At 38.1% G+C, this 144,179-nt stretch overlaps 8 protein-coding genes, 1 long non-coding RNA gene and 1 pseudogene across 10 annotated transcripts; 4 read left to right on the top strand and 6 right to left on the bottom strand.

The window, feature by feature from the left end:
- The first annotated feature begins 640 nt into the window (after positions 1 to 640).
- On the top strand, positions 641 to 3,663 carry LOC127953656 (gastrula zinc finger protein XlCGF57.1). The gene is made up of 2 exons (XM_052552907.1): positions 641 to 921; positions 1,082 to 3,663. The coding sequence occupies exons 1-2, from the start codon at positions 846 to 848 to the stop codon at positions 2,350 to 2,352; spliced, it is 1,347 nt and encodes a 448-aa protein (XP_052408867.1). The 5' UTR covers positions 641 to 845; the 3' UTR covers positions 2,353 to 3,663.
- A 1,030-nt stretch (positions 3,664 to 4,693) lies between these two features.
- LOC127953683 (uncharacterized) lies at positions 4,694 to 6,695 on the top strand. The gene is made up of 4 exons (XM_052552950.1): positions 4,694 to 5,014; positions 5,857 to 6,021; positions 6,224 to 6,425; positions 6,541 to 6,695. The coding sequence occupies exons 1-4, from the start codon at positions 4,886 to 4,888 to the stop codon at positions 6,651 to 6,653; spliced, it is 609 nt and encodes a 202-aa protein (XP_052408910.1). The 5' UTR covers positions 4,694 to 4,885; the 3' UTR covers positions 6,654 to 6,695.
- A 414-nt stretch (positions 6,696 to 7,109) lies between these two features.
- On the bottom strand, positions 7,110 to 12,736 carry LOC127953682 (ADP-ribosylation factor-like protein 6-interacting protein 1). The gene is made up of 6 exons (XM_052552949.1): positions 12,572 to 12,736; positions 11,593 to 11,726; positions 10,564 to 10,683; positions 9,873 to 9,990; positions 8,588 to 8,672; positions 7,110 to 7,980 (listed from the first exon to the last, which is right to left on the bottom strand). The coding sequence occupies exons 1-6, from the start codon at positions 12,605 to 12,607 to the stop codon at positions 7,862 to 7,864; spliced, it is 612 nt and encodes a 203-aa protein (XP_052408909.1). The 5' UTR covers positions 12,608 to 12,736; the 3' UTR covers positions 7,110 to 7,861.
- A 1,544-nt stretch (positions 12,737 to 14,280) lies between these two features.
- On the bottom strand, positions 14,281 to 47,434 carry LOC127952476 (serine/threonine-protein kinase SMG1). 2 transcript variants are annotated; one of them, XM_052550924.1, is made up of 62 exons: positions 47,186 to 47,434; positions 43,203 to 43,360; positions 42,536 to 42,688; positions 42,283 to 42,419; positions 42,138 to 42,196; positions 41,360 to 41,573; positions 41,144 to 41,269; positions 40,990 to 41,062; positions 40,810 to 40,907; positions 40,554 to 40,727; positions 40,183 to 40,404; positions 39,917 to 40,018; positions 39,567 to 39,836; positions 39,330 to 39,460; positions 38,434 to 38,595; positions 37,886 to 38,004; positions 37,654 to 37,741; positions 37,421 to 37,522; positions 37,178 to 37,321; positions 36,802 to 37,001; positions 34,492 to 34,688; positions 34,177 to 34,338; positions 33,712 to 33,866; positions 33,479 to 33,615; positions 32,591 to 32,792; positions 32,395 to 32,504; positions 31,969 to 32,113; positions 31,725 to 31,881; positions 31,507 to 31,627; positions 31,179 to 31,424; positions 30,810 to 31,079; positions 30,499 to 30,643; positions 30,265 to 30,403; positions 29,597 to 29,818; positions 29,330 to 29,510; positions 29,072 to 29,233; positions 28,724 to 28,941; positions 28,475 to 28,629; positions 28,149 to 28,371; positions 27,817 to 28,063; positions 27,354 to 27,583; positions 26,870 to 27,118; positions 26,638 to 26,776; positions 26,448 to 26,557; positions 26,136 to 26,354; positions 25,381 to 25,574; positions 25,091 to 25,263; positions 24,701 to 24,980; positions 23,949 to 24,221; positions 23,580 to 23,814; positions 23,269 to 23,495; positions 23,031 to 23,187; positions 21,477 to 21,666; positions 20,872 to 21,344; positions 20,498 to 20,635; positions 20,081 to 20,413; positions 18,216 to 18,443; positions 17,889 to 18,100; positions 16,601 to 16,701; positions 16,285 to 16,461; positions 15,643 to 15,749; positions 14,281 to 15,570 (listed from the first exon to the last, which is right to left on the bottom strand). In XM_052550924.1, exons 1-62 carry the CDS (start codon positions 47,260 to 47,262, stop codon positions 15,493 to 15,495), a joined length of 10,926 nt encoding a protein of 3,641 aa, XP_052406884.1. In that variant the 5' UTR covers positions 47,263 to 47,434; the 3' UTR covers positions 14,281 to 15,492. The 2 variants fall into 2 exon arrangements, with proteins under 2 accessions (XP_052406884.1, XP_052406885.1); XM_052550925.1 differs by having other exon boundaries at positions 37,178 to 37,318.
- A 4,112-nt stretch (positions 47,435 to 51,546) lies between these two features.
- Positions 51,547 to 54,054, top strand: LOC127953684 (C-type lectin domain family 19 member A-like). The gene is made up of 5 exons (XM_052552951.1): positions 51,547 to 51,704; positions 52,373 to 52,550; positions 52,634 to 52,727; positions 53,189 to 53,321; positions 53,768 to 54,054. The coding sequence occupies exons 1-5, from the start codon at positions 51,617 to 51,619 to the stop codon at positions 53,842 to 53,844; spliced, it is 570 nt and encodes a 189-aa protein (XP_052408911.1). The 5' UTR covers positions 51,547 to 51,616; the 3' UTR covers positions 53,845 to 54,054.
- Positions 54,055 to 56,735: 2,681 nt separating this feature from the next.
- On the bottom strand, positions 56,736 to 71,817 carry LOC127953651 (synaptotagmin-17-like). Its single transcript, XM_052552897.1, has 8 exons — positions 71,530 to 71,817; positions 70,109 to 70,126; positions 68,859 to 69,007; positions 65,761 to 65,912; positions 65,064 to 65,680; positions 63,608 to 63,728; positions 63,052 to 63,207; positions 56,736 to 58,045 (listed from the first exon to the last, which is right to left on the bottom strand). The coding sequence occupies exons 1-8, from the start codon at positions 71,542 to 71,544 to the stop codon at positions 57,849 to 57,851; spliced, it is 1,425 nt and encodes a 474-aa protein (XP_052408857.1). The 5' UTR covers positions 71,545 to 71,817; the 3' UTR covers positions 56,736 to 57,848.
- A 3,929-nt stretch (positions 71,818 to 75,746) lies between these two features.
- On the bottom strand, positions 75,747 to 78,069 carry LOC127953646 (inositol 1,4,5-trisphosphate receptor-interacting protein-like 2). Its single transcript, XM_052552889.1, has 2 exons — positions 77,909 to 78,069; positions 75,747 to 77,662 (listed from the first exon to the last, which is right to left on the bottom strand). Exon 2 carries the CDS (start codon positions 77,546 to 77,548, stop codon positions 75,881 to 75,883), a length of 1,668 nt encoding a protein of 555 aa, XP_052408849.1. The 5' UTR covers positions 77,549 to 77,662; positions 77,909 to 78,069; the 3' UTR covers positions 75,747 to 75,880.
- A 3,131-nt stretch (positions 78,070 to 81,200) lies between these two features.
- LOC127953679 (5-demethoxyubiquinone hydroxylase, mitochondrial) lies at positions 81,201 to 85,451 on the bottom strand. The gene is made up of 6 exons (XM_052552945.1): positions 85,253 to 85,451; positions 84,746 to 84,921; positions 84,463 to 84,577; positions 83,557 to 83,696; positions 82,134 to 82,202; positions 81,201 to 81,992 (listed from the first exon to the last, which is right to left on the bottom strand). Exons 1-6 carry the CDS (start codon positions 85,341 to 85,343, stop codon positions 81,915 to 81,917), a joined length of 669 nt encoding a protein of 222 aa, XP_052408905.1. The 5' UTR covers positions 85,344 to 85,451; the 3' UTR covers positions 81,201 to 81,914.
- On the top strand, positions 84,801 to 87,056 carry LOC127953692 (uncharacterized). The gene is made up of 2 exons (XR_008153315.1): positions 84,801 to 84,946; positions 86,378 to 87,056. It is a non-coding gene; the product is annotated as an uncharacterized LOC127953692 (long non-coding RNA).
- A 2,480-nt stretch (positions 87,057 to 89,536) lies between these two features.
- Positions 89,537 to 90,478, bottom strand: LOC127952282 (DELTA-sagatoxin-Srs1a-like; annotated as a pseudogene).
- Between the last annotated feature and the right edge of the window lie 53,701 nt (positions 90,479 to 144,179).

The raw sequence follows: 144,179 nt of genomic DNA, 5'->3' as shown, positions 1-144,179 counted from the left end.
AAATGAACATACTTTCTAGAAGGCCAACAATTCACTAAATGTTTATTTATTTATTTTTTTAATTGGTTTTATGAAGTATTCTAATTTGAGATAGTGAATTGGTGTTTTTTTTTTGTTAAATGTGAGCCAATTAAGAATTGTCTTTAAGAGACAATTAAAAGAATGAAAGACTTAAACTACTTCAGTCTGTGTGCACTGAATTTATTTAATACATGAGTTAACAATTTGAGTTGAATTACTGAAATAAATGAACTTTTCCATGACATTCTAATTTATTGAGATCCACCTGTATTGGTTTGTTTATTAATTTTTTCTAAAGGAAACGAGTGCGCTGTGTATTTATTTTATGATTATGTTATTTTTTTTTATTTTGGTGCAATTAAAATTTTGTTGTTAAAAACAATACAAACTTTAAAATGTGACATAAAACAGATTTGTTTTATTTTTTAAATATAATTATGTTGAATTTTAAATATGATATAGTTCAAACATTTTATTATTTAAATAAAAATGTTTGTTCAATAAAAAAGGGGAAAATAAAGGGGAAATAAAGATAAAGAAGAGTTTTTTCTCATCCTCCAGTCCAGTTAGTGGCAGCACTGCGCATAAAGTGAGCTTGCCAACATCACAAGAACAAGACAATGACAACGCAGCCCTTTAAATGACAGCTTGTGTCCCTGGATACTGATTTCAAAACACACATTTAACCATCACACGTATTGTGAATTCGTAGCAGAAAGACACAATTAAGATCAAATTGAATAAAACGCTAGACATATTGGCGTTGTCCTCGTTATTAGCGGAATAAGCAGGAATATATATCAAGGAGATATGCAACTTTAAAGATGATGTTTATTAAAGAGGAGCATGATGACACATCTGATCCAGAACCCTGCACAGCAGAAAATCAGCACCAGGAAGGTTGGTGTCTATTTTTGATTATTTGTTTCTCTCTTATTATTTATTTTATTATTATTGTGATGCATTAATGTAACCAGTTAGAGCTGATTAGATAATTGAATGAAAAAATAATTCTTTTTTTTTCCTGTTGGTTTTTAATAATGTATTGTTGTCATATCAGGCCTGACGGAAGTGAAAGAGGAAAGTCAAGCTCTGAATGAAATGGAGGAGAGATGTCAGCTTCACAAAGCTCATGATGTCCTCACTGGAGAAAAATCATTGATTTGCCCCCAAACAGGAAAAAACAATCTCTCTCAAAGCAGCACTCAGACAACAGCCAAAAAACCTTTCGCCTGCTCTCTGTGTGGAAAGCAGTGTGCCCACAGAGGCCACCTGAACGATCACATGTTAACTCACACCGGAGAGAAGCCGTTCGCTTGCCCTCAGTGCGGGAAGAGATTCTCACGCAGAAGAAGCCTCAACGATCACGTACTGATTCACAGCGACGAGAAGCGCTTCGTCTGTCCTCAGTGTGGGAAGAGTTACAAACGCAACGAGCACTTTCGGAGTCACTTACTGAGTCACGATGGAGGCAAGCCCTTCACCTGCTCGCAGTGTGGAAAGAGGTTCAGTTTTAAACGAACCCTTAAGGATCACATCAAACTTCACACTGGAGAGTGTCTGCACACGTGCCTTCAGTGCGGAAAGAGCTTCCTGAATAAAGGACACCTTAAGGATCACATCAAAATCCACACCGGAGAGCGACCGTTCACCTGCCCTCAGTGTGGAAAGAGCTTCATCAGTAAACAAAACGTTACATCTCACATGAGAATTCACACGGAGGAGAAGCCTTTTAAATGCCTTCAGTGTGGAAAGGGTTTTGCATGGGCAAGCTGTCTGAAAATCCACATGCGCCACTCTCACTCGGAAGAAAGGGAGTTTACCTGCGAGCACTGCAATAAAACCTTTGTTTTAGAGTCGTACCTAAAGAGACACTTGAAGATTCATCAAAACGAGAAACCTTTCGTCTGCTCGGTTTGCGGGAAAAGCTTTTTGTGGCTCCTGTGTTTCAAAGCGCACCAGAAAATACACGAGGGCGTGAAAACCCACGTGTGCTCCGAGTGCGGCAGAGCCTTCGCCACGGCCGATTATTTGATAAAACACCACAAAATCCATATGGGAGAGCGGCCGTTCGTGTGCTTGTACTGCGGAAAGAGTTTCACTAAGAAAGCAAACCTGGTAGATCATGTAAGGCTGCATACTGGAGAGAAGCCGTACACCTGCGCTCAGTGTGGAAACAGTTTCACCTCGAGAAAAGGTCTGAGCTATCACAGAGAAAAGCATTGTTCTCAAAGCGTGCCTCAGTCATGTTCCCTTGAAATCCAGATCGTGCCAGATATGCCTAAAGATTGCGTTTCTACCATTGCATCTACAACCTTTAGTGGTGAATAAGCTCTCGTTCAGTCTTAATGGCAGCAGAAAGTTTGTGCATCTAGAACTTTATTGTTAAAGAAAGTGTAAGGGAAGGAAATAAAACAGAAAACCAAGGGAGTGAGGGTGGAGTCTGGAAAACTGTACATATATTAGAATACACAAATGTAAATAAAGACCTTCTGTAGCTCCGCCTCTTTTCAGCGCTGCACTCATCGTCTTCTGCCTTCTATTTTTATTTCCACAGTGTGAAGGATTTCTGAATGAACTGTTCAATTTAAAATATTCCAGGTCTACTGATATTTATTTATTTATTTTTGAAATCTTCTTCAAACATTACAATGCACATAAGTTGTGTTAAATCTACAAGTAAATCCACTACAGCCAGGGGATTACTCTTTAACAGTGAAGCTATCCACCTTATTTTTCGATATGGAAGTAAGCCTTGTTTTGCAAATGTGTGAGACTTCCAGTTCATTAGCCACTGTAGAGAAATAACGAGAAGAAAAACAACATATAGTCAACTGTAAAACTGTGTGATCCACAAACCGGTGTGTTCATAACTTAGATAATAGTTTAAAAAAATATGGTAAGATGCACCAGTTTGCCATATCCAGCAGCAGAACAAGCTGTTATGTTTTATTGTTGTATAGTGTTAAAATAATTATGCTATATTGATGTGTGCATGCCCAGTAGCCACAGCTGTATCCTAACTGGCCTTATCCAGCTATCCTGCTCTTACGAGAAAAATAAGGTGGTATCCAGCTACTGCAAAAAGTTCAGAGACAGATTTCTGAAGATGGCTGCGCACTTGTTTCTCTGATGCTCTATAGTATATTTAGAGAGGGTCAAGCATGCACCTAGAGGAATAGCCTATATTTAAAAAACAGTAGCATTTTTGTATTTTATTTTATTTGTTTTAATTAATTTTTTTCCAAAGTAGAATTGTCCTGGTCAAGAATGTATACAATCCTTGTTGATGATTCAATCAAGCAAATTCCAAGATCTAGCTATAGCTGTATAGAAAATAATATAATGTGCATTAAAATAATAATAATAATAATAATAATAATAATTAAACACATGCGATTTGAATAGAACTTTCTTTTTATATATTTTAATTTTTTTCCTGTCACATTTTGATTTTTTTTCTTTCTTTTTTTTCCCCTCATTTTGTGTTTTTAATTTTGGTGCTAGTCTTTATGGAACTAAATATAAAAATTAATGTATTTACAAAATATGATTACCCGTACTCTTTGGCATGCTTCACAGAATTGCTGCTCATTGTGACTGTAAATGTTTACTGTACTGTAATAAAAAGAGTTGAATGAAGGGTGTTGTGTGTGTGGTTAATTCCATAGACAGTAAAAGGTTAATTCACGCTAACAGTTGTAGGTGGCGGTAGTGCGCTGTATCAAACAATAGACTGTATCAAACTAATGAAAACAAGAGCAGGAACGGGTCAAAAACATACTTTATGATGGGCTTTTAATGATCACATGAGAACTCACAGAGGAAACTTTCACATGCCCTCAGTGTGGAAGGATGTTCCCACACAAAGGAAACTTTAAGAGGCATATATTACCGTAAGTCACAATGAAAAGCTGTACACTTTCCCTCAGTGTGAAAAAGTTTTAATCTATCACAGAAAAAAACACACAGCATTCATGTTCAATCTGAAGGAAGGTTGTGTCAGATGAGTTCAGTTGTACTGTGACTGAATATATCAAGGGAAATATGTGAAATTATTTACGATTGATTCAAGATTCAAGTTTTATTGAATCTCTTAAATTTTTTAAGCAATGCCAATAATGTTTGTGTGCTGATTGTACATTATAAAATACAAATATTTTGTCAAATTGATGTGTGATCCCTTTTCAATTAATGCAATAAAAACACCTGATCATTTACGAAGAATTGTCAATTGTTTCTCTCAACTGCAGGCCTACTGTCAATTGTACTTATGCGCACATGAAATAGAGGGATGCAACTCTAAAAGTGTTGTTATTCTTATAAATCATATGTGCCGGAGCAGAAAGCACTTAAAAGTGACATTCTGTAAATTTTTCCACTGCCATTTTAACATATAAACTGTATAGAGGCATATATTTTTAGAACCATTCAAACGCAAACATGTCAAATGTGTTTTTTGGCATGCATTTATAATTGTGCTCAGAGAAGCTGATCTCATACAGGAACAGAACTGGACATTTCTGTGCTCTCAAATAGTGGTACAACTTATTAATATTAATATTATTCATAACATTTACCCCACTTTTCTAAGTTGTTATTATTATTTGAAATACAGAGAATAGTATTGACACGTTAATAGCGTTCTTACGTTAATAGCGTTCTTGATAGAAGTCTTTGTTTTGGCGTTGCTACTAGCGCCTGCTGTGAAACAACAGGATCACACTGTGATTGATCTTCAGTCCTAGTGGAAAGGCGGCAATCAAAAATACTCTGTTTTTTTTATTCGTTTTATAGAGTCGTGCCATCTCTAAGAAGAAGAACTGCAGTTGTGTCTTTGGGATGTGCTGAAGGCAATCATCAGATGACTTCAAACAAAGAGCGTCCCAGTTGCACACCGACACCGTGCGCACGGGGCAAACGGCCAATGCATCAAAGCACTCTGACTCTTGGCGATCAGACTAAAGCCATTTATTCTACTACACAAGCAGAGGTAAGAGCACGCTGCCAGCTCTCAGCTTAACATTGCATAATCGCATTTTTTCCTTTTCTCAACCCCTTGGTAGAAAAGCGCATTAGGAACAGCATTAGAACATTACACATATAACGCTGAAAATTCTGAATAGTTCTGGGAGGCATGTGCAACCGGTTATCCCTAATTCTGCGATTAAAACGAGGGGGTGCATAAACTGTCAAGGGTAGAGAATTCGTATTTAATTTCGTATTTGAATTTCTTCTGAATAAGCGCCCACTGTTCACTCTAACTTTCTATTTCGGATCACACCTGCTCTGTGTAAAGGAAGATCAGATATTTGTCAATGAGCTCAGGATCTGTTGAGCAGCAAATCCTCCAGCATGATCTGTCAGCCATCTCTCCTCTCAACACTTGATCAGTCAGATCTGACCTTTCCCATGGAATTGGGCTATGTTTAATCTGTTGCCATGGCTTGATTTTCCCTCCTGGGTTAAAGGTTTGAAATGTTGCATAAATTACATTTGACTGAAACGCTTGTATTGACACATTTAGCATTTTGCCTATGATAAAACTGTGACTGTAAAAAAAAAAAAAAAAAAAAACAAGTATGGAAATGACATATTTAGAGTTTTGATATTTTGGGATATGGTCATTGCGCTACTTTGGGCACTACTTTAACCACCAAGCAACTACACCCCAGCCCCTCACCCCACCTGTCCTCTTTTAGGAAAACTAAAATATAGTCATTGGTCACCTTAATTCATAGTGCTATTATTTAAAAAATAAAAATAAAATAGCACTAAATAAATAAAAATAATTTTGCTGACAGGAACTAACGTTTCAACTCTGTTTAATAAAAGTATTTTTCTGGGAGAGGCCTCGATGGTCAAGCGCTGGTCCTTCTGCCCCGAGATCCATGTCATTCCTCTCAGTATGATGGAAAGCTGGAGCTCAGTCACATCCCTGTGTCACGAGGAGGACAGACACACTCCAGAGATGTACACGGCCCAAGGGACATCATACCAGTACGTCTGAAGTCTTTATTCAGTTGAAGGCAGTAGTACATCTTCACAGTACTATGTTGAAGCTACTGAGTATGTGAAAATCATATAAAACACATAGAAGTACCAGCTCAAAATACCAAATTAGTACTAAAGGATCATTGCTTCATTTGTAAATTGTGTGGTCCTGAAGCCCTGCTTAGGATGTTGTTATGCATATGTACAGCATTACATCCTGCACAGAGTGGGGTTACAGAACAGGACACAGAACAGGGAGGGGGTCGTGATGAAAGAGGTCACCAACCCCGCCGAGGCCACACTGTACCAGACAACATATCAAACCGTGCACTGCACCACTTCCAAAAGATATCAAACAAATGAAGCATGTGGACAGCCAGTCCCCTGGCACAGGCATAATATTATCACAGGTAATTTAGCCACTGTGTATCTACACAAAAGTAGAGGTTGAAGTTTGTGTTGCAGTATGCAAGTGACTCTCATAAATGACCATCCAAACAGGCATTTTGCTATTTTGGGCTACAGGAGAGGAGAAGGCAGCAGCTGGGCCCGGGCCGGTCACAAGACAGTCTGGGGAGAGCATTCTGTGGGAAGCTCGGCGTTGGGAGATGAACAGGGACTCTTTTCATTTATACTAAACATGGCAACAATAAATAACTAATAAAAAGTACTCAAAAGGACTCGAGACACTTCATTGTAGTGGTTAGAAGTCAAATAAAGTTCTACACTGCATGTAGGTCTTCAAAACTTTAAGAAAACTGAAAAAAGAGGTATATTTGAAGGTATGTAATTATCTGGTATATTCGGTCTCTGAATAAGTTACTATAATTTAAATCTAAACCGAAATAGAGGGCTAAAATTAAAATAAAAGCTAAATATTAGCAAATACTAATTAATAATACTTAACACTAACCCAAATATGATTTCTTATAATTTAAAATAATATACAAGCGTTGTATATATGTGTGTGTGTTTTCTGCCAAGTAAGCATTTCAAATTTGCATTTATTTTTTCTTCATCTAGTACCATCTACATATTATATCAGCTTTATCACTAAAACTGATTTTTTTTTTAATAGTTGACAATAACAATGATTTGGGAAAAAAAAGTTTCAATCAGTTTATTATTGTGCTGAACACGCCCAAACACAAAATGAGAGTTAAAAGAGAGAGAGAAGAGAGAAGACAAACTTAAGACAAGCCAGCAGAAACAAAGAAACATGAGGAGAGAAAATGAACATGTATATACAGCCCAGCAACAGGTGTTGGATTGGGAAGAGGCTAGAGCTAGAGGACAGTAATGAGGTCCACACAGCACTAGTACAGCAGTACGGGTCTACAGCTCCCCGACACAAACACTCCAGTTCGGTTTTTCCAGTGCAATTTTCAGAACAGTGCAGAAATGCATATTTCCAAACCATCTGAGAAAGAAGACTACTGATGATGAGGTCTGTGCTTCTAATTAAATAAAGTTAAAGTTTGGTAGATGCTTCAATTTAAAAATGAATGAGATGAAATTAAGCTCGTTTTAGATTTTGCACAGACTTAACACATTTACTACGACGTAAATTATACATTGACGTAAAACGGCTGAAATGAACGCAACATTTCAGTGTTGGAAAAAAAAAAATACTTCATGGAAAACAAAAAGGTATAATTTGAAATGAAACCTTAAAACAAAAGAACAAATACCTAAGAACCTCAAGAGAGATCAGCGCACATTTAAGCTGTTTACTGGATCAGCTCAGGCTTTGCATTGGTCTGTTGAGATCTGACGTTGAGTGGGGCAGATGACACTTTAACACTTAAATTTATCCGGATTTCACTTTTCACTAGAGCCTAATCTGTTACTCATTCTTCTTCTCCTTCTGTTTAAGAAGTTTGTTGACCTCTCTCTTCACCATGCCAGTATATTTGGTGATGATGCCGTGCTGGTTGAGGCCAGGCAAAAGCAGAAGGAAACTCACTGTGGATAGAAAACAGAACATGAGTGGTCAATCACTAATACAATAGCCCTGTGGAGGTACAAACCTACCCCAGACACTGAATAAGAGCTACTGTTCAGTTCTTACAGTTCTTGTTCTATATATCATACAATTATTCTTATTGGGATACCAATATGACTGGAATCTTCTTTTTTTTTTTTTTTTGAAAGTACTATTCACTCCATAATGGATACAACACTTTCATCCCAAATGAAAAATGACTTAAACCTAATTGGTACAAAGAGATTTAACAACCTTATGTGGAGGGAGGGTAAGTGGCAGCATATTTCCGGATTGCTTTGCGTGACCTATATACAAGGACCTCTTTGTTGAGCAGCCTAGTCACTGTTTGCATGAGCTTAGCTTTGATAAAGTACAGTGACTTCTCTACAGTTTGCACACTGTGGCGTGTCATAGATCTTACAGCCTTTTTGCTGCTAGAAAGTCGGAATGCATTTGTGGTGTAAGAGACAGGACATGAGCAGCACATTGTTCTAATGTTACACGACAGACTTTCATCTCAGGGGATTTCATCAAGCAGTTTGCTTAACTTGGTAAACTTTTAGTCTATATAAACAGTGTACATACCGATCAGGTAGGTGAGGAAGAGGTTATGCACTTGTTGTCCGATCCAGGCCACAGCCACAAGACTGCTGATGACGGAGAGGTAATACTGCAGAGAAGTAAAACAAGAGAGACCATTTTCTACAGGAATTACAAGAATATACACAAATGCTTTCACTTGCACAAGCTACTTGGTTTGAACAACATCGGATCAATTCATTTAGATTTTCTGCTCACTGTCTCCATGAGCGATTCATTCAGTCAACCATTGAGAAAGCAAGTGACGGTCTTTAGAGGCATAGTTCACCCAAAAATTAAACCTGTCATTAATTGCGCTCCCTCATGTTGTTCCAAACATTCAAGAGATCTTCAGAACACATGTAAATATTTTTGACGAAATCTGAGAGCTTTCTGACTCTGCATAGACAGAAACACAACTACCACTTTCAAGGCCCAGAGAGGAAGCAGTGCACAGAACTCAACAAAATAGTTCAATAATCTAGCTGACATCAGAGGTAAGCCATACTTTTATGAAGCTACGAGAATATTAGTGTACAAAAGAAAACAAATAGCTTCATTCAGCATTTTTTTTTCTCTTCCGCAATTCTCAAGAATACCACAATGCATGCATCCAAAAAGATCTTAATTTGTGTTCTGAAGATGATAGAAGGTCTTACGGGTTTGGAATGACATGAAGAACAGTAATTAATTACTGAATTTTCATATTTTTGGTGAACTATCCCTATAACTCATTGGCTCACTTGATTAATTTAAATATTTGGATTAATTAAAGGGAAAGAAACAACAGTTTTGCTGTTTTGCTTGGTTCTGAACTATTTCCTTTTGTGAAATTGAGCAAAACAGATGATATTGACAACATTGTGTCTAAAATATTACCTTTACAGTTTTAGATATTCGGGAAAACCAGCACTCTTGCTCAAGTGATCTTGCTAAACTACATGATATGATATAAATATCATAAATGTATTCGACAAAAACCAACAAAGGGTCATTTTTTTGCCCTCATATCTTGGATTTAATGGTCATATAACTGCATTCTAATAAACTACATCATGGATTTTTTCAGGATTATGAACATTACATAAAAATGTTCTCTTAGGGGCTCAAGTGCTCCTTAATTATGTAGAAGTAGGGCTAGGCTTGTGTTTGTTTGTTCTTACTGCTGAGCAACAGTGATAAAGACAACTCAGTGGTGTGAAATAGTAGCTTGGTTCAAGTGTGAAATGCTTATGAGTCACTAGTAAATTCGAAGACATGAAACAAGGAAGGTGCTGTCAAATAAGCATACCATTTTTGGCTTTTCTTCCTTCAGGGCAAACAGACGTTTCCACCATCCAAGCACACGGCGCTGAGTCTTCACAAGGTTCCCACAGATCTCATGGAAACGCTGCTGCTGTTCTGTGGTCCTGCGCAGGAACAAAATAGTGCTCAGAAAACATGCACAATAAACAATGTCTTTACAGGCCCCACAAACACATCAGAATTGTTTACTCCTAAACGAAGAGGGAATCTGTTTTGATTTCTGCTTAGCCGTTGCATTTTATTTCTGGGCATAAAACATGACCATATTGAAGGCTTAAAACTTAGAGCCACAGGAAGCTGCCAGATACTAAAATAAATAAATGCCAGGGGTCTGATCTCGACTCGCTCTGCAGAATGTGATGTGCATAGCAAGACCTCTCAGTGCAGAGTGGAGATCTGCTGAGTCAAAGCAACACTGTGCCTGACACTGGACACTCAGCAGCAACTGCAAGCTGTCACTCAAAGACACCAGAGACCCGGCTCCTGAACTAGAGCAAGGGAACTTGTCAGGCGAGACCAGAAGAGACAAGAACATACATGCTGTGCAAATACCTACGTCTCTTCCCAGAGGATCTGAAGAAAAACATGCCATTTGATTAACCTCGCTAGTAGATGATGAGATTGTAACTTTAAAGCCTGTGGGTGAAAGCAGGACTTGCAGTCATCCATTCACTCACCATTTGTTAGAACCGAAAACACGGGGGGCAAGAGTGGGCACCAAGTAATCAGACAGGCACAGGATCATGACAGTGAAGGACAGACCAGTGAGCACAGAGGGGTCCAAGAAGTATATTAGCCTGCCAATGACAAAACAGATCATAAACTGTACGCAATTAATCAAAAAACAGCAAAAAAAAAAAAAAACACAGTGACACATGATTAGTTCATAGCACAGGATGTTTCTGAAAGTAAAAGAAGGAAGAATAAAAAAGGAACTCATTCTTATAAAAAGACATCACTATTAAGAACTTTCCTTTAAAAAGTATATCACACACACTATAATATATATATATATATATATATATATATATATATATATATATATATATATATATATATATATATATATATATATATATACACACACATACATACATACATACACACACATACATACATACACTTTTTTTTTTTATATAAACGTAAGCATCTTAGGGTGCTTTCACACTTGGATTGACTGCGCTTTTGCTTCAGACCATCTACAAATGTTAAATCTTAAAATAAAACGTAATGGTTACTACTTCATCTTTTTAAAGAAAAAAAAAAAAATCCAGCAAATCATATTCAATTTATTTATTTATTTATAAAGCTTCCATGTACTTTCATTACAAAAGAACTTCATTATCGTTTATTTAATTCCAACATAAAAGTTCCTGTTAAAAACTAACCAAATTTAAAAAGAATGTTGATAATTTCCACATAGGAGAGACTTGTTGTTCAATCCAAACAAAAGGAAATATATCGGTATTGGCAATGGCTATCGGCTACCAAAATGAGCTGGAAAATATTGGCAAAATCCAATATGGTGCATCCCTGCTGGCAACATTATTCTAAATTCAAAAATAGTATTCTATTCTCTCAGAATGTAAATGACCGTATACAAGCAATAAGTCCCCTGGCATTCATGACCTCATTCTGAATATCAGATAGATCAGATATTGGTTTAAGATTAGGCCTTTGCTCAAGAAGCAGCTCTAATGACTCACATGAACAGGATTGAGGTGGCACCCACTAACACTGCTGGGTACCACTGCTTCTCCCAGCGCAGGAACTGATCTCCAGCCAGGATCACCTCTCCCCATCCTTGCAGCTGCTCCTCCAGCTGACTCGTCTCTTGAGCCTGGACAAGAGCTTTCAGTCAGTAACGGTGTCAAAACAACGAGCTCTCTTACGACAGACGACACGGCATTGTCGGAAATCGTTGTACAATGGGAGTGTCATGAATTCATGTGATGGGCAAGTCCAGCTGGAATGTCAAGAATGTTAAATAGACACCAACTTATATCAAATATATAAGAAGTTTAGGAGAACAGCGACTATGAAATCCTGTGTTCAAACCAGCAGGCCACATTTAAAGGGTCTGTCCAGCTAAGTTACTTCCTTTATCTGGGATATATCACGTACAATTATATGTAGTTAAAATTTTAAAGTGTATTTTAAAAGGCTTAAGCATAAACATCAACATAGTTCTTGGAGGCTTTACAACGAATGTAAACTTAATCTAAAAAAAATATTAAAAAAAAAATCTAGACCAGGATGTCAAGACTTTCGTCAAGCTTAACCCCAGCAAAACTCAAAAGCAAATACTTGAAAAACGCAATATATTAAATACATTACAAACCAATAAATCAATTATCCATAAAAACCATTTAGTAAGACGCTAGATGCACGGAGTAATCCGTTTTGTTAGCACGGAGTTGATTAGCTTGCTAACACCTTATCACGCAGTTCATTTCCGTTGCGTTTAACTTACCTTCGGTTCGGAGCATATACAAGACCAACATTTACTAAATTAAAGAAAATTAAGCTTAATTGTGTCATGTAATGCATTTGTTTATTCTGTTTAATGTTGAGATAACCGCAGTAGATGTCCGCGTGGCATATTGCTAAAGAAGACAATCATAAGACATACATTTCGACAGCAGGCGAACTGCCCGTGAGAAGGAACATTAACAGAGCACTTACCAACAGATTTGCACTTTTATTGTCGCCCTCAGCCATGGTTTATTTATTTAGGTGTACTCCAGATATTGTATTGCTCGGAGAGCACGATTACATGAACGCGCCTCCCCTGTACTGCGACAGTCTGTCAACCGACCGTTATTTTCAGGATGTTTTTATCTGAAATTCGGAACACGAGGAATCATGGGAAATGTAGTTCACTAGTGAAATACAAGGGGACTCGTTTAAAAATATGGTACAGTATGGCAAACCTAGCCAACATTTAATCTATGAGCCGTACTTGTATATTTTTTCATGTTACTAGTACTTATTTTTTTAGATAGGCTACTAGTATCTTTTCCATCAAGTACTAGTGCTTATTCATTAGTATAGGTACTAGTGTCTTTTATAAAGTTACTAGTACTTATTCATTAGATACTAGTGCTCATTTATAAGATACTAGTACTAATTCCAATACTGACTAGTATTTAATTATAGTCTTCTTGTTAACAAAAATATAACTTGTACTTATTTTAATAGTTACTAGTAACTTTTCAGACCAGAGATATCCTGAACTTAATAGATACTAGTACCTCTTAAATTTGCATTTCTTTCCAGTATGGTAATCGTAGTCCAAACGGAATACCTGATATCTCAATGACTGATCCCCATAGAAGTCAACATCAAAAATGTTACATTTGTTACTAGTAACAAAAGTTACTAGTCACTATTGAATTAAGTACTAGTATCTAATAAGTCCTAGTATTTAATCAATAAGTAATAGTACTGAATAAATAAGCACTAGTATCTAATGATTAAGTACTAGTAACTTCAAAAAAAGACACTAGTACCTAAAAAAAAAAAGCACTAACAGTTAATAAGTACTAGTACTTAATGGAAAAGATACTAGTATCTAAAAAATAAGTACTAGTAACATGAAAAAATATACTAGTACAGTTTATGGATTAAATGTTAAAAAGACTTTCCATAGTATGGTCCTAAAACAACAAAGACATTTCCCCCAACAAATAAGCAGTGAAATGTGTGTAAACTCTAATGAGTGAACAGCTGTGGGCTCAGAAACTATATACTTTGGAGAAGAGCAAAAGATTACATTTCCCCTAAATTAAGAGAAACAAAAATCACATCTTAAAATAATTTGGGTAACACAGTTGAATCTCTGAGCTTAACAAAATGGAATAAGATTAATATATCTTCAAACTATGCTAAAGAAAGGGTACAGATAATGGGATTTCATAGGTGTACATTTCTGTAATGAAATCGTGCGAAAACAAAAGGGCGAAATCTACACACAGCCACAACATGGAATGGGCCCAAATATTAGTTTTAGTAAATTAATATACGTAATGATTCTATTAATTTACTATTTTAATATATGATATATAGCTTGCAGTTGTAATATACTTTTCATGACAACTGAATATTTCACTATAACTTCAAAATAATGTTTCATTTTAAACCAATATAAGTTCAAGTGACGAGTCAACAAAACCTACATTTGCTAATAATTTAATACAAAACGTGTCATGCTCAAGAACAAATAGGCTTTCCACATTGGGTTACCATTAACCTCAGGTTAAGCAACGTTACCAGACTTGGTTTTTGAAAGGGGGTCACAGCACTGCTTTATGAAGCCTAGCCCCTGAACAAGGTTAAGTTGCAGTACAAAAGATAGACAGTGTGAATTAACAAGTGTAAAAATCAGACCAACATGAACAAAAACAGCAAATGCTTTATTAAAGACCCAAGAGGTTTAATTACAGTTTTATTTGACCAACAAAGTGGAGTAAAACCATTAAGAGACAACAATTGTAACCATCACCACATCACTATTCCATTACTTATTTCTCCCACTAAAAATGTAAAACTAGGTCAAGATCAGTAAAATGCAAGCTTTAATGAGGACATGTATCAGCGGTGATACACTTCCACAGGCAAGTCAAAAAAAGAAGAGCAATCTAGACTAAATCCATAGCAAAGAAGGAAAGGGAGAAAGAATCTACAATACACAAACAAGATCAGAGATGAATACTAAGAAAAAAAGCATTTAGAAACTGATTCGCACATCTCACCATATAGAGCCTGGGTCATGCTCAACGATCAAATCAAAGAGACCTCAGACTGAGCACTTGGCAACTCCAAGCACTTCATTCATTGTGCCAAATATTCAGAAACACGTGACCGTAAATGTTCACAAAGCCACTTTGCAATTTGCCTTTTAATTGAGTATGTTGGTGAAGGAGTAAAAAGTAATTTTTGCAGCATTTCCTATATATACTTAAGGGGAAAAGGTCATTTTTTTGTGGTTAAGAAGGAACTGTAAGGTCTGCCAAAGGCTTCCAATGGAGTCCTATGAGCCTTCTGTTCACACAGCCCTCCACACCCGCTCCAGCAGGAGACAGCTCAGCCGCAAGTCGTGCCCGACCCAGAGCCATCCAAAAACAGAGGCCAGAAGACCCCTCCAAGACTGGATACCCTTTCCCTCCACTCTCACACAAATGCAGTCTTAGAAAGTCGCTAATTACCGCAGACCTTTGCTCTAAGAGTGGATAAACTGTCTCCTGCAAATTTTCCCTGTGGCAAATCCTATTTGTATTGATAGTTGACATTTATTTTGTTGTTGATACAGGGGTTGGTTGGGGGGGTAGTTCAAGCCGCGTGTGCCTAGACCCCCCCCCACCCCGCCTCCCCATCTTGGTGAGCTCCCCACACATCTCGGGGGAAACAGATGCAGACCCATTTCGTTGTGTTAGCTGGATCGCCAGGTGTAGCTGTGCTACGGGGATCCGGTGTGGGTCCGAGGGAGGGTCTCTACACCCCCCCCACTTTCCTGCATGGTGCTCTGTGGCTCCATTGCCCCAGACCCAGTGGATTTCGGTGGATTTCTACCCTCGCTGGACCAAAGTGATCTACAAGGATCCCGTTCACACCCATGCTGTCCATCCCTCGTACAACTGCGCCAGGTTGTCCAAGTTTGTCGCCTCTTTGATGACGTAATCCACCTTAAAGAGCAAAATACATGGCATTAACAAACAGCAGCAATAAGGCTGTATATATAAGGAAGGAAAGCTCACCTGTTCAGTGACACTCATTCTCCTGTTAGGGTCCACGTCTCTCCCTTCCAGTTTGGCCTTCACCCTCTTCCACACACTAACAGCGTAGGAATTCCTCTCTTGCACGGCTGAAGGAAAAACTGCTGATCAGTGATCTTAGTAAAGCTTCAAGTTGATTTCATAAGAGGACTTTAATGAAAGGCCCTATTTTCGTTGTCAGTACAAACTGTAATTTAAACGTTATAAGTTAAAACTGCCTGAACGTGAACATCAGTGAAGTGCTTTTCATCCTCAAGCGAACATAGAACTATAGGTTAAAATAACTGAAAATAGGTTCTTGTAGATCAAACATGCAGATCTAAAGATTCTAAACCACTTTTAACCACTAATTTTGTTCAAATAAATCCAGATTTGGTAAGCGAGAAACAAAAAAATACAAAAATTACAAACCCCAAAACTTTTGAATGGGAGTGTCTTTAAATCAATAGTTTATAATAATTAAAATGTTTAAACCAATTGCATGATTAGCATTAATTTGATGAATAGTGCCTTTTAATACGCATCTTTTAAAATAGCCACATATTGGTCAAGCACACAAATGTTAAAATTGCGACATTTATAAACGGACCGATCTCTTGAGACGGCACTTGGATCTCAACTAACCTCTTCCAGTTTTGGGATCCCGCACGGCTCTTTTGGGGCTTGGGGCCAGTCCTTTACTGTTGATCATCAGAGTGCTGGGGGGAGTGTCCACCGGGGTCCCAAAGTTTCGAGGAAGAGCTTTGCGTGCATTCTGAGACATGCTGTCAGGCTGGGTCTTCACCCCACTGCAGCGCACTGCTATAGTGACCGAGAGAGAGAGAGAGAGAGAGAGAGAGAGAGAGACAGAGAGACAGACAGAGAGACCAAACTCAAATCACCAACAGAGGAAGAAAAAAAAAAACACCATGAAAGAACCAAAGCTAGATCTTAAACTTACCAGCAGCAAAGCTGGTCTGGACGGTGGAAGTGGGACTTGCACAGTCACTTCCTCTCTCAGTGACAAGAGGAGAGGCGAAGCTCACCAAGCCATTGTAGATGCTAAGAAAAAAGAAATCCTGAAGCATTACAAGTTGCGTTCTAATGGTGTCACATCCCAAAATGTCAGAATTTTGGTACCAATACCAGTGAAACTCCACAGTTCTCGGTACCAAAGCAAAACACAAAAGTACGCCAATTAAAAAAATTGGACTATAATTTAATCCAAACTTTGTGCATATTTAATTTAAAAGGGCTTTTGAAATTTAAAATCAGGAACAACAACTAAGTTAGTTTAAAAAATAAAATATAAGTTAGTTAGTTACTAAGTTAGTTAATAAAAATAAGCCCAGAACTGCTTTTCTGACTGATATGACACCATGTTAACCATTTCTACATTCCCTAGCCTGCATATTTTACAATTCATTTAAAAGCATCTGGTGTGTAAAAAAAGTAAATGTGTCATCCTGTTTTTTTAACCTTAATAAAAGTTATATGAGCATTAAATAGTTAATAAATAAACTTCATTCTAATGCAAATTCTATTAGCATTAACCTCACTTATGCTAACGGTTAAATACTCCAATAACAGCATTTATTTCAACCTGACATTCAAAATAAAATATTTAATAATATTCATAACAGACTATTACAGCACTATTTGTGGTGGCATATATATACCCACTGCTCCGGGTGTGTTTTCACAGTGTGTGTGTGTGTGTTCACTGCTCTGTGTGTGTGCATTTCGGATGGGTTAAATGCAGAGCACAAATTCTGAGTATGGGTCACCATACCTGGCTGAATGTCACGTCACTTTCACTTTTTATATGCAAATTAATTCTCTGCCAGCAGGAGGCCTTGAGCGAGAGAAGTTTCCCTGGGAATGGCTGTAATCAATTAAGCACTGAGCCTGCACTCACAAACGCTGCTCACGCATTACAGGCAAGATGAAATGAAAGTGACATCCATCATTTTCGGTTCCCTTCAGAATTACAGTGATATAAAAACACCCGCACTGGGTGTCGACTTTGATACGTACAGTGCTCATGTGATTATTCAACAATGTCAAAGCCTTTTGGAAAATCTATTTGTGGTGGTCAGTTTTGATATTGTGGCGGCCGCCTCAAACAAATCAATGTATGGGAAACACAATGAAACTAACCTGCTTGAACCCTTTGATTTGATCTGGATGTCTGTCTTTAAAGTGTTTTGTCAGTTTGGTATGTCTCATGTCTATAGTGTTCTGCTCACCTCTGGCTCTGAAGCTTTAGCTCCTTCAGGGTGGCAGGGATCTCCTGCAGCAGCTCAACCTGCTCTTGGCTGCGTGGTTGACCTGTAGCTTGCACTACTGTGAAAAGCACTATCTGCACATTGTCCTGCCATGCTTTGTATTCGGACAGGAACTGACGCACACTACCCTCATAAGTCACTTCCTCTCCCTCTGCAAGGGCATTTTCCTCATCCTGCCAAATTGAAAAGCAGGTCTCATTAGAGTGCACACAAAGGATAAATATTCTATAAACACTGTCAGCGGTTAAAGGTGACCAATATAGCATTTAGCATCAGAGGCTTATATACCTTTGCCATGGCACGCAGGAGGTGCTTAACATCAGCAAGCTGGCGGTTGTGATTGGACAGGATGACTTTAATGGAGTCGACCAGCATCTGCAGGGTTTCGGTCACTCTCTCCAGCTGCTGCTCTCTTTCCTCCTGCATGGCTCTCTGACTGGACATCTCCTGGGTCAGCTGAGTCTGTGCGTACACAAGCCACTCAGGCCCACCAATGGACAGATCCATGGCAGCACTCTGCAAAGACACAACCCAGTGCTTTTCAATCAGAAACTGACCACACCAACAGATTATGGTGAAATGTTTTTTTTTTTAATTCACAAGTAGTTTAAGTGATTTGGAGGGATGCGCAGCTCTCTTTAGAACGGAGTAATTGTGTTGAAAATTCAGCTGTCGTCATTACAGGAACTACAGAAGTTACTTTAATGGCACGTTTTATAATATTACACTTTTTTTACTGTATTTTTTTAAATCAAACTTGGTGAGTATGAGACATCATAAAACATCCAACTTGTGAATGGTTTTATATATAGTAGGAAAGGTTGCCTTAATTGATTGACTACCGATCACTATCAGCCGAAAATCTCTTTGGGATATTTGATCACCGGTCTCTATAAAGGCCGATCTCATAAACCGATTTCAAGCTGATGTCGTGAGAGGTTTGGCACAACATTGTCTTAATTGTAATAATTATAATGCTGAAGGTGAGGTGCAATTCATATTTCATCATTAAGTAATTTGAACTATCTGTGAGATAATTTCACAAAAACGGAGAGTGAATCTACGCATGCACTCTTTCGCTCTCAAAATGCACAAGTGGCTTCAAATCACATGGGGTCCACACTATAAGCGAGCTGCACACTGCACAGTTGACACAGGAATTGTCACTTGCACGATTGCGACAGTGTCGCATTATCACAAAAGTTTACAAAAAGGCATTTCTTTTAAATTCTTTAAACCATTCTCGTGCGCCCTCCTGGAGACTAAGCACTCATGCACACTCTGAAGTGCACACACACGTTTACAGAGCAGATTTTTCTTGAGCTCATGTTAACTGATAAAAGCGTTCACTGTGTCTACTGTGTTTCACAGTCAACAGACTATGGCTATTTGGCAAGGTTTAAAGGAAAAAAGCACTTTTAGATAAACAAGGCAATAACAGGTAGGAAGGTAGGAAAAAGTTATTTATAAAGCATTTAAACAATTAAATCAAAAGAAAAGGCAGTAGAGCGGACTGTTTCTGTCTATAAGTTTTCATTTAGAATTTTTGTGATGATGATTGTGATAAAGAAAAGTACCTTAAGTGTTTTGCCACTTGCTTGAGCAACTTAAAATATAAATCTATAAATCTAGAAGTAAATGCAAAAGTAAAAAGCGTTGAATAATCGGTTTCTTATTTTTATTGCATTTAAACGCGTCTATGAAAGACTTACGGTTCTGTGTAATAAAAAAAATAATAAAAAAAATCACAGTGCTGAAAAAGCATTTTCAGTAACAATGTTTGGATTCTAAATCAAAATGACAGATAAATGTTGTGTGCAGGAAACAGCCACGGATCAGTTGCAGACTCCTGTGTGAAAGCACAGTGAGCACCAGCTGCTTCTGCACCGATTACGAACACCCCCTTCTCAAGAGTCACTAAAGAGGGAAATTCAACCTCAAAAATGAAATTCAGGCGCTGAAAAAATGTCTAAATATATTGATTGGATCAACACTATAAACAATTATACACGATAAGGATCATTTATAAAAAGATCGGCATCGGTGATCGTATCGGCAGATATTGCTTCTGGTGATCGGCCTCAAAAACCCCGATCGTACCACCCCTAGTAGACAGAATAACAAAAAAAGCACATTTTAACACCCAGCCTCACCAGTCTATGCAGCAGCTGAAGTTCCAGAGAGGAAACGGAGGTGCTGAACTGGGCAGCGTAGGAGCAGGTGGCCTGGCATCGTTTCACAAGTTCAAACAGTGTAGCATCCATGTTCAAGGCTTCTGGAGTGCGGGTACGCAGACCTTCGAAGTTGAGAATGGTGCTGCAGAGAAAAGTAACCTGGTTGGCACGCTGACTCTCCTTCATCACCATGGCACGGCGTTCTGCTATAGTGGCCTCAAAGTCCTGCAGCACTGGGGCGAGTGCAGGGTTTGCGCCACCGGCCCACTTCAGCCTCTGCTCTATGCTGCCCTCTAGACTTGCCAACTTCTCCTGCAACACAAAACCCAACATTTTAGATGAAAAGGTTTCCATTTAACTTTTGACACGTTTTCCAAAACATGCGACGGCATTAACCTGGACACCGCCAATAGAAGCGTCGTCCTGACTGAGTTTGTAGAGCTTCTTCTTCATGTTGCTCAGGATGATGGAGCGAGGCGGCGGACTGACCGTCATGGGCTGCGTCCTCGCACCGAGAATGTCCTCATGCTGCCACTGATGAGAGAGAGCAGAAGGTGAAGGACACATTTACTGATGCTTCAGAAAATTTCATGTGTGAGATCCTACAAATCTGCTGCGCTGACCAACGAAAATCTGCTTGGTTTTAAAGTGACTCTGATTATTGACAATGTATCCTACACCTGTTTTTTTTTTGCACACCAAGTTTCACTAGAACTTCACAGCCACAACCCATGAAATGTTTTTTTTGTAAACGGAGGCATGGTTCATACCTGGAACATGGCGATGTGAAGCTGAGTCCTCTGCAGGCTGACCTTACAGGCTTCGATGCTGACTTCCAGACGTCGTACCAGGTCCAGTTTTTTCCAGGCCGTGTCGTAGGAGCTGGCCAGCACTGTAGCCCTGTTGAGCAGCAGCTGGGATATCCGTCCTGCCTGCACCCCCTGCTCTACTGCTTTCTTGCACAGGTCATCCAGAGAAACCTTCCCCTCAGCGCCGAAGTCCTTGGCCTCCACCTGACCGATGAGATCCATGCCGAGGGCACTGAGAGCGCTGCAGATGGCCAGGCCCAGAGCCTGGGTGGGGAGCCCCATCAGCATCTGCCTCACAAAATCTGCTGTGAAGGCTTTGATGGGCCGCATCATCTGGTCTTCACTCACTACAGTGGAGCCCCGATACATGGGTTTCACTATAGCTACTGGGCCATTTGAGGGTGGAGGCTCATCAGTGGGTGTAGGACATGCTCCTGTTAGAAAAATAAGTGTCTAACAAAAAGCCAGATTCTGCACAATGACATACTACTTTGTATTTCTTACTTTATTAATGTGTCATTGCTAATATTGAGAAAACATTGAGAAACTGTCAAGCAGATGTTTACCAGATAGCGTCTGTGCAAATGATCCGCACAGACGGAAGAAGTCTCGGATGGTCTGGAGTCTCTTCAGGAAGAAGATTTCCTCCAAGACCTGCCTGGTCTGCACATTATCAAAGAAATGGACCTGTGTAGCTCTGGACTCCCGGATCACATCCACCTTTCTCCAGGCAGCAGGCACATCCATAGAGTTCAGCTAGAGGGAGAACAGGATTCATTTAGACAGAACTCTAATCTAATAAACATCTCAGGCATGTGATTAGCTAGGGACAAAAACAGAAGAAAAACCTGACCACGCTCATAGCCATAGTCAGCTCTTTTCTTATTCAACTCTTTCCACTTCAGGCATTTGCAGTCACAAATTGTTGCTTACATGGAACACCATTCAATATGAATACACAATAATAATAGCATAAAAAAAAAAGTTTTATTCTATTAAATAAGAACACACTTAATATTATTAACTCAAATATATTACAAATCACGAAATGAACTTTTTTTTGGCCGAAGCTCCTTCACGTTTTTCCTCCCCATGTATTTAGCCAATTTTTTCACCATTGCTTGAATTAAATGGTGAATGTTGATGGAGTTCTTGCTTTTTCTCAGCTTTTATTTTGGTGGAAACCCACAGGAAGACCTTCAGTGCTGACAACAGCAGATTCATAAATGATTCTCGTTACCAACTTGGGAAGACGTTTGTTGCACGCATCACATTGTCACATGCCTTGTAAAAATAAAATGTTTCTGAGCAACTGACGAGTAGCAGTTTCAGTGCAGATATTCCCCCAGATTTTTTTTTGTTGTTGCTATTTTCTGCAAACATTCAGTGCCTCCCTAATTATAACTATAATGTAATTAGTGTTAATGCTCTAATCCATACGGTGTTTAACTGATGTGTATACTCCTCAAACTGACAAAAAAGAAAAAAAAATCTCTTATATCTGTATTTGATTAATCATACAGGACATCTAAAGTGTACTACAGACTGAGGTGGTCAAATATTAGGCCATCTACACACAGACGCATTTAATTGTATCTTTAAAAATTTAGCATCGCACTGGTGTTTCAGCCCGGGTGGATCTGTCCGAGTGGATCAATCTGAAAAGGACACTGTTTTCGTGCATACAGCCAATCCATATATTTAGTGAAACAATGATTTCATCACCCTACGTCTAGACCCTGGTCAGACACTGCTACTTCATTTACCCACAACAAAAACATGAACAAACACGAAACGACTGTCTATCCATTAACACAGATTAATAAACGCATCATTTCATGTTTGTTTGTATACAGCGCCAAAGGTTTATCCACATAGTCCAAGTCGTCTTCTCTGTTTTAAGTGCATCTCTGTGGCAGAATTACAGCGCCACATACTGGTCTAGCATGTATACTACATCATTTTGTGATGGTTTCATGGTTTTGTGTGTACATATATTTCTCAAGATGAGCAAAAAAACAAAAGATCTGATAGAGATCTGGAGATGACCTTAGACAATGTTACACCTCTATCCAAACATGAATTACAAACTACAATGCTTTACAAATCAGTATGTTTACCTTGTCAATCAGAAGTCCAAAAGCAGTCTCCAGCTGGGCAAACATGCCATCAAACGCTACCAGCAACATCTGACCGGCACTCATCTTGGGCGTTTCCTGCCCGGAGCTCTCCATACAGCGTGGCTGGATCAGTTCGGAGTACTGGGCTCGCAGAACCCTGACACAAAACACAGTTCAGTCCATACAAATACAATAACATTACCTACTCCTTCGTAAATCTTTCTATTTGCCATGTTACCTGGTGATATCCAGATAGTGGTCATCTGGATCTTCCTCTAGGCCCATGGCGGTGTTACGAAGGTGAGCCTGCAGAACGTCCCCCAGTCCCTGCAGCGAAACCCCATCTGCACACTGATCGATAAGAGCGTCCAGCTCCGCTAGCATGGCCTCTAATGTACTTTCTCCCTTCAGCATGCAGCGCAGAGCCTCTGGGAAGATGATCTGACGGAAGTTTGTGTTGAGCTCCTTCAAATATTAATAAAAAATGTTTAAGAGGGTGGAAAACCATCGGTGAAACCACTTTATACCATTAAACACTGAGAGCATTACCTGAAGGCAGGTGTAGACGCCATTGGCCAGGTAGACAACTTGCGAAGTCTCTGCAAGGCTGAGGATGTCCAGGTCATGTGACAGAAGCTGGCACTGCTGCAATAGCTGCACAAGGCACGTGATGTTTCCACTCATGCTGCAGAGCTCTTCCAGGAACCAGGCACCATCACGGGACGTCAGCTCCACCAGCTGCTCTCCGGCACTGGCTGCAGCTCCCTCCATCACCAGGTTACGCCTGCAAAGCACACAAACACTGAATTCTCTAATTCTTTAAGATCACTGGGGGAAAAAAAAGGCCAGTAAATCATTTCAGCAACAAATGAAGATTTTTACTTTCTTGTAGTTTTTTTTAAAGCCACAGACTCAGACCTGGTGAGGGCACAGAGGGCAGAGACGACGATGCCGGCCAGGCTGAAGGACCCGAGCTCGGCGTCCTCGTGCAGGAAAACCTTGATGCAGCGCTCGATCTCCTGCAGCTGCTCCTCACAAATGGCAACACCAGCACCCTCTGCCTTCAGACGCTCTACCTGCCGCAGCAGCCGGGTGTTGGTTTCTGCTGCGTGGTGCTGCAGCGCCATCTCGATGCTAGACAGGAACTGACATGAGGCAGGAGGGGGCTGGGGTGCAAACTGCATTTCATATCTGAAAAGAAAAGAGGTATTATGATATCAAATTTATTAAAAGGACACGGAAAAATCCATTTTAAAAATGCAAATTTTACATGCAATCATGTAAAAATGATAACTGTTAATAAAAATGCATGATTGATTTTTCCAGGGCATGAGAACCTTTATATACATTCAAAAGTTTGGGTTCAGTTTTTTTTTTTTTTTTTTTTTAACACTTATTCAGGATAAAAAGCTTAAATAATATAATATTACTACTAATAATATTATTTCATAATATTACTATTTCACAGTACTTTTGATCAAATGAATGCAGCCTGGGTGAGCATGAGACTTCTTTTAAAAACATTTTAAAAATCTTACCAACACCATACTTTTGATCGGTAACGCAATAATAAAATGCTATTGCTATTTATTATGTGACGTTTGACCAATTACTGCTGGAAAAGCAGCCAAAGAGTGTGAACTGGAGACACAATCAGTAGTTGCTCTTACTGGTGGTAGATGGTCTGGCAGTGATCCACGGTCAGGTCACACACCAGCTCCTCCATCCACTGTTTCCACGTGTGAACCCTGTGTCTGAGCAGCACTGCACGGGGGTACAGCAAGGCCACGGTGGCATAGCTGTGCAGGTGCTCGAGACAGCCACGCAGCTGAGAGCGCCGCTGCTGTAACAGAGCGCTCACCTCCGCCTCCAGCGCCTCACACTGGCTAATAAGATGTGCCTGGCCTGCATTCTGCAAGAAAGAAGTTGCTGGCACGTAGCTAGGTGGACCTGCAGTTTACACAGACCAAAGGAACAAATTAGAAGCTTGCAAGAGCTCCTTTTGCTTCTCATTAAACTTCAGTTAATATTCTGTAAAAGACAGACAAAATGATCTGCACCTAAATCAATAGGGCTACTGATCTCCTGGAGGAGACTGGCAAGCTGGGTGGCCTCTAGACTGGCGAAGGCAGCATGATACTGAGAGATGCACTGATCCAGATCCGACAACTTCCCCTGAATAGCATCCTGTACAGTTCTCTGCCTGGACTGCAACTGAGTGTGCTCCGAGTATCTAGAAAGAGATGGGAGAAAGAACTTCTAATTTGTCCCATCAAATCTACACTATTACACGATCAAGCTATAATTGTGACCGGCTGAACATGATTTCTTTATGGTCTCGTCTGCTGACCTATGCTCCAGGGAGTGGATGGGATGATCTGCTCTGGTGTCGGCTCCCTCCAGGAACTCCATCTCCTCCAGCAGCTTGCCCTGCACTTTCTCCACTTGAGTGAGCTGCTCCTGCAGGTTTAGGTACTCATCCACTGCCTCATCCACCTGCGGCAGCACTCCAGTCATCTCATCACGGTTCTTGAACCAGTTCACCTATATATACACACAAAACAAAAACAAAAAAATTGTATTGCACTTTTCACAATACATAGTTTCACAGCAGCTTTAGAAAGAACAATGTTAATAGGTATTATACACATACACAACATCTTCATGCCTTACTATGGCATTTAGCATATTAGACCTGTGCGATAATACCATTTTCATTTTGTGACTAATACAAGTACCAAAGCAGTTGAGAACTGCTATATGATCACTCCATGTAAGCATACTGCATGTATGCAGATAAAGCTGTGCACTTGTAAATCCACCTTTTTATTTTGTACTGAAATAAATCAGACAGTTGAGATTTAGATATAGTTCAAATTGCTCTAATTGGGTGTAATTCATACATGCAGACAAAGCGGACAAGACAAGACAATTTTTTTGATGTTGCATCCAAGCTTAATTAATCAGTAGTTTGGTTCCCCTAAATATGTGATATACAACATGGCTCAACCAGGGGCAACAGTTTGAGGATTGAATACCTTCTTACCCAACCAATGTCATGCAGCAGGAGTGTTGAAGAAATTCATTATTTATTAAAATTCTCACCTTAATCTCAGCCACACGGGAGGAGAAGAGGCTGCGTGTGATGTCTCGCTCCATCTCTCTCTTGCTCTGCTTGTTCTCTGCTTGCTGACCACCACCTCCATACACAGCCCCCGCAAAGCCCACCTCGCCACCTGCTGTCCAGTCCACCAGCGGGTCATAGACAAACGCCTCCAAAAGAGTCAAGAGGGTCTCTCTACCACGGCGCATTATCTGGATGACCTGAAGGAGAAAGGACACCGTTCAAATGTATATGCATGCTCTAAATTAAACATTAAATGAATCATTCCCATTCATGAGGAATCTCATTCTTACCTGTTCACAGGACAGTTTAAAGATGCCCTCCACCCCAGTGACCCCCAAAGCGGTCTCAATGTTGTGTGTCATACGGAAAGGAACCTTCTCTGGTACTCTCAGGCTTTTTCCTGTTAGGATGACGAGGTATGTAAATGTCTATGCCAAATGAAGTATGTTTTGAGTCATTCTCAAGTAAACAAGCACTCACCCTTCTCAAAGCAGACGTTGTAGTCAATGTGTACCACCTCACCAGTCGTCATATCTATCAGCACATTGTCGAGATGACGATCTCCTAATCCAATGATGTATCCCACCATTGACATTACAGCGGTGGATCTGGCATAAGACTAAATGAGACGCACAAGATTGGTTAATTCTAGTGTAAGGCTCTTACACTCCGCTGAACATAGGTAGCACATGTGAATAGTGGTTCCTCTGACCTGAGTCACACTCCACCACTCACTGGGGGTGGTACAGGAGCACCACAGCTCCTTTGCCAAGAGGTTAGGAGGTGTAGCCTCCATCAGCTCTCGGAGAACGTCACTCATGACACTCAATGGCCAGTCACGGCGCGACACATCCAAACTGAGCCCGACAGCCTTTAAGGCAGGACTGATCTTACTGTAATAGAGCTCACTTGGCCGTGGAACCATGGGAAGATTCGGAGGTTGCTGGAAGGAGTCCTGTGCCTACATTTAAAAAAGGTACAAGATTTGGTCAGAATTTTTAAATCTTCCTTCACCGAAAGGGAAGCCAGTAAATAGGTCTGCATTATTTACATCAACTGAAAGTGACAACTGGGATTTTTTATTTGCATATTTTACTTTTAAAAATGATCTGAGTTTTTATGCAACAAATGGCCTTACAAAAAGTGTTAGGTAAAACAATATTTCTGAAGCATTCTATGCTAATTTTCCCTCTCACCTTCTGCGCTTGGAGCACAGCCTCACGCTGTTGCCAGCGTTTGTACAGACCGAACAGAGGAGTGGCTCCATCCACCCACTGGATGAGGCCTGATCTGGTGCCCAGCGGGGTGACAGAATAATGACGGGCGTGAAACCTTGGGCTCTCCTGCTGATTCACTTTAGTGAACATGGTGTTGACGATAGACAAAAACTGCATGATCCTCTCATCCAAATGCAAGTCCTCCAGTCCTAAAACGCAAAGATAATGTTTACATAGCATGTATTAAATAGAATAATTCACACAAAAATAATTAACTGCTCAATTTAAATGGATTACTTTTACAGTGCCTTTAATAGTTTTAGTGGGAATGGACTTTAAAAAGGAGGGACAAATCTCAAGTAATATGTTTGTGTTTGAAGAAGAACTAAAGTCTTTGAAACGAGTTTTTGGTGATGCTTTTAGACACGTTTAAAACTCATACCTTTGAATAGGTAAGGATAATTTCTGCCATCAGAGCCTAGGAAGTAGAGCTTCTTGGGCTTGGTTTTAGTGGGCAGGATGGTGATGGTATTGCCTACGCTCTGGATAGTGACTGCGTCTGTAGCAGACACCTCCCCTGGCAGAGCCATCTCTGTGTTGCTCATGGCAGTCAGGCGGGGGCTGATCTCATCTAGCTGCAGGAGGTAACTAGCCCGCTTTTGTGCCCTTTGCTGCAAGCTCAGCATGATCTGTGACAGAAAGGGGTAGGATTACAAAAGCTAAAATGCACAGCATGCATATCAGCGGTTCACTTATGCACACAGCTGTCCTGACCTGTTTGAAGGGCACCCAGCTGCTGGCAGGATTGGCTGGATTAAGAGGGCTCCTCAGTCTCTCTAGAGCATTTTGGATGGCCTCTCCGTACGTCTCCTGAAACCACGCCTCGTGAGGAGTCTCCGCCGGAGCAGCCGTGATGCTGCGTACGTGATCCAGGGCAAAAACCACAGGCTTCATCAGAGCCGAGTGCTTCTCTCTCATAATGGCCACCTTCTCATCCCTAAACCACAAGAGATTGAGAATTTAAATGATTTTCCAAGAGGCACGAGTCACTCACTAATTAAGTTTCTCCTTCTATATTGATTTCCAGGGTCGTGACTTACTTGCGCAGAGTGTTGTTGTTCTGAACTCTTTTCACCTCGTCCTCCAGCTGTTGGATCCTGCGCAGAACGTGCATGTGTTGCTGCTGCAAGACCCCCAGCCAGAGCTCGTCCCAGAGCAGAGTGACCCTCCTCAGCTCGCCCACCAACAACTGCACCTGCACACGCAAGGTTCAACAAAACAACTCTTAAACACAATGGCCATTAACACAAACAGACACTTACAGAACAGCAGAGTCCTTTCTGTAATACCTGTAGCACCATGGTGGGGTTGGCAGAAGAGAGCTTGTCTACGATCTTGCTGTAGCAGTCCTGCATCATGGCTTGGTCTTCGCTAGAATACATCATGTCTTCCCCGCGGCTGCTCTCCTGAGAAGTCGGCCCGCTGCCCGTCTCGCTCTCACCTCCACAAAGAGCCTCTCCCTGCATGTTCCCAAGAAGGGTTGGCAGGGACGACGGCAGCTTATTACCTAGAAGAGACGAAAACGACATTTTTCTTCTTCCTTTCTTTCATCTGGCTAAAAATGTTTATGCCCATGCTTCGGTGGACACATGGCCTAAGGTAGCCGGGATGTCCCCGTCTGGAAATACAGCATGTACCTGCAGCCTGAGCCTCTCCACCAAGTGAGATGGATCCAACAATGGCAGGGTAGAGGATAAGGTGGGGTGAATCTTGGGCGACTCTGCACAGCAGGCTGCAGATGCTCTGGCGGATGTAAGCCTCAGGGTGATTTAGTCTGGAGAATAACTGAGGAATGATACCTAGAGAGAAAACAGAGATATTAATATTGCATGAACAGAAATAACTATCTACATGATGTAAAGAGTTCATTACTGTATCCATGTTCAAGTTCTTACCTCTCCAGGGTGCAGTGGGGGTGGATGCCAGGCCATGCTCCAGACCCTCTCTTAATTCCCCAGCATGCTTCACAAGCAGACGCAGCAGACGGAGGGTTGCCATGACAATGACATCATCGCTGCTCTGTTTGCTGCACTGGTTGTTCAGCAGCAGCTTGGGGTCATCTTCATCTATGGGCACCTGATAATCAAGACACAAAGATATTTGATCGATTTCTGTTTTAGAAATGTATCACCGTGTTAACATTAGAGGAGGAATCCTCTGACCTGCCCAGCGTTGAGTTTGAGGAAGGTGAAGTATGCTCTGCAGGAGACCCGGTACAGGCTGAAGATTCGGTCAACCACTCTCCTCCACACCCCAATCAGCCCATCGGTCACAGTGTCCTGCACCTCAGACAGCCACGGACAGGCACCCAACAGCTGTCGGACGATCACATCCACCATGTCGTCCTCATCATCCTCTTCATTCTGCAAGGCCATGTCCTCATCCTGCACAAAACCAGAACTATTCACATCCCCATCGCAGATAAATGAACATCAGCATTAACATCCAGGCACAAATCTACAAGGTAAAATATCTTTAAAGAAATTGAGATGTTTATTTTAAATGCACAGTTTAAATCAATCAAAAATGGAAGTAAAACATAGCATTCCAAAAGATTTTCATTTGTAAAATAGATCTCAGTTTTGTGGAGTGGAGTAACATTCACAGGATTGTGTTTTTTTTTTGTATACAAAAACTAACATTTTGGCCATAAAAGGTCTCCTTCAAAAACACCAATGGAAGAAAAGAAAAAAGCTCCAACCCCAATCTCTTAAACTACAGTATGTTTGAATAAAACGACTTTTCTAGTATTACATTTCCATAATGTGCAGTGTGCCACAGTATGAAAAACACTGATTCCGGCTCATTTACAAACTGTGAACTCCATAACCTGAATTCCAGCTGGGCGACACATGGCCTGACCCAAAATGCCGAAAATGGTCTCTTTGTCCTCATCACTAGTGCCTGCTGGGAGCAAGTCCTCGATTTCTTTCTTCTCTCCAAGCAGCAAAGGAACCCCTTCTCCTTGACTATCAACAGAAAGAATAAACACCAAACATCAGTATGAGCATATCACTTGTTTTTTTTTTTTAACTAACATTAGCAACTTTATAGAGAAAAATACCTGGCATTGTCCACAACCTTCCTGCCCCATCTGTACGCCCAGCTGGCCAGAGCAGCCCATGATTTGGCCACTTCAGGAGCTTGAGTAGTTGAGAGCTGGTACAACTGGCCAAGGACGAAGTCTGGCTCCCCAACACCAACACTGACTGAAAACAGAACAAACAAATCCCCAAGATAATTACTAAAAAACAAAGACAATATTAATCAAACACTAATACACACTGCACTGTAGAATGCAATGTGATCATCATATTGGTCCTCAACCATTCATGACATACATAGCATGGTTTAATGCACTGGCATTAAGCTTACCTGTAGTCTCTGTTGTAATACGTGGCATTCCCTGATCTTCCAGCGGCAGCTCCAACAGGCCAGAGATGTTTTTGGAGAGAGCCGAGAGGTTGGTAGAACCAGAGTTCCTTTTCACCACCATTTTAAGTTGAGGAGTCAGATCTTTCCAGTCGGCCAAAAGCCATTTGCACAGAGTAAGCACAGAGCGACAGGCTGCACGCTCACACTTTCCAGAGTGACAGTACGACAGCGCACAGGAGCTCAGCATTTCCATAGCAGATCCAGACTGACCTAAAAGACAGAGAAGTGCTTAGACATTCACACTGTCAAAAAACACCAAGACCAAGTGAACTGGCCCAAATCAGACTGAAACAGCTTAGAAGCACTTGCCAGCAGCAAACAGAACTTTAGCCTTCTCGATCTCCAGCTCTGGTCCCCACTTCTCCCCAACAGTGCCCTCTAGTGACAGCTGCCTGAAGCTTTGCACCAGGTCCTGACCTTCGGAGTCACTCACTGATGGCTTGTTGCACAGACTCAGCAGACGCGTGGCCAAGGCGATATTTCCTTGCTTACGAGCGAATTTCACCGCAGTCAGACAAAGCTCCATCAAGTGAGAGTCCACTGGAGCAGACGATCCTGGATGAATCATTGCAGAGTCAACAGAGACGCCACATCACATTCATTAGCCATAATAATACATAAGAGAAGGAGACCTTACCTTTGAGTTTCTGGAAGAGCTGTCGCTGGAAAGTGGTGTATCGGAGAGCATGCAGCCATGGCTGGACATCCTGCTGCTTGCAGGTGGTCAAAGCTTCACTGAAGAGCGGAATTAAGCAGTCCTATTGGGAGGAAAACAAAAAACAGGGATTTCTTAAAAAGGTAAAGACACACGACAATGTATTTGCATGCTCACAGGTTTGATGTGGTGGCTCAAACCTCTGGGTGCTGGTTGCAGAGAGAGTTCTCTAGAGCATTGGCACAGTGCAGCTGCAGGGTGCTGAGGGTGGGCAAGGAGTCAGACAGCATCAGAGTGGAGAGACGCAGGGGACCCAGAGAGATGCGGCCCGTCTGTTTCAGGTACTTCACCAGGGTGCTGAAGACGAAAACCCAAATGTAGACTCACCATCAGTACATACACAACTTTTTGAAAAAATGTACTGTGTTCAGACTATTTACTCACTCGGACGATGCGAGAACCTTCTGGTCCTGTTCGTGATTGGCTGCAGTGATGGCTCCCACAGCGCTTCTGAGGAGCTGTACCTCAATGGCCTTCTGGAGCTCTGAGGGGTCTGGGCTCAACACAGCAGGAAGAAGCCTCTTCAGGTCTGTAAACACAAACAAACAAACATTAATACAAACCACACCAAATGGCTGTTCACAGAAATGGATTCCACATGTTCTGACCAATATAAAACAAATCATTAAAGGATTTTTAAAGATAACCTTTACAAAAAGCAATTTCTAATTTCTACAAAAAAATTTGAGCTGAGCATTAATAGGTGAAAAATGCTGCTGCTCCTGTATTACCATGTCTTTTCCAGGCCTGACAAGAAGAAAAAGAAACCCTACTACTTTTTGTTTTCCATGACTGTGGATATAATCATACCAATCTTGTCCTTAGTTGTAGAGTTCAGAAGGCCATGATCCTCCCCAGGGAGCAACTCCAGCTGGGCACGGCACTCTGCGAAACCCCCCTCCTCAAACCTACTCAGAGCTCTGGAGGACAGACAGATTAAACACAATTATCTCCATGAACTCCTCACCTTCCTACAGTCAGAGTCAACAGTTCTGCTACTACACACCTGATGTAGTTAAAGTCTGTCTTGAGGTTGACACTGGAACTGCTGCTGTTCTTTTTGAGGTTCACCATGCTGGCCTGCCACTCCTGCACAGACTCCCAGTCGCTCAGGGACACATAACACTCACAGGCCTTATTAGCCAGGAAGTTGACTACTTCTGGAGAACACTCGCTGGACTTCAACAACACCGTTTTCCTTCCATCTCCTGTTAAAAAAAAAAAAAAAAAAAAAAAAAAGATCAGAGGACAAGAAGCTCTGATATCATTAAAGGCTAGGCATGGGAATCCTCTGGAAACTCACTTTTTTTGGTCCATTCTTACATTTAAACAAATTCAGTCTCAGTATTGAGACACTATAGAGCTATTACCAAACAAACTGAATCAGTATCAACAAAAAGCATCTTTGCACTGCAGAGGTGGAACACAAGCTGCATCTAAAGTGTTTATTTACAGCCTTAATAATGCAGCTCAGAAGTGAACAGCGCATCTACACTGCAGTTTTCTTAAACACTACTATGAGAGTAACGTTTTAAAAATAAAACTAATATGGAAATACAAAATGACAACAATGAAACTAATCAACACATGATATATGAAACTATAACTGCTAATAGGTGGTGGTATGTCCTCTTCATTCATTTGTTCAAAAATTCTGAAACAAAGCAAGTCACTATTGTCTTTATGAATGATTAACGGAACCATTCACTCATACAATTCATTTAAAACCTAATTCATTGAGTAATGAAACATCACTGTCTGTTGCTTTGAGATGCACAGCGGTTCAATCTGAACCAAAATATATTAATATATATATTTTTTTTTACCTCACCCCTATTCAGGCTTATAATGTTTTTTATTTATTTATGCGAGACATTTACGGCAAAATACTCACCACTGCTGGTGTGTTTTGGGCTGGAGGTGTTGGAGCCAGTGAGTTTTAACAGGGAGCGATCAAAGCCTTTAATGGAGCAGTCTATCCCGGTGATGGCACACAGCTGCTCTTGGTACTCTAACGCTGCCTTCTCAAACCTTGGGAACAATGCAACATTTTATGAGAGCTGAGTGACTAGACAAATTTGCATGGTGTAAAGTAGGTTAATTATTCTCAGAACAGGGAACACTTACTTTCCCTCGGCCTGCAGTGCCACTGATCCTAGCCAGCCCAGGCTCTTGCCACTGTTGGCCAGACTCCAGGCTGCCAGACCTTGTATGGCTTCAGGACATCGCAGCTCACACAACGCCTCCACTAACATGGTGATTGGCACCTCCACTTCTGGCCCCTACAGGGCAAAGCACAGACCAAACACAATGAAATAAGGTTTTCGGATATTAAAGTCCTAATAGTGCAGAGCCAGTGCCTTACAATAACTGACATCTCATAAAGAAGCAACGGTGGGAAGATAATAGAGTTATGGTTCCAAGCCTTCAACCTATTTCAGTCATCATTTATGTGTGAAATGTAAAATGTATTGCAAAAAAATTTGTGTCAATGGAACATTTAGAATTTAACTAAACATTGGATTTTTTGCTTAATGCCTATTTTCCATGTTTGTTGGAGCCTCTTTTGAACAACACTGCTTGAAGTCTTACCTGTGCATTACTGTTCTTGATCTCAGTGAGCAGGTCAAAGCCATGACGGACTGTGACTGCTGGCTGACCTGAGAGAAGGCCCACCCTCATCAGAGCCAAACGAATTCTGGTTAGCCAGTCCTGGCACGTCTGTCTGTTTGTGTAGAAAAATGTTCTGATGCCCTGAATAAAGGAACAAAGACGAATTAAAAAAATAAAGCTGAAGATGAAAACATGGAATGTCAATGGAAACCCCATTAAAAGTCCTTGGAAGGATAAAGCTAGCATTTCATAGTGATAACATGAAGGCTAGTTGTGTATATAGAGAGGACAGACCTTTGGTGGTGCGGTGAGAGCGCTAGCACAGCCTTCATACGCATTGTACATGAGTTTCTCCAGGTTTTCCAGGAACTGCAGAAGCAGGGCCAGGCGGAGCTGATTGGTGTGGTGACCCTCATCACTCTCTCCTCCACTCCACTGACTCAACTCCTGCTCTGTGTTCAGACTGTGAGCCGCCAGGCTGCGGATCATACCTACGCCAGCACAGGGTTAAAATATTGATTCATAATCACATGACACACAACCCCTTTCAAAAGTTTGGGATTACTAAGTTGTAAAATGAATCCTTCTATTCAGCACAGATGCATTCAATTCATTAAAAGTGACAATGAAGACATTTATAATGTTGAAAATGTCTTTCAAATAAGTGATATTCTTATAAACTCTTTATTCAGCAAAGAATTCATTGAAAAAATGTTTGATAAGAACATTGATAAATGTTTCTTGAGCACTAAATCAGCATATTAGAGAGATTTCTGAAGCATGATGTGACACTAAAGACTGCCGTGTCTAGTGAAAATTCAGGTTTGCAATCACAGGAACAACTGTATTGTAAACAAATAGTGAACGGTGGCAAACCACATTTAGGTGCATCAGGAAATTCTTCAAAAAGGTCTTTATTTTTTGTAATTGAATTTTAAAAAGCAAGCTTTCTTATATTCTAGATTCACTGTACACAAACTGAAATATTTCAAGAGTTTTCTGGTTTGAATTCTGATGGTTACGACTTACATCTTAGGAAAATAAAAAAAATTCAGTATATCAAAAAATTTGAATATTTCATTTTGAGCTTGATTAGTTTGATTAATTTTGAGTATAAATACTGAGTGCCTCTTGGGCTAGTTTACAACATGCAACCACAATTATGGGAAAGGCTACTGTCTTGACGGTTGTCCAGAAAACAATCATCAACAGCCTCCACAAGGAGGGTAAGCCACAGAAGGTCATTGCTGAAAGGGCTGGCTGTTCACAGAGTGCTGTATCAAAATATATTCATAGAACATTGACTGGAAGGAAAAAGTGTGTTTTTTGATTGATCTGAGAAAATATGAAAAATTTACTGATACTGAATTTTTCAATTCATAATCGTCAGAATTAAAAAACAAGAACAACAACAACAAAAACTCTTGAAATATTTCAGCTTGTGTGCAATGAATCTAGAATATAAAAAAGTTTGCTTTTTGAATTAAAAACAAAACAAAAAGAACGAACTTTTCCATGACATTCAATTTTGTTTTAGATGCACCTGTATATATGTGCTGTGCACTCATAACCTGTAAGTGTTCCAGCTTTGATTATTTTCAATAATTTTAAATTAAGGTCCTTTTAGAAGATTATTCATTAAATTAAATGTAATTGCATGGAATAGAGAGACCTAGGTGTATTTCCCAAAAGCAACTAGGGTCACAAATCCCATCCTTAACATGAGAATTTAACAAGGCTTGCAACCAGTCTGGCTAACAATGCTTTTGGGAAATGTAGCCCAGCAATCTTCAAAATGTATTCACATTAGGGATGTCAATTTTCAATCATTTACATGATGCTAGCGACTTTTTTTTAATGAAAACAAATGGTTATTTTTAATTTTAGGCATATTACTTACAAAGGTTATGCATTTTCTTTAAAGCATCCCATTTTTCATCAATTCCTTAAAGCATCCCATTTTGTAATGAATTAGGAATTTAAAAAACACTTGTTTTAAATTAATTTATTCCCTCAATTCAGTTAAATTACGGGTTAGGGGAAAAAAAATAATGAAACCATGACAGTTGCCACAAATTAATAAGTCATAGGAACGAATTAACAAGTTGTAGGAATGAATAGACTATCTGTCCTGTGTCCCGCAGCCCTGGCCACGATACGAAATAATTATCTGGCGAATTACTTAGTTACTACATTTCTATTGCTTTCCATGTTGAAGAACTTTGTGTTGTTTCTATTTTAATGTACTTTTAAAGTTTAAATCACTTTAAAAGCTTAATTTGTACATTATGAATGAATGATGCATTTACATTACTCACAGCCGCTCGCACGTGTTTTGCGCATGAGCTGCACACAGCCCAACATTAAATAGGTTAACCAACTATCGATGGCTTTAATCGATTGCATCTCCTATCGACAATTAATCGATCAGATTAATCATTGACATCCCTAATTCACAAGTATCTAGAATGACAAAAAGTCATACAAATTTTGAACGACATGAGGTGAGTGAATAGTTTCAAAACTTAAATTAGGCAAACTATTCCTTTAAGAAATATTGGAATGTTTTGACAAGTCACATTCCTAAATGGATAATTCACTAACCCTCTATGGTCTGAAAAGTATCCTGGGCTCGTCCCAGAGGGGTCCGGAGTTTAGAGAGAACAGTGAACTGAGCGGCTTCCCAAACCGCCCACTGCCACAGCACCGCCTCGGTCTTCAGCAGCGCACGGGGGACCATGGCGGAGTCTTTCTTCTCCAGCCGCTGACAGCTGTGGTACAGCCGCTCCAACCAGGGCTCCTTACTGCGTACGAAACAATGAATATCTAATAAATAACCCCAAAGATAATGACTCACAGCACCCCTGCAAACTGCTCTCATTTCAGCTGTGGATCTTCTACAGGACATATATATTCAAATGAACAAATATGTCCAATGTGTTCTCGGACAAGGTGAGAATAAAGAAATGAAGCAACTCACCCGCCACGGTGGACAGTTCCATATAGAATAAACCCAATGAGGTCAGAGAAGTCCTGTGGGTGGAATGTGTTGCTAGGCACTTTGCTCATGTGTCGGCGGATGGCCAGAGAAATCTCCTTAATCTCAGAGTGACCGCGGGCACTGCTAGGAGACAAGCCGTGACAATTACCATCACATCACCTACAGCTGGAGGAAAAACTATTGTGTGAATTCAGGACGGGTGAAAACGAGAGTCTTGCAAACCTCAATGCAACGTGCATGGGAACAGATCTCAGCAATTTCCCAAAGGCCTGCCGGACTCGGACTGCTGAGTGGACCAGCTGAACTCTGCACACGTCCACGCACCTGCACAGAGAAAGAACAACGAATTAGTGCTGATCAAACCAGATGTTTTTACCTCCGCCCCCAAGAGTTGCAGCACTAATGAATGTTCCAGCAGGAAAACAGCGTCTAACAAGCAGAGGATGTGTGATTACCTCTGGAGGAGCTCGCTGGTCAAGGAAGATGACACAACCTGAAGACTGTTACATGCCTGCAGACATACGGTGGGGTCTTCATTCAAGGCTACATTGAAGAAAACAGACACGTTAAAACGTCTGTGCACTTGGTCACCAGTTTATTATCCAAACCCATTATTTGTTGATCTTTATAGCATTGCTTCACCTTTCTGAACTAAAAATCCAGAAATAACAACAGAGATTAACTCACAATTTGCCAGTAAGCCTTTGCAGAATTTGAGGAAGGATGGGAGTGAGAACAGAGGGGAGTAGGTTTCAGATTTCTTCATCATCAGACACACCTCTAATGACCAGGTGAGTAACAGCCGCCTAAAAAAGTTAAAGACAAAATAAATATTAAATGGAATTATTAACAGTGCAGGCTGAGACCCGATAGAAATCAGATCTAATCTAATTCCAACATAAACACTAGAAATAGGCTAAATGAGATTTATGTGGATAAATATTCCAGTTCATGTAAACAATCTAAATTCAACTTTTATTTTAAACTATTATGGCACTACATTTGAATATTGAAAACACTTCTGTTTAGCATGTTTGGAACCCACTGTAGATTCACTAATTTCATAAAAATGTAATACTAAGCAGATATGCATACAAGTAAGGAATTAAAAAGAAAGGTGCGATTACACCTGTCACCGTTTAAGTGATCACAGCAGCTGAAAGAGCGAGTGGTTCAGATTAATACATCACAACAGGCCTCATTATAGACAGAGACAGGCAGTGTGAGCTCTGTACCTCGCCTCGGGGTTGAGATGATCCTTGCTGAGCAGCATACCCAGCAAATTAAGGAGCGTGCTGAAGTGCCTTTTGGTTGCCGTGGTAACTGTGCTGATGACAGCCCCGTCGAAAAGAGATGGAGACGAAGAGCTCAGGCTGCTTGAGATGAAGTGATCATGTCTTGGGAGAAATAAAGAGAGATCGGCAGCGGTTTATCAGTTATCACACCTGCAGCGAGAGGCTCAAATCGAGTAAATGACTGTGTTTCTTTGACAGTTTTATGTACACCGCAAGAAATAGAATGATAAAACCATATAGCACTGCATCATTCATGAAAACACACTGCCACTTGTCAAACACGTCAGTGTGGTTCTGCATTTCTCACACTGTGTTCGGCAAATACATTTGTGGTTTTAATTTAATATATTTTTCATTCAGACAAATGCACTTATTAATCAGACAGTAAAACAGAAATATTGTGAAATGGTACTACAATTTTAGAAGCCTTTTATTTTTCTATTACAATCTTATATATTCTAATATAATGTAATTTTACATTTTCACATATTCCTTCAGAAATTATTCTAATATGATTCAGTGCTCAAGAAACATTTCTTATTATCATTGTCAAATTTTATGACGTGTGTGTGTGTGTGTGTGTATGTGTATATATATATTTTTTTTTTTTTTTTGTGGAAACCATTTTAAATGAACAGAAACTTCAGAAGTACAGCATATTTTTGAAATCGAATATAATTTTAAAGTTTAATCGACAGTGTATATAACATAATATATATCATCAATATGATATGCTATATTATAATAATACGATGACCTGGAAAACACTATGACTGTGGAAACCCTGAACATTTTTCAAGAAGCATAATCCAGTTAAAGTTAAGTGGCATTGTTACCTGGTGCAGTGGGAATAGAGAGTGTAGAGCACTGCATACTGGACGGCAGGGTGATGAACTGCCAAGTCAGAGTGAATTACAACCAGATTCTGACTGAGCAGGGCAAACACAGTAGGGGACAAAGCCCACATCTGTAACACAGGCAAAATATGTGTTATTACTCTCTTCTCTTTCACACATTTTCTTGTATGACTTCAAAAAATGCTTTCACAGAGCCAAGTATGAATTAATGCTGACCCCGATGAGGGAGTTCTTGGTGTTGCCAATGGTGGTGAGAGCACTGAGGTCGAAGAGAAGGATAAACTCTGCTCTCTCTGGGCTGAACTGCAGCTGGCTGAAGGCAGGGTGTTGTATGTTAGGACAGGCAGCAGGCAAACCCAGAGGGCTGAGCAAACTGTTCAGCACACAGCCCATCTCGCCCAAGACCAGTTTATAAGCTGCCTCCAGGGTAGGGATGTTCTTTAGGCTCAGCACAGCATGATACACTCCATGTGCAGCTGCCATCACCTGGGACACAAATAAAAAAAGCCTTAACCCATATCTGTTTTGTCTGCTGAATTGATAACAATTGAGGTTACTGATCGTACTTCTCTTTCTCTGTGGAAACGCAGCTCCAAGAGTTGGGAATTTGGGGCCAGCAACTTCTCCACAAAAGCAGCCGGGATGCTGGTGTTTATCTGGTCAACAATCTACAACCACACACACATAAAAACTAATTTAAAAAGACCAAGCGTGTGAAAAAGTATTGTAAAGACAAAAACAATAGTGACCAGGCCAAAGAGTGTACTACATTTATTTACGCAAGTCTCTACTCCAGTCTGTCGGTTATTGGATTAATCAAGTCAAGTCCTACCAGCGTAAGCAGGGTGAGGACGGACATGCTGTACTCTGGTCCGCAGCTCTGGCAGCTGTCCAGCTGGTCCAGGCCGTAAGAGATTACAGCATCAATCAGCTGGTTGCCCAAATCCGTGCTCACCAGCAGGACACACACACACTCATTTCCCGCTGTCAGCACTGCCTCCGAGAAGAACACCTGCTTAGCTGTGGTGACACAGGCTAAAACACGGTTCAGAACCTGTGAGCCAGGAAATGCAAACGATTTACATCAGATCGGTAAAAGACTTGTGTAAAGTGTCTGTTGATCTATAAATGACAGCAGTTTCTCTTTTTGTCTTGCAGTAACACTGATATTTGAAGCAGAGGCCATGCGTGTTGGATACTAACATCAGTGACGTATGCTTCTGTGATCGGAGGACCTCTGATAGGGTTAAAGCGTTCTCCGATGCTGTGCACAACTGTGCTAAAAACTCTCAACAGGGCTGCCAGTTTTGGCAGGGAGACCGTGGGAGGGGGAATGTCCTCATCTCCTGATTCCCCAGATACACCATGACTCAAATCCTGTGAAGTAAAGAACATTAGCACCTCAGGAATCTCCTAATAAATGGCCTATCAGACACCAAATTAAAACAATTCATGTTACCTCAGCATACGCCTCCATATCTTCCAAAAACTGACCCAATAATGTGGTTGAAAAGGTCAAATCTGCGACCCAAAACTGCTCCAGACTCTGTAACCAGCCTAGAAAGATATATACAGAGACAGGTCAGACGGGTAATTTCCCCAGAAAGGGAAATGATACTCAATATAAAACAAATCGTACCAGACACTTGTTGAGTTAGAGACTGTTTCTGTGTGTGGTCTATATGCCAACCTACTAGGATATCCACTGTGTCCTGAAAAAACAAAAGCAGGAGTTCATTTACAAGTTCTTTGCTTTAAAAAATTGTACATTTAAGACTGCTAGTGCTGCTTACTCTGAAGTTGGTGCTGAATATGTGTGGATAACACCGGGCCAACAGTAAAATGCATTTTACACTTTGGCACAACAGCTCTGGTGTGTCCAAGTTCTCCAAGATAGACTGAAGGCTGCTCATCACCAACTGAATGACAAAGGGGTAAAACATTTCAGCCCCAGAAAAAGATTATACAGAAGGGTAATCCAATATTTAGCAATGAAGCAGTATAAATACCTGCATTACAGATGAAAAAGCCTTCTTCTCCCCTGCCGTTTCAAGTGCCTTGTGCACTGCCACCAGGTACAGAAGCTTCACCTCGTCCTTTGTGGACCCACTGAACTTGAGGAACATCCACTTGAAGATCCGCTCTGCTTCATAACTGAGGGAGGCACAGAGCAATCCCAGGCAGCTCGCGGCCTCCTGCCTGAGCTCCTGCAGGAGCTTACTACTGTAAGGCCAAACAGAAACGTGTCATCAGGTACTGCATGGATTTATTATGCAATAATTACCCGTTGACTGTACACTACCCTGCTTTTATATATACACATTTAAATAAATAGATATTACATATAAATTTGAGTTGAAATTTGGCCAGATTTTCACTGCACAATTATCATGGCCAAAATAACCCAGGATATTAATGGCCCTTACCCTAATGGCACACTTCATGTGAACTTGTGGTCTTGTAAACTTACAATAGCCCTCTCATGTGCATCCATTAAGGTTTCAGAAGTGTGCTTGTGAACGCTCACTTTGCAGCCACTATGCACCCTAAAGTAAACTCCAACCTGATAATTATATAAATTAAAAATCCCATACTAGTGGGCAAAAAAATGTTCAGATATGGCGAAATGTAATAATGGCTGGTTAAATTGTTTATGACTTGGACTCAGTAAGGTGTTCATAATACTTCTTGAACAATGAAGTGCTAAATACACCCTCAGTGGAGTGAATCCTGATACCCCCCCCCCCCCCCCCCCCACTGTGTTAAAAATAGGCTGTGCAGTCATACCTCTCATTTAAAATGTCATTCAGGGTGCTCAAAATGGAATCCAACTGTTTCACTAGGACCTGTAATGTATGAATGCAAACAATACAGATTAAAAACAGTTTGATTCTATACACACAAAAATCCACCTGAGCATGTCAGACCGTACCACTTTATTTTCAGAGTGCACAATGAACTCCCTCATTTGTTTCATAGTGGCCAGTCTGCGTTCCCGGTCATCTTCCCGTGACGCTCTCCGCAGAAGATTGGCCAGACGAGACTCCTCAGAGTGAGCCAACGGTCGGTCTGGGACATAAAAGAGAAAGTGATGCTAGTAAATAAATGAATTTAACAGACCCACCTAAGATCCAAGGCAATTCATCCCAAACAAACAATGTATGAGCACTGAAAGGTGAATGTACCCTGTGATTTCCTCATGTCCTTTGCAGCTAAAGCACGGTTTCCATGCTGAAAAGTGGTTATATCAGTAGTCACATCATTGATTCTCAACTCTTGCCCCAGCGACTTCCAACCATAAGTATTTTCAGAGAGGCCTCCATCAGCGTCATATCCACCTAGAAAGCAGGAATACTGTCAGTAAAGGAATAACATTTAGAATCTGAAATTCCTGGAAAAAAAACACCACACGAGACATTAAAAGCATAAATCAAATGTTAGAACATTGTGTCACTAAGGTAGGTTCTATTTTCATAAGCAGGGCAAAATGTATATGGTATAATCTAGGTCTAACTATTTATTTTATAAAAATTTTCTCTATTAAAAATAAAGCAAACAAACAATGGAACAAATATATTACACTCATTTAAAAAAAAACAATGTTAATTTATTCGCACAAGGAACCTCTGGGACATTCCCAAAAAAAAAAAAAAAAACTTTCTGACATTACTTTCTCTTTCTATTTTTAGAAACCGAAACCTTAACCAGTGTGACACACAGAAGAGGAATCAAATAATCAACAAATCCTCAGCAGAATGACACATAATGCAGGTGGAAATAGTAATAATAACTGGCAGACATAATCCAGCTGATTAAAGCCAGGTTAAACAAAGGGCCAGATGAAGCACACACCTCCTTCTTCGTGTACATCTGTGGCAGAGAAGGCTTCATTGTGCAGTGGTGGGGTGCCAGGCTGTTCAGAGGGCAGAATGTCGAAAAGAACTTCTGAACCACGCTCTCTAGAGACACTGCTCTTCACACCGTCCTGGCTGGCTGACAGACTTTCGCCTCTGAAAAACATTCAATATACCTTCAGTGGTCAGCCTCCGTTGATGTCAGCATGCTAAAGCTTGACCAGAGCTGACCACTTATTGTTCAACTGGACCAAAGTGGGTTGGTGTTAACTCTGATGACATCATATGCATAAAACACCAAACACCTCAATTAGTTTACAAACACTTTCAAAAGGCACTATCGGTAAGATTTTGTAAGGTTTTTGAAAGAAGTCTCTTCTGCCCAGCAAGGCTATATTTATTTGATAAAAAATACAGAAAAAACTATCAAAACTATCACATAAATGTCAAATTTAAAATGTTTTATAAAAAAAATGTTAATTGAATCGCCATTGGCTAGTACATTTTTTAGTTTACTCGCCAGACTATAATAAATGTTTTTAAAAAGGTATTTTTTTAAATGTATGAAAGTATACTCTTAACATCAGTCAGTCAATTAAAACTTGATAACCATGTGTGAATGCATACTAGTCATTTTAACTAAACTTCAGACTGGTGGTGCTGCTTTTTTGGTCATTCAGTGTTTCTGTATAAAAGAATTGTGGAAAAATTTACAAAAATACTGATAAGATAATAATGACACGGATTCTACTAATAAGAACCATATAAAATGCGTTAAGGAACAATGAGCTGCAGGATTCATGAATATTAATCAGGTTGTGTGTGGTCGCTTGAATTGATTTGTTGAAATCGAAACAGGGATGATAATAGAGCATCGCAGTCCTGCCCACAGCCCGAGAGAGCTTTGGCGCCGGAAGTAAATTTCCCATTCATTTCTCCCATAGACTTTCGGATGAATCCGTATCTAAAGAGTTTTAGAGCATGTGTGAGGATAACCAGCTACGGCTGAACTCATAAGCATACAACATATCATTTAGAGTGAAAAAATTAAGAGAAAATCCAAAAAAAGTCAAAGGTACAAGACTGTGTACATATTTTCATTTCCGAGCGAAGGAACTACTCATCCGATAAACCACGGTGCCTCACTGAATTCGACTGAAGCCACAACCACGAACGAGCCTTTTGAGCGACTTCCAAATCTGTTGACGCCCACGCAAACTTTTTCCTCCAGTGAATTTTATTTTATATAGTGAATGTCCAGTTATAGCAATTCTTTCAGTATTGTGTAAATAAATAGTGTTTTATATAGGTATTGTGTATTGATCTTTATATATATCGTGTATTTTATATATTGTGTGCGTGAAAGCGGTTAACGATAACGTCAGCAATGGTGCAGTGCTTTGTACCTGACTGCAATCACCGCTCAGTTGACCATTACACAAATGTTCAGTAAATGCACAAAAAGGTATGCCTAGGCTAAATATTGTTTTGACAGTGGCATTATAAAATGCTTTTAAAAATTATAAAAAGGCTACAGTAGCCTAGCTAAAGTGGATGATAATGCGAACTAACGTTACCAACCTCCCTGCAAAACTCACCAAAACTTTGTAGGTCTTGTCCCTCATGCTGGCCCTTACAAAACCCACAAGCTGACCCTCGGAAATGCTTCACTCAACTACCCTTACATGACCTTATCTGAAGTGGTTTTCACCTCTTTGAACCCTTTTGTTTTCCTCCCTGAAAAAAGCCACCATGGCAGCCAAGGAGATCATGATTGCACTGATAAGTCTACCGTGCAAAAACACAACCAGTTTTTATTTTATTTATTTATTTTTATTAATGATCTTCAGTCTTCACGGACCATCGCGGGATTTAACCAGACGGCTATACGAGTTCCACCAATCAGATGCATCACTGTGGGATTGTTCAGGATTGTGGGTAATGAAGTACTTATCCAAGACATCGTGAATAAAAGGCATTTCTCTCAAAACAAGGTTAGTTCCCCATGAACCTTTGGCGTTTATATAAGCATATACTATCACTTAGCACAGCCGTAGCTGGTTTTAAGTCTACCATGTATGGTTACGTTTTTATGGCTTATACCCCAAATGTCAATGCAGAAATCGTATTGAATTTTTACTTTCGGCACCGGCTGTGATGCTCTATAGCAGAGCGCCAGTTAATGAGATTGCTGTTTGCTCATTAGTCCCGCCCACTACTGGAAAACCCGGCAAAAAAGCTAAAAGGAACACCATTATCCACAATTGATTAGTTGGTATAAAGTTCAGCATGTGGTATATGCCATGCCTTAATATTTTTTATTTTTTAAATAAACATTTTGTATGCTAGTTTGACATTGTATCTTACCGTTTTATTGTTTTTGTGTTTTTTTTTAATTGAGAAAAACAATGAATCTGTCTTTTGTTTTAGTCTTAAAACTTAAAAAGGTTCTGTAGATGTAGGCCTATGTAAGCAAAACTGACAGTTATGTTTTCTTGAAAAATGTTACAACAAGTTGAAATCACCCGAAGCCCGGTTTATAACATAGCAAAAGAGGAACTCCTGTTCACAAAATTCAATCACAAATTACTGATGAAAAAAAAAACAGGTTGAATGTTAACCTCTTTCTAGGCTTGCCACAATAGAAGGCGATTTTGCAAGTTTTTTTTTAAACATTTGTTTCTTGTTTAATTGGAACATGTGAACTTAATGACATGACATAAATTTTATTTTTTTGAGTGAACTATAACTTTAATAATCCTAATTAAACTACATTTTGAACTCTAACAGTTCACAGAAATGTAAAGTTGATAATTTACATCACCTCCCGAACATTAAATAAACAGACCTTTTATAAAATGGCATAAAGTATTAGTACTGAAAATTTGAACCATTAAATCGACAAAGATACAAAATCAGCACAATTGATTAATCTTCCCTGCATATTCATTAAAACTGCATCTGCACCCGGGACTTATGGACAAGAGGTTTCATTTCTCAACATGGTTTCAAATAATGCAACTCATCTCAAAACTGTGAAGTTTCATCCTAAATAAATAGTAAAAAAAAAAAGTATTTGTTTCAAAGTTACTGAATGGACATCGACAATTGGATTATGAGACTAGATTTAACTCAAAAGAATTAACCATGCAGCTCTCGCTCTCGAAGTTCAAAGTTCTCGCTGCCAATTCATATGCTTTCCAGACTAACACAGACACACTCGCCTGCCTTTGACATTCAGTCCAAGCTTCATCTGTTTAAACTATGAAAACGTCCAAATTAAAGCGGTTTAAAATTACAAATAAGATCATAAAGCTTGAAATTGGGAATCCGCCTCTCAGTCAAGCCGCACAACGAAAATAATGGAGCGGGTTAGCAAAGTGACATGAGCGTCGAAAATGATATGAGCTTTACAGGAGGAGTTCAAAAAGCATTAAATCAGTATGAGACGGATATTAACCCGTATGTCTCCAATCTACATAAAGCGTAAATCGACTAACTTACTAACTTAATCGCAAATGTTGAAAACTACCCATGCTATGCAGCTTGTGGCTAAACGTGTTAGACCACACGCGTTTCCCCTCACAAACCACAAATGAACGCCACGACACATCCGCGCGTTTGTCAAAACACACAAATCCATGCCGTTACACTCACGCTTTTACTCAGTCTACAGACCAAAGCTAGCGAACAAACGCAAACATGTTAACTTTAATATCGCCAGTGTTCGCCGATTGTTTGTGAGTTAGCTCATGCTAACATCTTGCTAACCAGCCTGACAAATACAATCATGAGCGCTTGACACTTGTCGGTTTAACTATTCCCAAAGACTAGAGCTCAACCTCATTATCGTGCGACGTGATGTGAGATGAATGCTCAGGAATTACTCCTCACGTGGAGAAAAAGAGGCCCAGGAGAGCAAGGCCTAGCTGAAGCCTCGGTCTGTAGTGCGAGTGTTCGGCGGCGTGGTGCGCTACTGACCTGGGCTGCCAGTCATTCCAGTTTCGCTGCAGTTTTTGGGCGCTGCTCAGCCGAGACCCGAGGGCTTTGCGGCTCATTACCTTCGCGAAGACAGCATGTCCCGTCTAACACGGGAAGAGTCCGCAAACAAACACTACTTTCACCGTTCAGTGTATGTCCATGCACAGGTTTGAAATGCACTGTGTTTGAAACTGAAAGGCAGCGGCCTGACCCTCCCATCTATTTCTCTGCTCTTCCCTTCACCGCGGTGCACACGGAGGCTTCTCCATCTGCCGGTGGATAGAAATAACTGCAGCTCTATTGTTGTGAGTGCAAAGGCCGAAGCAAATACATTTCCCATGGTGCCTTCACGCAAAATGGCAGAAACATGGACTTACTAAAAATAACTCTAAAGGTTGTTCGTTCACCTGTTTGGCAAGTGTAGGTTAAGCAGGAAAAAGTAAAAATTTGAATGTGAAATTTCACTTAAACTTCACTTGTGCAGAATAGAAACGTGGTTTCCTAGTGACTACAGGATGTGTTTGAAATGGAGAAAAACGAAGAAGAGCTTCAAACATAGAGAAAAGAAAGCCACGAAGGCAGCATTTCAGTGCTGTTTAACTGAAAAACATCTCGTTCAAGTTTCCCTTTCACTCATTAGATTCAGCGAGGCACGTTTGGTTTTATATCTGGTACATTGTTATTGGTAGTAATCTCAGAACACAATTTCTACAGATCGTCTCTGGACTGCAAAAAAAAAAAAAAAAAAAAAAAATTAAACAAATAAAACTTCTTAAATCAAGACACATGTAAACGAGAAAACAATTGATATTAAGTCTTGTTTTCTGATTGATCAATATCAACAAGAAAAACATTTGGGGTAAGCAAGATAAACTTGAATTAAGTTTATTTATTTTTTCTTGTTTTGAGCATGGACTTCATTCATTTCAGAAATCATTTATTTCTCACATCAATACATTTTAGTTTAAGAATTTGTTGATATTTATTAATTACAATTATAATAACTTTAACTAACTAATACTATATTAACTATATTAATAACTGTCTTTATTAACTATAATATTTGGTTGATGCTTGCTTGATTTAAGATTTTAAATGCACCTCCTCCATTATGCCAATTTATAAAGCAGAAGGTTAATAATGGCAGAGTTACTAGAGCATTACTAGAGGAGACTGCTGGACAGTTATGCGTACAACATTTTTTTTTTACATTTAAATATAAATTAAAGAAATGACTAAATGCAAACTGTATTGGTAATCATGTGTATTTTTTTTATGATACTTCCATTATCATCTTTAGTATTGTTATTGTATGTAATTGTAAATGCTGTTGTATGTTTATGTGTGATGATAACTTACTGTGTTTCAGATTTTTCTCAAGCCAACATCAAAGTTTGTCTTGCGACAATTATTACATAATGTTAACACATTAATGAGAAGCAAATATGTTTGATATAGAGTTTGAGGCTATTGGTTGAGGACAAACTGTTATTTGCGTATATCCATTCACCACACCCACATTTCATAATCATACCACGAGATGGTAGTAAGGAGCTAAAGCAGAATTCATCAGCCCATTTTTTCCTCCTACATCTCTGTCATGTCTTGCAGTAATCTATCCTGTTAATATCCAGTAATACTCAAACCATTGCAGTTTTTCCAGCAATTAGAAAGAGATGGTCTACTGAAAATGGCCTACTCACTTTCACAGAGCCCTGCTGTGATATCATGCTTTTTGTGGCACACTTGTCCACCTCAATGCATGGAACTGAAGTTGCTAAGCAACAATGTGCACATGAAACACTGAAGCTGTACACAGAGATGACAGCAGGTAACGTAAGAGTACATGGCTCACAGTGTGTTACTGCACCCTTTGAGTTGACTAAGACTGTTAATTAAGACTATATAAATGTACTGCAAACCATTATTGGCCACATTTTTGTGTTTTGTTAAAAAAATAAACCCTAAGAGCGGCAGAAAGCATAATTTCACGGAAACTGCTCAATGGAGGTCAGCAAAAAGCAGCCATAATTAACATTATGCGCAGGTGTTCGACTGTCATGCTACAGGAAGTGCCGATTGTCACAGCTGTTGCTTATCTAATGTGCACCACCATCTGCACTACACCTGAGGGATTACAAGCAATGTTGGAAAATGTAAGTAAAGGTAACCAAAGACATTTTTCTGGAATGAATCACCCCTTTTCCATGTAAAATGTACAACGTACAAGAACATATCTTTGGGAATTCTACCAATAAAACAGGGGTGCTATGTTTCATCTCATGTCTGCACATCAGCTGGCTTTGAACTGACTCAAAATCAATACCAGACCCAAGAAATATATTTTTAGCTAGCTCACACGTCTCAGTTCATCTTCCTCAAACCGGTCATGTGCACGCCCAATGATGCACTGGAAATGTCTGAACTATTCTCTCATTGTTGGCTTGGGCGAAAACTCAGTGATCCAGGCAATGAACTTAGGCATGTGGCTCTGTAAAGATGGTTTTGAAGAACCCTAATGCCAGCCTTGTGGCCACATACACACTGTAAAGTTTCAAGAGGGACAATCGCATTTAGATATGGGAGTGAATCCCCTAAATTATTGTTTTGAAGGTACAACCGAACTGAAGACTGCTATTTTTGACCAAAGTAAAATTAGAGCAATCAAAGACTTATGTTTGGCGATTTTAACTAAGCCACTGTTATTAATGATCGAAAAGCTGCTCCTCAGAGCACGCTCTCAAAGTGTTGTCATGTCTGCTTATTTTTAAGCATCTTTGGGCTTTTTCTTTGGGTTTACAGAATTCAGTTCAGTTGTAACTTGAACTGGGTGTGTACAGAACCGGACTTCAAGGTGAACTGACCACCAAACTTTGATACAGTGTGTACATGGCTACTATACAATGATATAGTCCTACATGTAAATGATAATAAAAGTTTAAAATGTTAATTAAAGCCTTTCCTTCCTGTATTGTACTGCATGGTAGATATCATTTGTCTACACCTGGCAGGATGCAGCAACAGGACATACAGAACGACTCATTTACAGACCATATTTAGCAGCAATCTCATCTAAAAATCTTAAATGGAGTCCTTCTTCAGTATAAGAATGAGTCATATCGCCACGCTCCTGCCCTTAGCTGTTATAGGCGGCAGCCCTCACAAAGATAAGAGGAATCCTGGGCCTTTAATAGCACGGGCTCTGTAGGCAAAGAGATAAAGCAGACGCGCTATCAAATGCAAGACGGTGTCAGGGGAGACTAATGGAACTAAGCAAGTAGTGTGAAGTGGGTGTTCAGACAAGCTGGACGTCATTATATTTCCAACAAATGATTACAAGAATAAATGTTTTCAGATTTGAAGTTAAACCATTTAACTGTTAGTTATTTTCTTGCTTTATACTATTGGCAAACATGTTGGTATTTCTGAAGCATTTATATTACTAACTCCAGGTTGTGGCCATACTGTGGTGTTTGAGGATTGAGTTTCACAAGTTAAAGGTTAATGAGGAATCACAGGTCATTTGTGTTTGATGTTTCTGCAGCGTAAAAGTAAAAATTGCAGGAGTTTATTATATTATAACAAACATAATACTGACTTAATACTACTCACTAATAAAACTGTTATTGTTATAATAAAACTGTTATTATATTTAAATTAATATAATATAAGTTCCATTTTGATAAATTCAATGATTAAATTCAATTAAATCTGATGCAGTCTTTTTGAATAGTAAAATAGGTAAGGTGCTTGGCCATACTTTTTTTTGTGAAATGAAAAGGGTTGGTTTGATTTCTTATGTTTTCACAAGAAAACAAAACTCAAAAAAACATTTGTGATCACGACGACTTGCATTCGTTTGTAAAAACAAAAAAACCTTAATGTTATATTCATATATTTTTTAAATGTAATTAATTCCTGTGATGACAAAGCTGAATGAATTCTGTGATGACATCAGCAGCATTTGCTCCAGTCTTCAGTGTCACATGATCATTCAGAAATCATTCATACTGATTTGAAGCTATAGAAAGTTCCAGCATTTATTTGAAACAGACATTTTTATAACAGTATAAATGTCTTAGTTGTTACTTTGATTTATTCAATGCATCCTTCATTTATAAAAAAAATCTTACTGACCCCAAATTATCAAAGGATATTATATGTAGTAAATTGTCCGCCCAGGGAGCATTAGATAATGACACAAAAAAAAAAAAATCAGTTTTAGGCTCTTGGGTTCTCTCTTTCTCCCTTTCTTACACAGTCTGATGTCAGTGTTTTGGACTTGATCAAGTAGGAAGAGTCCAAGAAAAGGGCAGGAGCTGAGAGAGGCTCGCCTCACACACCCTCTACTCTCCCCAAAACTTCACACTGTCCTGCAGCACACATGCTCACAAACATTCACAGACCTCAGTCTCCTCTCTTGCACTAAACATGCTCTGTTGGGAACTGTGTTTAGCCCTACTGATCACCGGCTTCCCAGTGTGGGCTCTGCCTTCAACAAACATCAAGATCACACAAGGTGAGTGCCACCAGAACCGTAGACAAAGATACAGTGCAGACGCAGTTAATATGCTTTAATTTGCTTCTTTACACAGCAAACAGACAGTCTCAAGCTAAACCAGAGATGCATTGCCAAGTTAAAGATGCTTCTGTTTATAATGCAATGTTTTAATCCGTATTTTGCAGACAGTTTGCCCAGTGAATGAGGATAAGACATAAATGCTATACTTGCAATGTTTTATTTATTTACAAGAGCTCAGACTAACAGTGAATCCGTCTTTAAAGGTTAAGTATGACTCAGATGTGAAAGGCAGGAAAAGTTTCCCTGTAACATATTATGCTGGAAAAATAAATTGCCACTAAATAAGTCAATTGTTTTCCTTTAGGAAGCATTTTTCTCACATTTAGCTGTCTTGAGTTATTTTAATGTAATATTTAAATTAGATACTGTAATACTCATGTGTAACCTATAATTGTTTTTGTTGCATAACAGCATTTCTTTAGCTCTTGCACAGTTCAAACTAAATTGAAAGCAGGCTGGTGCTGTGAAAACAAAACAATGAGATTATATTTTGACATCAGCTAAATACTTTCAGATAACGTAATAATATATTTTTGTGTTGTTATGTAAGTGTTTGACCTATTATGTGCTCGTATACTATACCGAACTGCTACCGTTTCCTTTAGCACTGCCCCTGCAGCTGTCAGACTCAAACCAGCCTGTGGCATGTCCGCTCTTCTGGACTGAATTCGAGGGTTACTGTTACCGCTTCTTCCCCTTGAACCGCACCTGGGCTGAGGCAGATCTGTACTGCGCTGAGTTCTCAAACGGACACAAATCTGCCAAACTCACCTCCATCCACAGGTATGACTCCTCACTGACAGTGCTGCCATTGCACATTTTGCTGGACCTTCTATTAAAATACTTTCTCATAACTTCTTTCCTAGCTGGGAGGAAAATGTGTTTGTCTACGATCTCGTGAACAGCCGTGTACCAGGAATTCCAACAGATATTTGGATTGGCCTTCACGATAGAAGACAGGTAAACATCACACAATACGAGATTGATTTTTAATGATTCACTGATGTTTTATTATGTGAAGCAGTCATGATTCCTAGTGACCCATTAAAAACTTTAACAGCTACAGGACTGACATAGCTTGTGTGAGATGTAAAAGTCCAAGCCCAGTATGTAAATCCTCCCACTATTAATCCTATGAATGGAAAATAGAGTTTCTCTGAGTGACGGCTAATCATTTCCAGACAGTGGTGAACCCACACTTTGGTCTAACACCAAGTTGAGGTAGATAGTTTATGGATGATGTTGAAACAAACCCTCAGTTTTGTAAATGGAAAGTTGATCTGAGATCCTGGATCAAATGATCCAGAAAGCACCAAAGCTGTGAACTCATACTTGGCAGGAAGATTTCAGTTATCACTTCAGGGTTAAGGGGCAAGGAGCAAGCAAATGTGACAGTGTTGTTAATCATTGTTTGTGGGTAGGAGGGCACTATGGAGTGGACAGACGGGTCACCCTATGAATACAGTTACTGGGATGGAAATCAACCAGATGATGGCATCCATCGCATCCCTCAGGAGGAGGACTGTGTGGAGATCTGGTACAGACAAAACAGTGGTGAGTTCACAATGTTTTGAATCATATAACAGAAATTAATTTAGATAATTTAGTACAATTAAGATAACAAGTCATTGTCTTTGAAAGAAATATTGTATGCATACCATGAAACTGAAATTTGTATTTAATCAATACAGTAAAAACAATAATATTGTGAAATATTATCACATCTTAAAATAACTCTTTTTCTATTTTAATATGTTTTCAAATGTAATTTAACACTGTAATGGCAATTTTCAGCCATTACTTTACTCTCCAGTGTCATATGATCTTTCAGTAATCATTCTAATAAACTGATTTGCTGCTTGAATAACATATTATTATCAATGTTGAGAACAGTCATGCTGCGAAACAGTTTTGTGGGACCAGTATTATATATATATCCCACTAAATATGTCAGGACATTACGAAATGAAGTAACTGTTGCATCTTTCCATCTTTTGCAGCACTGAGGTCTTGGAATGACAACAATTGTGATAAGGCCTTTCCATTCGTCTGTAAGATTCCTACACTGGAAAACTAACCTCAGAGCTAAGATTGTTTATCCAGTTCTTTATCATCAACACTGACACCCAACATCACTCAATCACAGCATAGCAACAGATGTCTGCTTATCTCCATCTCTCTCCAGCCTGACATGGGCACTTCATTTGCGTTTCTCTCCCCTTCACTCCAATTCCCTGCCCCCACCGTCCTCCTATCACGGTTGAATATATATATATATATATATATATATATATATATATATATATATATATATATATATATATATATATATATATATATATATATATATATATATATATTATTATTATTATTATTATTATTATTTTTTTTTTTTTTGCAGCAATACCATAGAAAAATTATTTCCCTTAATAATTTCCCAAAGAACCTTTCAAGAAGCATTTGTTTCTGTGGCAAACATTTTAATAGTCTAAAGAGAATCTTTAGTGGAATGGAAAGCTTCCATGAATGTTAAATGTTCTTCGTGGAACTATAGAATAATGAACATTTATTTTGAGTGTAGATAGTGAGCTGCAGTATATGGCTAGGCTGAACTAGATGGAACACTGGTTTGAATAATTTTTTTTTTTTTTTTTTTTTTTTTTTAAGGAAAACTGAGGTCCAGTCATCTGGCTATTAATGCTTTGAGACATTACTTCCTTCTTTTCAAATAGGGTACTTCTGCTGGAGACCCTATGATTTTATAAAAAGTCCGAAAATGTCTCTTGTTTTTGATAGAAAGGATATTTTAAATTTCTTGCAGACCTTGAGACAGGAATGTGTGTGTCTGTGAGTCGGTGTCCGTCTGTGCACATTTATCTGTCACTGACCTAGAAGGTGAGATTCTAAACCAGAAAGCATTTAAGCCTCCGTTGACTGCAGAGCTTCAAAAGACAGAAAGAGCTTAACCTCAGCTAGGCAGATGACCTTTTCTGTTTTTCTCTCTAGTTCATGTGCTGTGCCAATTAGTTAACCCCCCCCCCCCACCTCATTCTTATCCACACAACTTATAGCAAGGAATTGAGTATATTACACTTCAAAAGTAATTCAACACTGTCACGAAATATTTAAGTTTAACAATAATAAATAATAATAACATAATTGTCACTAATTATGCTTATTTATTTAGAATATACCTCAATATTTAGAAAACCTTTTATATTATGGGGCTGTTCACGGTGCCTTTCCATTGTTTTTATGCAAATGTGCTAAATGGATATCTTTGACTGCTTGCATTTTCTCATGCATGGCACACTGCTTTAAAAAATCTGTGATGAAATGAATTGTCAACTTTCATTCATGGACATGGACCATAACAATTAATTTATTAAATAAGTTTTCGTTATAAGATTGTAAAGTTTTCATTTCAAAACCTCAGCTTTAATTGCATTTCTGGACGGGAATTTTGTAATAAAATCTGTCTTGAAATATGTCAAGAGGGAAATTCAATTTGTAAATTCCTAAACAAGGTAGTTTTGATGATTATATGCCCTGACCCACATGGACAGTGGGGTTAAGCTGTTCCCCTGTGGCTGAAGAGACCCTCTCGTAAACCTCAGAGTAATTATCTCCCTCTTAAGGCCTGCAGAGGGAACATTTTTACACAAACAAGCCTGGATCTTTTGTGTGTGTGTGTGTGTGTGTGTGTGTGTGAGAGAGAGAGAGAGAGAGAGAGTGAGTGCCATCACTGCAATTGCAAATATTTCAACAGAGGGATATATATATATATATTTTTTTTTACTCATTTTTTTTTTTAAATGATCCAGTGATTTTAGATATTACTGATATCCAAGTTATATAAAATATGAAAGGTATAAGAAGATTCTATAAAAATTCCTTCAATAAAATAAAAAGCATACTAAAACAATGGGAGAAGCCCCGTAATAAACGTCACTTTAATGCATGATGGAACAACCAAAATACACTTTCCTCACTTAATACATTGCAGTCTCTGTGAAAGAGACCTTTAAAGGGATTGTGCTGATCAGAGGTCTGCTTCATTTCTTCTCACAGTTAATAAAGCACTACATGAACAGCATCAGCGGAACAAACTCTCAGACGTTTCAGAGCAGGGAGATGGGGAACAAAACATTTTCCCTCGAAACCAACATCTTTCTATTAGTGAAGTCATTTGAACAGCCTTTTCATTTATTTATCATTTATCTATATTCTTTTTCATCTATATTGCAACATGCTTTGTTCAATTCTCTGTACACAATTTAAATTATAAATATAAACAGATATGTTTTAGAGATAATTATATAGCTATTATTATATGCATTTTTAAAATCTAAATAAATACATGTCTTCACTGGCACAGCTTCATTGTTATTAATATATCTAATCATTTGTAATCATCTACATTAACATTGACAGTGGTGGAAACATACAACTGACCTGAAACAAACACTTATCTCGCACAGGTCACACAGAAGAAAGATTAAGAAGACAGATACAGTAATATTTCTGATTGCACTTTGATTCTATGCTAAGTACATATCCCCCCCACCCCAGACTAGACGTATCTTATTTATGCTTACATGCTTAATAGACTGACGGAGAAAGAGTTGAGACAAAATACGCTCCAAGATGTTGATAATACAGTACATGAACTGAACTTGGCAAAAGCGTGGAGTGAAGGCAACAGCGTAAAGAGAAATGCATGGATCTGCACCTTCTTGGCATGGCATTATATTGCCCAAGCTGTGAAAGCATGTTCACATGTGCAGACACTAACACTAATGCATTTACAAAGTGATAAAAACCTCTACAGAACCCTGAAGAAGCCATATTATTATTTAAAGCTTTTTTTTTGTTTTGTTTTCTTTTTTTGTCAGGAAAATTATCTTCTGAATGATCTATATATATATCTATATATACTTTGTTTTTATAATATTTTTACATAGTATCTCTTATGGTCAGCAAGGCTGCACTTATTTTCTCAAAAATACATTAAAAACAGTAATATTGTGAAATATATTTATAATTAAAGTTTTCTATTTGAATATATTTTAAAATGTTATTTATTCATGTGTTTCAAAGCTGAATTTTCAGTCACATGATCCTTTAGAAATGTCCCCCCGATGAACAATGCACATTTTAAAAGATCAGCATTTAAAAAAATAGAAATAAATGTTTTTTAAGGAACTGAATGCATCCTTGCTGAATAAACATACTAATTTCTTTAAAAAAAGAAGAAGAAGAAGAAAAAAAAAATCCTGACACCAAAATGTTGTGATGTTTGAGAGATGACATGAATAACAAGATACAGAAAAATCAACAACAACAAAAAATAAAAAATCTTTCAAAAATATAAAAATAAAATAATGCATGGCCTTTTAGGGTTTCTGTAGACCTCAGCTGCCATAAGTGCAAACATTTACCAAAGGCACACTCACAAACACAATCAAAGATCAATATGTGCATGAAGAACAGTGATACAGGTCAAAAAAACACAATCAAACCAAGCTTTGGTGTAAAATCGTACTTGAAACATTCAAACCAGGCGATAAAAATGACCAACTGTGTTTCCCACAGATTTCCAACTACTTCAAGAACTGCAATCATATTGAAATCTGAAAAAAGAAACAATATGATTATTAAAACACTGCAGACCAAGCCAGTGGTTAGGTACGGTCTCAACTGCCTGAGCCTCAGCCAGAACGCAGCCGAGGATCAGATGATGATGAGACTATTGAGCTCCCATGTAAGATAGTATCAATGTGATAAAAGAAAACATGGACAGCAGGCTTCTGCTCATCGCCATAAACAGAAAAAACTCTCGGAGGTCTTTTCTACGGTCTTCATCTCCCGTTATAATAATGGTAGGGAGAGTGAACACAGATAACACCAAGACAGAGCCCACTATTCTACAGAGAATAGATCTATTAGTTTATGTTTCATCCCAATAAAAATTATACATAATACACCGGGAAACTGCTAGATGTTAGTGTTTTAAGTGTTAGGTTAAAGTTCTTCTCCACAGATCTCTCTCCCACCTGCAGTGACTGTCCTGTGTCAGTATTATGTGACCTCGAGGGAAGCCGGAGAGACGCGGTCACATTCGGCACGGGAGCGCAGGCTGTGCCACTGTTCCACCGGGGTGCGCTGAGAGCCCAGGAGCCGGCGCCAATGGGTGGTTTCTGGCGGGCCGCTGGAGAACTGGCCGATGACAATGCGACCAACAAAATCATTGCTGCTCTTCATGTTATGCCCATAAACTAAGAAGAAAAACATAAATATCAATGTTAAAACCAGACAGTCTGTTATCATCAGAGCTGATTTATAGATGAATTAAAGTCATTCCATAATTGATGATCTTTACACAATTATTGAACCAAACTGAATCAACAATGAGCTGATTTCAGCTGTCTTTTTAGAGCTGCTTTAAAGCAGAGTTGAATTAGGTTTGCATTACTGAATCATGATTCTTCTGTTTGTTACTGTAAAGCTGCTTTAAAACTGTAATGTATAAATAAAGTTAATAAAAAACTTTTTATTAGCAATGATGGTTGCTTGCAGTTTCAATATTATGAATTGTAAATTAATTACGCTTTTCCCTCTCTATTCACTATTTTAAGACCACTTTTACATAGGAAAAAAAGGCCATAAAAAAAAAAAAAACTTGAAATAAACTGAAATATGATATTTAAAATTATTAAAAAATGTTAAAATAATTAAAATGATATTAAGTAAACACTAAAATAAAAACTATATATATATATATATATATATATATATATATATATATATATATATATATATATATATATATATATATATGACAAAACACAATTCTTAAAACTTTAACTAAAATATAAATATAGTATACAAAAATAAAATTGAATTCAAAGTATTAACAAAAACTGTAAGAGGAAATCAATCATACAACAATAATAGTAACACAAATGTGTCCTCTCTTTTCTTTGTCTCAATATTCATGTCAATCTGTTTTTCTCTGCCTCAGTCCAATTCTGTTAATGGAGTCAGGTCAGAGTATGAGGCCTTGTTAATTTCATCATTGCTCATAAACAAGATCTGTGATTTTCCCCTCTTTCCTGTAACTGGCGGTGGAGTGCTGGGAAAATAGCAGGAAGCACAAATAATATTGTCACAAAGCCCAGAGGTGGCAGTCAATGATGCAGCCGCACTCCAGACAAGGATCTCGCAGCATCACGACTTCAGCTGCAGACCAGAGCTGGTGATACGCCGTCAACAAGCAACATCAGCTCTCCACAAGCCGTTTATCCTACTGCATGCCAAGGACTCCTTCACCCTGCTGTGGCTAAAGTTTACAGCTAAAGCTGTTATTACTGCCTACAGGAGCGAGAGCAGTATTTATCTCAGCCTCTCCTTTCCTCATCACTATAGGAACTCAAAGTGTGTGTTAAACCACATAAAGAGGAAGGGAGACACTCCTATTTATAGTGGAGAACTGCTTTGAGAACCTTCAGACTGGATCAGCAGATGTTCTTTTGAGAGACAAAAATGTGAATATGTGTAATGTGAAGAACATCACATTTCACATAGTCTAATAATGTGTGCATACCAGTGGCATAGCAAGTCAGCCTCGGGGCCCACATGCAAAAAAATAAAAATAAAATAAAAATCGTATGGCCTGCCAAATGTTATAGGTTAAAGTGGGGTCAAATTCCGTTAACTTCACTTATTGTTGTCTTTTCTGTGGTAAATAACATGCTGTGACAATTCACAAGATGTTTTATTAAAGGTATAAATGCTTGAAAATAATATTTCATGTTTCCAAGTCCATTCATTATTTGTAGCATAACAGCCCCCAATAATTAAATTAACCATGGTTTAATTGTAGTAAAAGTGTAGTAACCTGTCACATTCCATGGCTTTTCGGTGAATTGATTAACCACAGATTTACTTCAAATACCATGGTTAACTAATGGTTAGTAATTAAAAATTTGTTCCCTCATTTTAATCAAAAGCCCTCACTTGGCGGTCCCCTAATTTGCCCGGGCTCATATGCACCTGCATACCCTACATCCCCTTATGCCTCTGATGCACACCAAAAGTGAAGCGGATATTCAAATCACATTATTGCTTTAGATTACTCATCCTGAGAGTAATGTAGAGCGATAACACAATACATTTTTTGAGTCATTTGCTCAAATGAAAAAACATTGCATAATGCTCTTCTCCATTTTCTGATCTAGCCGGTTGGTCAAACTGGAAGTGTCAATAAGGACGTGTCATGCGAATTTGGAGCCTCAATCGGAAGTTGAAAAATTTCATTGCAAAAAATAATGCAATTTATGATACTTTTATGATGTGCTTTTGCCAGTGTTATTTAGTGTCACTGAGATACTAATGCAGTGTTTATTAATATTTTGAATATGATTTTCTTTTTATATTTTCTAATTTTACTTTTAGTTCAAGTTTTAGTAATTTTGTTGCACGTTTTCATCATTATAATTTTTTAGCCTTTATAGCTTTTAATATGTTTTTCAGTTTTAGTTATTTTAGATTTTAGAACATCAGGTTAATCTAACTGAAACTGAGAAATTCGTCCAATTAGCTTAATAAAGTTTTGTTTTTTTAAGATATGGTTTGTTTCAGGTAGCATTTATTTTATTTTGCATAATGAGAGAGCAATTTTATGCTTTTATTTTTCAGTAACTACAATAACCCTGGCTTTGCATCCTATTTTAAGTTTTAAAAAAACCCAGACCCCCTTCAATGTAACTGCACAGAAATGAGCAATCAGCATGCCATCCAAAAATTTATCGAAAGTCAAACGTGTTTGGAAAAACATGAGGGTGAATAAACGACGGCAGAATATTCATGTTTGACTTTTTCTCTTGACTATTTCTGTCCAGCAGGAAAAAATTCAAATAATCTCACTAATCTCATCCGATATTAAACTTTCTTCTATGTATAACCATACAACTCAAATAAAAGAGTTTGTTAAATCATATTCATCTGTCTTCATGCATTGCAAAATCCATGTCAGTTGGAAGACATCACGAGCTGGAAGCAGAGGAACAGGCGTGGTGTGTGTTTGGTGCAGACCCATGCACTGCACTGTTGAGCTGATCACATCACCGGTCCTGAGAGAACTGTGCTGCTTGGGGCCCTTCATACTTGATAAAACCACAACTGTGATGAGGTACAGATCATTCCTGCTGCTTTAGAATGACAAACACTGAGGCAAAGGCATCAAGGGTTATCTCATAATGCAAGAACGTCTCCTACTCCAAAAGCACAATCATGTTTCAAAGGAAGCGCATTTGAAAAGTTCAGTTAAGGGAAATCTCCAGCTCAAAACATAACCAACATGAATTATGCTGGGATGCTGACCTAAACTTTATTCTAAAACACTGAATCTTAGTATTATATAAAAAAAGAATAATAAAACAAAATAAAATACAAATTATGAATGTAGTGTTCATATTATTGTAGTTATTGTTACTATTATAATTGTATTTTTATTCTTATAATTTTAAGTAAACTAATATCTGATTACTTGATTTAAAGTTGTAATTAGTTGTAATAATAATAATGATATTAATAATAAAGTCTACATTTATTAATTTAGGGTAATATTATTAAAAATAAAACAAACATGCAGTTTTTAAATAATGTGATCAGATATTACGCTAGTGAGCATTCTAATAATAAATCTATATTATTAGTTATATAATTATTTTATTAAAAAATATATGTAATAACAATTAATATACTACTACTACTAAAATGTTATTTTGCTGTTACAAACGAATAATACATTGTTATTATTAGAATGTTAACTAAAGTAATATAACATTACATTATTTAAAAAAAAACACTGGATATTTGTGTTATGTTTTAATAATATTACTTATTACAATAAAACAATAATTAATGTAGTCTTTATTATTTATTTATTTTCTATTATTAGAAAGGTAACTAAACTAAAATCTAATTACGTAAGTCTACGACACTGAATGTTTGTACTATATGCATTATACTCAGGCAAATACATTTATGCTGCTTGGGTACTTTAATAAAAAGTCTGTGTAAACACATTAGAAAATAAACAAACCACTAGTCAAAGCACTCCACCTTTGATTATGGGCACAATTTTGACCCCTTCCAATGTGCATGTTGGGATTCATGTTAAACAGAGCCAGAAGATCTGTTTCCACTCACTGCTTATGGACATTACACTATCATTAAATTCCCATTACCTGCTCTGTCAGCGGGATCCTTCAGTTAAAGTGATACTTGTGAAAAATGACACTAGGAATTGCAAAGAAATAAAACTATGCGCTAAAGAAGAGAAAGGGATACAAAGAGAGAGAGAGAGAGTCTCATCAAACAGACCAGGAGTGAGAGACAGAGGCCAAGCAGGGCTTTGTAGTCTGAAACATCAGAGAGAAGCAGTGGGCAGGCAGCCCTGGATGCTACGACTTTAGCATGAGATACACCTGTCTGTAAACATCACTGTTGACTTAGCACTGATTAAACCTGAGTAAACCAGCATTAACTACACGTTGGGCTGGACTTACTGCTCTGTACTGTCTCAAATGGCAGGTTATGAGCGCAGGCCATGCACCATCAGCCCTGTGCAATCACAGTGCATGGCTGCACCTGGGTGACGAGAGCAAATATTAAATGTCAGTGTGTACCAGTGCATGCAATCTCTGCATGGGCAACTGTCCGGGTCAGCTTGTGACTGGCAGCATCTGTGATTGAATAAATCCTATTGGAATTTAGATGAACCTTAATGAGGTGCCCCATGGCAGCCCTGGGTCACAAGCTAGATTACACTAATTGTGAGGAATTGCTACATGTCACCTGGGTAAAAACTGGCATGCTCTACCCTGGAGATGTGGCTTTTCACCTTTAGGTATCCAACAAGACAATTTCAACTGTTAAGAATAGGCTGATGTTTAGTGTCATTAAATAATCAAGAATAGTATCACACTAAATAGCTTTCAAAAGTTATGGGGTTGGTATGATTTAAAATCAAAAAAATGTTTTTAGAGAAGTCTTTTATGCTCACCATGGCTACATTTATTTGAGAAAAAATACAGTACAAACTTATTGTGAAATATTATTACAAATGAACTGTTTTTTTTATTTTAATATATTTTTAAAAATGTAATTTTTAGTTACTCGAGGCTTCATTATCATGTGATACTTCAGCAATAATTATAATATGCTGCTCAAGAAATGTCTTTTTTATCATCGATGTTGAAAAGACTTGTAACAATACCTGTGAACACAAGACTGACTTCACACAGTTCCTCTTGAGGTACACGGAAGCTAAAGGACTCGTTGTAGCAGGGGTCGATGGTGCCCCTCATACAGGACGTTTTCTTAGTCTTCATCAACTTAAGGCCTGTCACCAACTGCACCTTAACAAAAGGATCTGGATACAGAGAAGAAACAGCTGGGTTGAAGTTAACATGAGTTTTTGTAATGTAGCAGATATCTCAGGGAAACAGGATACTCCGTGGGGGGAAATCTGGGCAGGGCTGGATTTTATCCATTAGGAACTAATTAGGTTACATACCAAAATGGAGCAAGACCAATAGCGAATTAGCTAAAACAAAGATTAAATATTTGACTTTTGGTTAACTTTATCACATGGGGTGTGTGGCCAAAGTGATGTCAGCATAAAAGGAAAGTTTTCTCAGAGACAAAGCAAGTTATTCCATCACTATACTTTGACAATACTTGCATAGATTTCTCTAGTCACTGAAGCTCTGGTATATTTCCTCTGACATTGAAGAGAGTTGAACGTGGAAAACACACTCAAATGCATTTACCTGAGCCTTGGCACATGTCCGTCTGCAGCAGCTGCTTTGCTCGGATGATGTCCACATTTAACCTGCCAGCACTGGGCAGGTAGTTTAAGGACAGAAGAAGCTCACCAAGCTCAACCTCATTCTGAAAAACAGATAGAGAAATCAGTTTCTTGATAATGATGTCAGGAAATTAACACTTTCTGCATCTTTTTAAGTGTCAAAGATTGCAACTAAAGCTCAACAATGAGAACATTTCAGCATGAAAAAGTATCTGGTTTTGTCTAATATTAATAATATAATTTGGAACAGACAAATACACTCCCATTGAAATGTTTGGGGTCATTTCTTTTTGTTGTTGTTGTATTTATTATAATTTTTTTATTAACTGAGTGCTTTTATTTAGCAATGATTTAGCAATGATTCATTAAATTAAAAGGGTCAGTAAAAACGTTCATAGTGTTACAAAACATTCCTATTTCTAATAAACGCTGTTCTTTTGAACTTTCTAGTCTTCAAAGAATCCTGAAAGAAATCGTTAAATTGATTACAAAAATATTAAGCAACTGTTTTTAATTGATAATAATAAGAAATGTTTCTTGAGCAGTAAATCACAAGTTTTCAAGTTTTTGGACCACAAAAGCAGTCATAAGGGTCTTTTTATATTGTAATTTACACATCATCTGAAAGCTGAATAAATAAGCTTTCCATGTACGTATGGTTTGTTTTATGATAGGACAATATTTGGCTGAGATACAACTTTTAGAAAATCTGGAATCTGAGGGTGCAAAAAATATATAAATATTGAGAAAATCTCCTTTAAAGTTGCACAAATGAAGTCCTTATTAACAATGCATATTAATAATCAAAAAATAAGTTTCGATATATTTACAGTAGGAATTTTACAAACTATCTTCATTTAACATGATCTTAATATCTTAATGATTTTTGGCATTTGAAAAAAAAAAATCTATATTTTTGACCCATTCAATGTACTGTTGGCTATTGCTACAAATATATGCTACTTATGACTGCCTCTGTGGTCCAGGGTCACAAATTACATTTGAAAATATATAAATAGAAAACAGTCATTTTAAATTGCAATAATATTTCACAATATTACTGTTTTTACTGTATTTGTGATCAAATAAACACAGCCTTTGTGGGCAGAAGAGACTGAACAGAAAAAAAAAATCATATTGACCTCCACGATTTGAACAATATTGTAGGTTAATATGTAGCTGAGCATGACTGTGCATTTAATAACACATCCTAAACAGAGCTAGGGCAAGAAATATTAAGGAGTACTGTGGTGTGCATACTTATAAGGCAGGACATTCTGAAGTATGGCTACAATGATTTCACATTTTACCAAATTACCTCATTTAATTCTTTGTGACCTAACTTCTCAGTTATTGAGCAGGCACCACACCTACATTGACTGAAAAAGAAATAATGTGACTCGGGCGAGAGGTAATACCTGAGAGCTGGGCACCAGGGCCTTCCACCAGTGTCCTCCCTTCACTAGATCAACCTCACTAAGAGGAAGAGACACTTTCCCGATGACGCAGTGGCGTGAAAACTTGTCAAAGTCCACCACGGAGAGCAGTAGGGTGCGTCTCTGTGCCTCCAGGAAGGGGACCTCAAAAGTGAAGCGCTCTTCAAAAACCGGGTTCTGGGTCTTGCGTTTAACGCCGGTCTGCCTGGAGTTCTTGTGGTCGGGCAGTAGGCTCATCTTCACGTAGGGGTTGGAGCGGGCCATGTCTTGGCGAGCACCATCGCATGTTACGGGAGGGGGCAGGTCCCGGGCCTCGATGACTCGCACGATGAGGTGAGCGTTGATGAGGTCGTACTGTGTGCTGAAGTGCAGCATGCCCAGTTGGTAGCGCCCCTGGATCTCCTCATCCGTCAGAGAGTCAACATCATCACTGCAGGAGTCTAGAGAATACAGACGGGGCTCCAGTTTGTGGAAGTAGTCATCTGGCGGTGTCGGGGGCTTACGCAGGGGCTGCACCACTTCCTTCCGGGGTCCCATGGCCCAAAATTCAATCGGCTTTACATCCACCATGGGGGAGCTTGGCCGTCGGGCATTCAGACCTGCAAAATGGGAGAGCCATTAGGTGAAATTCAAGCAGTCTTTCTATTCTGTATAAACTGAGAGTTGAGTCTAGACTCACTGGAGAGCTGGCCTGCCAGGGTGAATGTGGATCGGGACGTTTCTGAGGAGGGCAGCCTGCAGTTTGTACTGGGGTCAGTTTGAGTAGGTGAAGCGTGGTTCTCGGCCACGGTGTGAGAATCTGTGTCTTTCTCCTCATTGCATTCATTGACACTGGAAAATATGAGTTTGTTAAGCCTTCATAGTAGCACTGACACATATGTTAACATTTATATTATTATTTGTTCAAACATTTTGGGTATGAGTGTTTTTAAAAGATGATTCTTATGTTTGCCAAGGCTGCATTTATCTAACCAGAAATACTGTAAAAACAAATTGTGAAATTACTACTATTTACTATTTAATATATAGAAATAATTATTCCTATGACGGTTGAGCTGAATTGTCATTATACCATTTTTCAGTGTCACATGATCCTTCAGAAATCATTTCAAAACGTTTCCTTTTATTATCAATGTTAAAAACAGTTGTGCATAATCTGCATAATTTTTTTTTTAAGGATTGTTTGATATATAGAACAGCGTTGAGTTTGTACATTCCAGACTTTGTACAAGTCCATCTCAAGTTGAGGTCAAGACCATATTTTTATGATTAGTCAACACCAGCTCATTTGAGACTTCAGGTCGAGTCCAAATGTTTCTAAAAAAATAAAGATTTGAACTCAGATTTCAGTCTACCAAACGGGAATAGAAAGTTGAAAAGAACAGAATTGATTTGAAATAGAAATATTTAGTTACAACAACTGTATTTTTAACTGTAATTTTTAACCAATTCAATGCATCCTCTCTAAAAAAAATAAAATAAATAAATCAAATAAAATCTTAGTGACCCCAAACTGCTGCAAATATACCACATTTGGAAGGCGGAACAAACTTCTGCATAGCAAAACTATTAATTCATACACTGCTAAAATATGACAAGAAGCAGGGTTTCTTGACCAACATGGCCTGATAATAAATAAAAGCAGACAAATAAATCATAGTCTATACTGTAGGCTAAAACATAGAACCATTTGACATGAACTGAAAAACAACAGTAAAAAACATCTTACGATCCAGCACTCAGATCTGCTGTGCAGATCTGACTCTGTGACTGAATCCACTTCTTAATGAATGTGCAATCACATTATTGCCCAATATTCTGTAATATTTGTTGCAACATCCTGTTCAAATCTGATTGTTTTCCATGCAACCACAGAGGTAAATATTCTGCGCGGGATATCTTTGTGCAGGCCTGATCCGAGTCATCCCTTGGGGATCATCAAGGACCCTTTGTGTCCATGACTACAGCGCAGTGGGAGATAGTTGTCATAGCTACGGACGATTCTAAAGCAAATGGCCTTAGGAGTGATCCGAGGCAACGAGAGTGGCCGGACTTATAGAGTGAGGGATATGTCATGACTGTACAATCACAGTCTGGAAGAACATGTTCTGTTCTGTTAAACATGCAGCCCTTGCATCTCCAATATGTTATGAAATGAACACTATGGTTGCATTGTTACTGGAAGCTCATAATCAAAAGTCTTGCAACTAATCTAGCCATTTGGTCCCTGGTTTTGGTTTTAAACAAGCATTCAATTCCCACCCAGCATGATCTCAGTCAAACCAGCACAAGTCATTAGTCTCTGGTGACCACATCGACTCCAGTCTTTAAACAAGTGCGAATGACATTTCACAACAGGAAACTGCTGATGGTTGATTATGAATATTGCAAAATGGAAAAACAGACATCTATGGACACCTTGGTTTAGTCCTGGTAAAAGTCATTGAATGATGTCATTAAAAGGATGCTTAAAAAAAGAAAAGAAAAGCTTGACAGCCTGTGGTGACTGCTTGCATTCAAATAACAAATTATCCCTGCTAATATATGAATCACGTCTCCATTTAAATCATATTACCCTTGCTTTTCCTGCATGGGAACACAAATAGCTCCACACCCCAGCCATTAAGAGCTTGAGTAACAGAGAATAGAAACACAGTTTCCTAGAACGTCTCAGGAAAGCCATCTGTGGCATCAATACTACTTCCATTAGCCTGCAAAACCAATGACTAAAACTAGAGATACATAATTTACCACTTTGCCAACAGTAATTAAAATTTTAAGTATTCGAAGAAGCTTACACTCAGTAGGCGTACATATATATATATATATATATGTATATATATATATATGGAGAGAGAGAGAGAGAGAGAGAGATGTAATATACAATATGCTCCACAACACTTGTTTTTAAGTAAAGAATATCAGCTGAGATCTTCATTAATTCATTAACTGATCATAAATCCAAAGCTATGATATCTGTTCACTTTGGATTGAAAATACAAAACAACCATTTTAATTTTTGAGATAATATCTGGAGTACCACATGCTGAATTAAACACAAAATGTCAATGTGACTCTACTGTAATATTCCACTTTTGGCATAGAATACTTCTGCATGCATACTGATACTGAACATTCACTTTCTTCATTTATTATTTAATTGGAATGTCATCTTCTTTTTTTTCTTCTTTTTTTTTTACACAAAAAGTGAATGAAAATGCAACCTAAATGTACTTATTAATTTGCATTAAATTGTTCAAAAGTGATAAAGATATTTATAGTGTTACAAAATATTAATATTTTGAATTATGCTTCTTTTGAACTTTTTTCATGTTCTACATTCATGTGACACTGATGATTTGCCATCACAGGAATAGTTTACATTTTAAAATACATTACAATACACTGCTTTTTCAATCAATGAAATGCAGTGAAGCACAAGAGGCTTAAAATATTACCAACCCTAAACCTGTATAGTATATTGTATAGTATAGCATAGTCATAAAAAATAGTTCATACTGTGAATTATTCAATAAGCAGGAGGCTAGTATTACATGCCAAACATAACCAGAACGCACCATCCATCATCAACAATGTGATTTTGACAAATGATACCTTTGGGGTTGTCTTGAGACACTGTGTATTCAATCTCAGTCTGTCTCAATTTGAGCCAGACTGTAATGATGAGAGAGTAGACAGATGAGATGAATGATAAATAGTTCTGGCTTATTTGTGGAGTGTGAGCATTGTTTGTGGGTTGTACGGGTGTGTACTCACAGCCATGATGGAGTCTGAGCTGGAAAAGGCCCCAGAATCTCCACCTCCTCATCAGTGGGCTGACAGCAGCTGCACTCCCAGCACCACTGCCAACAGGAGCGGCACGACCAGCGACACAACAGGAAGTCAGACAGTCTGGAGAGAAGACCCTGAGAACAAGACCACAGAGGGACACAAAGACGACTGACTGACCTGCACCAGATGCAGACTATACATATGGTGATAGAAATGGTAATGAATGATCTGTGCTTTTTTGTAATTCTCTACTCAACTGCAGCTTGAAGCCAAAAAGTCTAAATGTAGCACAAGCCCCAGAGAGATTCTTACATCTTTAGTGAGACTATTCTAGAGGGACTTTGAAGTAAACTAAACAAGTCAGTGCTGATACACCGAAAATCTATGATTTAATTAGATATATACACCACCAAATATTTTTTTTTTAGGAAAATAATACTTTTATTCGGCATGGATGCATTAAACTGATTAAAAGTTGTACAAAAGATTCCTCTTTCAAAAATAACTTGCTGTTCAGCAAAGAGTCCTGAAAAAATGCCTCACAGTTCAATAAAAATCTAAAGCAGTGTTTTCAACGAGGTTGAGCAGCAAGTAAGTATATCAGTGTGATTTCTGAAGGATCATGTGACACTGAAGACTGGAGTAATTATTCTGAAAAGTCATCTCTGTCATTACAGAATATATTACATTAGTTACAATATTTCACAATAATAATGTTTTAATGTATTTTTGATCAAATAAATGCAACCTTTGTGAGCATAAGTGACTTCTTTCAAAAACATATGCAAAAAAAAAAAAAAAAGGAAAACAATTTTGAACAGTAATGCAAACACAATTTTCTTTCCCATGGTGATATGTTTTCAAATAAAACAGGAAGTTGGGCGGGACAAGCATGCTTTAGTCACTCAGTGTGACCGTTATTAGCTAGACCAGAACTGAGGCCAGATGTTTAGATAGAGGTCCTTTATGAAAGACATATTAGTCCTTTTACAACACAGCTTGCTTTCTTTGATTTAGACTGACTGACTCCAAAGAGGCAGAAGAACACAAAGTTGGTTGAATAATGAATGACTTGAAACAGGATGCTGATGATGAAAAATACAAATTCAGCTCAAAGGGAAAAGGTCGATACAACTCTGATTTTGTAAACACAACCCCCCCCCCCCCACCAAAACTGCATTAATGAACAGATACGATCTAACAGGAGATTGAATTAATACATTTTCTGTCCATACCTCATTGATGGGTTCCAGCTGGTGGAGTGCAGCAGAGGGTCGAGGTCACGTCCAGGAAAGACAAAACAATATTTAGTGAGTGAGCAGGTGTCTTTACTGATCTTTCACTTTTGTGTACTCATATAAAAAATACAACATTTTAATAATTAGCGTCAATGAAACCTGTTAGAAATCTTCTGCATAATTTCATTTTAAAAAGAATAATATTAAACTTTTTTTTTTTTCTCGTGCTAATGTTTCTAAGACATACAATAAAGTTCAAATGTTTGGGGGTGAGTAAAATCTTTTTTTTTTTTAAATATATAAAATTATAAAAGTTATTTGAAATTGTAATTTTACTGTATTTATTTTTTCCTGAAATAAATGCAGCCTTGATGAGCGTATGAGACCTCTTTAAAAAACATTAAACATTTTACCCCCCCCCCCCCCCAACCTTTTAACAGTAATATATGCTGCTAAGTCACATGCTAACTGTTCTGTAAATAAAAAAGAATAGTTATAGAAATAGCCACCACCACTGGTCAGATTCTACAGGACAGGGTCCAAAACACAGAGAATTTTATAAGAGCAACACATCTGACTCATCCCCCGACCGTCCAGTTATTTACCCCTTCCTCTCAACACTTGTGAACATCTACAGGTGGATTTCTCTCCAGTCCCCCACTCCCTGCTCCAGCTCTCTCTCTCTCTCTCTCTCTCTCTCTCGCTCCTCATCAGCAGCCCAGTGTTGTCTAAGCAATTAGCTGTGGCTGTAACCATGGCAACAGTGATACGAGCCCCTGGCGCTCCGCACCTTGCTGCCGCTGGCTCAGGCACAGATGACTCAATAGGGTCACAGAGATGAAGGGGGGCGACTGTCCCTACAGGTCCCACTGGTCCAGCAACTGCTCTTCCCATACCATGAATCACAACACAGCGTTCAGACACACAAATACACCACAACAGAGCTTAAACGTCAAAAACAAACTGCATGCACACTGTAGACAAAAATACAAATAAATGAGTGAGTCTGTCTGAATGTCTGTTGTCGTTGAAAATATTAGTTTTAGATTTACTCATTAGCCTTAAATGAGATTTGCTAATTCTGTTAAAAGACTCTGTAAATCTGTACAATATCCTGGACACCACAGAAATCAGTGGCCATTTCTTTTTGAACTCACGTAGAACAGTTTCCACAGACCTAGTTTGAATATGAAATCATCTCATCCTTAAATTTCATAAATAATAAGACATTAAAGTGAATAAATACACACAAATAATACAAATACAGCTGAAACGGTTTTAGGCCTTGACCGGAAACAATCATGACAAGAAAGATTCAGAATCAGATTAAGGACAAATGTCAGAAAGAAGACAAATCTGCAGATGAGAAGTGTAATCCAGAAAGATCCGGATGGGACAGAGTGTGTGATGGGACTCACCTGTGTGTACGCCATCCTCCTCTTACTCTCGCCTCACTGTCTCACTTCCCATCCAGAGCAACATGCCACTCTCTGGATCCAGGTTTACTCAACAAAAGAGAGAGAGAGAGAGAGAGAGAGAGAGAGAGAGAGAATCTGTAGATGTGAATCGAGTAATGAATTCAGGTCTCTGTGGACTTGGTTCCTCCATCCGTCCTTACTTCAGGAGTGATGATGAGCCGAAATCAAAACAACAAACAAACCCCCTCTCCCTCTCTATCAGCCGATCTCTCTATCTATCTCCTCTTCCTCCCCATCATCTTCAATCCCACCCACCCAGACACTCCTAATCTCCCTCTCTTAGTCCCCTCGAATGACACACAAGACAGCCAGCTCTCTCTCCTCTCCTCTCCTCTCCCTGGAGAGAGCAGAGCCCTCCTCCCCTCTTTCCCCCTCCTGCCCCGTGCTTCTTTCAAAAACCAGTGACTCATCCAGGTTTGCAGAAGCACTGATGGATATCAAATCTGTTATGTGCATCCCTCCCCGCCTCCTCCAGTCTGTTTTTACAGCACCTCGCAGGCTGCAAACACTTGTTGTTCCCTTCACGGCGGAGCGAGTGGAGAGGCTGATGGTGAAAGCTGGGGTCTGTGTGGCCACCTGCTGCTGCTCTGACTGAGGTACGCTGACGTGCTGCTGGCTTTAAAACCTGGTTGTGTTCGGAGAGCCTGTGACTTGTGTTATCTGTATATGACAGGATGGTCATTTGTGGTGCAGCATTGTAACCTGAGTGGCTAGATCACAAGGAACTTTAAGTTTCCTTGGAAACGGCAGGAGCACATGACCTGTTGCTGAAAGGCCTCGCTCACTAGACGTGTGGAGCACGTCAGGTTAGGAAGCCAAAAATTTCACAGAGTGTTGGACTGAACTACAGCGGCTATAAAACATACACTACACTTCAAAAGTTTTTTTTTATTATTTATAAATTAATAGCTTTATACAGTTAGGAAACAAAATATTTATTTTACAAATAAATGCTATTTTAAGCTTTTGAGCAATCTATTCACCAAAGAATTTGAATTTAATGTTTTAAAAAAAAAAAAAAAGAAGGACAATTTGGTTTTACTCATTCATGATCAAATAAATGCTGCCTTTGTGAGCAAAAGAGACAAAAATTCTAGTTCATACATTTGGTACACAAATAAATGTGCATGGAACAGATTAATTATTTACAAACTAACTAGTAAAGAAGCCAAAAAGTAACATGGGCAAGAAAAAAGTAAGATGTTTAAATAGAAGAGTACTGTAAATAATCCCAAGTGAAAAATAAATTCACTATAATGTATTTGAAATACATTTATTTCATGCTACCTATACCTTAAAAGAATACATTTTATATGTACTAAATAAAAATGCCCCATTATGTTTGGTATACTAAACTGGTATACTTAAAGTCTGCTAAATTGGAACAACTAATTTTGTGCTTAATGGACTTTAATTCTGCAGAAGTTGTCCAACTATTTGATTGTGCTAAAGTGGAACTAGTATAAGATCACACAATCCTCATCAAGTGACATTAAAACACATTTTAGGCTTAATTTTAAGAAATATACATTGTGCACTAGTAGCAGCCCTACTCCAAATAAAGTCGAAGTGTAATTTTTATATCAGTAAATCTCCAGCAATGTATCAGTAAATATGTAAATACATTTGAACTATACTTAGTTTGAGAAAATGTGTGAATTCAGGCGTTTTATTTGTTTCTGTTCTTGAGAATCTGTTGAAAGGCTTGTCTGATGGACTTACAGTGACCTCTGCTGTTATATTAGGCATCTTTCTGCTATATTTTATATCCACAGATATCATTTGACTTCAGAAAGCTTGGAAAATATAATGCTTTTTTGTGTCTATTTTGGAGCTGCACAGATGCAGGTATATAGCTGGATCTGTGATGAATTGCTAATATCCCTCTATTGTAAGTCATTTGAGCGTTCAGGTTGAACATGAAGCATATGAGGTAAATGATTACAGAAATGTTGGGTGAAAATCTAGGTGCAATATATACACTTCAAGTTCCAAACGACTGGGTTCATAAAGAATGTATACGGCCCACCTATATCCAACACATCTGTCACATTTGAAATCATTATTAGAGGGCCATACAGGATATAAGAGGGCTTTAAAAAAAGACATACTTTGTTTACTGTGAGATCGTTTAAAAAGCAGAATTATGATCTTTTTATTCCCTACTTGTCCCCCAAACACATACTGACCTCTTGTGGCACACACATTGCATCCAATCATGCGTCCATGACTACAGCTGCAATCTGCTTTGCCAACAAATCAAATCTTTAAGCAAATGCATAATTTAAATGATAATTAGAAAGGATGAGATGATATCCTTATATCAGAGAGCACCAATTTCAGGCCACACTATAATTTACAATGAGCCACATTGCTCTAAACATTATACTCAACTGAGAATAAACACTGTGAAAACAAGACTATACAGAAGATAATTACCTTGACTGTGTCTGAGTGCATAACAGATGTTTGGAGTTTAATATTATGAAAAATAAAACATTAAAATACAATAAAGTACATTAATTTGCACTGAGAAAAATTAAGTCATCTAAACATGGATCATTTTTATAATTTTATTTTTTTTAGAAGATATATTGTGTAGCTACCTAAACCATATTTCATTTAAATGAAGACAATCACACCACATGTTTATAGAAAAATATACGGCAAGTAAAATGATAAATTGCTGACATGACGTGCAGGATTTTGGTTCTGTTTCCATATTTTATTTACTCTGTCAAAAATAGTTTCAGGTCTTACAGTAAGCAAATATTCAACAAAACTGTGCAGTCCAAAATATAGATATTTATTTCAATTCATGTATTAAAATACATGTATAAATTATATCTACTATTTATATATTGTTTTCTCTATTATGTACATCAAGTACAATGTGCTTTACAATCAACTTACATTCACATACAGTACCAAATATACATTAAATGACATATACATTAATATACAAATACATTCAACATTAGTTACTCTGTATTTTATATCGCTTGTTTTGGACTACATTTAAGCATCTTTTTCAGAGCGTGCCCTGTTTCATTTCCTTATTTCATTTTCTGTTCTGCTTTCAGATGACAGACAAATATAAGCCTCAAAGTCTTTTGATTTGGTACCACAATCATTTCCCTCTGAAGCTGATGAAACTAACATATGTCTGACAAACGTGACCATGAACGAGAACATGTTTATGGATGAGGTATGAACAGGAAAGGGAATAACAAACTAACCCCGTGGCACTCACTACCTGCAAGAGATCAGTATAGATCTCTACTTCCTTCGTGAAAGTAAACGCAATGCAATCAGCCATTGAAACTAAAGCTACAGTATGAATAAATGACCCTGGACTGAGGTAGCGTGTCTCCATAGGGACAGACTGTAGAGGCTTGTCTCTGAGGGAGAAGATCATGTGCACGCATGTTCGGGTCACTTTAGACAAGTCAGATAAAGTGAAGAAAAAGGGCATGCCATCAGTGCCTTAAGGTAATGAACTGAGGTGAACTACAGCACCAGTTATAATTTCACTCATTGATGGAATGCTTAAGCAATACTGGAATTACTACAGCTATGAAACAACATTACTAATTTATTTGTTCACAATAAAGGATATATTTAGGACTGTAAGGCGTTTTGCAATGATCAGGCTATCAGTTTTACATTGCTTAATCAAAATGCCTCTGCAGAAGACATTTTTACAGTGTTCACACTGCAGTTCTTCCCTGCAAAACAGGATGTTCGTCTGTTTAGGCTGGCATTACTAATACTGTGTGGGTGTGGAAAAGCTTTGGTGTTTATGCTGTTTTGACAACTCACTACCCTAGAACCGTGACATCATGGTCACCCTGAGTCAACACAAGTCTCCAAGTTTGATCTCCAAACCTACGCCTGGAGAGAACTGACTGTATAAAAGAGTTACTGTTCTTTTAAAAAGCAAGTTTTAACATATCAGATTCTCTAGAAATAAATTTGCATGAGTAGAAAATCAACTTGAACTGAAATTCGAATGAGCTTGGTTTTTAAAGTACGTCCTGCAATTACAGTATAATACTGATTTGTACAGTAAAAAGACCGATTTGATTAAAAGTATTGCTGTACCTACTGAGTACTACTATTTACATTCTTGTCTTTGACTACTACCTCTGGGGGAAAAAATCCCCCACTTAAGTTCACTGAATTTTTAAAGTCAGATGCATAAAAATATTTCAGTTACTGAAAACAAGCAACTATAAGATGTAGTGACCAACATCTGTTTGTGTTCAGCAATACCATTTATAGTTAACCTTTACTCTGCATCAATATATTTGCAGCGGACACCTCTGCCAAGGCTGCTCCTCTGTGGTCGCCCGAGGCGAATTAGGCGAGGGAGGTGGTTCCAGGAGTAGGCCAGTCGGGCGGAGACCATATCGAGGGTGACGTCACTGAATTCTGCCCACAGGTTGGCGGGTACCGTCTCTTTGACCAGTTTGGGCAGAACAACAGAGTCTGGCAGAAACCCATTAACTCCTCCTAGGAGTAAATGGCAGAGAGCCCGAGACTGTAGGCTCTCCCTCAGACTGCGAAGAAGATCATCCAGCCGGTCCACAAGGTTGCACTCCTCCCAGGATTCAGGGGGTGTACTGAGCAGCAGACGAAGCCAGGCGGTCTTCAAAGCATAGGACGAGAGCACTCCTCCCCACTCAATTCCAGACTGGTGGTCTAGAGTCTCCCCACTGAGATTACGAACCTCTTTAAGGAGCTGAAGGCACTTCAGATGACAAGAGTTGGGGGGCAGTCTACCTTTTAGCCAAGCCAGCAGTCTCTGCTCCTGTCTGGGAAAATACACAGTCCATAGGTCTTCTCCTCGCTGACCCTGCCGGGATGCTACCAAGAAGGCGCCATCGCCGAGAGGAAAGGCTGGGATCAGGCGAATGCCCATGGAGATGTGGCAGCAGACGTAATCGGAGCGAGGGGTCAGGCGGAGGAGCACCTGCTGCTCCTCGCTGAGAGACAGGCTGAGGGAGCAGCGCTGCTCAAATGGGTAACGGACGGCAGCGAGGCAGCGCTGGGTGGCTGTGTAAAACCAGCGCTGGACGGAATCTGGGTTCATTCTATAGACACTTTGAGCCGTGTTCAAGTGCATGAACGTGTCCATGAAGGCCTTGTGACGGCGTGTCCACTCCGCCTTGCGAGGTGTGTTTAGCGTGCAATGCGGTGCCCCCCCTGGCTTGCCAGTGCAAACACCAGCCTCCAGTTTTAGCCCACGAGGTGCCCTCAGAGGCACAAGGATGTCAAAGCAGTCAGGGGAGCCCACCTTGTGCTCCTCATAGGAGCTGCCCATTTGAATGAAGTCACCCCGGAAGGCCAGAGAAGACTCTGGCGGGACATCGGTGCGACCCACTCTGACAAGTTCACTCACCAGCTTGGCAACATGGGCTTTGCTGTGGCCCAGCACATGTGGAGAAAGACGCACATGCCTCTCGTAGTGATCGTCCAGTAGCTCTCTCTTGGAGACTCCTGATTTTCCGTGGACCTCCGGGACTTTGTGGAAGCCCCTCCTAGCAGTACCAGGTTGAGTTGAGCAGTACTTTATGAAGAAGTAACATAAGATAAAAGCTAGGATGTACTTGAAGAGCGTGACAGCGCCGGGTCCCTGGTCAGCGCAGTCATTCCCCTGGTCCTCGGCTGCTCTGAAGATGTACTGATGCAATAGGAGCAGAGCAGTGAGGATGCAAGTGACCAGCGGCCAGAACAACCTGAGGTTGAGAGTGTAAACACTCATGCTCCTTCTCCTTGTTCTCTGCCAGTCCACTACAGCTCTATGGGAAAAGTTGGGGCTAGCCCATGTTGAACCACTCGCCCAGATGCTGAAAACAAGACCAAGCTGATGTTTTTTCCGTCCTCTCGAGTAAAAACTGCTGTGAAGTTTCCTTGCAGATGCGGCGTGTGCCGAGGGCAAGAGGATTCCTCTCATTCAGGATGTTTGAAAATCCCCCCTTTTGTCGCAAGTGAGCACTGTGTGAAACAGGAGAGCGGGCTCTCAGTGTGTGAGCTCAGAGGAAATGCCAAACTCTTGAGAGAGGAATTTCTGTTTGAAAAAAAGAGGCGTTCAAAAATCAGAGCCTGGACACACTCCTCCTCCCTCTTCTCTTAAAGAAACAGACCTCAAAATGAGAAGTGCTTACTGACAGATTGGACCCTTAACTTAGAGATTTAAATAGCATGATTACTTCTAAACACATACGTGGATTGAAAAACCACCCACATGATAAACATTTCAAATGTTAATAGTAAACGGTGCAATACTTAAAGCACTGTTCATCCAAAAACTCACCTTCATGTGGTTCCCAACGTGAATGGGTTCCTTTTTCTTTCAGTGGAGCACAAAAGGAAACTGTTTTACAATGATAGCATCACACAACTTTTGTAAAATGCTAGGAATAAATTATAGAAAATGATGTCAGAAGGGGTGTGGCCCTTATAAACAGAAGATCACTGAGAAACACTGTACACACACACACACACACACACACACACACACACAAATTATTACACAGTTCTCTGTGAAGGGAGTGTCACAGTAAGAAATTTGTATCTTTGTCGAACCGTTAATGACCCCTAACCTCAGCGTGAGCCCTCCCCCGGTCACCCAAACAATTAAGCACTGTCATCTCTCTCATTCAGTCCACAGAGTGCTTTTATACTGCTGTAAGGACATACGCCTTTTAATATTATTTTGCTTTATGGACATAAGGTTTTAGAATAGCTTATTCAAAGCCCTAATCACACTATCCCAAATACATAAAGTCCTGTGTGCAGAATTTGAATTTAAGCAAATAGACACAGTCAGTACATACTTCGAATCAGACACACTGAGGTGGCCACAAACAGAAAAAACTCCACCTCTTCTGCCATGTGCATGTTTCTACCAAGATCTTTAGTTTTTTTTTTTAAACAAACACTGGCCATGGAAGTAATGCATCAAGTAAGGACACTCATAGACACAGAACATAGCAGCACCTGGCTTAGTCACACTAACCTGTATGACCCGTCAGAGGATAAACACAGAGACAGCTCGCTAAAGATGGCTGACAGAACAGTTTAGATAACAATATAACTGATCTGTTGGGACTAAGCATGCTTTTCTGCCATGTACCTTCTTATCAAACCCCTTGTGCTATTTTGATCAGTGTGGCCTCCTCTAAAAATATCAAGCTGTCTGAAGCATACCAGCAACTAAAAAACAGCAGATAAATGCACCGATGATTTGCATTTACCATCGAGTTGAACGCAGCTCTCTGCTTTTTAAAGAATGCCTTGTGGTTAGCGTCAGAGTCCTGAGGGAAAAAAGCTCTGAGAAAAAGATTTACACAATTATATGATTCATAACACCAGTCTGTGCATAAGCTTTTGAGCACAAGACATACACTGTCAAAACTTGTTTGTAGTGAGCTATGCTAAGTGCTAATAAAGAGAGAAACACTTGCGTTTTTAAGAGGTTTACTACTTTTAATTTCTGAAATACTGGCAAAATAGTTTACAATAAAATATCAAGACAGATTTTTTTATTTGTATCTTACCCATTTAGCTCTTGGAAAAGTGTGCTATTAAGGCTCAAGGGCATGTGATCTGTTCGCAATGAGCAACTCATGCAGTGTTTCCAGATGGGTCAGCTTCCTCTGACACAACACGAGAACTACAGTTTGTGTGATAGCTTCTGCACCACATTAAGCGATGCAAATATATGGGGGAATATGTTTAGAAACAAAAACCTTCAAAAGTAGAAGAGAAAGGCAGTAGGGGCAAAAAGCAGCCTGTGGCTAGTGGGCAGTTGAAAACCTCACAAAATGTGGTCACAGTTAATGGTACACTAAAGGCTGAGGAATACTTGTAGTTACACTGGGGTTGCATCAGCCTCCTTCTCTCTGAATGTGAGCGTACAGTAGCTCTGCCTCCTAACAGAACCTGCCAAACTAAAGAGGCCTCTCAAGAACTTTTCTCCAGTACAGTCAACATAAAAGACTCTAGACAAACAGAAGCAAGGGGCCTGGAGCATCATTTGTGCATTTCTAATGGCCTGCTCTTTTCTTATCAAATCACTGTAAAACCCCTCAGATACCAGAGCTGAAGGCCAGGGTCTCAGACTCTCTGTGGACCGGCCAGGATGGCTTCATGCCCTCATAGATGAAGTCATGGGAAGCACAGGGAAATGGTTACAGCTGTTTCCCACGTTTCTGCTACACAGATTATAATACATGTTTTCATAGCCACTCGTGAGATAACTTCCCCTAATTCTTGATGTAAATGTGTCAGACAGTATATGCATATGTGTGTGTATGTATAAATATATATATATATATATATATATATATATGTGTGTGTGTGTGTGTGTGTATGCATATGTATATGTATACTAAGATAACAAATGAGCATGTTTAGCATATTATATAATATGAATGTGGTCTCTTCTTTGTGACCCAAAATACTTCAGCGGTTGAGTCCAGACCGCCCTGTTGTGTTGGTGGCTGCACAGTACCTTTTACTTAACCTTTTAACTGTCAACCCCATTTTTGAACATACACGTGAAAGTACACTATTCACACTTAAATTGTTATAATTCATAAACGCTTTTGAATACAGACCAAAGGTTGGTCTCTTTTTAAAGAAGACAATCAGCAGATTATTGCAGTAGTGAAATCATTTAAAAAAATGAAAGCATAAAAAAGTTATAGAAGTTTAAATTTACTGTAAATACATTTATTATTTTATTTTTATTATATTTTATATAAAATAAATATTTTATAAAATATGTTTTAATCCAAAATTGCTATAAAATTAAAGCCATATGTGTAAATAAGTTGTGTTCCAAATTTGAAGTTGATATATAAAAAAAATGTAGGTTCATATGCAATTTTGTTTAGGCGTTATACCACAAAAAACCACCGGGGGCCATTGAAACTCCATTGAAATTTTTGGATGCATTTGTTTGTCACAAATGTATCAATTTCTCTCTCAATATTATGTCTATGACAAAATAACCACCAAATATGGAATCTTGAGACTCAGACCTTTCCAACGATATGTATTTTGTCAAGATTATGAAAAGTTTTGATTCTAAAAGACCGTAATATATTTGGAATATGACCCCTCCCACTAAGGGGGAGGACCACGCTAAAAGATTTTAAAGTACAATTTCCATGGTAACGCAGTGTCCGATTTCAAAATGGTTTTCATAAGATGAATTTGGAGTATATAAGCTTTCAAATGATATATAATTTATGATGATTACTAACAACATGTGATAGGGAAAAAGGAAGCGGAATAGATTTTTTGTAACAAAGGTCAGAACTCCAGTTATGATGTATATGTTTTGAGGTGCACTCTTTTTATAAATTAATCTTTTACTGTTCCTTCATAATTTTTAACAACAAAACGTGGTCAAATATCTATTTAGGAGTCTTAGACCTTTCCAACGATATATAGTTTGTCATGATTAGATTAGGATATAATTGTAATATATTGAAGTAAATTTAGGCGTCCCGTATACGGGACGGTGACATTTAACAGGTTAACAGACAAAAACTGCCCTCTTGTGTTCACACACATGACTTTAATAGCAACACAACTGTGGTTGATAAAAAGTTTATTTTATTTTTCTTGAGTATACCATACAGCAGTGATCTCAAACTCAATTCCTGGAGGGCCACAGCTCTGCAGAGTTTAGCTCCAACCAGCTCCAAATCACACCTGCTTGGAAGTTTCTAGTAATCCTGAAGACCTTGATTAGCTGGATCAGGTGTGTTTGATTAGGGTTGGAGCAAAACTGTGCAGAGCTGTGGCCCTCCAGGAATTGAGTTTGAGACCAATGCCATACAGAATGAGACAAAAACTTATGCCATGTATAAAATCGCAATAAATAGATTTTAAATATATTTTTACTGCTGTGAGGAACACGTCATTATAAATGAAATATGTAATTTCTGCAACACTAGTGCCACTACATTGAAACTGTAAAAAAAAAAAAAAAAAAAAAAAAAAAAAAAAAAAATTAAACAGGCTTAAATATTCCCCCTACTGGTCACACAAAGAAATAGTTCCAGGCTAAAGATTGGCTGAGTCTGTATTACTGTGTTGGGCTGGATGGGATGCTCAAACAAACAGAGCAAAGTTTTGATAGAACCACAGTGTTTACACATTTCAGAAAAATTTGCCCAAAAAGGCTTGCTTATAGTTGTATCTGCAAATTAAGCTGGGAAATATTTTAACACTTCAAAGACAGAAAAAGTAGCATCCATATTTACAAGATATCAGGTTAACTCTTTTAAATGCTCTGAAAATACTTAGAGACGTTCAGAGATGTAGATTGCAGCTTTGCAGCCCACCTGTATGATGGCTTTCATCAGCTGATATCCAGGCACCTGCAATAAAGATGCATCACCTGTCAGTAAAACAGAAAACGGTAGAGCACAAACATCTCTGTATTTACATTATTACTGTTATTGAGGATCTTAATATTGTAGTTCATGAAAGACATTGTCATGAAAATAATTCAGATTTACTGATTCAGCATCATGCTCCAGTCCAGTGTCATGATGCTCCAATTCATCGTCCCGAAATTCTTTAATCAGCTGACAGAAAAAAAAAAAGAATAATAATAATGAGTAATAGTTTATGCATCTGCATCATCATCAATATATTTTTTTTCAGTGTGGTTTCGAGACTGAGTTCATGCTTATATTTAACATTTTAATTTAAAATTACATCACACTTTTTAAAAATTACATCATAATTTAATTTTTTTTTTTTTATTAGTACTTGCAGTATATTTGTGACATTAAAGAAGCAAATCTTCTAATACTTAAAGGGGGGGTGAAATGCTATTTCATGCATACTGAGTTTTTTACACTGTTAAAGAGTTGGATTCCCATGCTAAACATGGACAAAGTTTCAAAAATTAAGTTGTACGTTTGAAGGAGTATTTCTGTTCCAAAAATACTCCTTCCGGTTTGTCACAAGTGTCGGAAAGTTTTTTTCGAGTATGGCTCTGTGTGACGTTAGATGGAGCGTAATTTCCTTATATGGGTCCTGAGGGCACGTCTGCCTGAAGAGCGCACGCTCCCGTATAGCAGAGCAGAGAGAGGCTGTGCACAGACAATCACTGATCAGAGCGAGAGCGTCGCGAAATGTCATAAAAGGAGTGTGTTTTTGGTTGCCAGGGCAAGACAACCCTGCACAGATTACCAAAAAAGAAACAGCATTAAGGGACCAGTGGATGGAGTTTATTTTTACAGAACATCAACGGAGTTGTGCAAGTGTTTTTGTTTGTTCCCTGCATTTCAATGCTTGTTTTACAAACAAGGCCCAGTTTGACTCCGGATTTGCTTATCGTTTATTTCTTAAGGATGATGCAATCCCAACGAAAAAGGGTCACGATCGTGTGTTGGAACCGCAGGCGGTGAGTAAAACTGCTTCAAATATCTCTGCCTCATTGTTAGTGCGTCTCCTCCCATCGGAGACCCGGGTTCGAGCCCCGCTCGGAGCGAGTCGTTGCTGCTGCTGCTCTCGTTCAGTTTCAGCCTAGGGATCTGATTCTGGATCATAAATAAACGGCTGAATCTGACTGTTAGCCATGGTTTATTTTGGATGATGGTTTTGTCCTCACGATAATGTCACCGCTTCCAAACGCTCTCAACGCAAAAGCTTACTGGCGCTTGTGATTCTTTAGCTCCGCCCACACGTCACGCCTCCAGCCGGTCGTGTTTTTCCGGGGAAAATCGGTACAGACTATCTTTCTCTTATGCATATAATAAAACTAAAGACTTTTTGGAGTTATGAAGGATGCAGTACTACTCTATATGTACTCAAGATTAACAGGAGATTGAGTGAAAACGAGCATTTCACCCCCCCTTTAAAGTTTCATAATAATTCTACAGTTTCTTTGCGTGTGATGTTTGAAGTCCACCATGTAAGGCTTGTAGACACCTGCAGCAGCTCAGTGTACTTCTCAGGATCTTTCTCCATTAGAGTTCTGATCTGACTGTTGTAGTGCTCTGAGATACTCTCCTCTACAGCCACAGTGCAGGCCATCGCCCCTTCCTTTCCCAAGAGAGCAGAGCCAGCGCCTGTACAAAAAACAGATGTTTGACACACCAGACATTTTCCATGACTTTTCCAGTTGTCTGTAATTTTTATTCACAAAATGAAGAAGAATTTGTAAAAATCAATGCATAGACACTCCACCTAAAGGAGCAATTTCAGTTGAGCATTTTATTAAAGGAATAGTAAAGGATTAGAAACCCTTTTTGATAAATTTAGCAATATATAACTTGCTCACTAATGGATCCTTTGCAGTGATTGGGTGCTGTAAGAGTGAGAGTCCAAAAAGCTGATAAAATTTCTTAAAATCGGTTCAGATTAAAAACAAACAAACATCTTTCTCAAGGGTGAATACATTTTGTTTAGGGTGAACTACTCCTTTAATTTCTATACATTTGCCATTCTTTAAAATGAGTCTTTCATTCAATTCATTCAGGAATGAGGTAAACGGCTCTCTCATTTGAATGAACCTTTGAATCATTGATTCATCCGATTCATTCAAACGCTGATTCATTTGAAATCAGCATTATTTCAGAAACGAATGTTCAAATGAAATGTTCAACAATGAAATGAAATGTTAAACTGTGGCTTTATAGGTAATATTTTTGTTGGCTAAACGGAGCAAAAACAGACAATATTGTGTTTAAAAAAGAACACATTATTAACATATTTAATGTACTGTTGTGTAAAATCACATTTGTTCTTGTGGTATTCGGATATAAATAAATAATATATATATATATATATATATATAAGGAAATATTGTAGAAATAATGTAAAGGTCACCCTTACCAAGAGCAAATCCTGCTATGTTCCAGAGTGGAAGCAGGAGGGTAGGACGCACTCTGTTCTCAGCCAGTATCTCATTAAACTTTTTCAGGTGCTGCTTCTCTTGATCCCACATTTCCTTAATTAACATATATCATCACATTCAATGCTTTAGTTCCATATAACACCAGACCTCACTGAATGCTGTTCTTTCTAAACAAACTAATATAACAACCCTCCCAAACGTGATGTAGGGAAATGGTAATCTTTGTGTGATAACTGCCAGCATTGGTTAATGGACTGATACCTGAATGAGTGGACTGATTTGTGTACGGCCAAGAACAGCCATCTGACCCGCATAGATTCGGTTGGCACCATATTCTCCTGCATGGTCCACTCTCATCATCCTGTGAAGCATGGCTTTTTCTTCTTCATCATTGGTGGGAGGCAACACAACATATCCCCTTACACTGGACACAACAGCTGAGAGTCACACAAACATGCAATGGTAAGTGAGGACCATAGAAAGAACATTACAGGTGTGTTCACATACAGAAGTTCTGAGCTCTAATATATATAATACATATACAAGAAATGACATTATAAAAAATAAACATAACACATTTGCCAAATATCGCATAATTTGGCATACATAAATATATCATACATTGAAAACATGTAAGTTCTTTTTGCTCTGCATTTCAAATAGACTTTCTGAAAAACTACGGGTTTGTGAGTGTCATTTTTTTATAAAAAAGAAATGTAATGCAAAGTGTAGTCATAAGGGCAGTTATGAAACTGCATCTTTACTTACATTTGTGATTTGTACAAAGTTGACACGCTCTCGGTAATAATGACTGTTTAGAATCACGAAGCATAAGCTGAGGTCTGACAAACCTGTGCATGTTTGCGATTGTTTTTGATAACGGAATAATCGATGAATGTTATTGAAAGGCTCTAGGTGGGCGCGGTGTCGCACGCGTAAGCGTTTACTAGTCGGCGCTTGAATATTACGTCAACGACTGGGGCTATGAGAAACTTTACCTTCGCGCTTAGGTAAGATATTTAATTCACTAATGTCCCACCAAATGTAAAATAAAACTGAAGTGATATGTGAAATAAATGTATTAAAGAACTGAATTTATTTACTCAATCGTTTTAACATGTTTCCTGCTATAGTGCAAAAAAGTCACTAGTTAAAACGACTAAATTCACTATGCCGAATAATACAGGTAAATGTCAATTATTTAATTTCTTGTGAGGTTTTAGCCACTGTGTACGTGCCCAAACTTTGTTTGTAGGCTAATGCTTAACCAACCAACCAACCAACTTTTTTTTTTTTTTTTTTTTTTTGGTCAAAGCTAATAATCTTTTGATAATTACTTATTAATACTTATTATTAATAATTTAATAATAGTATTAGTAGGCCTCTCTGCATTCAACATTTATTTATTTATTGGACAGTGTTCCATAATGTTGTTTACCTTAATGTTCACAACAGTTTAATGTTTTTTTTTTAAAAACATTTAAAACATTTTAAAAGGCACATTTGGTTGCTTTAAAAGTGACATATTCTACATGTATTCAAAGTTCATGTGTGGTTCAAGCTCTAAATAAATACTGATAAAAATTCAAAAGATAAAACAAGATGCGTTTTAAGCAGGTGAGCGTGATTTCAGCAAGTACAACATGTTCCTGGACCAACATCCTTGTTGATCCTGGAACAATATACCAATCAAGCAATGAGTCGAGGGATACGTTTTCAAGAAATGTCAGTTTTAGATGGTTCTAGGTTTAGAGGCAGGGATTGGGTTTAAGTCTATATTTTTGGACAGTAATGTTGATCCAGGATTTATTTTGCTGTACTGTACATCACACATATATCTGGAACATGGTAGATGGTACTCTGCTGGATTTGTTGATATTCTTGTTTGTGTAGGAGATGCTGTCATTTCTGGACACAGTGGAGTGGGCGTCTGCTGGTGGGTGTTGACACAGAACCTACAGCGTGTCTGAATGCTGCTATCGCTGAGATCAGAGAACAGTATGAAGGCCTGGTGAAAAACTGAAGCACGGATAAAATATGGGGTTAATAATTTTAGAAGCAAACACACACACATCGAGTCGTTTCTGTTGTTTTTCACTCTTCCCTTTTGTCAGTAACAGATAGTTGAATTTTAAACGGAAAGCTTTTTTGTCCATTTTATTTATATGAAATTTAGTCTTATACATGACTCTTAACAGCTCATAGCATCCTAATATATTGCATGAGTCACTTTACCTCATGCCTCCACACAGTGGCACTCTCACACAGCAAATCTTATTCCGCTGACTCCACGAAGGAGCACGGGGCCTATAGCAAATAACAAATAGCAGCAGTAAACTCCATTTAATTGTGATTTACCAATCAATTTTCAGGATCGAAATGAAAACTATTTTTCCTCGTGGAAGTTTCTAGAAAATGTTTAAGAAAAGTGTTCACAATACATGTAAAGATAATTACTTGGGATCACAGCTGTCATGTACATGTATGGACATTACAAAGACTTTTTAAAGAATGTGTTTAACCATTTTTGAGGTTAGATTCCCTGGCAATGTAATAAAATGTGTGTTTTGAATGCATTGTAAAGGCTTGTTCATGGGATGATGACCATGATGACTATAAAGTTTTAATAATCATTCTCATTTTGTGAGAACAGGGAAGTGCAAACCACAGCTGTAATAAAAGTGGCACAGAGGAACGATATTAATGGAACCCTTTTCGGAACATCCAAAATCTGCCTTTAAAGAGCTTAGGCATTTAAGTGTCAGATTACATAGCAATTAAAGATGGTTTTGAGCAAGGTGACTTCTTGGACTTCTCACTGTGATCCAGAGTTGGGGTACTCAGTGTCGGACTGAAAAAAGTCATCTGTTTATGTAACTTGCATTACTTGTAATGTGTTACCCCCAACACTGGACGCTACTATGATCTTGAATTCACATCACTGCACCCTCTGCAGTTGAACTTGGACACTATCAGTTCATTACTGATCTTGTGCACTGTTCTATATAAGTGAAAATCCTCAGATGAACTCATGCCGATCCCTCACTTTAGGACAACCTTTGCCCAATTCCCTCCTCAGATGTCTCTGGGGTTTACTTTATGTGTGTCATTTCACAAATTACCACTTCTCCTTGTGAGAGCTCTAGTGAATAAACATCTTGTCCTCCAAATGGAAATCAAAAATAGAAATGGGAAAAAAAAATTTTTTTTCAGGATTTAGGTTCACAGAAAAACAGAATCTCACACTTTTAAGAGCCTTCCAAAAGTATATTCAGTAATATAATGGAATATGTCCAATTCATGTGTTGCTTGTTTTTGTCCGTATTTTCTGAGAATTGATTTTTGAATGGCTGTCAATAAAAAATACCTACCCTCCTGCTTCCACTCTGGAACATAGCAGGATTTGCTCTTGGTAAAGGTGAATACTTTTTGGCATCTATTTACTGGCGTGATGACATCTACCAGCAGATATTCGTTTGAAGATAACCAGCCAAAACTTGACTCCTTGGCTCAGACAAAAACAGCTATGTTTGCACAGAACAGTAGCATTTAGACTTTTTGCGGAAAACTTGAACTCTGTGAATAGCTTACTTTGTTCTAGCTCAGTTTAAATATGCTAAAACATATTTTAAGATTGTACACCTTTAAGAACAGGTGCATATTGATTTGACATGTTTGCCATTTCCCAGTGGCGTGCACGGACATGCATGCACACGCTCAAATGCACAAATACACTACTGTTTAAGCAAAATGGGGAATATTTCCCTCGCAGTGCAAAATAAATTCACTAGGGAAAAGAAAAGAATACTGCTTCAAGCTCAAGTGTGAGGGAAATCCACATACCCACTGTAGCGTCAGAAAAGCACTTGCCATCTGTTTACAGCAGTTCTCCACCACCCTATTACATTGTGCAGTAATGCTCCAGGGATATGTGTTAAAGAGCTGACATTTAGCCTGTATTATGTATGGCTTTCCATGCAAATGTCAAAGCACATATAGAAAGAAACCTTTGATTATTGCTCTTATTTGGTGATAGTGGGGCTGTAGTATTAAGAAGGGATTGAGAAGCAATTTACTCCATTGAATTAAGATTTTAGAACAGATTTGTTTTTATTTTTGATGTTGGTAATAGTGCTGCAGTCTTCTGATGCGTGCTCTCTATAACTTCTGGTTTGTGTTAAATCAATATCAGACCCATCCGGATTTGGGCAAGTAGTAATAGTTGCTTGCAAGACCTTTAATTTTCCAATTACAGCTCCATTTCTTCCTGATAAATTAGCATTGATGTTTCTGATTGGGAATTGTGAGTATTGAGTAAGCTGGAGAGACATTATTCAGTGCCTGCTGAAGGAGTTATTCAGGACAAGAGGAGTTTAAAGATGTAAAATGTGCTCTGCCAGTTCTTTGATGCTGTGATTCATTCTTTATATCTCCGTCTCTGTCTTTCGGTTCCCATGGTTCAGCTGCCCTCTTCAGGCATTAAGAATTTTCAAAAACATATTGCAAAATATTTACACAGGACCCTTTCCAGCTTATGGCAAACAGCCTCGGCTCTCATTTGAGATTTTAAAAACACCAATACATACAGCATCAAGCCTTCGAGGCTCAGTAAAAAGGCAAAGGAATTACTACGAAATTGCAGATAAATATTTATTTGAAAATACCTCAGCGGTGGCAGTCAGTACAGACAGTGCGTTTTGTTCACAGGGATCACTGCCCTGATGAGGGAGCAAAAAAAAAAAAAAAGAAATTTCAACAAGAAGATGGTTCGACTGAATAGCTGCCTGATTTGAGAGCGGATTTAGTCTGCAGGAAGCATAAGCAGACTGTAAACACACATCTGAGGCGTTTTTCTGACAGAGAAAGCAAACAGTTTAAAGTGTGGGACATTAGAGAGGTATTAGATCCAGTTTAAACACTCTCAGATCGTTTTACAGAGTCACCCTAAAGAGCTGGCTAAAGAAACCGTCATTCATTACACTGGTAAATGTATAAGCAAACATTTTTGATACAGGTGATAACATATAAGGGCATGTAAAAAAAGTTGCTATATTATTTTGATTTGGTAAAATGGCAGACTGGTTTATTTGTTCTCAAAGGAGACAGCAGCTTGTCCCACACCTCCAGTTTTATGATAGCCCCCCCTAAAGGACACATGGTGGCCCTTATGTCCAGAGATTTTCCCTCAAAGTTAAAGCCTGACCTATTGGCCTCCTCCCTCACAAAGCCCTGTGGGTTGTTTTGATAGTACATTTCTTAATAAAGGGTCTGGTCACACTCCTTTTCTTTTGGGTAGATGCCTACTGCAAACCAATTCTTATACAGATTGTAGTCCCAGGGGACAGAAAACATGACGGCCAGGGTCTCGATGTAGTCATTTCTGCTTCGCTCGAACAGGTGACCTCAGCGCTGGTCTTGGTGAAGGTGTATAGTCCGGTCTTGAGCGGGCGCACTGTGGGCTGAGGTGGATTGAAGGTTTCACCACTCTCAAGATAGACCCTGTGAACAGACACAAACATGCACACATTTATTGCTACACAAAATGCACATTTAAATGGATAGTTCACCCCCCCGAATTCAAATTCTGTTGTCGTTTTTTGACCATAATGTTACACATATAGAGACAAAGTTTTAGTTTTGAGTGCTTGGTTTAACATTATTTTTTGCTTCTGGTTGAAGTCCCACTTTGGGTTGAAGAGGCAGTAGTCATTTGTCAGGTTGGTGATCTCTATTGTGATCTCTCTATTTAAACTGCTGTGTTGAATTAATGTGTTAAAATCAGGTTTTATTACGGAAAACTATTTTGGTCTGTGTATGTGCATACACTTAAATATAAAGCATATGCATTAGATTAAAGTTCACATAACCCTTCTCAAGTTCATTTCTGCCTCTCTCTTATTACCTTTGTCAATGTTAAATAGCAAATAAACAGGTTACAGTAATTACACACAGAGACCCCACTTCATAACCCATTGGGCCTGTAGCGATCTTCATTTTTATAATGCACTGATTTTAAAAGAAGCAAACAGTGTGAAATAGAGTTGCTCAAGTGTCCATAACTGAATAAACTGTCTTGCTAAGTTGTAATTTTAATATGGAAATTAGCATTTAGTTTTGATTATTAAGTTATTATTATTTCATCCCAAGGAGAATGAAGTCTTACCTTTGTGGCACTCTGGAGTGTGTGTGTGTGTGTGTTACTCAGTAAACAGTGCATTCTGAAAGAGTCACTGCGTTTTTACTCTGTCCCTTTCCCAGTCTTCATCATCAGCAACAAGAACAGTACATACCCACCTGCGAAAAAAAAGCATGCTTGCTCAAATTTAGTGTACACCCTCATTACACAAACAGGGAGACACACTCTCACACGCACATCAGCTCAAGAGGCGTCAGTGACATGCTTGGAACAGTTCCACACCCAAAACTGGTCGTTAGATTTGTTAGACCAAGTGAAGTTGCAAGTAAAGATCTGTCCAGGAAATGACTACAATTTGAAGGGGTTCTCCAAGCTCAGATTCAAACGTGTAGGTATGATAGCATTTACAGGGATACATTTTAGGTGAGGTTTCCTGATAATTAGTAATAATTAGTCTTTATACTGTTCAGTACACTAATAATAGTGACTGTTTGAATTGGAATGTTTGTTCTGTTACGTGTTTTGAATAATGAGCCTAGAAATGTGCTCATTTCATTTCCTTTTTAAAAAAATAATACTTTCACATTGTCACAGAATGTAGTTTTAAGAGTTTTAGGTGAGAATGTAATTTTTTAGAAGAAGGAAAGACATCAGCAACGATCTTAGAGAAGCAAATGTTGCTGCCATCAGTCTGGGAAGAGTAATACAGTCATTTGCAAACAAATTGAAGTCCATCATTCCACAGTAATTCACAAGTGGAAGACATTCAAACAGACCCCAATCCTCCCAGGAATGGACATCCCAGCAATTCACCCCAAGATCAGACCATGTAACTCTCAGAGAAATGGCAGAAAACCCAAGAACTTCACGGCAAACTCTACAGGCATCAGTTAACATGTTCAATTATGACAGATGGTCTCACATTTGACTCTAGAATAATTTTGTATATAGAGGAGTTTATGGTCAACTCAATTACTGCAAGGTGCCCAGGACCTGTGCAAAACAAACCCAAAATCATCAGCCCTCCACCATCATGTGTGTCTTTTGCTATGAGGCGTTTGTGCTGATTTGCTCTTTAGGGTTTCTTAGGATTTCATCAATTTTGCCGCTGTGCATTATGGCCAAACATCTCCAATTTGCTCTTGTATGTTCGAAGGACATTGTTCTAGAAGTCTTATGGTTTGTTCAGATGCAACTTTGCTAACCTAAAACATGCTGTTGTGTGTTTTTGGATAGAGACTTTTCCTTCTGTCATACCTTTCAAACATGCCATCCTTGTCCCATATATTTTTATAATTGTACTGTCATGAACTTTATAATTGAACATGTTAACTGAGGCCTGTAGAGTCTGCGGTGAAGAATGAATGTCTTCCACTTGTGAATTATCTTCATCACTGTGGAATGATGGACTTCAATTTGTTTGCAAATTACTGTATTACTCTTTCCAGACTGATGGCAGCAACATTTGCTTCTCTAAGATCGTTGCTCAAGTCTTTCCTTCTTTGCGTTGTGTAAACACACACCTGAAGACTCTAGACCAACAAACCGCCAAAACTTTTATAGAGGTGCTCACACTTAATCAAAAGTATTTGAATGAAAAGTAATTTTGGCATTATTTTTGGTCAATAAATAATGACACTGAGCAATATGTCTTGTGTTGTTGTTCATCTGAGGGTTTAGTTTCCAAAATTTAAGACCTGCCAATGACCATATATATATATATATATATATATTTATTTATTTCATATATATACAGTATATAAACAAAAATACGTTTTCAAAACAGTCTTTTTATTTAGACACGATTTGAGATCTACATTCAGAAAATTTTATTAATACAGACATCAAAAAGTTGCATCAACATTTGAAAGCACAATGGCATATGCATTATATGCATATGTAATGCATTATGACATTACATATGCATATAATGTTTAAGATGACAAAAAGTAAATGGAAAAAGTATTTCAATTCTATATGTGTACTGTTACTGTGAGACTAATTTTGTTTATTGTTTAGCCCATCTTGTCATAGACCTCTAGCTTAATAATAGCCTTTCCCACAGTAGACATGGTGGCCCTTAAGTTTTTTTCCTCTGTGGATGATTCCAGTTCCCCCCACATTTTCACGTTTGAACTGGCTGAAGTCCTTCCCCTCATACATGTGTTTGTACAGGGCCTTGTCACATCCACAGCTGCTCTCAAACAAACCAATTTTTAACTGTATATTTAAAGAGTTTTATCACTCGCTAAACAGATTTAGCTAAAAACTTCATTTAAAAAAATCACATTCTAAAGCATGATTTTCTCCTTACTTTGGATTGATAAGGCAGTAAACGCAGCTAAAATGGGTGATCTCCACTGTACAGTTCCTATAAGTGTTTATAGTTGCTTCTGTGAGAGTTATGAAAGAGGAAAAATATTTTAAGAAAAGACTGGAGAAGTCAATTAACAATCAATCCCTGCACAACTGATGGCAATAGATAGGTGCGTAGGAGAAAAAGACCAAAAAGGACAAAACTGAAAACCAGAGCAAGATGTCTCACACTGTTTATGAAGAGACTGGAAAACAAAATAATTTTGAAAAGGAAATGCTTTCTGCAAAGTACAAAGGGACAGTTATTCTGTATATTCTGCTCCATAATTATTATTTTAAACCAAATGGATTGTATAGCAAAACCTTCAGCACTTTTCACCATCGTTACATCGCAGATGAATTAAGGGTTAATGCTCATCTCTGTATTTGAGGTAAAAGCTTTTGTTTTTGTAGCACACACATGGAACTGGTTAAGAAGTACCTGAAAGTCACCTGCTACTAAGAGAGCTTGCTGCTGCTGAGAGAATTGAGGGTTTGCTGGGCCTCTGTTTCAGCGTAGATGAACAAAGTGGTTGGTGAGTGACAGAAACACTAGTAGAGACACAAACACCTGCTTGTCCCCTTCTTTTCCTTCCAATGCTGACAGGAAAAAATAGAAATAATAGCAGAAACATTTGTGGGAGAGTTTGGTGGGAGTTGACACAGTTAGACTAACTGCTTGCATAACTCTTCATCCACAAAGCACCATTTCCAGAATTCATGCCCAGAAAACTACATCATGACAAGAGGCATCTTGCAACAAAAACAAAAATAATGTACTTGCTAATTCTGCAACAATTCATATTTTAGTAGGTAGATTACTGACTCAGTGCTGATGAAAACATGACATAATGTGATGCCTTGTTGGTTATGGTGCAAATATTGAACTTAAAGTTAATATTGAAAGGACCAAATCCACCAACGCCCTAAAACTTTGTGCAAAGTGAAACAGAATGACAGAAGGCTTAAAAAACAGAGTGCAAGAGCAATGAGAGATTATAGCACACTTGTGCAATATTTGCACTACAGTACATATTATCAAAGCGTGTTAGAGCATCTTTCCTAAGAGTGACAGTGTGTGATTGAACATGTCTGGTCCGATGAAGCAAGAGAGCGAAAGCATACAGCTGCTCCCTTACAGCTGACAAAACTGAGACTTTTGCGAGTCCCACTGCATGTACATACATTTCCCCTTCATTCCTGAAATTTTTTTAACTCGCACACCTTGCAGAAATAGGTTCGGGATGCACTCACACATCTGACTGAAAGTTCAGGGCCCTGATTCGTTTTCCAATAGGGGGCAGCAAATATACACCTATTCACCCCATTAATCCTCTTCTAATTATAAAAGATTGTACATTCCTGGAGATATTACATTAATTATGCATATATTTTAAAACAGATGCTAAGTGCGCTATGCTTTTCTTTTAAAAGGATAATTCTCTCAGTAATTCACTCGTCCTCATTCAAGCTCTTTATAAGAAAAAAAATGGTTCGGTATGCACACATACCCAACAAATCATTCAATTTTTTTTTTCCCAGGAAATTCGGACAATAAATGCCGTTTTGGTGCTCTTTGATGTATAAAGACCTCAGTTCTGATCATCCCACCCTCTTTATTACTGGTTTTATTGAGTGCAATTTATCTATTTGCCTACAAGTTTTTAATTTGAGTGTTTATCATTACAGTTATAAATAAATAGTAGGCTAATTAAATTTAAGTTTGGGCTCTGTTGTTAATTATAACCTTATGTTAATGTAAAAAGGGCTCCTAGTTTGGAGCAGAAGCTGAGGTAGATTATTTTATTACTGAGGCAAATTTAAAGACAATTTTAATATCATTGAATTTATTTAAATAAAGAATAAGTTGTTCTGTAAAACATTGTTTAATTAAAAAAAAACCATTTATGTTTAGTATTTTTTCCTCCTGCTGTACTGAAGCGTGACGTCAAAACCAAGGTATGCACTGAACCGTCATGTTTGTTTACCATTACACCTCTACTTGAGGGTAAATAAATGATGACAGAATGTAAATTGTTGGGTGAACTACTCTTTTTATGCTTTGTTAAAAATAGATTTAAAGGGGTTATAGGATGCCCATTTTCCACAAATCCTGGGGAAGGTGTGGCCTAATGGCTAGAGAGTTGGACTCGTAAGCCAAAGTTTGCGGGTTCGATTCTTGGTACCGGCACGGATTGTGGGGCGTGAATTTAAAGCGCTCTCTCCCACCTTCAATACCATGACTGAGATGCTCTTGAGCAAGGCACCAACTGGTCCCCGGGCACCGCAGCCCAAAAAATGACTTCCCACTGCTCTGGTTGTGTTTTCATGGTGTGTGTGTGTGTTCAATTCTGTGTTTACACTTTGGATGGGATAAATGCAGAGCAAGAATTCTGAGTATGGGTCACCATAAAAAGTCTGTAACATAGTTTGGTTAAAATTTCTCAATGGTAGTGTAAAATACACCTTTTTTACCCTGTCAAAAGCAGCTCTTTTCAGAGCACGTAGTTTTGTAGCATATTCCTTTAAATGTTAATGAGCTCTGCTGACCCCGCCCCTCTCTTCGGAGCAGCTCTTTGAGAGTGTTTACTTCAGCCTCATTCATCTTGAAACTTGCAAATTAGCACATTATTAGGAAAGGTGATTTGCAAAGATTCTTAAAAAAATGTATACTCACTTCTTCTGTTAGTGAAGCTGGATCACAAGATAGATCGGGGGCGCATTCCCTTTAGAAACAAATGTAATCCACTGTGTCTTCAGCAGCTCAGATGTCGGAGTAAAAAGACTGCTATTATTATTACATCTAACATCAAAACACCTCAAAAGCTTAGGAGTCATTCTTGTCTACATCATCTCTAGCGGTGAAACAATGGTGCACTGATGACTCACTCAGGGCAGGTTTAAGGTAAGACACCAGTTAAGTCTGTTGTGAAACGCTCCTGTCAATCAAACTATCGAGGGAGGGGCCTGTTGTTGTGACATCACACAGACAGGTATCTGAGATTGGCTCGATTTGAGAAAGGGGTAAAGATTTGAGCAGGTTAAAAAAAATCAATGGGTGGATTTTTATAATTATAGGGTTGTTGTGAACACACACGGCCAACACACATTTCAATTCAACACAACCTGCAAAACTGCATGTATCATCATACGGCCCCTTTAAATATTTAATGTAGCCATTGAGATGCGTTTATATGAATTATAATGAATCAATTTGTTAAATGTTGCTTCATAGTAGTCCCCATAAGCCACTGAATCATTTTTTTTTACTGTCTTTACAGTAAACCAAGAAAAGCTCAAAGCGATTTGTTGGAAGTAGTGCAACTAAAGCTATCCAATAAACCGCTTGATTCACATTCTCTCCACCAGCCGAGGTAATTCAGCATTGGCTGAATCCTTTCAAAGGAAATCAAAAGCTAACCTTATGATTAGATGTATTTCAGTGTAAAGTCCACATCCCATTACCCGAGCCAATAGAGGCTCTCTAAATGCATAGAGCTGCCGTGCATCTGAAGGGCTAAAGATTAATCCCTGGAGCCTATGGAGCTATTCACAGATATAGGGCTTTCAGATGATGGACTAATAGCTATCGTTCTTGGGTTTGTGTGTAAGTGTGTGTGGGGGTTATGCAAACAGAAATGATTACGCACAGTCAGGTTGAGGTGTGCGTGTGTAGGGGGTTGGAGTTGTCGGTTGATTGATTGTTGAGGGGGGCGAGAGGTTCCACACGTTCACTTTGTGATGAATAGGTTGTCAGATGCCCTCCAACTACCCAAACAAGGCCGTGGTAAAACAGGCATTTAAGTGATTACACCAAATGTGTAAATATTAAACGTCCATTACAGAGGGATTATATATGCTGCCACTCGGCAGATGAGAGGCGAAGGAGGGAGAAAAAAAGACAGTGATGTGGGGATGAGAAAAAAATGTAATAGAAAAAAGGACAGGTGCTCAAACTATACATATTTGTTGTTTCATGCCCGACTAATGTTTTTCTGTTTATGCTCCTCCAAATCTTAGGCATTAATCACATTTTGAGAGCACTTGAGGTGCATGTTTTGTGTGTGTGGGCGTTTTGTGTATCTCTGATGCTTTAATGACCAGGCATGTTCCCGCATCCCCAAATTCAAATTAGCTGAGATAAAGAGCGTTTCCAGAGATTCAGCGAGGGGCTGGGGATGCGTGAATATTTATCTTTTGTTTAATGATGATTTGTGCGGTGTGCCCTTTTATTCCTCTGCAGCCCGGTAATCGATAGGGTGGTGTGCGACATGAATACATTTGCGTCCTCTCCAGGTAGCAAGAGCGAGGCTGCAACCCGCAGGAATGATTTAAACTCACTTGTCAAAAAGACAGAAGGCTGAGCCCTTGAAGGTATGCAGATTTCTATTGGATAGTCCAGAACTTGCACAATTTTTGGTCTGACTAGTTTAGATCCTGCCGAAAGCAGGAAAACCATGATGTTTCATCATCTGAATTTCAAATATTACATAAATAGATAAATAATTGAAGGGGGTTAAAGTTGAGTCATTTATCTGAATAAACCAGACTGGAAACTTGATTAAAAGGTTAAAGTGGGTGTCAAATATGCAGCGAGAGTTATGATGGGAGGTTGCCGGGTGTGATTTCAATATATCTTAATTTTTTATCAGTTCTAAAATTAAAAATTTATACCTCTTGTGGAATCTATTGCTTCAGAAATGTATCTGTTTAATTCAGTAAAATGCAAATTTTTTTTCCAACAAACATTTTTCGGAGTCTTATCACACGTTTTGTATTTCACTACATGGGCTCTTTCTTTCTTTGGTCTGGAAATAATTCTGTGCTTCAATCATGCTTGCTCATGTTTACTGTTTATGTAGTTGTCATATTTGGGACAACTGTCTTTTACCCTTCTCTCTTTCTTTCTTTTCCCCCCCTTTTTGTCTGTGGTTCCACAAGTCCCTATCTCCCTCATTCTATTTATATTTAAAAATGTCTTTTACAGTTCCTGTTTGTCTTCTCATTCTCTCTTTCTGTATGATTCTGTCATGTCTTGGCTCTGCTACCTCTGATTTCTCCCCCAAAATTGGCTCTCGTCTCTCTATTCTTTAAAGCCAGGGCAGTTATCATACCATTGTTTCCATCCTATTCGTCTCTTCCTTTTGTTCTTCTGTCAGTGTTGCTCTTCTTGGTTTGTCAGGAGGACAGTTCCTTTGTGTTAGCGTGGCTATTATGCTGTCCTCTACAGCATTTATAAAGTAAACACTGAAACTTCAATTAAAGGGATAGTTCAACAATTTTTTTTTTTTTTTTGTCATGCTTTACTCACAAACATACTTTATTGGAACACAAAGGAGCTGTCTAACAGAATGTCCACGCTGCTCTTTTCCATACAATAATAGTAAGGGAGTGAGCTTGATTCAAATTGGCCAGCTGTTTAAAGAGTTGTTTTTGACTGATTTCGCTATAAAGACACTGTTCATAAGAGACAGTGTTTGTGGGGTTAGATTTTGGTTTCTCGTGATCACGGGAAGAACTCCACACAAGGGACAGTGTCCTCAGAGTCTTAAAAGTTTATTGAATGTAGACATTTATACCGTGGTTCTCAAGCAATTTACAATTGAAGGAAATATAATCTTGGGTAAAATAACATAGCTTATGATTCATAGAACGGTTGTTGCTTAAGAGCTTATTTTTTGAGAAGCGAGTGAGCAAAAGGTTGAACAACACATAAAATGTCACACAAAACCTCCTGAGCAAAAGTCAAAAGGCAGATGGTAATTGACAGTGATGACTAACAAGGAAAAAATAAGAGTATAGATCACCATAGGTGTGGTTATCTAAGGCCCTTTTTTATTTTTCACATGACTTGTGCTTCTTTCGGCAAACCTTTTCCAGACTGTCACCAATGCTAGTATTTAAATTATTCATTTTACATAGAAGTTAAAATTGAATCAGTCTTGTTTTTTTTGCACGTGTGACCACTTTAGTCACCTTCTGGAGTATGAGGCCTGTGTGAGCATCAGTAAATGATGACAGAATTGTCAGAAAAGATGAAAAATGGAGCCATAATGACAAATGAAAAAGTGCTGAGTGAAAGGAGACAGAAATGAAAGTGAAGAGAGGAAGACAAATCAATACTTTCTTGTCTTGCACTCCAGTCAGCGTGCATACATGGGAAATTTCCTCACCTTATATGTTCTCTCGCTGCTCCTTCAACCCTCATTCACTCTCTCGCTTTTCCTCCATACAGACATATCCTCTCATCCCTCCTTCATAAGAAATATAATCCCATTGATCACAAAAACCAATGGGAAACCTTTCTCTGTAAACACACAGCCGTTCAATAGGAGGCCAGGGACTCTATTGGGAATTCATGACAGTTGTGTGTGTGTGTGTGGTGATTACTGTAAGTTGTGTGTGCACGTGTTCTATATTTGACTTCTGAGATCCTGAGTGGCTCAGAATCAATTATAAGTCTTATTGCCTTTCTGTCTTGTCACCCCTCATCCTCAACATGCACACGCGTCATCCCGGTGTCGACCGAGGGCACGAACGCCCACGTGTGTGTGTGTGTGTGTACGTGCACATTTCCTTCGATTCCTCCCACTCCCACCAGTGCAATTAAGCGTTGTGCTCAGTGGACGAGGGGATCAAAGGTGTGAGGGTTCTCTTTTGACTGCAGACGAATGCAGTGAGATGGCACGAACAGACCAGTGCGAGTCTGGTTATGGATTTTTGCCCCCGTTCCAACTCCCTCTCGCCTGTCGCTCCCATCACAGTGTGTGCAAGTGTTTAAGAGTACGCATATCTCTGCGGAGTGTGTGGTGTGACAGGCCATGGCCTTAAAGAGAGCAGAGTCCTTTCCCTTCCTCAGACTGATCCTAAATCATCAGCTGACACTTTAAAAGGCCACCACACAGCTTTTTACTCCATCTCTGTCGCTGTACATGAGTCTTGTGTGTGTATGTGAGAAGAGGGACACATGAGACTGCCCATCTTTGTGTTCCATTATACACAGTTCTGCACATTCATTTACACACCCTATTTACAATAATAAATGAAATACGATAAAAACAATAATGCTGTGAAATATTCAAAGTTTTCTATCTGAATATGTTTGAAAATGTTATTTATTCCTGTAAGGGCAAAGCTGAATTTACAGCAGGACTACAGCAATACACTATTAATAATTGCTTTTCAAAGTTGTAATAAAGATGAGTGGAGTATACAGTACATCTTACAAGAGAATACCGTTTCAGTTTTTCTACTTTAAACTTTGTTTTAAATCAACGTTACTTACCTATGCTTGGCATCTCTTTGTAAGTAATTGTGAAATTTACTACTAATTACTAATTGAAAATTGTTTATACAACATTTGTGTGTGTGTGTGTGTGTGTGTGTGTGTTAAATATGAAATTCTATAAATGACTATTTTTGTTTTTACATCATTTTTTTTCTGCACTATTTACAGTTTTATTATAGACTTGTGCATCTAAGAGTCTTAATTTATTCATATTTATTGTGATTATGAATTCAACTGAAAAGATCAACAAAAAGGTAATATATTATTATGTTTGCTGTCAAAGTGTGTGAGTGACATATAGATGCTATTGCAGCTAGTATGACAGAAGCACACTTTTTCTAAATGTTGTTATTGTCTATCATGTACATGTGTTTTTATGTGCTGCTTCTGCAGGGTCTTTTCACAGATCTCTAAAGGTCAAGTGACCAATGAGGGTCTTGCCCCCCAGCATGATTTATCTTCACTACAGTAATATTACAGGATATTAATCAAAATGTGAAATGATGTGGCTCACACTGGTCACAAGGTTACACTCAAAGAGATGCCAGTTTCCTCGGCGCTGATAGAATAGAGAGAACCTTGGCCTACACAATGACAGGAAAATCTAATATTTTTGTTGGATCTGTGGTGTAGTAGATTGGTGAGTGGTGGTGCACAAGTGGAAGACATAGATTTGATTTTGTCCTGCATTGTCATCTAACCCCCCCCCCCCCCCCCCCCCATAATTTCATTCCTTTATCTCTACTGTCATTTCAATAAAAAGTGCCAAAAGCTTAGAAAATGAAATGAAAAAGAAAGTGTCACTTTTACCCAGTCTCCTTGAAAATTCCTTTTTCACATCATGTCTCAGACTTCTCTCTCAGATTAGTGACATCAGTTCAGCAAGTCCTAAAACTCCTCTGACAACGTGCAGAAAAGCCTTTACACTCTACAGCACAATGAGCTGACACACACTTCCCAGGAGAAGCTCATCCATTCCCACAGTTCATCCGCTGTCACTCTTTCTTCACACACACGAACAGGCAAACATCTGCTCAAATGCAAATGTGCAATATCAGTATTAATGACATTGTAAATGAATGTAAAGAATCTTAAACATTTTTAAGATAAGATTTTAGTGCCTCTTACCTTTTGCAAAAGTCACATTACCACAATGCAACACCTGTAGTGGGTCATTGCTATGCAGTTGCTGTTGTGTTCTGTGGCTTGTAGCATGTGGTTGCTGTTTTCTTGCTGGTTGCTAGATGGATGTATAGTATTCCAGTAAGCTTTTATTATATTCTGATTACATGACAAGTACCTTTTTCTGATGATAACTTAAGTTAGTCATGTATTCTATAACTGTAAAGCTGCTTTGAAACAATCTGTATCATATAAAGTGCCATGTAAATAAAGGTAAAATTACTAGAATAATCTGCGAGATATTTAGAATATATATAGATAGAATTTTTTTTTTTTTTTTTTTTTTACAAAGTAATAGAGGTAAATGTTTCTTTGTATTTTATCTTTTGTAAATTTAATTTTATACTTACCGGAACTGCATGCTGATTTGGTCCTCAAGAAACATTTCTAATTATTATACATTTTACACACACACACACGCACGCACGCACGCACGCGCACACACACACACACACACACACACACACACACACACACACACATGTTTGTTTTTGTGAAAAGTGGGGACATCCCATAGGCGTAATGGTTTTTATAATGTAGAAACTGTATATTCTATCGCCCTTCACCAACCCTACCCCTACCCCTATCCCTCACAGGAAACTTTGTGCATTTTTGTATGACTTATAAGCGTTTTGAAAAATGGGGACATGTGTTATGTCCTCATAAGTCACCCTCTCCTTGTAATACCTGTGTCATACCCATGTCATTAAACAGAGTTGTGTCCTGATATTTCACAAAAACATGCCCACACACACACACACACACGTTTGTTTTTGTGAAAAGTGGGTTCATCCCATAGGCGTAATGGTTTTTATACTGTACAAACTGTATATTATATGGCCCTTCACCAACCCTATCTAACCCTAACCCTCACAGGAAACTTTGTGCATTTTAACTTTCTCAAAAAAACTCATTCTGTATGACTCATAAGCATTTTGAAAAATGGAGACATGGGTTATGTCCTCATAAGTCACCCCCTCCTTGTAATACCTGTGTTACACCCATGTCATTATACAGAGACTTATCCTGATATGTCTTAAAAACAAGAGCGCACACACGCACACACACAAACACACACACACACAGAGAGAGAGAGAGAGAGAGAGAGAAAATATAGCCATTTGTTTTCATCTTCTGATTTCAGACAGAAGTGCTTCTACAAAAACAAGCAACCCTCACAATTTAGATCCATTCGGAAGTACAGTAGCTTCTGCTGTTTCAGAGAACTGTCAGGCCACTGAACCTACAAGATAACAGTTACAAAATACACTGTGAACTTGAATCCACCTCAGCACCCTCCTGAGTAAACCCCAGGGAGCGAATGCTGGAGTTGTTTGTGAGTGCTGTATGGATCATTGTCAGGCCCCACAGAGAGAAACAGTGAGGCAGTGACTCACTGTGAGAGAAATGCACAGTTACGTCTCCCCAGTATTTAAGTTCTCCTTAAGCTAACCACTTACTTGTAACAACTTAAGTGGAACTGACCATCAGTTTGTGTTTATGGGTCAATAAAACTGAAAGTGTACATACTCCCTCGATGCACATCTCGATGTAATAAGAAGCCTGCAGACAACAGGAAGGTAATGGGAGAGCTCCCCAAATCAAGAGTTCATTTTGTTTGTATATAGTCTTTTTCACAATAACTACTGTTTTACTGTTTTAACCTTATGACATATAGTTGTGCACTGCAGTTCTGTTTACATATGACATGCTATTATGCTAACCAACCCATTCTCTAAATGCACACCTAAATATGTACAGATTTTTCATTTGTGGCTCATCTATCCCTTTACATTTTAATTAAGTCAGTTTGGGTTATTGAAAGCAATTTCACTCCTGTTTATAACCAAACAGAATGTGAACCTAACCGTATTTAGTGCTCTAAAAGACTGACAACTGTAGGCTTCTGCTGCAGTGTGAACAAACGCTTGGTGGGTTGTAAACCAGGCCCTAAACAACTGTGAAAACATGAGGGCATTGAATGAGGATCTTTCACATTTTGACACACATCTGAAATATGAAATACTGATCCGTATTAAGCGGTGTGGATATTGCTGAACACAGAGACAAATCGTGCTCATCTCCAATGACCCCGGCGAGGAAAATGAAAGTCCACACCCTATCAGTAAATAAATCAATCAAAATTTAATTCAGACTTGCACATGGTGACCTTCACTTCGGCGGTCTTATAAAAACGGCCATCATGCCACGTGAATTTCATTTACGGCCTCCTACTCTCTGTCCTCTAAAAGCAATAAGGAGTAATTGGGGATGGCACTCACTCATCCCAAATTATCTTTTTCGGTCCTCCACAGCGAGCTGTCACGGAAACACAATCCCTCTCTCACTCTCTTACATCCGTTGTCTTCTGTCTCTCGCTCTCTTTCTCTTCGATGCGCATTTATCCCATTACTCTCACTGTGGAGACTAATTAACTCTGCATAAGTGAAAATGAGAATTGGTTTCTAGTGGGTGTTGGACACATGACAGAGCCTCTCAATCCTGACGTACGTGGCTTACACACCTTTGGCTTCCACTGTGATTGTTAATCTGTAAGTCCCCAATTAAAGCCCACTGGGGGTGTCATCGCGATGTCATCAGGTGTGTCCTCATTAACACTCAAGGGTTCGCTCGGCCCACTCAAGACCTGGCACAGCCTCATTTGTTTCCCTGTGTAATGAAGGAGAGTGGAAATTAGCATAATATGTTTGCTTCAATTAAGAGATATCACACGAGCAAGGCTGCTGTTGCACTTAATGTCTGCACGATAATGATTTGGTTGTAGGCACATAATTCACAATCAGGGCTGTCCTTTGGGCGGTGCAACTGGTGCAACTGGTGCAACTGGTGCAGGCGCACAGGGCCCCTTGCTTTGAGGGGATCCCGCTCCCTACCTCACAACCATGTTGATATTCAATATAGGAGCCAGGAGTGCATGGAGACACATACCACCACTTAAGAAATGCATTGACCAGACTGGCTCTTGGAGACCAGCTATGCAGAGTTCAGCTCCAACCCTAAACAAACATACCTGCTAATCAAACAGCTAACTGAAGTCACCTGAATAGCGCTTATGAAAGAAAATTTCATACCTTTTAAGGCATTTTTTAGACCAAGTAAAAAAAAAAAAATTAAGGATGCAACATTAACAATGCATTAGAATTTGAAAATCCAACTTACAATACACCACCAACCAGTTTTTATTCATTTTACAAAAAAAAAAAAAAAAAAAAAAAAATTAAGCATAAGCTCCTGTTTTAATCATAAACTCATTTCACTTTGAGAAATTTCTTATAAAAAATAGTTCTTATTTTATGTATCTTGGTTTAAGAATGTATAGATATTTAAATAAACTAAAATACTGAGGAAAATATTCTTTTTTTTTCTCCGCATACCATATGTAATGCCAGTACTTTAAGAATTAAAGACTGTCTGCTCTGATTTAAGCTTTTTGATGACTGAATTTGTGAAACTGCAAATTAAGACTTTTAAAGGCCTTTTTAAGACTTGCAGCAATCCTGAATTATTTAGTTCCTTTCAACTCTGCCCCTTTCTCACAATCGACTGCAAGCTTGCATTCAGATCTGCCTCTATCCAATCAACAACCAGTGAAAAGAACCAAGTACCTGCCCTACATTTTTCTTCTTTCACTCAGAAGTACCTCGCAGTATAAATGAAAAGTTCTGTTGCTATGTCCATTTCATTTTGGACTTTAAGTTAGAACATGAAAAGAAAATAATAGTGAAGAAGAGTTTTATTCTTAAAAATGTTTCCGGCCCCTGATTCTGAAAGAGTGCTGCATGGCTGGGTGCTTCGACCAATAGCATGAAAACACAATTCACAAGAATAATCAAGAGCCACAGTGTTCATGAATTAAGCTTTTATTGGAACAGCAAGACAAAATCTCCTTCTGTGATCAAAAGGCACTGATCAAAAGGCTTGAATGAATAGTATGGACTGAAGTAAACACTAGTGGAACTCCGTCGCCTTGTTTGTTATCAGAGGATTATGTTAGTATCATGGCAGGAGTCAGTGCTCTCTGAAAACAATAATGCAAAGGGAACAGATGTGGCCCACTGTGCCTGGCAACACATGAAATGTCAAGTGCACTTGAAAGAATCACTGTGTGCAGAATCAGAATAACACAAACTCACACACACATAGATGAAACTGAGCCCTTCTTAAAGGCTTTTTCCCCTCTTTTTTTGTATTAAGCCTCTTCAGCGTACGGAGCCATTTTCCCAGGAAGCGTCCTTGCCAGGATTCTTATATTTTCTAAAATATCCAGATTTTGGCTGTTTGTGCTGTGCAGATTGATCGTTGTATGACATTCATAAGAGCTAGAGAGCAGAGCAGACGGCTCCTTATGCATTCAAATCACTCTCTTGGTCCTTTGTGTCATACAATGATCGGTGCACAGCGACGCTTCAAGTTGAATGAACGAACAAACACCTAGCATGTACCTAGCAGTTAACTAGCCCTGTTGTAAAGGCTTAGTCGTAGTCAGTGTAGATCCAGACTGATTTCTTTCAGTTAAACTAAATCAGATGTGAAAATGTGGGACTGCTCTGGGAATTGCATTAGCATCATCTTTTTTTAAAGGTTAAAGGTGAAGTGATGCTTTTTCTGTATAATACTTTTTTATTTTCTCAGCTTAGACTGTAAGTGAGGCATACGTTGGTTTATTTCACTGGAAAGTGTAAACACTGTGTCTCTGTGACAGCATCAAAACATTGTTCTGTTTGTTTAAAAATCCTGACCAGCCTTACATAGCATCACTGACTCAACCTTTGCCCTGATTTTGGGGGAGGGGTGATCTCTCAATGGCAGGCAGGTGGAGTTTTTGGAAAAAGTGTGTGAAAACAGTCATTATTCTTTCAGTACCATTTGATGACATTAGTGGTGTATGTTGCATGCTTCACTTTTAAGGGGATAGGTTACCCAGAAAAAACAACACTGGGCACAACAGGCTTTTATTTCGGGGAGGAGTTATCTCTTCCTGGCCAATGGCAGGCAGGGGGAGTGTTTTGGAAATGTGTTTTAAAAAAACTCTTTAAAGGAATAGTTTACCCAAAAAAAAACAACACTGGACCTAATTTACTTAAAAAAAAATATTTATATATATATAAAGAGATACAGTATTTTACAAAATGTACAAAAAATGTTTTTGTTTTCGCAGAAAAAAAATCCTTATATAGGCATAGTTCTGTAATGTCATTAAGGTGAGTAAATGATGACAGTTTTTTTTGTGAAATGTCCCTTTAAAAGTCGTGTGCCATCAGTATAACATTAAATGAATATGTCTCATAGCCGTATTCTCTGTGGACAGATTATATGCAAAAGAGCATCCATCAGAGGACAAGCCTCGGAGTGAGAGTCATCGATCTCCTGTGGGTCCCGATCAGCAATAATCACCCCCTTCTCAGTCCTGGTAATGCTAACCTATTGATCTGTTCCACGCCCCCTCTGTATGCACACATTTATTTTCATTAAAGTTGTTATACACTGGATGCTTCAGACATCACAGAGAAACAAACACACACATGCAATTCAATGGGGCACAGTGGCCAGGGGTCTCTGACCACTTGGGGGCCCCAAACTGTTGCAGATATATTATACATGTTGTATACAAACAAAAACATTTTGATTCCACTTGAGTAATTAATTGGCTGATCAATGTCAAATTTTGCCATACCAAAGAAAAGATTGTGCCATGATATTAATTAGCTATTTATAACCTGGTTTCTTCAGAGAAATCATCAAAGAAAGTTTTCTGTTTTAGAATGAAATGCCCTATTCGGACAGGAGAAATTTGCGTTTCACAGATGTACTTGGTGATTTTAATCCTGTCCGAACCTGCCACATCTGTCACACAATCTCTGTAGTAATTCAAGAGCAAGTTACCTACTGTTTTCAGCAAACTTAGTGATCCTCTGAGAAAACTAATCCCGTCCAAATGCGATTCTCTGCGATTGCTGGCGATATTTTATTTCACGTGTTTCCTTGTGTTTCTCTGCGATGCCCAGATGTACAAAACAGACCAGTAATAAACACAGAGATGTTAGTCCCGTCCGAAGTGGTGCATGAAAATCACAGACCTCAGGTGGTCAGAATCGAAACTCAAACCTAGTTGAGAAAACTAGTCTCATCCGAATAAGGCTGAAGATGACTAGTTGGAATGTCAGAGAGTGGAATTTACTAAATAAAAAATATAAATGAATGGAATTTTTTACTATTTATTAATTTATTTTTCTGTTAAACTATTATCCAAAGTTTTGATAAAGTCTTGATAAATTGTCCTTATAAAATACACTTTTACATTCACAATTTGCATTCACATAAACTTCTGTTAGTTTTGAATGGAGCACATCCCTGGTGTGTAAATGTGGAAGGGGGACGTGCAGGGTCTGATTGAATTTGTTCTCTGATGTCCAGGATCTTTTAATAGGGTACACAACCACACTAAGTAGGAAACATTAGGGAAAGGTATGCCTACTATTAAACAAGCAGCATGGGAGTTATTTTAAACGGCTCTCAAACAATATATATGTTAAAAAACCTATTAGGCATTCCTCCTGGTACAGACCTCCTAACTAGGTTTTTAAGTGGAATGTAAGTAATGGGGATTAAAAAAACGACTGCAAAAGAGTTGGTAAGAGATGGTTTATTAGAGGGCGTGGGGAGAGAGAAGAAAATGAAAGACAGAGAGTCCTGTTTTAATTAGTGTGGTCATCTGAGGTGGCTTGTTGAAATCACCTCATATTAATGAGAAATGACCTTACCAAAGTCACACTGATTTCAGCTAATAGTCACCGTTCTCCTTCAGAGCGGAGCAGCCACACCGCACACTCCCTCGAGTCACAAACCGCCCGCTATACATAATCAGCTCTCGGTCTGAGCGCCGGGGCAAATCAATACGTCATAAATATATGCTGCAATATTTATTCATGGATGATCTGTGAGCCGCAGAGGCCACAAATCTAATTCATTCAACACTGTCGTGTACAAGCAGGAAACAACAGCAGCCATTAAACACAGCTCCAATCGACCGGGTTGAGATTCCAGCAGTGCCTCGCAGCCACACCGGAGCACAGGATCTATCCAATCACGGCACTGAGACAAAAATGCACTGACGCTGCAATGCCTTCTGGGACTGTGCCTGCTGTCAAGCCGCAGGTTTTGGGGAGGGTGCTTTGTTTATCAATTCATTTATCTCACAAAACAAGAGAAGGATGAGCACTTATTAACTTTCCTCTGGCCCCACTCCTCCTCCCAGAGGAATTCCTTCATAAATAAAAGGAGTGAAGATCTTTGCATAATTGTTTGTTTCTCTTAAAAAAAAAAAAAGTAATTAAGAGTGTGGGACTGAAGGGCAGTGAGCCAGAAGAGGAGTCGGGGGAATAATTAAGGATTGATCAACAAGAGAGACATTTACAGGAACTTCAGTCTGTGTTGGCACGCTCACAGATGGCACTCTCAAAATATCTTTGTTGCGCGCATATGCTTGAGTGTGTGCGCGCGTGTGCAGGTAGTTTAAAAGGACCTTATGTTGCAAACTGAAATGTCATAATGTTTTACATTCGTACAAAAGACACAAAAGATCAAAGGCACACAAGCCTAAAAATGGCAACATCTAAATTAACTTGTTATATTCAAGTTCAAAATATTATTTCGTGTCTATGAACTAACCTATGAATATTCATTGATTTATACCAACAGATCTAATTTTCATGGGTTACATAAGGTATCGCTCTTTTAGGTTAAAATTGCAAGTTACCGCAGATTTGAAGTTTAACTTGAATGACACAATTCATATTCGCCCTGCAGAGGCAGCACAGAAGCTGCACCTGAATTGGTACAAGTACAGATGCAGGAATACACTTTTTTACATTTTGGTCAATGTTTTTAAAATACAATTTTGAAAATAGAAATATGATGGAAAAATAAAATGAATATCAGACTAAACTGCCAGTAGGTTAGGTGGCAGCAAATTAACTTCAGTGAGTCACAGAATAATTTAACAATTCGTATAAAGCAGCTGATTTATTTAGTAATGAGCCAAGTCCCACTATGTTTTGATGGTCTATGAAGGTTATACATTGAAGTTAAATTGAGTTTAGTATATTTTTAAGTGACGTGACATTATGCCAAGTATGGTGACCCATACTCAGAATTCGTGCTCTGCATTTAACCCGTCTAAAGTGTACACAAACAGTAGTGAACACACACCCGGAGCAGTGGGCAGCCATTTATTCTGCAGCGCCCGGGGAGCAGTTGGGTGGTTCAGTGCCTTGCTCAAGGGCACCTAAGTCGTGGTATTGCCAGTTGTTGTGAAATATTGTGCATAAAATGTGGCTGTGCTGTCCTGAAAAAAAAAAAGCTTTTGATTTGGTATGTATACTGTTTATACGTGTAAGGTCAGTTTTTAAAAAAAATATGAAATTAATACTTTTATTCCATAAGAATGATCAAAGGTGACAGTAAAGACATTTATAATGTTCCAAAATATTTCTATTTCAAATAAATGCTGTTTTTTTTTTCCCTTAAGTTTCTACTCATCAAAGAATCCTGGAACATGAATATCAGTTTCCACAAAAATATGAAGCAGCACATATTGATAATAACATAAATAACGTTATAAATGTTTCTTGAGCAGCAAATCATTCACACATTTTTTGAATCAAATGTAGCCTTGGTCAGCATAAGAGACTTCTTTCAAAAGAATTAAAATGTATACCAATCCCAATTTTTTTACACAGTCCTGTATATATATTTCAAAATTTAAAATATGCATCTATGTACTGTATGTATGTCTGTGTGTGTAGTGTCCAAATAGTTTTATATATATATATATATATATATATATATATATATATATATATATATATATATATATATATATATATATATAGTATATGTACAGTAGGGGTCATTCTTGCTGTGTCTTACAGTTGATTCTAGAAATCAAGTCTATAAATGATGCTTTATGAAAGTGGACTGTATATGTGTCTGTGTGTTTTGTGTGCCAATAGCTAAGACTTCAGACTGACTGGGCAAACATGCTCTCTTTCCAGCCATCAGGACCCAGACAAGTATACCTTGCTGGCCTCTTTCTCCTCCATTCAGCTCTAATAGCCAATCCATCCATTCATAGAACCCACAACCGCCATGATAGGCAGCTAATTAATCACAATTGTGTGTGAACTTTCTTTCCTTTTTTCATATTCAGGAAAGGTCTGATTCCTCAACCTTGCCCCAATGTGAGAAATGCATCAAAAATGAAATAAATAATGCTTGCACTTAGCTGAAACACACACACACACACACAAACACACCATGCCTCTGTAAAGAGAATGATGTTTTGGTCATGGATACACTGTCAGTCAGGTGCTATTTTCTGAAAAATGCCCCAACCACAAATCAATAACCTGCCATTTGTGATTAAGGGAAAGTGACAGGAGATGGGAAGGATGGCGAGGAAGAGAGTGAGAAAGACGAGACAGAGATAGCAAACTATGAAAAATTACAGCAAAAGCAAGAAATGTAAATAGAACTTTGGATAAAGCCTTGAATTTTTGGAGAATGAGTCACTATAACTAATGTTAAATATGTAGCCTTTTGGTCTTGTTACCAACAGTCTTACCATCGAATCATTTATATAAAAAAAACTAAGTTAAAATTAAAACTGGAAGATATAAAAGCTGTCCGTTGCTGGTCAGTGTCACAATGTGTTGGCCCACAGTGACATAGAGAGAATGCAACGGATTGTGGGGGACAATCACTCCTCCATTTATCACCCAAAGCTGTTCTTATTGCAGAAACCCTCCTATGACTCTATGTCAGAATCTATGATTCATTTCCTGTGTGAAGGAATTCCAGCAGAGGAAATGAATAGAGTCCATAAATTCAGACAGACAGCGCAGAGGGAAAAGCATCCAGCCTCCGAGTTCCAGCTCTGACATTCACTAAACCTGCTGTTCTGAGGGGTTAATATTCTCACCGAGGGAGTAAATGCATTCCTGCTCCTCCCATGAGCACCTGCTCCAAATATAGAGGGACTGGCAGGATTAAAACTACAGTAACTTTAAAGAGGACTGTGCTTTTGAGAGTATGACCTGAAACGAGCATTAATCAGTCATTTGGAGTAGATGGCACATTTAATTTGTTGAAAACCAACGGCTGTGAGAGATGGATGCACAGTCTGTTGGGTCAATTCGTGATTTTTACAAACTGTGTTTTTTGTTCTCTGCATAGTTGTCAATGTAAACAATATGCAGCACTATAATCCTGAACGGACTTCCAGCCATTACAGACTTATTTGAATTTGGAACAAATTAAAGTTGCACTCAGTAGTTTTTGGTGTTTATGATGTGCAAGTCAATATGCAATTTTCTGTTACCACCGCCATTGTTGCAGTTAACCATGATTTATTTACTCAGCAAAAAGTAAGCAGAAGTATTAAATAACTAAGGAAGTCTCAAAGTAAAACATTAAACAGGTATTTGTAAAATGGTGTCAGGCCACTGAATTATTAGCTTTTAAGCTTTTAAAAACTATTTTACTCATAAAACATGTCAGAGCAGAGCTGACAACACCTTTCTGTGTGTGTTTCCGTAGAGAGAAAGAGAGTATGTGATTTACGTGTGTAATAAAAATGCATACATCCATATATCTTGTGTACTATGGATCTAAAATGAAAGGTGATACAAAATTCTCACCTGATAGTATTATGGAGCATATCTACAAATTTAAACCTGTCAAAAACAACAACAACAAAAAAAAACATGTTATCAAAGCAGAGATAGGTTGACCCGCAGCATGTTTACCTACAGAGGGAGGGACTGATGCATGGGCCATCATAGCTCAACTGTCCTTCTCTGTCTCTTTCTCTGTCCCTGGAGCGAGAGCTCAGCAGGAGACATGAAGTCTCCAAAGCGAGCAGCTGTAGGGGAGCAAATCTCAACTGTGAGTAAATTATGACATTAAATACCCCCTTTGAGCTCTAACTAGAGCCTCTTACAAGATCTTCCTGGTCTGCCTCTAGCATAACCAGGACCGGCGAATAACACCGTTTAATATGCTTTAAATTTAGGAATTATGCAGGTTATTTTTTGACGAGCCTGGGGAAATGAATTGTGTTAATGGATGTTGTTGTTGTTGCTGGAGCAAAGGCTATTGAACGGCATCTTTTTACATGATAGCACATACAGTATATTGAGTGATTTTATTGCTTGAACAGTCATTTGTAACCTTTTGTTCCAATCATATCCCTTGAGGTTGACCAGTTTTACTAGTTATGCAGTCCGGACTGTATAAAGCGTAATGCATTAATGAAATGTGTAAAGCTTTTTATGGCTGCTGTACTGATGCACGCGGATGGTTCAAAAGCTCTCAGAGATTTTAGTGGCATCAATTTTTGATTTTCATTACTCTCCATACTGAAGCTGTGACCTGTACCGGGGTATATTCTCAGGCGTTTTATTTTGTCGGTACATGTTTTAAGGCTTTTTGGTCATTTCCAAAGATTCTATCCCAAAATAAAGCTCCACAGTCCTATTTCTCTGACAGGTCTTTAACTGAAAAGACGGCAGGAAGACTTTGAGTATGACACTTTGCCCTGCTGACTGCACTCTCACCCTCCTTCTGTGATGAGTCCTCCACCCTGACCGAGTCCAAAACCCAGCAGGTCTGGGCACCTGCCGAGAATCCCAGCCGGAAAACGTTCTGGGCTTTACCGGAGAGAACAACCCCTTATTATTAGACTCTGGCTACAAATCTGTGGACTAAAAAAAGAGGAAATAAGTAGGTCAGTTGCCAATTTTGTCAACGATCTTGCTATAACTACATGGTTTACTTGACTGACTTGTATGCACAATCCTTAAAGGCGAGACAGTTCAGTCACCAGCCTTCTTGGTAATGGGCAACTGTGTGTACAGTAGGTAAGAGGCATATAAATACAGCGCTGGAAAGACTCAAATGTCCAAAACTGTTCGTCAAGGTTATGTTTCAATAACATATTTCTACTCATTTATACATTCTGAGAACAATGGCACCATAAATTTAGCTTCTTTAGCATAAATAGCACTTAAAAAAATGTGTTTAGTGAACTGTCTGGCTGGTCCAGCTAATATCAGAAGAAATATTGATATGAAAGTTCCATTTCTACAGGCATAATATGTAAAGGGATACTTCAACCAAAAAAATGTTTTCTTTCTTAGGTTGAAAATAAAAGAAGATACGCTGGTAAATCAAATACAACAACTGTTTGGTTCTTTAAAAAATAATTATTCAAAATATCTTCATTTCTGTTCAACATAAGAAAAAATGGTAACACTTTATAATAACTGCACACTATTAATCATTAATTAAGCATTAGTAAACAGATAATTCATAATTTAAAAAACATTAATAGACAGTAATAAGCAGTTTATAAATACAGATATAAATGCTTTATTATTGATTTAAAAGCATATCTATAATGTGTTTAATAATTGTATATTCATACTTTATTCATGATCAATTTATCATTTCTCAATGAAGTATAGCATTATTTACAAACCAGTTATTTAGGAGTTGCCAGTGATTCATAAGATCACAAGAAATGTAGTAAATTCAGGTAGTTATAAAGCATTTAGTAGTGGTCAGTTAACTATTTATGTGAGCTCATCTAAAGTGAGGACTAGTTATGCCTTGTAAAGCATTTATAAAGGATATTTAAAGGCTCAGTTATCTTCTAAACAAAAAAAAAAACGGAAACAAACACAACACAGTGATACAGAACATAGAAATATTAACAGCCTTTAAATCTCATTTGTAAAAGCTTTACAAGCCATAAATAGTCCTCACTTTAGATGAGCTCACAAAAATAGTTAACTAACAACTACATATGTTTTATAACTACCTGAATTAACCCTGAATTACAGTAGAAATACATGTTAATAAACTATTTATTAACACTATAAGTAACTATTATTATATGTCTGAATAAAAAGATGTATGAATGTCCATTTAAATAGTTTATTAATCATTTACTTACAATTTCTAAGTGATCTTATGAACCACTGACAACTCCTTAATAACTGGTGTGTAAGTAATGCTATACTTAATTTAGAAATGATAAATTGATCATTAATAAAGTATGAAAAAACAATTATTAAATACATTATAGATATGCTCTTAAATCAGGTATAAAGCATTTATATCTGTATTTATAAACTGCTTATAAATGTCTATTAATGCTTTATAAATGATGAATTAACTGTTTCCTAATGCTTAACTAATGATTAATAGCATGCAGTCATTATAAAGTGTTACCGAAAAAACTCCTACAGGTTTTAAACGACATGAGGGTGAGTAAATGTTGACAAAATTTTCATTTTTTTGGGTGAACTATTCCTTTAAGTAAGTTAAAAGTAATTAGACTTTTACTGGACTTTTTCACTATATATTAGGGGTGTCACGATTCTCCAAGTCCTCGATTCGATTGCATTTTCGATTCTAAGGTAACGGTTCGATTCGATTCTCGATTTTTACATTTATTCTCTTTAAAGCACAGATTGTCATTTTTCAAACTAGACTTTTATGTAATATAATATCTGACCTTTGTTTGCAATGTACCACATTACACTGTCAAATTTAAAACTTTTATTAACAACATAATGTAACAATAACTTATATCTTTAGTCAATTGAAAACTTAAGATAAACTGCCATCCAGTTTCTCTTTTGTAAGTGCAGTAACAAAAGATGACATTCAAGTTCATAACAAAACAAACAAAAACAATAAAAAATGACTAAACTAACCTTCAAATATTACAATGTATCTATTTAAAAGATTAAAGATAAAACACTTGTTAAACACTTCACTGTCATTCATTTAGATTTATATATATATATATATATATATATATATATATATATATATATATATTATGTATGTATGTACAGTATGTGTGTGTGTGTGTGTGTGTGTGTGTGTGTGTGTGTGTGTGTGTGTGTGTGTGTGTGCATCATTATAGTCTGTAAAATATGTGTATCTCTTATTACAAGACTGCAATCACTAGCAATCAGAAGAATTCCAATTAATCAAGTATCTACAAAAGATCTACTCTATAAACAATGCATTAAATTACATTGACAAAAATAAATTAAACAAGCAAAAGAAATTATTACTCGCATGTATCTGGTCCACTGATGAAGTCATGGGTCAAGTCAAGTGAATTATTACTCATTTTCTAACAGGCGTCGAATACTGACTTTAGGAAAAGGGGAATAACCAATGACATTTGAGATAACAACTAAAACAGCAAGCCCCGCCCCACGACTGACAAAAATAAAATTGTTCGCGCGAGCAGAGGTGAGATGATCGAGCGCGAGGATGTGGGGAATGAGCATGCGCGCGCGAGGGCTTTTATTGCGCGCAGACTACATGTCGCGCGCCCGGGAGTTTGAAATGAGCTCGCGGGCTCCCGTTTCTTCGCATCCGATTAAGTTTTCCTCTCGCGGAAGCCATATAGCGCGCGCACCAGCATCAGTTGAATGCATGGTTATTTTTGTCATTGATTTGCCGTCATACAACATGGGGGCGTGGCAGCATCGACGATTCCATTTTTTAATTCGAAGTTCGAGACTGTGACTTAATTTCGATCGATTTCGATTTAAAATCGAAATCGTGAAACCCCTACTATATATATATATATATATATATATATATATATATATATATATATATAGTGATATATATATATATATATATATATATATATATATATATATATATATATATATATATATATATATATATATATATTTAAACTTTTTTTTTTTACATATTTGTATTTATTTGTGCACTTTTACCAATATTTGTCTAATTTAAAAATAGTATAAAAATGTTTGATTAAAACAGTTACTCTAAGATACCTTATTAAATATAGTGACCATTTGTAAATCATTTTAACATCAAATTATCATAGCTGTCAACATTGAACATTGAAAATAAGGGACATTTCCCGGAATCCATCCCCAAAATAAGGGATTTTTTTTTTAACACGATTCTTATCCACAAACTTAAAAAAAAAGCACTAATCATTAACAGTCTAAAGAGTTTATAACTACACAATATATATTAAAGAATGACAGACCAATTGATATGTTAAAAGTGATTTATTTATGAACAAGGTAATATTAATAATAATTTAATATTAATAGCTAATAATTTCGTGCTGAGAAACGTCGTTTTTCCCGACAACGACAAATTTTGCAGTAGGCATAATTTGGACCTACATGGCTGCTTGTCAGGTAGTGGAAGGTGGACTCCCATTTACTCAAATATCGACATAATTTTGGTTGGCGATTAATTCAGTGATTTTGGCATTCGGCGTCCTAATCCATCATCGCATATCACACTCATCTACTCTCTCGAAGTTCACTTCCCGCTACTTTTCCCCTCTTCCTCCCGCCCGCTGGCGCCGCTGTAACTGTCTTCTTCTTCTTCGATGGTGGCCTAAGCTACTGCCACCTGCTGTACTGGAGGTCAAGCAACCCAAGTGCAAGCCACTTCACAGACACAGATAGATGCGTGTTCTGAGTTAACCCATAGTGTAAAATTACGGGATATTTTACGGGAAAATACTAAAACGGGAAGACAGCGGGAAAAGACCTAAAATACGTGAGAAACCCGGAAAAAACGGGAGGGTTGACAGCTATGAATTATATGCAATTTTAGAATAAAATACTGTCTTTTTTAAAAGTATAGAAAACTATGAATTTACAGTGACATTCCTGAAAGTGCACATTCCATATGATTTTACTTTATTTAAATCGATTTTTTATTATTATTTTATTTTATAGTGTAGTTCTAATGGGTTAATTGCATTTTATGTTATTTAGCAAAAATTTCACCATTCATCCATATTTTTCTGCTGTACCACTTGTGTTATTATGGTGGTTATCAGTACATTTTAAGGTCTGAAATTGGTTTTGTAGTTCAAGAAGCTTGGTTAACATCTAATTGCTTAATGAAATATTTGGTTAAAAGTTGGAAACATTGTTACAGTGTTTTTTTTCTGTGAATATCTGGGCAACCACAGCTGTTTTTCTTTCTGTCTTTTTTTTTTTTTTTTTTTTTTTTACATTTAAAAAGATATTTTCACAGTGTTCAATATGACTATAAGGTCAGCTGTGTTTTATCATATAGGACAAAAGCTTTTAGTTTTTCCCTTGGCATGTTTTTCTCACTTCCTTGTTTTCATTTTGTACATATCCGAAATGGTTGTTGACCCTCTGCCCTCTAAGTGTCTGCTATATAGAGGCATTCGTTTCTATAGCATGTCACCCTCCAGCATCAAATCTGTATAATTCCTGTATTTTCTCAGCGCTCAGTGCTAGCAACCGAAGTGAACTCTCTTTTGCAAATAAGCCTCCCACTTTCATTAAACCATTCACAATACCGCTCTGTTTGGGTTCAGACAAAGAAGTGTGTGTGAGAGGTTTGGCAGAGAGAGGTGGCAGAGTGAGAGACAGTAAAAGAGAAGACATGGAGAAAGGGACAAAATAAACAGTGTTTGTGTCTGTGTGTGTGCGCGTGTGTGCATAAGTGTATTCGTTTTTAATCCAACTCTTTGCCACACACATAATCCCGCTGTAATTTAAATCACGCTCCAGCACAAAACCACCTCAGTTTCAAAGAAAAGCAGCTTTTAAATGTTTGTGGATAGTGACGGGCAGAAGGTAAAAGAAGCGGACGGAGAACAAAAGCAGAGGAGGGAACGAGTTCACATCAGTATTGAGACATTGGATCAGTTGTTGTAGAAACCCAGCCAGGAAAGAGGGAAGGTTTTTTTTTGTGTGCCGGGACTGGACTGTAGACAATGGGGCGGAGAGATAGAAGTGCTAGAGGGAGGAGGTGAGGGAAATAGAGGCAGGAGGGAAGACAAAGCTGGATGTAATGATGTAGCTTTCAATTACCTGCCTATTTCACCTGACTGCCTCACAGGGCAACCGCTGCACAACCAGGACACACACACACACACATACACACATTCCTCCTTTCCACTGCATGCGCTGTGTTCCTAAAACAGCCCACAGGAAATGTTATTGCTCAAAGGTTGCCGTTTTAGCTCAGGAGACATAATGGCATCACTTGTGTCTTTTAAGCATCTCAGATTTCCCACCAGTCCTTAGGAGAAATAAAAGCAGAAGCAAATGAGAGAATGGTTGACCTAGAGCTACAATAGAGCTGTATTGTTAGTACATGTCTACCAACTCTCTTTAGAATATTAGTAGACTGTCTGCTTGATATAACACATTAAAGTGAGCGCCTTCCAGCAAACATTCTACTGACTGTAAGTATCTTTGCAAATATATATCAATGTATTCTAACCCTACTAGTCTACTAATACTCTGTGAAAACTAATGAGAGATAGACATGTACCTGTAGGTGCAATGTTACTCATAGTAAACAGAATTGTTATAGAGACCATTTAAATAGCATGAAACCGTTAGTCCCTAATAGTGAATAGCATATGATGTTTTTGATAAGAATGTTAATATTAATATTTGTTTCTTGGAAAATGTGGGAACAGTTGGTGACATTTTTGAGACATACAAAATGATTAGGGTATTTTCTTCTGAAGCAGGAGACAAGCACATAGCCCACTACAGATGTGATCCCATCATTAATTCCCCCACAATTCATTGCAATGCAGCAAGGTGATTCTGTAAATAAAATTCTCTTCATTTCTTTGGCTGTTCTTCGTTAGAAAATAGACGGGGTGAATTCTTTCCATGTCATATTGACTTTGAAGGGAGTTTATACTTTTACTCACCCTCATGGTGTTCCAAACCTTTATGACTGTCTGTCTTTAATGAAACACAGAAGCAGATATTTTAAATACAATGAAAAAAGAGTGGAGCCCAATATTGTTTTGTCAGAATATTTGAGAATATTTTCTCTCTTTAAATATAGAGATTTCAAAAAAAAAAAAAAAAAAAAATCACTCCTCCTGAAACAACAACCATGGCGAATAAACAATTTAAAGGAGTGGCAGAGAAATGACATGATGTTCACTGACTGATTTTATTTATTTATTTATTTTAATATACCTGCAAAAACGTTAGAAATGTTTGCAAACTGCTTTCCAGAAACTGACATGTAAGACTACTCACACAAATTGAGCAATGTCTATAAAATGGCAAAGGGAAATGAGAAAGTACTGTTATTTTCTATTATTCTTATTTTCACAGAGGATGACATCTCTGAGGACATCTGAGCATTTTGTTAACCTAAAAGACATTAACAGTACACACAACACCATTAAGCATCTTTATTTGCTTAAAGGTTTATTTTTATTTTGGTTTATTTTGTTCACTTTTATTTGCTTTCCTATACGGGGGACATAATTGAAGATTTATCCAATTTTTATAGTGCACAAAAATGCACACACCAGTGTTTTTGCTCTATATACATTATAAGATTAATGGAGTAAGTTTTATAAGAAAATGCAATTTCACTCTTTCAGAATTGTATGTTTAATTCAATAAATTACTGGCTGTTTCTTCGTTAAATTCAGTAGCAATTTCCAAATGAAAATTGTTTCTACACCAGCTGATTTTACGTTGTACATGCAACGCAAAATGTTTCCATCAGCTTGACTTAAGAATAATCAAACTGACTATTAAATTAAAATTCTAACTGATTTTGATGAGTTTTTGATTAAAACCATACAATATGTAAATTATCTATTAATCATATAATTTTCTACAGTGTGTGAAACAAGCTAGTGTCCCAGCTTGTGTGTTTGTATGTGTGCTGTGTGGAAATGCTTTCGAGTGGGTCTCTCCTCTGCCAGGTCCCGCTGTTTGCGAATGGGTCTGACATCAGATTAGAAGCCCTTTGTGCAGTGATGCAGAATTAAGCATGGCGTGTACGCCAGCACCAATCTGCACATTTCTCCTTACATTCCATAAGCGTTTAATTAGTCATGCTGTGTGAGGGACTTGTTTACATATCGCACACATACCCACACAAACTGAGATGCACAGAGCAAACTGGATTAACACATGCACAGAGCGGTCTGAGCAAGTGATGTACTGTATCACTGTCTGCGTCGTGCACTCCTGAAGCAGCTGGCCGTGCAAACATCATTGTCTTCCTCCATCACTTCCTGTGCTTCCATTCACATGCCAGTCAAACCACAGTAAATGACTCTCAACAGATGATTTGGCTCATATTTCTAATTTCCTGAAGCTTCTGAGACCCTGGCTATTCTGTTAAGTGCTTGGAGACTGAAGGTCCCTCTGATTACAAGTGAAATTGAGGCAGATTGCATCAACATCACAAGTACCGCATGTCTAATGTTAAAAAGGCAGTGCATGAAGCAGATCATTTCCTTTTGATGTAATATCTTATGTAAAGCTAATGAACCAGTCTAAAGGTCCAGTGAGGATCCTCCAGGTTTGTGCATTATGATTATTCTACAATACCGAAAACCTCTCAATTATTTTATGTTTTGCTAAGGGCCAAACATATAGGCTTTTATTCAGGGATCCAGAAGTTTAGTGATTGTCAGCAGCATCATGAAAGGAATTGAAAAAAATAAAAAAATAAAAAATTTGCTTCTGTGTGCTTAATGGTTCCATTAATGATCCTTTGAAGGAAAAAAAAAAATGTTTGAAAACATTTGGAAGAAAAAAAAAGGAAAGAACTTATTTCAATCATTTAAAGCAATTACAGAAAGCCTGTTTACATCTTTGTATGTGACCCTGGAGCACAAAACCAGTCATAATGGGTACATTTGAGGCAATAGCCAAAAAAACATTGTATGGGTCAACATTTTTGATTTTTCTTCCATGCCAAAAATTAGGATATTATTTAAAGGTCATGTTCCATGAAGATATTTTGTGCATTTCCTGCCATGAATATATCAAAACCTTAATTTATTGCTAATGACTTCATTTGGACAAGGGGGTTTTCTCTATATTTAGATTTTCTTTGCACCCTCAGATTCCAGATTTTCAAATAGTTGTACCTCGGACAAACCATGACAATGATAACAAACCATACATCAGTAGAAAGCTCATTTATTCAGCTTGAATTTAATCAGCTTCAATGAAAAAATAAAATAAAACCTTATAACTGGTTTTGTGGTACAGAGTCACATATTCAAACAATTAATCTTTGACTCCATTGATTTAAGTCTCACAGTTAAGCTGTGAGCTGTATGTTTGATTCACTAAAAAGAACCACCTTAGTCATTGTTTCAGGAAGTGGACTGTTTGCGACATATGTTTTTGATTCATTAAAGTCAATCGTTCAGAAATTGGACTACATAGCTGCGCTGTATATTTTGGATTCATTAATAAACCCCTGTTCGATACAGTCAGCCTTTAATGAATCAGACTAAATTGGTTGATCGGTATGTTCTTAATTTATTAAAAAGAACTGGCTCATTACAGTCTTTCATGAATCAGACTACACTGATTGTGCTGTATGTTCTTGATTCATTAAAGAGAACCTGCTTATTAGAGTCAGTCGTCAAAGAAAAAGACTCAGATGTCTCATAAGAGTCATTTGTTTGGGAATTGGGCTGCACTGATTGTGCTTTCTCTTTTTGATTCAGAGGTGGTGTTGCCGAGCCATTGAATAGGTAAGTATTTAAGTACTTTAGTACCGTGTTTGGTTTGCATCAGGCCATCAGCAGAAGAGTGCATGTGCAACTGTTAACAGAACCATTCAGTTCTGTTTTTAAATATCCTATTCATGACTGTTGCTTCCCTGTGCCGGTCGGTCCCATGGCATTATATGGGGCTAAAGCTACTAGTCCAGTGAACTTGTTCACCCTCTGCATCAGTGTTAGGCACCGGGTCCCCAACCTCCCAGCCATATGGTCCAGTAGCGGCTAGGCGGAGGTGTCTGAATGGCATGCAGACTATCTGCAAAGATTCCTTGTTACGGAGGTAAAAATAGACAACAGACACCTCGTCGTGTCACCTCACTCTGACATCAGTGTGAGACAGATGGTGCAAATTAATGACAGTGAAACAGAAAGACTGGAGATCGCAAAAAAAAAAAAAAAAAAAAAAAAACACTCCTCCTGAAACAACAACCATGGCGAATAAACAATTTAAAGGAGTGGCAGAGATGTCCATTGGTAATTAGTGCTGGGACTGTGCTGCAACTCTGCTTTTGACAGAACCCTGGGTGAACTTGTTTATAATGCTCAAATATGCCACTGTTTGAAGTTATAAGATCCTGCTTGGCTAGCAGTTGCTGGTCTGTCACCTTTTTCCTTTTTATTGACTTCTTTTATATTAGATAAAGTACTTTATATTGTTAGCCGGGTCCAAAATAAACCAATGGCAAATGAAATGAGAACATTCACTGTTTATACTGGCCACATCCCAATTTGGGTTATTATTGAATAATAATAACGCTTTTGCATTTAGAATAGCACAATTTGATTTGGTGAATTAATGGCAGATATTTTTCACATATGACACCAAAACTTGAGGAATCTACTGAGGGAAAAGAGTTGTAACTGATGTTTTCTTTAGTAGACAGCTTACAAATCATCAGAAATATGTAGATTATCATCCTTAGAATTCTGTTTAAACCATGTAAAGTTGCAGTTCCCAGTACATTTCCATCTAACTTTTAACACCTTTTATGGGTGTTTATTTTGGACCCTGTCTGTTACCCATTGTTGTTTCGGTTTAGACTTGCTAGGGGGGTTTTCTATGTAAATTTCAGGGTCACGTGGTGTCACATTGTGTGCGAGACTGGTGGCTTTCTGAGATAGAAGGAACGAGGCAGAGGAAAGATGAATGTAAATATAGCCCTTCTGGAAAGCTCCCTACTGAATGACCTCTGACAGCCGTTTGCGTTAAATAGCGTTGTAGTTCAGAGATTCAGGCTTTATTGCACAGGTGCTCAGGGAACAAGAGAGGCCTGAGAGGATCTAAAGCATTATTAAAGCTCAGAGAATGTGTATATAAAAGAGAGAGAGAGAAGTAGAGGGTTAAAGAGAGAGATCAGGAAGTAATGAAAAGAAAAGGTAACAATTACACAAGAAAGTTCCAGAATTTATATGAAGGACTAACCATAAAAGTTATGACATTTACTGACCAGGGTCCATCATGCACCTGTTTTATGAAGGGGCGCCAGAAGCAGTGTGCTTGTATGTACTGTATTACACTTAATAGTTAGGTGTAATGAAATGTAAATGCAATAATAGTTGATATATAGTGATATAATCTTGACATTTGCAGATTTGTTAGCTTAGTCATACAGTTTTTAGTAGTGTACAGTTGGACCCTAATATAAAAATTATTTTGACAGCAAAGTGATCATGTATTTGCATAACAAAAATTTAACAACAGCAGCTTAAACAGCATGAGTACTGCATTATTAGTAGTCTACACAGTTTTGATCTAATATTAGCCAACATTGTTCAAAAAATTTAGGGGGAAAATATAGTATAGTATATATATACATTGTTTACCTAAATGTCACTATTTTACTTAAACAACTACAATCACATTTAATAATCTTAATAGTAATGATAGATACAGGAGTAGACTGACCAATTTAGATGTGAATGAGAAATTTAGGCTGTTTTATGTGCCGTACAATGATCATGCAACTTATTATCCAGTTGTTGTTGTTGTTGTTTTTTTTTTTTGGATTCATTATCCTCTATTCTAATTGGCTTCTGATACCGAAATGAGAAGCGATAAAAGAAAGTAAGAAAGCAGAACTTGAAAAATGACTATTTTATGTTATGTGTGATTGTTATCGGTGCACTCCAGAGCTATATTTGATAACTGTGAATGATGATGACAGATTATTGTGTGGGAAATTCACGTGTCTTGTTTAAATGTAAAAGTTAAATTGGTTAAATGACAGGCAGATTGCATAGTGGGAGGTTTATATCCAGATTGCTGGGAAGGCTCAGTAGCTGAACTGTTGATTCTTGTTCACTCCTGTCTCCTGCCAAATAAGCATGACAAACAGTCTGTGGGTGAGTTTACACAAGAAACTTTCTGGTAAATCTGTTTTGTTTTAAGGTGCCATTGCATGTTCATTTTTATTCAGTTTCCTTTCACCTTCCTGGTAAAAGAAACATTGACACGTTGTATTTAACAAGTATTCAGCTTCATTTTTGTAGAACATGACATTGTGTGCCTACATTATCATAAAGGCAATTTCACACATACCCTCGATTATACAGTTATCATACATAGAAATGTATTTTAATACCACTTCCACATATGGAACCAGAAATTACATTCCTGCTATGATAACCGAGGTCCCATTTGCGCAAAAGGATTGACCTCAATAATACACTGTGCTCTTTAATAAATGTAATTGCTCTGGCGCCCCATTGGCTTCATGTAGCTGCTAGCAGTCCCCTCCTCTCCATCTTGATATCACACCTGCGTGACAACTTAGAGAGCACAAGTTCACTGTCCATTCTTTCATTACGCTCTTGTTCCATTTCAAACCTTTAGGGTGGGGGGAGTTGTTTTGGGGGGAGGGACACCAGATGGCCACCCCTCTCCAGAGGTCCGGTGGAGACCCAGCTAAGTCATCCACTCCGACAGACTGGCTCTTCCCCAGCTGAGGGGCTGTGTGCCAGCATGAGCCCATATGGCCTTCCTGGCGCCGGAGCCAGGCTCTGGGTGGGCACACCGTGGGTGGCCTGAGCAGCACTCACCCACCCTGAGGCTCTGCCCACAGGCATGAGGCTGGTCATGGAGGAGATGATGAGGTGGAGGTGTGGACTTGACAATTTTGGGTGATCTGTGGTATCACTGAACAGTTATCGCTACCACCGTTGTTGATAGTTGTTGTCTTCTTTTACACCATAAATAATAATCTGGCAAGTTTATGGCAAAAAAGTTTTTATGGGACTTAACGTAAATTAAATAATAAAATCTTTAATTAATTCACTTATGATCTAATGTTACTAATGTTAATCATCACGACGATGAATTTAGAGACAAAGTTATGTAGGATCTAGTTGCAAGCACTATATTAGAATGTAACATCCACAACATGCTGCTTTTAGCATGCAAGCAATACTGCTGCTGCGCATGTAACATGTATGAATAACACCCAGAGCGTAGAAGATCTAAACAGGTGGAGCTGGGGAAGGTGGAGGATTTCTGAAGCACGCTGCAACTTCTACAGCAAGCACTAGCCAAGTTTGATTGTTGAGCAGCAGCTCATTGGCTACTGATACAGGAGAGAACCAATCAGGTGTGCCTTGTTATAATGATGTCATTATGTCACATTAAGTTTAACCTATCAGGCTGTGCCATCTAGAGTTTCATGCTAATACTTTGGATCTATAGTGCATCTAAAAATCTTTTTTAACAGATTTTAAAAAGTGATCCTCAAATCTGGCTTGCGAGATCCACTTTCCTGCAGAGTTTAGCTCTAACCCTAATCAAACACACCTGAGTTTGCTAATCAATGTCTTCAGGATTGTTAGAAAATCACAGATAGTTTGTTTGATTAGGGTTTGAGCTAAACTCTGATAGAAAGTGCAACTCGCGAGCCAGATTTGAGGATCACTGTTCTAGAATCATTAAACATAAAGTAAAACATTTTAAACATTTTTTTATTTTTTATTTTGATGATGCTTACAGTTCATGAAAGTCAAAAATCCAGTATCTCAAAATATTAGAATATATACATTTGTGTTTCATTAAATGAAAATTCCTACAGTATAAATTCCGGGTATCTCTTGTTCTTTGAAATAATGGGGAAGACTGCTGACTTGGCATTGGTCCAGAAGACAATCATTGACACCCTCCACAAAGAGAGTAAGTCACAGAAGGTCATTACTGAAAGGGGTGGCTGTTCACAGAATGCTGTATCAAACTATATTAAATGCAAAGTTGACTGGAAGGAAGATATTGGGTAGGACAATGTGCACAAGCAACAGGGATGATCCCAAGCTTGAAAATACTGCCAAGCAGTAGTCCAGCGTGAAGTTTCCGAAGTCAGTGATGATTGGGGGTGCCATGAAGTTTGCTAGTGTTGGTCCATTGTGTTTTATCAAGTCCAAAGTCAACACAGCCCCATCTATCAGGAGATGTTGGAGCACTTTTTGCTTCCATCTGCTGATTTCCTTTTCTAGCAGGACTTGGCACCTGCACCCAGTGCCAAAACCACTTCCAAGTGGTTTGCTGACCACGATATTACTGTGCTTGATTGGCCAGCCAACATGCCTGACCTGAACCCCATATGAAACCTACAGTATGGGATATGTTCAAGAGAAAGATGAGAAACAGTTGATCCAACAATGCAGACAAGCTGAAGGCTCAATAGTGCCACAGCAGGCTGATCACTTCCATGCCACACCTCACAGACTTTACATGTAATAAATCTAGAATATATGAAAGTTTCACTCTTTGAAGTGTAAATAAAAAAAAAAAAAACTTTTTCATGATATTCTATTTTTTTAGATGCCCCTGTATATACACGACTAGTTAGTCATGACAAGACTACTGAACTAAATACAAGGGGAAAACGGTACAGCAACTAAGCAACATTACTACTTAAAAATTTAAATCAAGAGCACTAAAGTGCTGGATGAACATGACATCCCTACTCCATTTGGTATCTATCTAAAAGATAATCTCTATAATATTATGGGCAGTAAAAGAGACCCACAATGAATCAAAGTTTATCACAAGTGTCTTTTCCACAAGCTGAGGTGTATACTACGTAACATATAGAAGGTGCACAAAGTGCCGTGCATACAAAACACCATCATGGTAACACACAACAGTAAAATAATGCACTAAATATACGATTTAATACAAAACCCATGTACATAAGTGATAACAAGAAACATACTTCTTTAAATAAAATACCATCAAATGTCTTACAGTGAACTGTGTGGAATGTCATTTTACAGTTTTTCACTGTAAATTTAAGATGACTGTTTGTTTTTACTTGCAAAGACTCTACATTTAACAATATGTTACTGTAAAATTACCATAACCCCAACATTTTTTTTTTCTCAGTATAAGGGAAGCTTGCCTTTAATCAATTAACAGGTTTTACTATTACATTTCTATAGTCTTTTAACATTAATATTATGAAAAATAGCAATAGAGAGTAATGCTATAATTTTTTAGTATTGTATATGGTAAAAATCATGTTGTTTCAGTTAGTATGATGGTTATTAAAAAATAATAATTGTGAAGGGCTGACTAATAAAAATGGAATTTATTAAGTAAAGCTGTGCTGGTGACAGCATCATAATAGTTGAATAACATTTAGCGCTAGTCTGAGTGTCTGTCAGACCTGATCGCACAGTTTATTTTGCCATGAAGATGAGTTCCAAAAACAGCTTGTGCACAGAAAGCTTGAAGTGTCATGTTGCTAGGAAACATTTCAGTGGGCTCTCTCTGTCAAAGAAACTTATGCGAATGATTCAGAAAAACTCTGTCTGGAGACAAAACGCAGATAGATGACACATGTCTGTTGCGTGCGCACCTTCTGGTGCAATGCCGGACCAAACGCTATTATCCAGTTTGGCCATAACATCCTTTCCCTGTGGTATCTTATAGCTCTATTTTTTGTGAGTAAACACATTTTAAGAAAATGTACTAAGTTTGATTTCGTGCCCAATATTTGAAATGTGTAGATTGAATGTGAAAACCCAGACACATATGAATATGAAGACATCCTTCCTCCCTGGTGGTAAATAGTGTGTAATCTGGTTAACTCACTGTGTCTGATCCCTGAATGAGAGGTCTATTAGGCAGTCTGTCATTAGAGGGATTACATGTGCTATTATCAGCCACAGTCTGGATTCTCATACTGAACAGGCCGGATTGATTCAATCACACACATTAATAAAGTGGATAGTGCATGGACTACAGAACAGAATTTCAGACATTAATGGTTATGGATATAACGCTGATGCTCTTTGCTGCATTTAGTAGTTACATGCTCACATTGATTGTTATGAAGCCCAGCATAAAGAGCAGAGATGTACACAAAGCAGAGAGTATGAGACACAAATGTGTTTGAGCATAGAGAACACTCACACGTAGCCCTAAATGTTATGACATTTGCCTTTCAGTGCTTTCCTGATCCAGATAACTGACCTTTCCCTTCTGCTTTTCCTGTCGATGAGCCAACGCCATCCGAATGCATGGTCAAAGTGAGCCTCTGTTACACTTATTTATTGATATCAATTTTAGCACATCGCTCATCGCTCTAAAGTAGCATTAGCACGTAAACTGCACTGATGTTCAAATAGGCTGAGAAAAACAAAATCTGAAAACAATTAGTTTACAAAAGACTGCTTTTGAATAAATAAAAAAAGAGGCATAGATTCATCTTGAATTTATTTTGTTTTAAAAAGGCAGTTGTTGTTGGCACTTGTTGATTTGCTGCAAAATACAGTAAAATTGAATTTACTAAAGTTAGATGTTACTAAAGTAAGTTTCTGTATATTAAAATAAAACAAAATGTCTTACAGTGCCATATGTTTTATATATTTTTTGTTAAAATGAAAGGTTATTACAGACTATTTTGTCCTGTGGGCCCTGGTTCACTGTATATAAGAAGGGGACTTACAGTTGACCAGTTGGCAGATTTTTACTGTAGCATGTTTACATTCTTTGTCATTTACAGTGTATGGTATAAACCTGCATTAGAAATGTTTTATCTAATCACAGTGCACTTATTCCTGTTACATGTACAGCATAATTTAATAGAAGAAACATAAAAAAAGGAAGGAAACTGTGTTTTTGTGAAACTCACTGTAATGTGTAAAAAACAGCAGTGTCAGGGGTGATGATGACAATGATGATGACAGCGGAGACCCCTGAGGGGAAACATCACCGTGCTCTGACTCAAGGCTCAGACAGAGCAGGTCAGGCCCTGCTGATCAGCACATCACAGCTAACCAGCCTCAGGTTTCAACCTTCAGTCTCTGCGATCAGGAATATCTGATTTCACTTCACTGCGCTGCTTACACTGGCGTATATACCCTCTTACTATTTAAACTTCTGTGAAAACAGATGCAGTATCAACAGTAACTCACATTCCTTATAATTATATCAGTCTCTCCACTCCTTTCACCTTGCTGTGGACTTCTGTTTTATACTGGGCGATTGATTTCATACAACCAGATTCCAGAAAAGTTTGTTTTGTCAAATGCCATACAATCAAGAATATGTTGTCTGTTCATTCTCTTTATCCTTTGTTATTGACTGAAGTACAAAGAAAAAATGTCCAATGTTTTTACTGACCAACTTAATTGTTTTTTGTAAATATAAACAAATTTTGATTTTGATGGCTGCAGCACACTCCAAAAAGGTTGGGACAGAGGCATGTTTAACGCTGTCACATCAACTTTCCTTTTAATTAAACGCCACAGTTTTTCCATATTCCACTATGTTCTCTCCATCAACGGAAGAGCACTTCGCAGTTCTCCTGAACACTTCTCCCGTTGTGTGTATTGATGGAAGTAAGAAGAAGAGGGGAGGGGTTTCAGGAGGGATGATATCACTGCATCGAGGTCAAAGTGCTGCGAAGTGCTCTTCTGCCATAGGCTACATTATACTCATCATTTTTAAGCAGATTTTGATATAGTTTTAGCTATAGTCTTTTGACTAAAATGCCATTTAGTTTTATTCATATTTTAGTAATCTGAATTATTTTTAGTTTTATTCTAGTTTTAAATCTACAGTAAATTTAGTCAGCTAAAATCTAATGGGTTTACAGTGCATTTATTAAGCATTTCTCTAAAATTTTCCAAACTCATTATATAGGTTTGATATTAAGGTTTTATCATGATAGACACCGATATAACTGCAATGACGACACAACATGCTTTTATGTTAAAATTAAATAAAGCCACTTCTCATGAAGAACAAGAAAATGGTCTTCTTTTTAATGAAATACCAATGGTTATACAGGATAGTAATTCATTCTTTATAGCAGCTTCTTTACCATATTCTACAGTCTTTCAAGCAGACATATTTATTTCTATAGATAAATTTATACTAATCTTTAGGGCTATTTAAGTTTAAGTCAGTCAAGAGCAGTAAGTGATTATCTGTTTTTCTTTTGATGCTTGATTAATATCAATGACTCTATATAAATACACACACATGCATGCATATATTTCAGAACTTTTTTTGTTTTTATATTAAATATATTTACTTATGATCTAAATTATTGAATATAAATATAGACATGTAATGACATGTAAATATAAAAAAAAATATATATATATACCGTTTGTGTGTGTATTTAATAAATATACACCGATCACACACACATATTATGCAAACAAAAACTTTTCTTTTGTATGCAATTAATTGCGGTTAATCATTTGACAGCACTGATGATGACACATATGGCCAATTAGAGGTGGATGAGGTGATGATTATCTAGCTGAAAGCTTGTTCACACATGGCAGGTGACCAGGCTGCCAAGAGGGAGATACCAACCAAGAAACTCATCAGGAGGCTTCACTTTTTCCTCTTTACTTTATTTCTTCTCACTTCACTCTCTCATTCCCTCTGTCTCTTCCACCTCTCCCCATCCATTGCTGTTTCAGGTCAAACTCTATTTTCCACCCCTCAGTCAGTAGGTTTTTCTCACTCTTTCTACACTATGAGGAAGTGTGTGACAGAGGGAGGCGGGAGCAGAGGTGCAGAGTAATATTCCTTTCATAAATCATGCAGTAAGAGATGTCAGAGGGGTAATTGTGCTTCTGTGAGTCCTCTTTAAAGAGGGGGATTTTATTACTGGGTTAACACACAGTGCTGCCCCTCCATTCTCCAGCATTACACACTCATCAGGGAATAATCAGAGTGGAAATGCTCCAGGAGTGACGATTAGTGTGTGAAGATGGCGAGTGTGTTAGGACACGCAGATGCTCACATCCAGACGTGTTCACGTCAAGATTGTGTTTTTTAGAACTGTACTTTTTTTTTTCTTTTTTTTTTCAAAAGAAATTTGTATTTCTTAACCCATTTGTGCCCAAATTATTCTGAATGGTTTCATGAAAATAGTCATGTTAATAGTGTCCTATGTGAACATGTTCTGCATTTATTTTCCCCAGGTTTTAGTTTACTGTCTTCTAAAATCTAAAATATTCTTTCTTCTAAAATCATATTTGAATGTGTGGCAACTATAGTTGCCGGTGGGCTTAAATAACTGTTATTCATTGGAAATAACATGATGATATAGTGTTTGGTTGGGGCCTATTTACTTTTTGGATACATTAGGCGAATTTTGCATGGATGCTTTCAGAATTAGAGTCCAAACAGCTGATAAAAACTTCACAACAATCCACAATTAATTCACATGAGTGAAAAGCTGCAGGTGAGGTCACAGAAGTAGTGGTAGTAAACTACTGATTTTGGTTTGAACTGAATACAGATTAGCCTACATGTAAGCAACTGAAAGGTAAAATATCAATTAAATTCTGAAATAATACTAGTTTGTACTGAGAAAATGGCATTTATTTAAAACATACTTAATGCAGACATAATGCACATTTCCAACTGTATTCTTGATTTTGAACAACGTCCATCTCGACCTGATTGACTTGTTGAAACAAAAAGTTTTTCTGTAGTGCAGTTTAAGAGAAAGATTTGGAAGGAAGGGGAGAAAGGAGGAAGGTGAGAGATCAGAAAATGGAGTGACAAGGTCTTTTGAAAGCGATGATGATAAATAGATACAGCCTCCGTCCGCAGCTGTAGGTCAAAGATACATTCTCCTTCTTTTATGTTGTTAGATACACACAGAGAGACAGGGCAGGGGGCGATCATGTTTCTGCTGAGATTTATAACCTTTTACAACCAGCAATGTTGTCACTGTCTGGCAGAGATAGTAAACCAAGCATAAATGATCTCTCCGATAACAAGAGTCATGTTAAAGGAGGTTTTTTTTTTCTCTCTTGACATATTTAAACCAACTACAGGATTTCAATTTCTATATGACATTATTCTTTCTCTAGTGATTCATTCTGAGCTCAAAAGTCATATATGACTAGATTTATGCATTTTAATTCATCCCTCTCCATGTATGCCCTTGACATGTCTTGCTGTGTTGTAGATTACTTATCATATGATAATCATGCTATCCAATGCTATCCAATCAGAGATTTACAAATAAATTATGTTTGAAAAGTGAATGGACCCTTTTGACATGCTAAAGCTTGATTACAGTGCTCGCTTAATGCCAAGGTATGAAAAACAAAATATAGTGTTAGAAATGTGCATGATTCTTTAAAAAAAAATAACAAAATATATAAAAACTAGGTTTACAATGTTAATAATTGTGTTAATACCAGTGTTAACCATGTTAATATCATCACAGTCTGCGAAAAGGATCCATTTATTCAGGAATTAGATTTCTGTAGCAAGACATATTATTAAAAAAATATTATTGCTTGAGTTGTGTAAATGATTCAGTGACTCACTCATAAAGACAACACCCTTTTTTGGTCCTGAATGAATTCATTTTTGAATGAATTGTTTGAAATCACTCAAAATTACGGTCACTTGTTGCCACCTTCTGGCTACCATCACCACTCACTTCACCTACTTTCTATAAATAGTTTTAATTAGAATTGCTGTCAACAAAGAATCAGATGACATTCACAAAGAGACTAAAAAGTCATTATTTTAAATGGCAGGAAAATATCTGAAACATCAGTGAATACTCTCCAAAATCTAGTTTTTGCATGAGTATTTCTAGTAGCTAGTATTCAGAAACACAGGTGAAAATACCTGAAATTACGTGCAGTCCATGCATCTCTGCTCCTCAGGTAAAACAAAGAAACAGGCAAAGCATACTCATAAAATCGAAACCAGACTGTGAGCATGGTCTCCAGGCTTGTTGGCCAGAACTTTTATGTTTGTGTTGAAGAGACAGTGATTTTTCAGTTATTAAACATTAGGATCTGGCAGAGATGCAGTCTCCCCCTGATGTGCAGTGGGACACTATAGGCCGGCTCAGCCCTGTAGATCAGCGGCCCACAGTGCACTGTTCTGGGAACTGCACTGCCAGCAGCTGTGGGGCTTACAACATCTAATCCAGACACTACACCAAGACACCGGCAAAGCAGATGACTAGTTTCACTGAAAAACTGATTCATTTTCACTGCTGGAGGCATTTTCCACAAATGGAATCCAATTGATTTCTCATTACTTTATTTAAAGCAGGAAATGCACAAAAGCCATGCTCTTCTGAAAGAAAACTATTAGATCTGTTGTTATCTAACATAAAATTAATCTAGCATGAAATGTTGCTAGTCTACATGTGGTGCCAGACTAGCTATCCCAGAGTGAGAACTTAATTTAGACTAAATCTGCATCCGTGTGTGTCGTTTAACCCTGTTACTCATCATATATGTATATATATATATTCTTCCCTTTAATCAACTTGCAACTCTTTGCAGATTACACTTATTTGTTTTTTGAGGAATGGTATGTAATGCAATGGCTGTAAGCGTAGACTGTGTGAAAGTGTCACAGAAGCCCATGGTAAAATGTGTGTGTGTGTTTGAGGTTAATTCTGGCAGGGTCCTGTAGGGCATTGCTTCATCCACACTCTGCCCTGCAGCAGACATGTACTGTATGTGCTAAACTCTGCTTTTTTGTAGTGCTATAAAAACCTTTTGAGAGGTAAAGCTGATATCTGAAACAGTATGAGAGATTTTTGGTGCTTTTTTGGGTGCTTTTGAATACATGAACTAACACTATACTGTATAGTACTGTATTTTCCAATTATACTACTGTATTGCATTGCACTTAGATGTATGCATGGCCTATACCGTGTGTGTGAGAGAGCAAGCGGGAAGGAGAGCAGAGAGAGTTCCCCAGTGCAGGCCCCATTACTCTCAGCTCAGGTGATTTATGACACATCTCTGAGCTGAATGTAAATGAACTGCTGTGTGGGAGCGGAGAGCTGTCCTGCCTTCTCTGTGGACAAACACACACACATATACACTCACACGCAAGAACAGGTAAGAGACAGATAAATTACACCGAATAAATACAGTAACAAACCCCAGAGCCCCCAGAGAGTCTGCTGTGAATTTAAATGTGACATGGACTTGAACCAAACCATATTTGAAAGGAACTGATCTGAGGTCAGTATCAAACATGTATAAACTTCCATATAACATAAACAAAGCCTGCATCTATAAAGCAAAAGGTTGTATGGAGACATCCAAACTGAAGTAGGTTCGATTTTCCTTCAGTCAACATCAAGACGTGGACATGAGTGTCTGGACAGTTTTTTTGAGAACACTAGTGTAATGTTTTCTCCAACTCTGGAGCATCCTGCTTTCTAGTGTTTGCTCTAAGGAAGGTTTTGGCATTTTCTCAAGCATTGTCTGTGTTTAAAGCTGAATAATATTAACTCAGCATTACCAACAGTACTTCTTAGCATAAAATATAGTTCTGTGTGCACTTTTCTCAGATAATGAATAGACTGAGCAGCTGAGGCCTTTGTCTTATGTTTGCTTCCTCTGCCAAGTTGCAAGATGACAACCTACCCCCTTTTTTTGTAAAGTAATTTTTTTTAAGCATAGTGTTCTACAATTTAGAGATATCACTATAAAAACTGACAGGATTGTAATATAGATATTTCTGATATGCACTATTTAATACCTGGATCATCACCTGAAGTTAAACATAAAAACCTTTGTTTATCATTATCTGCAGTGATTTTTCTGCTCTTCTTCTTTTCTTTTTTTTTTTTTTTACTTCGGATGATCCAATAAATTCTGTATATGTGTATACACTTAGGTATATTGTGGATAATACGAATAAAAATCACCATTCCCTCATTCTTTCATTTCGAAACAGGAATTATCCCATTTTTCTCCCTCTCTCTACAGCACTAGGGTTAAACAGCTTTACTAATAAATGAGACGAGAGATCAAATATAAATCCCTGATGACTCTCTCTACTCTTTTGTTTACTGTCATCAAGAGCAAATTAAATTTATTTCCTATTTATTCCTCATTTTCCAAAAACAAATTTCTTACCATTTGATTGACTCCAATTCCATAGACAAAGTGTCTTCGAAAGAAGCATAAAATAATTATTAATGCATTTTCATAGTTCATCAGATTAATAACTTCATGCAGCATCAGTCTGGAGACCATGAAACTACTCATCAGCATGACTCATAACAGCTTTCTCTGTTTTTTCATTGTCATTCATAGAATATGAAGGCAAAACTCAAGTCCGCTGTGCTTTTCTGTGTTTGACATGATTTTGGCATCTTTCTATCTGCTATATAACATCTTCCTGACTCACAGAAAGACTCCCCAAATATAATGTCTTTAGAATCAATGGCTTTCCGTTGCAACATCCCATGCTTCATGCCATCCGTGCATGAGTCTTTACCTCACAAGAGGGTGTCTATGGCTTGATTGCTAATGTGAGAAAAAAACTGAAAGTTGTTAACAGAGAAAACAACCAAAGCAAGGCAATTAAATTAAAGAAAGTTAGCTATTGTTAAAAGCATGTGGATTTGCTGCCAAGATCTTGAATCAGCCAAAGAGATCAAGACTTAGCTACAAGGCTGTTGATAACAACGATTTTTTTCTTTTGCCTGATTAGCTTAGGTGAAATGTTTGGGAATTGGCTGTATTGTAAGACTCACATATTACAACTAGGCATGTGTTTGCTATAAGTAGAATCAATGTAATATCATTATGATATCTCTCTCTCTTTCACACACACACACACATACACATACACACAAACACACTTTTTGTGAAAAGTGGGTTCATCACATAGGGGTAATGGTTTTTATACTGTACAAACTGTATATTCTATGGCCCTACACTAACCCTAACCTTTACAGTAAAATTTGTGCATTTTTACTTTCTCAAAAAAAAAAAAAAAACTCATTCTGATTGATTTTTAAGCATTTTGAAAAATGGAGACATGTGTTATGTCCTCATAAGTCACCCTCTCCTTGTAATACCTGTGTCATACCCATATCATTATACAGAGTTGTGTCCTGAAATTTCGCAAGAGCACACACACACACACACACACACAGAATAGTCCTCACTGTTAGAAGGATAATAAATGAACAGTTTGCTGGCAGTAGAGTAGAGAAAGCCACTCGGTTCCACTGTAGTGCTAAAATCTGACAACCACAAGATCAACCTGACAACAAATAAATCTGGCCTAGGTTTAAATTTCTAAATTATGCCCAGTTTTGTGAGAGATGGGATCCTTCTAGGCTAGAATACACTATACTTGTTTTATTTTTATTTGTAACATATTTAAAAAAAACTAAGTATCATACACTTGCCAACTTTATAAATGGTTACGAAGAAAACCAAAGTTGTTCCAAACACAGTAAACCGAATCTTGCACAATCTTCTATGCAATATGTCACAAAACATCAGAGGTCGTTTGGTTATTGCTGTTGTTGTAGATTATTGCTGCTCCTGCAAAGCAAGTATTTTGGAATTTGTTACTGCCAATGCATATGCCAATACAGTGCTGTGGGTATTTAAGACGCATACTACTGTTGCACAAATAGATAACTTGTTGCAGATCTACACAGGTGGAGCTGGGGAGGTGGAGGGTTTCAGAGGAACTCTAAAAGTGTGCTGCGAACCGATCTAGTGAATGCTGACAATCCATTTATACATAAAGTAGTAAGTTTGGCTGCATATGCACTATGAACCAATCAGCTTGTGCCAAGTAGTTCAACACTGTGAATATCATCTATTTGCGTTAATGACTTACAGTCTCAGCCTGCACGATCTACAGTTTCATTACAGAACTTGGCATGTAGATAATGAATTATTTTTTACCCCATTTTAATATGTTTAGTAGACCTATTTGGTATTCAATCTATATGAATGGCTAAGTATTAGCTGCTGAAATTAAAAAGAATGTGAAAAGTCTTTGAAAGTCTATGTATTATGCAGTGTATTATTGTTTTCAATTCACTCATCCATCTATTCATTCTCCAAACCACTTATGCTCTGTAGGGACGCACGGATGCTGGAGCCTTGTTTTCAGTTGATTTATTTTTGAAATTGTCTAATCATTTGGCAATGGAATTTCATTTGTTTCTTACCGCTAAATATTTATTCCTTAAAAGTACTAAAACTGAACCAAAATCATTCAATTCTTCTGGATTCAAATCCCTATTTATGAGTCAACCTCATTCGCTCTGCATGTCATCATAATACACTCAAACGTTTATTCAGCCCTGCTCCAGTTGACCAAAGGACGTCCCTAAACTGAATATGGAGCATGTTAATTATCTCATCTCATTACCAATTGGCTGTTATAGGAGGAAAAAGTCAGCCTCCTCTGACCCTCCCAGAAATATCCACAGCTGTCCTGTTCACTCCCATCGGATGTCTCTCTCCTCATGATTAAAAGAAAATAGCTGTTCGGTTCTCATTGATATGTAAACGGACAGAGCAATGCCCAGGAGTGAAACGGTAAGAGCGAGAAAGTAAAGTAAGACTGTGTGTTCTTAGTGCTGAAAAGGGCAGTCCCCAAAATGCCTGCATATGAGATGCAGCGCAGAGCTTCACTTTGTATGACACATCGCTGAAACTTCATGGCAGGGGAGCTGCTTCTTAGAAGACTTCAAGATGATATATACATGTGTAGAGGAGAGAATGCTCTCAGGCAAATTCAGACTCGCGGCGCTTGCTGCCTTATCAAGCTGTGATTTCTTCTCTTACCTTCAATGGCTCTCATGATTTGTTTTCTTTCTTCCTTTCTTTGTTTCTTTCTTTCTTTCTTTCTTTCTTTCTTTCTTTCTTTCTTTCTTCTTTTCATAAGCATTATTAATGTGTCTTGTTTGTACGTGTGTATGCTTTTGGATAAAAGTATATTTTAGCTCACTTGGGGTTTCTGCCCATCTCTGCTGTCGAGAGCTCTTCCCTTGTCTCTGTCCTGAGGGCCAGAACAAATACACAAATAATATTGCAGCATAATATAATGCCTGTTTTCTCCTGTGTGTGGTCATTTGTGAAACAGTCTTGGAAATGCTATTATACAACTCCGCAAACATTTCACTACTGACATCACCACGAGGCATTGTAGCTATCATTTGAATACATACATATTAATGCATGCACGGCTATCAGAGGCCATAGTAGTGCAGAAATACCTGTTTCAGAGGATCTGGGCATGCTGAGCAGCACATTAAATACGTCTGTTAGACTGCTTGTAGCTGGATTGTGTAGAAAATATTTGAAGATTACCATCTTTAGAGCTCAAATATAGACATTACTGATAGAAAAGCTGCCATTTAGTGTAATGGCTTAATAGTGTTGGTTATTAGTAGTGTCAGGGTTGTGCTATATCCATTATACAGTATGTTAAAAGAAACCAGTTGGATGCTAATGTGTTCTTCTGGCATACAGAACAAAAGCTCTGTCTTGCTTTACTTGTTTTGGTCATTTTCCATCGTTTTGGGTAAAAGTGTTTGCTAAATGAACAGGGGATGTTGTTTTTAAAAGCCGTGCATTAAAATATCGAATTCCTCATAGGAATAATTATGCTAAATAAAGTTGCTTTACATCATCACTTGTTTTGGAAAGTTACTTTAGTGTCTCTTATCCTTAATTTTTTGCATGACAAATTACTTTTCAAGAGTGGAATCAACTTGATGGTTTGCAGACATCGGGCTCTATTTTTACGATCTAAGCACATGGTCTGAAGCGCGCGGCGTAGGTGCACTCAGCACTCAGCGTGTATTAATCCACTTTTTCTAGTTAAACGACGGTGAAATGGTCGGCACACCTGGGCGCATGTTGTCCCTATTCTCTTAATGAGTAATAGGTGTGTTTTGGGTGTAATGTGCAATTAACCAATTATCCGAGTGTCATCTCCCATCCCATTTAAAATTTATTTGCTCTTGCACCATGGCAGGTTCACTATTTACATGGCGGAATGTAATTTATAATTTTTTTAAAATGTTTATGTGCTGCTGCGCATCCATGTGTGTGTAATAAGCAAAGTAAATAACTAAATAACAAAGAAAAAATATTGCCCTAGACTTTAGACCAGGTTTGAGTTGGTCTATGGCACAGTCTATTTTCAGTTCCTCAAAATATCAATGCGCCAACAATGCGCCTTTACACACCTCTTTTTTAGACCAGCATGCCCATGGGCGCGCAAATGGGCACAAATGCATTTGCTATTTAAACAACACAGCACAGGAAGGGAAAATGACAACTGCGTCAGGCTGAAACTAGCAAAAACACTTGTGCTGCGCCCTTGTCGGCTGTATGATAGGGCCCATTGTTTTTACTTATAATGCTGTTTCAGGTGTGAAACAATGCAAAAAATCTGAGCGGCCAAACATATTTTATGTTTTCACAGTGGGAAATTTTTACTGAATTGAACATTTCAAAAAGTCCTAGTTCTGAATGTAGATCAAAGATCTTGGACTGGAGCTAACTGTGTGTAAATAAAAACAATTTAACAAAAGCAATTTAACAAGCCATGTTTCTACCTAAAAAAAAATAAAAATAAAAATACATGCATTACTTGCTGTATATGAGTCAAATGTATGTACTGTAGAAAGCATGATTAAAATATAATACTTTTTCATTTATGACCAGTACTACCATAAAACTCATTGCAGTAACCTAGAAACGACTTTATATTATGTCTAGTGCTGAAGTGTGAGAAATACAGGCAGTGGGAAAGCACAAGGCAAGCTTGCTCACACGCCACAGACAGTGTATGTGTGAAACAGACCTTAAGCTTAATTTTATTTCACATCTGAAGGAATGATGGAGCGTGTGGCAAGACAGAGGGGAGTTTAGGTCAACCGGATCCTGTCTGAATGTGTGGCTGATTTCACTTTAAGAATGCCTACCCATCTCTCCCTGTTCTCCCTCTGGGTCTGTGCACCTCACTCCCCTCCCCGGAGAGATGGGATTCTTCTAGAGTATCCCCTCCGTGGGGGCCAGGCCAAGCATAGTGCACCCCAGCTGGGATCCTGCCTGAAGTCTGACAGCCTCTGTTTCCCCACGCCTCGATGACAGGAACCATCCTGCAATTCCTCCCCAGGGTCAGATAAAAGGAGGGAGGAATAGAAAAACATACTCAGGAAAGTTTTCATTTATTAATTTATTTCTTTAAAGATATATTTTGACAGCTGTCTTCACATTGCAGAGGGGCGGAGTGTCTGACATGAAAAGAAGTGGGCAATAGAGAAAACTGTTCTCCTATCTCTGAACTTTAGAGACTGACTGTTCAAAGAGGGTATATTCAGCTGTGTCCCTTTCAGTGAATAAAGATCCTCAATGGCTTTTCTCTCTCTCTCCGTGAATCGGTTGACATTGACTGTAATAAGTAATGGAGGAATTTCAAGTCTTTAACTTCCATGTCCTCCTCCAGGTCTGTTCAACAAGAGACCTGTCAAATATGTGATTTCATAAAGCGCTGTAGTCATATATTTGCCATTTTGGGCACGTTGCAATATTGCATTTGCTATATATGGCAAAAATTTAATATGGCAAATCATGGCACATAGAGTGAAAAGGGAAAAAATAGTTGAAAAATGGATAATATCTTTCCAGAATATTAACAGTACATTATTTAAGATTATGGATATTTCCTTCAAATCTTAAACAAAACACAATGCAACGGATAATTCAAAATGCAGTTGAAACACCTGTTAAAATCAATATGGAAAATACCTTTAATATTAAAATATATTAACATTTGGTCTCTTTTTGGACTTTGTGTGTGTGTGTGTGCTTTTAAAGAGCAATTAAGATGCATTTTTAAAAAGTGTGTGTGTGTGTATTTGTGTAAATATATGTGACCCTGGACCACAAAACCAGTCCTATGTTTCAATTTTTCAAAATTTAGATTTATACATCATCTGAAAGATGAATAAATATGCTTTCCATTTATGTATGGTTTATTAGGAACTATTTGAAAATCTGTAATCTGAGTCTAACTCTAATAATTTAAAAATGTATATTTCACATTTTATAATTTAATAAATGTATACACTGAAAAACAAATTAACATTTTGAGACACATTTTCACTATTTGATTGCTTTGTTATTTTTCTTGACTGTCTTTTAAAAATCTCCTTTGTAAATGGACCAAAATGACACAGAACTGTACAAATTAACACTGAGTCTAGGGAAAGCGGCCATGATCATGACTAACAGCACTGTCACTATCCACCACTACCCTCTAGGCAAATTTAACCAGAGGGATGTCATACCAGAGGAGCCCAGTGACAGCTCCACATTCCCTTGCCAGCAGGACCGTGGAGTGGGGGGTGGGGGGTGGCTTTGCAGAGAAGGAGAGAAAAATTGATGGACAAAGAGATGGCATTGTTATTTTTATTTATCCATTCTTTTGGCTCATCCCAGTGACTCATTAGTGCACACAGACACTCTGTTGTCTGTAGCCTTGGTGTTTCTTCAACAAAGAAAAAAAAAAAAGACAAAAGCAGCATGCACCCTTTGAATAAACCTTTTAGATGAAACCAATACGAGTATATGTACAACGCCCAGCCTTTGAAAGTAAGTGTGTAAGAAACATAATTGGTGTCATCCTGATGTGAAAACCATAACCTTGACCTCCTCAGATGAGGTCCAGCTTCACAATCAATGTGGCTTTTAAAGGATGCATAGTTGTGATGAATAAATTATTTGCCAGTAGCAGTTTATATTGTATGTACATGGAATCTGTTTAGGACAGTTGAGGATAGAGAAAGAAAAATCAGAAAATTGAAGATGAAAAACATATAATTGGAGAGACATTGATATAGAGTTCAGGGCAAATGTATCATATGCCATGCAGAGCAGCATGCATCAAACATGCAGTTATTTTTGAGACTTCAAGGTATATTACACTCAGAACTGAAGTCATGTGACTTTCTTTCTAAAAATGACGTTCTTGAGTAATATCCTGGTCACTCTTTTCAATAGAATGAAAATCAAAGTGTTGGAAAAAGTACCATCAAATGTACCATAAATTTGATCTATTTAACTTAGACACAATTTCCTACTTAAGTGGGCTGTGATCTCTGAGTCAGTTAATTGAACTCGAGAATCAATTTGAAGATGAATCATTAAGATCATTTTTGTGAACCGTACTAACTGATTTAATGAAAAAAATTTATCCCAAAAGAATTAAATGACAAATTGGCAATCACTCTCATAAACTCTCAAGCCATCATATATGGCTTCTGGGGGTGTCACGATGCACTGGTATTGATGATAACGGTGATATTCAAATAGTGAAATATCGACATTGTGTTAATTAAGAGTGTGACAATATACCAGTATTGGTGATAACCACAATGAACAGGACACTTCTGATAACAAGACATGCAAATACTCCAGCTCCAGTTCCTGGTTGAGCTCCCAGGTGGCAGTATTGTGTCTCAACACTGACACCTGTCACACAAAAAGAAGACACAGTGCACCTATGTTCAAAGTTGCCATTATTTTACTAGTCATGGAATGAGAAACGATACATTAACCTGTTAAAAGCGGTTTCCTGTGTTCATATATTTAATTAAAGGGGGTATTATTTTAATAAGTACAACGTTTTCTTTACTAGTCTAATTTTTGCATTTGTCTTTTCAATCAAGTCATGGCCAATACATTTGCGTAGCAATTGATTGTTCAATTCTATTACATGATTAAAACAAATCTAGAAAAACTGTGCAACGACATTGCTCCATTAATCTCTGTAAAATATATAAATATTATACCAATCACAAATTTTGAAAGGGTATATGCTGACTGTAGGGACTTCTAGACAGTATTGTTCTCTCCTAAGCACACTGTGTTTTGCTCTGTGCGAGTGTCTGTGGATCGAGCAGAGGAGAATGAACAGTTAGTGGATGCGTGACCCACACTGGGCCTTCCCAGAGTGCAGGAGGTGAGGCCAGCTTGTCTTCCCCATCACTTTCATCAATCTGTCTATCCATTTTAAAGAGCAAAGGGAGCATGGAGGCTGGGCAGGTGCTAATGCCTTACATTTAGTTTTCTATTTTAAAAAGTGTGCCCTGCACATAGAGTGTCTTTCAATCTGTAAAAATCTTTCAGCTCGGGTAAAATTGTCTGGCTTTGACAGGCTAAATGTGTTTGTGCTTACTGGCGGCTGCCATATATTCTGCCTGGGTCAAGGAAGCCGTTCTTATTCAGTCTTGCTTTCATTTAGAGTTGCCTTTACACAAACATCCAATTATGTGCATATACACAAATGCTCAAACTGCCTCAGATACTGTATAGACAACCCCCTCAGTGACCACATCCCTCTTGATTTTTGCAGTTCTCTGTGGAAAATAACTCTATCAGTGTTAAGTTATTATTATAAAAGCCCTACATTTCAAGTGTATTTGTGAGTAAATTTAATGTACATTTATTCATAAATTGAAAGCATTTTATTTCCCTTTAGAAATGAAATCAAGAGGATTTAATTTGCATTCTCCATTGCGCTATTCAGAGACCCTGTTTTTGTCTAACTGACCTTAACTGATATGTTTAATTTGTGCTCTTTCCTTTGCATCTAAACTTCTGTTTGTGTTCTTGTCTAATAAGCACAACATTTAGCAAAAGCGGTCAATGTGAGTTGTGACTTCAAATCAACTCTGACAAAAGCCAAACTGTGCCTGAGTCTGTCTCTGGCTATTCTCTATACCTCAGCACTGCTCTGCTCTGCTCTGAAAGGAGCTCTTTGATGAGGCAG

The sequence above is a fragment of the Carassius gibelio genome, chromosome B3 (genome assembly GCF_023724105.1).
Source record: "Carassius gibelio isolate Cgi1373 ecotype wild population from Czech Republic chromosome B3, carGib1.2-hapl.c, whole genome shotgun sequence".
In the NCBI taxonomy this organism is placed as follows: domain Eukaryota; kingdom Metazoa; phylum Chordata; class Actinopteri; order Cypriniformes; family Cyprinidae; genus Carassius; species Carassius gibelio.
Note: the sequence above shows the minus strand (reverse complement) of the source record. Positions and strands in the feature narration are given on the sequence as shown.

Excerpts from the sequence above, each read along its gene's own strand:
- LOC127953656 (XM_052552907.1), top strand. The coding sequence starts at position 846 with ATGATGTTTATTAAAGAGGAGCATGATGACACATCTGATCCAGAACCC. Across the intron at positions 922-1,081 it reads AGAAAATCAGCACCAGGAAG|GCCTGACGGAAGTGAAAGAG; the intron begins GTTGGTGTCTAT and ends TTGTCATATCAG.
- LOC127953646 (XM_052552889.1), bottom strand. The coding sequence starts at position 77,548 with ATGAGAGGAATCCTCTTGCCCTCGGCACACGCCGCATCTGCAAGGAAA.
- LOC127953684 (XM_052552951.1), top strand. The coding sequence starts at position 51,617 with ATGCTCTGTTGGGAACTGTGTTTAGCCCTACTGATCACCGGCTTCCCA. Across the intron at positions 51,705-52,372 it reads AAACATCAAGATCACACAAG|CACTGCCCCTGCAGCTGTCA; the intron begins GTGAGTGCCACC and ends CGTTTCCTTTAG. Across the intron at positions 53,322-53,767 it reads CTGGTACAGACAAAACAGTG|CACTGAGGTCTTGGAATGAC; the intron begins GTGAGTTCACAA and ends CATCTTTTGCAG.
- LOC127953683 (XM_052552950.1), top strand. The coding sequence starts at position 4,886 with ATGACTTCAAACAAAGAGCGTCCCAGTTGCACACCGACACCGTGCGCA. Across the intron at positions 5,015-5,856 it reads ATTCTACTACACAAGCAGAG|TATTTTTCTGGGAGAGGCCT; the intron begins GTAAGAGCACGC and ends GTTTAATAAAAG. Across the intron at positions 6,022-6,223 it reads GCCCAAGGGACATCATACCA|CATTACATCCTGCACAGAGT; the intron begins GTACGTCTGAAG and ends GCATATGTACAG.
- LOC127952476 (XM_052550924.1), bottom strand. The coding sequence starts at position 47,262 with ATGAGCCGCAAAGCCCTCGGGTCTCGGCTGAGCAGCGCCCAAAAACTG. Across the intron at positions 30,644-30,809 it reads TATTACAACAGAGACTACAG|TCAGTGTTGGTGTTGGGGAG; the intron begins GTAAGCTTAATG and ends TTCTGTTTTCAG. Across the intron at positions 25,264-25,380 it reads ATCCACTCCCTGGAGCATAG|ATACTCGGAGCACACTCAGT; the intron begins GTCAGCAGACGA and ends ATCTCTTTCTAG.
- LOC127953682 (XM_052552949.1), bottom strand. The coding sequence starts at position 12,607 with ATGGCTGAGGGCGACAATAAAAGTGCAAATCTGTTG. Across the intron at positions 11,727-12,571 it reads ATAAAAGTGCAAATCTGTTG|GCTCAAGAGACGAGTCAGCT; the intron begins GTAAGTGCTCTG and ends GCTCTTGTCCAG. Across the intron at positions 9,991-10,563 it reads GTTTTCGGTTCTAACAAATG|GACCACAGAACAGCAGCAGC; the intron begins GTGAGTGAATGG and ends GTTCCTGCGCAG.
- LOC127953679 (XM_052552945.1), bottom strand. The coding sequence starts at position 85,343 with ATGCACAGGTTTGTCAGACCTCAGCTTATGCTTCGTGATTCTAAACAG. Across the intron at positions 84,578-84,745 it reads AAATCAGTCCACTCATTCAG|GAAATGTGGGATCAAGAGAA; the intron begins GTATCAGTCCAT and ends ATGTTAATTAAG. Across the intron at positions 82,203-83,556 it reads AGTACACTGAGCTGCTGCAG|CTGATTAAAGAATTTCGGGA; the intron begins GTGTCTACAAGC and ends TTTTTCTGTCAG.
- LOC127953651 (XM_052552897.1), bottom strand. Across the intron at positions 63,729-65,063 it reads CCCTGGTGCCCAGCTCTCAG|AATGAGGTTGAGCTTGGTGA; the intron begins GTATTACCTCTC and ends TCTGTTTTTCAG. Across the intron at positions 63,208-63,607 it reads GGACATGTGCCAAGGCTCAG|ATCCTTTTGTTAAGGTGCAG; the intron begins GTAAATGCATTT and ends CTCTGTATCCAG.